Raw genomic sequence first — 111,883 nt, 5'->3', positions numbered from 1 at the left:
TTTTTTGTAGAATACCATAGAAATGCAGTCATTCTACAAATCGTTTGTATGATCCATCCTAGAATGTTGCTCAAATGTGTGGGACCTGTATCAAAATGGGTTAATGGGGAATTGAACGCATGCAGAGAAGGGCAGATCAAATGGTCACAGGTTTGTTTGACCCAAGGGAGAGTGTCACAGAGATGCTGAAATAACTGAATTGGCAGACGCTTCAGGATAAGATGTACACTATCCTAAGAAAGTATGCTTACCAAAAGACGACTCTAGGAATAAGCTACAACCTTGTAAGGATGTGCTCATTGATGCTATGGAGACACTGTTCTGTGTTTTATTTTAATGACAATTATTGTCAGTTTCTTCTTGTTTTGTTTATAAGAAAGGAATGAGGACATCATTAGATCTTTTGAAGAGTACACTACATAAATCACAAAATGTTATTTCTGTATTAGCAAAAAATTGGACTACACTGTATGATAGAGATGAAAAAGAAACCGTGATTAAATTCTTTCTGTGTTAGATTCCTGAACCTGCTGATCTTTGAGAGAGAGAGAGAGAGAGAGAGAGTGAGAGAGAGAGAGAGAGCGAGAGAGAGAGGGGGGGGGGGGGTGGGATTTAATTGTATCTCCCCATGCAGCCGTAGCATTTTGGCATGTCGTACATTGGTCAGATCATCAGTAGCTTGGAGGACTCGTATGTAGGGCATAAGCAACACACACACACACACACACACACACACACACACACACACACACACACTTAATAATAGTCAAGAAAATTTGCAACCGCAAAATATTGCCTTGGTACAGGTCATAGAATCTAATATACAACACAGATATTTCAATATGCATATCCAGTTACTGGAATAGTGTTATTAAGAAAGCTGTTGAGAGACAGAAGTTTTTGCTTAAATTCTTATAATTTACACCAGATGATGTACAAAATAAACTCCAAATTACTGTCACATCATAGTGCACAAAGCACACATTCATTTTCTAATTACAACAATCATACCCCAAACTATAAAAATTAAAATATTGAAGACCAGCATCTAAGTTTAGCTGCTACAAAATTATGTCACAGGTAACAATTATTTAATTCACTTCTTAAACATAACAATTTAATTTAAAAAAGACAACAAATAACATTTTAAGTACAATATTCAAGTTTAGGTGCTGCAAAGATGCATAACAATCATCTATGTTTCAACATTCTTATAAAAAATACAACATAAAAAGGAAGACCTGATTGTAGATCATGGGTGGGCTATGTAAAATAAATGACAAAAATCAGCAGCTGTAAAAGGCAGATTTTTTTCCAACTACAACCAATTCCTCCATTTTACAACAGCATAAATGAATGCAGCTCTTTTTCCCCAAATTTGCTGCTTCAGATTATTAGTGTCATAATGAAGTCTTTTAAGAATTAGAGGCACAAACAGATTAATAAATACAAACAAAAGCAGGAATATTCAATTTGCTCAAGGCTACCAAATGAAGGAAGAAAGGGGGCTAGGGAGGAGAAAAAAGATCACATAACAAAGAAATAAACTGCTGATTGTTTGCATCATTCCTAGACTCAAAACCCTAAGCAAAAGAAACAGTGATGATAGCATTGATTTAAAATGATGTCAGAAAAGACGGCAGCTAATTCTAGGTGATCCTCCATAAAGCCATGGTCTCACGTTGTCAAACCCCTGCAGGATTGTTTGAGGGACAATGATTTGACATTGATTGTTAAGTCAAAAAGGCAATGCATCTTTGACTGAAGAAACAATCAAAAATATATTCTTTTAATGGAATATTTACATTGCAGTGTACTGATCTGAGAAACATACTGAAAAGAAACATGACTATGTTGAGAAATTTTCATTTTGTATTTTCTTATATTTGTAACCGCAGTACATGAAAAAAGTGACACTCGACATTTGAGTTAACTGAAAGATGAAAGATTAGGGTTTCATGCCCTGCCGATCCTTGTCCCCAAACGGGGACAGCCCGCAAACAGAATTTTACCAACCAGCTTGGACTGAAAACATAACACACAAGAATCGTGCCCGTGAGTGTAGATGACACTCGGAATATCACGCAACACGGATACCCGAGGATGGTGTCTGTCAGAGCAGATTGCAGATGAAGCACGAAGGCAGAGGGAACAAATTACAGACCTGCTCCATCTGACGGTCAGTCTCAAGTAGCACTTTGTAAAAGCAACAACTAATGTCACCGAAATATGCGAGGAAGACAATGATGTCCGACTGTGCAAAGGACAACTCAGGAATTTCAGCAAACTTCTGGAAAAACCTGAAGAATTAAATTGACAGAAACCTGTTCTGGATTGGTAACTTACAAAATAAAACATTTTCAATCTCTGGACAAGTCACACACAAGAAAGATAATAGGCCTTTAAAAAAGAGGATACCATACAGTGTAAAGCTGAAACATGTAAATTGGTCTGGCCAATATGCTCTACACCTGAGCAAAAATGTCAATGAAGTGGTGCACCTTTTAGGAACTGTTAAAAAAGTGTCATTTTACATCAATAAACACAGCAATGACAACCTGATCGTAGGAGAAAAGAGCTGATACACACTATTTATTTAAGAATGAACACTTCACCTCAACTTTTCACAGCACGGGACCATCAAAAATTGAAACAATAGAGCAACACAGAGGACACTACCACACAGCTGGGGGAGGGCACAGAGAGAGAGAGAGAGTTTAATGACCTACTTACTCACTTTTTACTGGCAACAAGATAAGAGTGCAGGTGGTGTCATATCAAAATTGTAGAGAACATGCACGAGAAAAAGTTTTTAACAATAGCAAATTAACGTACTTGCTAGTGCTTATTTTTTGTTTTAAATATCTCTCTCAAACTGATCAGGTATTGGAAAAAGAAAGATAAATATTTTGAATTAAGACTTAAAACAGGATGGAAACGGGTACCATACTGGCCTGTATATAAGATACACCATTTCTACAAAAAAATCTCCCATAAAAACTGGGACTTTTATGAATCATAGAAACCTCAACTGTAGTGCTTTTTCTTAAGTTTGAAATGAAACAAAAATATCACTACAGTTTGTAAATCAATTGTTGTGTATGAGGTAGCAATGCAAACATTCTCTTTGTTGCTATCCCATTTAGGTAGTGACTACAGAGGGATCCAGAGAAGTGTAGACATTTTCTGATTGTTATTACCTTTGGAACAAAGTGTTATATGGCTGCAATTTTGAGTGGTAGCATAAACCACTGTTTTCCCAACAGATCTTGTCGTGTGGGTTTCCAGCAGATGACAATGCAGCACTGAATGAAATACAACTATTGTTTGAGCAATGCAAGGATGTACTGAAACAACAATTTATTGTATTTGGTATAAATTTTAAGCAGACAATACTGTTTAAAATGTGCACAAGGAAAGGTCCTCCGAACAAGAACATCAACCTCCAGGTTCCAGCACTGCTGTATTGCAACATTTTTCTAGATCATCTCAAAAATCTATGAAGCAGGATCTATGGGGAAGTGGGGTAAGCTGATCAAGTGCATGATAAATTCTGAAGACTGCAAAGTGGAAAGTGTACATTCCAAGATTATTTCACACTATGAATGAGGACAACCCGAATCGAAGGATGGAGCACTACGAGTGGTCTGAAGGCATGCTTCACGAAGATGATGGTTTGCAGGGAAGGTTATCTGGCCTAATGAGGCACAATTCAACCTGAATGGTAATGTAAACTGTCATAGCTGCATGTATTGGGCTGCTGAAAATCCTCATGTTCACATGGACAAACATGTTACTTCACATGGTGTTAATGTGTGGTGCGGTCCATCATAGTATTGTTTCTCTGACCCATTCTTCTTTGAAGGTACATAACTGGTGAGGTGTATCATATGCTGCAAACATTGATTTTATTAGCCATCCAAGAGGTGTTTGGAAACAAAAGATTTTTACCTACAAGACTGTACTCCGCCTCACCACCACAGAGATATCAGATTCTACTTAGATGAAAATCTACGTGGGTGACGGATAAGTCGAAGAGGAGCTGTCAAGTGCCCACCAAGGTCACGGGACCTTACAATTCTCGACTTCTACCAATGGGGGACCTCGACAAACAAAGTTTACCAACAGAACCCAGCTACACTGAATGAGATATGAGAAACCATCAAGACATTCTGTGCAGCTACCACACTGGCAACACTGACAGCTGTACTTCAGTCAACAATTCAGCAACATTGATGTTGCTTGGCTGCTAACAGGTGTCACTTTGAACACACAAAATGATCTTCCTCCCATGCAAGAATTTTGACACTATGCCATTTTGTTCCATCAATATTGACTATCAAAGAGAGTCTACATTTTTCTGGACCCCTCTGTATTACCATTCTCACAGTTTCACTATTTTAGACAATGGGACAGGCACAGTTTTTCTCTAACTAAAGAATATAATTTATTCTTCACCAATGAAGCACAACATTGAGAGAAAATTTTGGAATTCCGTACAGTTACGTTGCAAATTTCAAACTCACAGTTATTCATCTAACAGATGTGCTTTTTAAAGGTACGGTTCAAGAAATGCTGCACATGCAATGCCCGGGATTGTAGCGACGGCACTGTACTTTGGGAGGAGAGTGACAAAAATACTGACAGTGACAAAACAATGAATGTTAGTGAAGTTAAGAGTGTCTTACATGAAAACTGCAACTGAAAGCTTTGTTTTGGTGTGTAATTTATCTACAGTGTACTACAAAAAAAAGTGGTTAAGGGTAAATCACATTTTGAAAAGCTTTTGTAAATGGGCAACTTGACAAATTATTTTTGATTAAGTTTCTCTCTTTTTCGAAATTAAAGGTGCAACTTATATTCAGGCCAATTCGATGTGTGTATAATTTATGATAACTACGAACAGACTTTGAAATTTGCCTACGTCACACCAGGTATACTTAACTTATTTCACTGACCCACACAGATGCTCATGTCCGGTGGAAGTCTCCTCTAGTTCCCCCACTTTTGGTCAGAAGCATTATTTCAGATATCACAATGTCATGACTCACAGCTTTGCACATATCGTACACTGTTAAGGCAGACACCGATACAGCAGTGAGAGCTTCCATCTCCACGCCTGTCTGCCCTCTACACTTTGCTGTGCCAGTTATAATCACACAGTTGAGAGCAGAGTCCAGTTCAATGTCCACAGCCACAGAGGAGAAAGATATATTATGACACAGAGGGATAAAACTGGACGTCTGCTTGGACCCCACAATTCCCGCCAGGCGAGCAACGCTAAGTACGTCACCTTTCTTCAGGCCATTTTCTTGTACGAGTTTCATCAGTTCGGGTCCCACAAAAACCTTTGCTCATGCTGTAGCAGTCCGTTCTGTCACCAGCTTCGAACCCATGTCGACCATTTTCGCCCTGCCAGTCCGGTCAACATGAGTCAGACTTCCAGACTGTGCTCCCAAACTGCAGAAACGGCAAGAGAAGACAGAGGGCTGTGCTCTGTGTGTTTGTCTTGTTAGGAGTCCTGCATTGCACATAATGCTTGGGGTACAGGGAAGCAAAAGAAACTGTTTTCTAGATTCAGTCACTACACTCAAATTATGTGACAACAACTGAGACATCTGTGTATCCAACACAAACAGGGGCGAAATGTTGGTGTCTGAGAAGAAGTACTTTTGAAAATCTTGTTTCTGAAGGTTTAACAACTTCCAACTCTGTGCCTTCATGACATCACTACAGCCATCAAGTTCAGTGCCACCTGGAACAAAAATACAAGCTGTAACAAAGAACTCTTCATAATCTGAAAATAGGTTAACTACAAAAGAATTTTTAAGCATTTGTGTTGAAACACCCCCGATTAATTCCTTTACTGGATTTTGGGTAATTTACCGAAGCCACCAAACAGTTAATTATTATGATATATGACCGTGTGCTTAATGGATGAAAGGCTATTGGTTGTTCTGCGAATGCGGCTGTTCTGAGACAGAATAGCTAATGATTGAAAGTTTGTCTATTATTAAGTATCACAAAGGTTGCGATGTACAACTGATATATATTTCCTACTAACACACAAATTCTGAGGCAGTTGTTACCTTTGCCTTACACGTCTAATTGCGGTTATCTCTTTTTACTGATTGCTGATTTTCAGTACTTTGTCACACGCAATGCTGATGGTTAACATTCACAACAATCCTCACTGCAATCCATGGTTGTTGCTGGCCGACGCGGTTGACGTGAAACACGTAATTCGGCACTTGTCACTTTCTGTTTCTTATCACTCGCGAATCGGCATTAGTGAGAGTCAACCCCACGACGATCAGGGGGACGTGCTCACTCGTCATACTCCAGTGAATTTTACTGTTTACAACTCACTCGACCACCATTCTTGCCCGTCTTTCCCACTCTACTTCTCACTCGACACTCTACCATACTACTGCGCACTCAGCACTAGTCTCACTGCCTACTGCAGCGCTCGACAATCGACTCCTGTCCGCTATCGACCTGGGCATCAGATACTAGCATCTATGTTTGTGGGATCACGGATCCCTTACAGTGTTCAAGACAAGTTCTTTGAACCTTAATGATCTGTGATGATTCTTTTCTTTCCTAAGCTAAGGTCGAAAATCTGTTTTGTCTGCAGAAGTGTGCAATATGAATATTACATAAAGTTGATAGGAACATCTCACATAAATCTTCTCAGTGGCTGTAGATTTCACAATCTTGCAGGAGTGGATACAAGTGGAGGTCATAGCAATGATGATAACTACCAAACACTTCCCAAACAACATACACTCCTGGAAATTGAAATAAGAACACCGTGAATTCATTGTCCCAGGAAGGGGAAACTTTATTGACACATTCCTGGGGTCAGATACATCACATGATCACACTGACAGAACCACAGGCACATAGACACAGGCAACAGAGCATGCACAATGTCGGCACTAGTACAGTGTATATCCACCTTTCGCAGCAATGCAGGCTGCTATTCTCCCATGGAGACGATCGTAGAGATGCTGGATGTAGTCCTGTGGAACGGCTTGCCATGCCATTTCCACCTGGCGCCTCAGTTGGACCAGCGTTCGTGCTGGACGTGCAGACCGCGTGAGACGACGCTTCATCCAGTCCCAAACATGCTCAATGGGGGACAGATCCGGAGATCTTGCTGGCCAGGGTAGTTGACTTACACCTTCTAGAGCACGTTGGGTGGCACGGGATACATGCGGACGTGCATTGTCCTGTTGGAACAGCAAGTTCCCTTGCCGGTCTAGGAATGGTAGAACGATGGGTTCGATGACGGTTTGGATGTACCGTGCACTATTCAGTGTCCCCTCGACGATCACCAGTGGTGTACGGCCAGTGTAGGAGATCGCTCCCCACACCATGATGCCGGGTGTTGGCCCTGTGTGCCTCGGTCGTATGCAGTCCTGATTGTGGCGCTCACCTGCACGGCGCCAAACACGCATACGACCATCATTGGCACCAAGGCAGAAGCGACTCTCATCGCTGAAGACGACACGTCTCCATTCGTCCCTCCATTCACGCCTGTCGCGACACCACTGGAGGCGGGCTGCACGATGTTGGGGCGTGAGCGGAAGACGGCCTAACGGTGTGCGGGACCGTAGCCCAGTTTCATGGAGACGGTTGGGAATGGTCCTCGCCGATACCCCAGGAGCAACAGTGTCCCTAATTTGCTGGGAAGTGGCGGTGCGGTCCCCTACGGCACTGCGTAGGATCCTACGGTCTTGGCGTGCATCCGTGCGTCGCTGCGGTCCGGTCCCACGTCGACGGGCACGTGCACCTTCCGCCGACCACTGGCGACAACATCGTTGTACTGTGGAGACCTCACGCCCCACGTGTTGAGCAATTCGGCGGTACGTCCACCCGGCCTCCCGCATGCCCACTATATGCCCTCGCTCAAAGTCCGTCAACTGCACATACGGTTCACGTCCACGCTGTCGTGGCATGCTACCAGTGTTAAAGACTGCGATGGAGCTCCGTATGCCACGGCAAACTGGCTGACACTGACGGCGGCGGTGCACAAATGCTGCGCAGCTAGCGCCATTCGACGGCCAACACCGCGGTTCCTGGTGTGTCCGCTGTGACGTGCGTGTGATCATTGCTTGTACAGCCCTCTCGCAGTGTCCGGAGCAAGTATGGTGGGTCTGACACACCGGTGTCAATGTGTTCTTTTTTCCATTTCCAGGAGTGTATTATACTGGGGTGCCCTTAAGAAGGCAGCAGTGTGGTGCATTCTGTGCAGAAAGAGATGGGGAATGTTTTATGGTGCTGTCTGTGTGTTCTCTCTCTCTCTCTCTCTCTCTCTCTCTCTCTCTCTCTCTCTCTTCTCTCTGTCCCACAACTCACATTTCAGCCACTTCCAACCCTCGTATCTGGCACAGGCCACTGTGTCTGCTTCTGACTCTGCCTAGTAGAATTTATGCGGTCGGAAAGCTATCGCTGTTGCTTTCTAATGTAATACTTGTCATGTTTCCTTTATGCCAGCCATTGTGAACACTAATGGCTAAGTAACCTCACCATACCTAAATGCCTTGTATTATATATAAAAACAAAGATGAGGTGACTTACCGAACAAAAGCGCTGGCAGGTCGATAGACACACAAACAAACACAAACACACACACAAAATTCAAGCTTTTGCAACAAACTGGTCTTTAAATATGTCTGCTTGTGTCTGTATGTGTGGATGGATATGTGCGTGTGTGCGAGTGTATACCTGTCCTTTTTTCCCCCTAAGGTAAGTCTTTCCGCTCCCGGGATTGGAATGCCTCCTTACCCTCTCCCTTAAAACCCACTTCCTTTCGTCTTCCCCTCTCCTTCCCTCTTTCCTGATGAGGCAACAGTTTGTTGCGAAAGCTTGAATTTTGTGTGTGTGTTTGTGTTTGTTTGTGTGTCTATCGACCTGCCAGCGCTTTTGTTCGGTAAGTCACCTCATCTTTGTTTTTATATATAATTTTTCCCACGTGGAATGTTTCCTTCCATTATATTAATAAATGCCTTGTATCGTACACGCACTGCAAAATGCACACTACAGACAGATGTGGCAGAATGACACGATGTCTTTATATTTTTTACTTCACCAATTTCCAAATGCACACATAACTTTTGGAGAAGGAGGTAGCGTGGAAACAGAAGTGTGTCAAAAATGCCAAGTTCTTCCAGCAATGACAAGCTACATGTAATAAAGGACACTTTTCAGTTGCTCGTGCTAGGGTCTGCCCACAAGGACATGCTTTTGGTCTGATTGACAACATTCCAGCTGGGTAAAGCTGCACACCACTGGGTTGAACATACCAGCTGTCAACAACAGATCCGATACAACAACAACAGAAAGAATGACTTCCCGAACACAGTTGGAAATCACTGATAGAAACAGTATTCCCCTCATTCACATGTGTTTGCAGACCTCTGTTCAGTCATAATGTTTATTGAAATAATGATGGTGAGCACACACTTTGACAGAGTTCAACTCGGTTGTTACGTGATTGTTCAGCTTTTTCCTTCTTTCCTCCTCCCTTTTCTCTTCCCAAAATCTTTTCATTCTTTGACTGTGTTCTTGTTTCCTTTGATATGTACATATTTTCTCTGTTTTCTTCCTTTCCTTTACTTCAAGTTTTATGTTCATAATTTTGTTTCTGAATTTGTCTCTTTCATTCATAATTTCCATTCTGATTCCTGCTTGTTTGTAGCCTTCTTCTATTTCTTGAAACCAACTGGTTTTTTTGATTAAGGCATTTACTACATCCTAAATCCCTTTGTGAATCTGTCGCTATTCATTGTGTGTATGTGTCCACAGAATGTTAGTCGGTGTTTTCTGATTGTGACTGAGTCTGCCTCTGTGTTCATATAATTCTCTGGTTGATCTCTTCATTCATATACCATCTCTGTGCACTGCTCCTAAAAATTTTCTGAGGATTTTGCATTGTATTCTTTCTGCTTTGTGGTGCCTGGTCCTCAGATTGTGGTCATTTCTGATGCGAAGAGTGCTTCTGATACTATAACTGTATTGTAGTGCATGTGTTTGCCTTGTACTGAAATGTTTCTTTTATTATAGTGTGTCCATGTCAGTTTGTACACTTTCTGAAGTTCTTTTGTTTGTTCTATGTTTTCTTCCTTCTTTGATCCACCTATTTGCATTGTTACTATTATATTGAATAATTTAATATATTTTTGTGTGTTTATTATTGTTATTAAAATTGTAGATGTCTGTCGTATGCTAACAGCGAGGTTGCTAGCGAGTTGCATTTTTGAGGGAAGCTGGGCGAGGGAGGGTGGAAACAATAACAAATCGTCACTCCCCCCGTAGCAAGACTGCAGCACAAGAGGCAGGAGTGCCATCTGTTCCCTTCGACGTTTCTGTCTTGCTTTGCCACCTATCAGTAAGTGATGAACCAGCTAAATCTGGACTTTGCTACCACAAATCAAGAAGCAATGGCTCGGAGACAGCATGAGCTCATTGTCCAACTGACGGGTGGAAGCAACACAACAGCAACAGCAACACCAACACCAGTCACACCACCAGTGAATATACTAGAGAGGCCCTCAATATCACCGCAGTAGTCCTCGAGCTGGAAGTGTGAGCTCCGTGGAACAAAGATGGACCTTGGAAGCTGGTGGGTCCAAAATGCAATCAGCAGCAACATACACGAACAACTGAGCCTACTGACTCACACGGCAAATGCAGCGTGCTTTTACCAACACCAGTTCCGAGCATCGGTAATATGAGGGACCATACAAACAATTCTGCAGCACCTCAACTACACAACACTACCCCAGCCGCTACGCAGAACACTACACCGACTGGCTTCCCACTGGTCAAAGTACACAATTACACTTGCCTTGGCAAGCTAAACAATACATTTGTAGAATCCCACGAACGCTGACTGCAAATTTGTATGTCCGTCTGGTTATTTGACCTGTTGTGCTGCCATTCGCAAACAGCATTCCTGGAGGTGTTTTCCTACAGGATAACACTTGCTCACATACTGCTGTTGTAAGCCAACATGCTATAGTGTGTCAACATATTGCCTTGGCTTGCTCGATAACCAGCTCTACCTCCAATCGAGCACATATTGGACATCATCTGATGACAGCTTCAACGCATCCACAAACATCATTAACTGTCCTTATATTGGCCAACAAAGTGCAACAGGCATGGAACTCCATTCCACAAACTGACACATGACACGTGTACTACAGCGTACCAGAATTTACATTTACATTTGCTGTGGCTTATCTCACACTTACATTGATCCCTGATCCTGCAACATTAATCACTTTACATATGTTGTCTCAACAAATATATTCCTGGTATTTCATTACTCTACATTAATTATTTTTTGGTGTTGCAAATTTTTCCGTCAGTGTACCTGGCCTTTCTTTAACCATCCCTGGTGCAATGCAGAATTTTCTTCCCAGTAGCGAGAAAATGCTGTTATTCCAATTTTGAAATCAGATAAATTGCCTCTTCAAACGGACAGCTGTCGTCCAGATTGTTTACTCAGTGTCCTGCAAGTTACTTGAACATATGGTTAGTCGAAGGCTGTATTGTGTCCTTGAATCCCCGGGTCTTTTGGCTTCGATCCAGTGTGCTTTTCGCCAAGGGCCCTCTACTGAAGATAATTTAGTCCACTTGAAGTGTGTTATCTGAGCAGCTTTTGCTCAGCATCAGTTCCTTGTTGCAGTTTTCATTGATCTGCATATATATCTTATGATACCACATGGTGCCATAACGTCCTTGCCACCTTAAAGGAGTGGGGCCTCCATGGTCCACTCATGATTTTTATCCAGAACTTTCTTCCATGTCACACTTTTTGGGTACAGGTTGGTGCCTCCTGTAGCATCCCCCCCTGCAGGAGACGGGGCTTGCACAAGGTTCTGTTTTGAGTGCCGCTCTCTTTTATGTGGCTATCAATGATCTGGCGGCAGCTGCATGACATATGGTGTCCCCATCTTTTTTGTTCATCCGCGACGGCTATTGCTGGAGGCAGAATGCAGGGAGCAATACACTAAGCACAATCCTGCGCTTTCACTCATAGCATCCATTTTTTGGCTGCCATGACCTACGTTATGCATTTCTGCCATTGTGTTTTTTAGGACCGGTCTTTTATGCCTAGTTGACATGGCTTCCCCGTCTTTGTCAACTAAAGCAGACATGTAGGTCGCACCTGAATGCTCTTCTATGCCTCAGCGGTGTGGTCCACTCTACTTTGATATGGCTGTATGCAGCATTGGTGCAGTCACACCTAGATTACAGGAATCTCTCATATGACTTTTTATCAGCTACGACATTACGCCTGGATTCGATACACTATTGTGGGGTAAGACTGGTAACAGGTGCCTTTGGACTAGGCAGCAGTTCCACTATTGTGGGTTCTGCACCATCAAAAATTGATGGCAGCTGCTCGCCCATAGTACCCTAACTGTCATCTCCTCTTTCCAGATACGAGATTTACCTCCGAAAACGGCAACACAGGTCTGGGGTTACGATCACCAAGTTTGAGCCTTGGTCCAGCACACAGTTTTAATCTGCCAGGAAGTTTCATATCAGTGCACGCTATGCTGCAGAGTGAAAGTCTCATTCTAGAAAACTCTTTAACTGTAATTCTCTTTACATATTGGCTATTTTCTTCTTATATGGGGGACATGGTCTCATCTGAGAAGTGAAAGCAAGCCTGTAAAAGAAAGGGGGGTGGGGGCAGTTCTCAATTCTTGAGCAGTGACACTTTTTTTTTTTTTTTTTTTTAAAAAAAAAGAAAGATCCTTTGTAATTTGGGTGAGTTTATGTTCAATCCTTGCACCCAATTTGCTCTTTCATCTACCTACTTTTTTTCTCGTCTAGCAGAACGATATTTATGACCGTTGCTTAATACCTGTTTGTATCACTTACACTGCTGGTATTTATGAATTCTTTAGCATTTGACTCCGGAAAGACCATTTTTCTTTGTAGTGAGGTCTTGCCAACAGCAAATTTTCTGGATGGAAAGTTGCCAATCTGCTCATATACTTTAAAATTTAAAAGTAAATCTAGCAATGCTAGAATGTATACAAAATACTGATATACCCATTATCAAGTTGTTGTTTAAAGATTCGCGACTTTTAAAACTTACGTAGATTATCTTTTTCATGATAGAACTTTACATAAGAAGTTATTAAGAACATTGTGAATATCACATGATGAACAATTGAATGACTAAAGCAGTGTTATCAACCCTCATTCATTGACACATGTAATAAATTCATCGAGGCAGTGAAGTCCAGAGCTGTTGTAAAAATTTCTGAAATTAAAAGTATATATTACCTAATGAAGGTAGTATTTTGGGGTGAAAGAGCACAATAACTATTATTTTTGGAATGTAATAATTCACTATGGCTTCATTTTAATTCTAATAAGTTTCACACTGTAATGAAACATTGTCTAAATGCCTCTCTCTCTCTCTCTCTCTCTCTCTCTCTCTCTCTCATTTGTTATAACTTACCGCTGTTATTTTGTATTTGTATTGCAGTCATTACATTAAAATTGGCTATATTGATTCTGCAATTTATACTATTATGTTATTGCTAAGAATTGATTTAAAGAATAAACGTATATATTTATTTGTAAGATTTTGTAAATTTATACCACTGGAACTCTTTCAAAATATTTGATTGCGTAATACTGCCAATAAATACAATGACTTTCTTTCTTCTGTTTATGATTGTAATAGATGTTGGACACGTTGATTCCAAGTATGTTATACAGAAACGCAGTGATTTTTTACAAAAGGCAAAACTATGTGTTCGAAGAATTGTGGAGAGGAGGGTACGTGATGTATTTTAAGTAGGTTATAAAGAGTGACTATAACAACAAAAACAATATATTATTGATAAAATTATTTAATTGAATAGATAAAAAATCTACTCACCAAGTGGCAGCAGAACATACACATAAAAGACTGTTATGATTGGCAAGCTTTCGGAGCCAGTGGCTCCTCCAGACAGAAGCATTGAAGGGGAAGAAAGAAGGGTAAAGGAAAAGGCCTGGAGAGTTCCAGGAAAAGGTGTAGATTTTGGGAAAGTCACCCAGAACTGCGGATCAGGCGAAAAATAGAAATGACACATGTCACATACCAGCTATTATGTAAACACTGTTCAGCTTTCTACATCTGCATGACTACCACCAAATTATTAGTTACGATAAATGGGCATAGGCATAGTGTATATACTGGAAACTCACAATATCCTGTTGCAGGGCATGCTCTACAACATGGCATACGTGACCTCGACACTTGTTTCACCACACATGCCACCTGGATTCTTCCGCCATACACCAGTTTCTCAGAACTCCGCAGGTGGGAACTAGCACTACAACGTGTCCTTGGTTCTCACCACCCACCTCGCTTTAATTTACGTTAATTTCTGCTGTCTCAGCCTTTCTTCACTGTAATTACTCTTTGCTTCACTCCGTTTTAGCTTTCTACATCTTTCATTGTCTTTCCCGTCTATTTTCACTACCCCCTCCCGCAGCTGTTGTATACAATACGCTTAGCTTCTCACTCTTATTAACTCATGTACAGTTTTAGTAGTAATCTCTGTCTTGCATATTACCCTGTCTTCCACCTTTAAGCTCTCAGGTTTCCGAATCTTGCCCGATGCAGTCCCCAACAATTAGTCTTTCCTTCTCATCCTGTACGGTAAGTCACCCATGACCCACGGTTCTGGGTAACTTTCCCAAAATCTACCCCTTTTCTTAGACCTCTCCAGTCCTTTTCCTTCACCCTTCTTGCTTCCCCTGCAACCCTTTAGCCTGAAGAAGGAGTCACTGGCTCCAAACGCTTGCCTATCACAACAGTCTTTTATGTGTGTGTTCTGCCACTGCTTGGCGAGTAGATTTTTTATCTATCCAATTAAATAATTTTATAAAGAGTCTCTGTGTGTCATGTTTTTATTGGTATACAACTTGTTATAAACAAAACTTATTTTTACCATTTAATATGTTTCCAGATATTTACCAGTGGGAAAGATGAAATTGGGTTGATTGTACTTGGTTCTGACAAGACACAGACTCTACTTGATTACCCAAATGCGAGTGTGGAATTTCCTCTTGCACTGCCTACATGGCAGATGATATCCTTTGTGGAGAAATCTTTACATGAAAGAGAAATAAAAACAGATTGGATAGATGGTGTTGTTGTTGGCATGCAAGTCTTGAAAGATGAGCTAGAGTAAGTATTTAAAGCTGTCTGTTTCAAGACATTCCTGAAACATGTTCCAGAATGTGTGTTACACAAATCACAGCGACATAGTTGTGACTTTATAAATTTGAATCAATATGTTTTTGTAATGAAAAGGAAACAGAAGGCACAATACCTGCAGAAATAGGAAATTTTTTTGTGTGATTTTACTGTATGAATGTTTTTTACAGTTTTTCAGCTCAATAATTAAGGAGGTATTGATACAAGGCTTTGCCAAAAATCAATTTGTCACCTACAATTCCAGCCCTGTCACTGGCATTCCCTATCCCCACAACATGACTGGGCCACCATGAAAGCAGCCACATCATTGTCAAATTCACTGAAACTACTACATAGCAATTTACTTGAGTATGGCTGCTGTTGTGGTCTTCAGTTTGGTTTAAGCACTGCGTCAATACCTTCTCTTCATAGCACTCGGAGGTCGCGATCTGCGACTGTTTTTACAAATGGCAAGAGAACTTTTCCTCTAGTTGCTTGTTTTTCAGTGAAAGATGCAAATATTTTAGAATGTAGTGCCTTATGTATATCTGTTAGAATAGCCACAAGGTCTGAAAGTTATTTTCAAATGATTGAGCTCTTCTACAGAGTATTGAAATTCACAGATTCTTCCAACCTGGTCCACCAATGTCTTACATACTCCTCTTCCTCCATGGATTGTTTCCAGCATTTGGAGATGAAACATTAGGCACCAAAACGTGCCTTATAACCAAAATCTAATGAACATATAATTAAATTAACCAAAGATGTAATGTTGCACTCTCAGGTAAGACTGATCTTGAATGCAAAGCCTAAGTGGAAATTAAATGTACGCTGCAACATTCATCACACTTTTTGTTATTGAAATTATTCACAGTGCCATAGGGAGAACTGAGTTTATGTGTTTTGTAGAGTCAGATACACGCTGTGGCGCAGGGTGCTGTCCGTTATTCTCCTGACTATGATGTGCAGGAATGGTAGTCTTCCTTCTTCTTTGGTCTCCATAGTGAATTTGATTTTGTGGCGTGTGGAGTTCAGATGTACAAAGAAGTCAAGAAGTTTGTCTCTTCCATGAGGCCAGATGACAAGTGTGTTATCCACATAACAGAAGAAGAAGAAGAAGAAGAAGAAGAAGGATTTCCATTTGGATGATATCAGGGCCTCTTCCTCGAAGTGCACCGTAAATATATCCACAATCTCTGGTCAGAGTGGGCTGCCTATTGTGACTCCATCTGTTTGCGGGAGGGGGTTGTGCCACGAGTCAGTGAAGTGGGAAAGCTGACCAAGTAATATGTGTGACATGTCATACCTCGACCGATATTGAGAACAGAATAAAAAATTCAGAGGCATTACTTTTCAGCACTCCCATGCATATTCTGTATGCAAGATAAGCTTATGGAGCAGGTTTCTCATTCAGAAATTCTATTTCGGTGTTGATTGTTTACACGAAGACCGTGTTAAGCATAATGGAAGAAGGAGAAATGTTTATCAGCATTCCAGATTTGGCAGTGGCAGGCTCATGGTCTGCTGAGACTCTGGTTTATTGTTTCACTATATTGCTGCTTGCATTGCTCAGAATCTCATTTTGTGCGAACATAGAATTGGTAGGTTCAGGAGGGCCATGCTAAATGTCTTGCAGGGCCTCAGTAGTGCCACCCAACTAGCACCTGAGAGGGCAGACAAGTGTTTGCTCATGCGTACGTGATCCTGCAGTGAAGTTGTGTACATTTAGTCAGGAAGTGGGCTTGTATACAGTGAGACAAGTATCCACACAGACAATGTGATGGCATCTGGAGCAGCACAGACTGTCAACCCCTTAATGCAGCTCTAGAGAGAGGTGAACTGACAGCGGTGCAACTAACAACAATGCCAGACACAGGAATGGCACTGTGTCATCGTACCAGATGAGTCTCGGTTCTGTAACATCGTCACAATTGATGTACTTGTGTGTGGAGGCTCTGATGCCAACAGACCTGGCCAGATTGTACCTGTCATTCCCATGCGGGTCCAGCATGTGATGTGATGGTATGGGGTGCAACTGGATACATGTCACAACCTGTGGTTCACATAGCCAGTAATTTGGACAGCAGCCATTGCATTTGTGTTTTGTTAAGGCCTATCGCTGTGCCGTATTTTCAAGGGCTCCATGATGTTATCTTTTAACAAGATAATGCAAGACTACACATCACCTGAGCTGTACTGAGCTACCTCGATACAGAGAGTGTTCCACTGTTGCCATATCCAGCATTTTCTTCAAATCTGTCACCTGTGGAGAACATCTGTTCACAGGATGCCAAGAGATGGGTATGCCACCAGTCGCCAGCCACCAGTCGCCAACCACTACAGTTGATGAACTCTGACATATGACATACAGTTGAGTAGCATGAATTAATGTACCCATGGCTGTAATCCAACCTCGATTTGATATCCAGTGTGATGAGAGCTGTTCTGCTGTTCCAGTTTCAATACTGAAATTCATATATTATTTTTATGCTATCCTTACCAGATTGGACTGTGGTGTCATACAGCATAAAATACCTTACAACATGTTGAATCAGTGATGAGAAGTGTAGAACAGCCAGCAGGGGAAAGATGTTGGCAATGAGACAGCTTTTATGTAGAACAGCAGTACAGTGTTTTACAGTGCATAATGCTTCCTCAGATTGAGAACAAAATGTGCGGTTTGCTGTCATCCATTTTCACAAACATAGCCTTGAAAAATAATGTTGACATTACTGTGCATTTCACTCTGAGGCATATTGCACTCTGAGAATGTTCATCGAATTCAGTTACTTTGTATTATATTTCAGTAACAGTGACATAATAGCAAATTGGACTGTATGAGTTTTTATGGATTTTTTTTCCAGAGACACACTACCATTTCTTCAGATTTATTTAATTTGGGTATAAATCCTTTCCAGCATATATGCTGTACACAAAATGTTGAACATAAAATATAGCTATCTGCTGATTTAACATCTTGCTGAGTATACCAGTACAATGTTTTGTTGTAACAAATAGTTCAATGTATTTTACACACTTATAAACTTATTTATACAGTTATAGTAATTTATACCATTACATTAATGTTGTACCTTAATGTTCTGGAAGACGATATTATAAGGAACCTCATACTTTTCCTGGATGATAGAGTTGTCTATAATGAATTATTGCCTGAAAAAGATCTGTACAAATTTGAGTCAGATCATAACATTTCAAATTGGTCCAAAGATGGGCAACTGAGTTTAAGTTTTCAGAAATGTAAATTGGAGCACATCACAAAACAAATAAAAGACAGAATTGTATGACTACATTATCAAATAATCACAGTTTTAATTGGTCAACTCATACAAATATCTGGATGAAATGAAATGGTGACATAGACTCACTTGTAGGCAAAGCAGAATGCAGACTTCAATTCGTTGGTAAGATACTGGAAAATGCAATCAGTCAATAGAGGACATTGCTTACAGAATACTTGTGTGGCCCATTCTAGAATATTGCTTAAGTATGACCCATAACAAATAAGGCTAATGGCAGACATTGAATGTATACAAAATAGTGTAGCATGATTGATCATAGATTTATTTGATGCATGGGAGAGCATCAAGAAGCTACTAAAAATTGGAAATGCCAGACAAGTGAAGATAGACGCCAAATATATGACAAAACCCAACTTATGAAATTTCAGGAACATGTATTAAGCGAGGTATTTAGGGATTATACAATAACCGCATATGTATCACTCCTATAGGGACCATGAAGGCAAGATTAATTACAGCATGCACAGAACCATTTAAAGAATCATTCTTCCCACACTCCACATGAGCACTGAATGGGGAAAAACCATAATGTGTGGTACAACAATGTACTTTGTCGGACAAACCCACAGTGGTTTATACAGTGTGCATGGAGACATGGAATCAGTTGACAGTAGTGGTAATGGTTCATATTGATTCCCATTTCTCTGTTTCAGTAGGTGATCTTATGCCTCTAATTATTTTTTCATTGCTATCTTAACTTGCATTCTTCAATTCAGTTTATTAACCCTTCTTATCTCTTTGTATTAGGGCAAATGTACAGTTAACTTTTAAGGAATTTGTATTTTCAATTTATCAACTGGAGTTTTGTTTCATATGCAGCAGAAATGTTACAAATTATTTGTTTCAGTTTTGCTGTTTCACAGGTGCCCTGAAAAAAATAAAAGATCGCGAAAGTGTCTTAATGACAACCGATGGCCTCATATTGACAAGACAGCTGGTTGCCTTGCAGAGGGCAGGGCTTGACGGTCTGAACATCTGCTTAGACACCCTGCAGTCCCAATGCTACAACCAGATCACGAGGAGGAAAGGCTGGGAGCGTGCCATGGCTGGCATAGATCTAGCCTTGCAACTTGAATAGAATGCTAGAATGTATACAAAATACTGATATACCCATTATCAAGTTGTTGTTTAAAGATTCGCGACTTTTAAAACTTACGTAGATTATCTTTTTCATGATAGAACTTTACATAAGAAGTTATTAAGAACATTGTGAATATCACATGATGAACAATTGAATGACTAAAGCAGTGTTATCAACCCTCATTCATTGACACATGTAATAAATTCATCGAGGCAGTGAAGTCCAGAGCTGTTGTAAAAATTTCTGAAATTAAAAGTATATATTACCTAATGAAGGTAGTATTTTGGGGTGAAAGAGCACAATAACTATTATTTTTGGAATGTAATAATTCACTATGGCTTCATTTTAATTCTAATAAGTTTCACACTGTAATGAAACATTGTCTAAATGCCTCTCTCTCTCTCTCTCTCTCTCTCTCTCTCTCTCTCTCATTTGTTATAACTTACCGCTGTTATTTTGTATTTGTATTGCAGTCATTACATTAAAATTGGCTATATTGATTCTGCAATTTATACTATTATGTTATTGCTAAGAATTGATTTAAAGAATAAACGTATATATTTATTTGTAAGATTTTGTAAATTTATACCACTGGAACTCTTTCAAAATATTTGATTGCGTAATACTGCCAATAAATACAATGACTTTCTTTCTTCTGTTTATGATTGTAATAGATGTTGGACACGTTGATTCCAAGTATGTTATACAGAAACGCAGTGATTTTTTACAAAAGGCAAAACTATGTGTTCGAAGAATTGTGGAGAGGAGGGTACGTGATGTATTTTAAGTAGGTTATAAAGAGTGACTATAACAACAAAAACAATATATTATTGATAAAATTATTTAATTGAATAGATAAAAAATCTACTCACCAAGTGGCAGCAGAACATACACATAAAAGACTGTTATGATTGGCAAGCTTTCGGAGCCAGTGGCTCCTCCAGACAGAAGCATTGAAGGGGAAGAAAGAAGGGTAAAGGAAAAGGCCTGGAGAGTTCCAGGAAAAGGTGTAGATTTTGGGAAAGTCACCCAGAACTGCGGATCAGGCGAAAAATAGAAATGACACATGTCATATACCAGCTATTATGTAAACACTGTTCAGCTTTCTACATCTGCATGACTACCACCAAATTATTAGTTACGATAAATGGGCATAGGCATAGTGTATATACTGGAAACTCACAATATCCTGTTGCAGGGCATGCTCTACAACATGGCATACGTGACCTCGACACTTGTTTCACCACACATGCCACCTGGATTCTTCCGCCATACACCAGTTTCTCAGAACTCCGCAGGTGGGAACTAGCACTACAACGTGTCCTTGGTTCTCACCACCCACCTCGCTTTAATTTACGTTAATTTCTGCTGTCTCAGCCTTTCTTCACTGTAATTACTCTTTGCTTCACTCCGTTTTAGCTTTCTACATCTTTCATTGTCTTTCCCGTCTATTTTCACTACCCCCTCCCGCAGCTGTTGTATACAATACGCTTAGCTTCTCACTCTTATTAACTCATGTACAGTTTTAGTAGTAATCTCTGTCTTGCATATTACCCTGTCTTCCACCTTTAAGCTCTCAGGTTTCCGAATCTTGCCCGATGCAGTCCCCAACAATTAGTCTTTCCTTCTCATCCTGTACGGTAAGTCACCCATGACCCACGGTTCTGGGTAACTTTCCCAAAATCTACCCCTTTTCTTAGACCTCTCCAGTCCTTTTCCTTCACCCTTCTTGCTTCCCCTGCAACCCTTTAGCCTGAAGAAGGAGTCACTGGCTCCAAACGCTTGCCTATCACAACAGTCTTTTATGTGTGTGTTCTGCCACTGCTTGGCGAGTAGATTTTTTATCTATCCAATTAAATAATTTTATAAAGAGTCTCTGTGTGTCATGTTTTTATTGGTATACAACTTGTTATAAACAAAACTTATTTTTACCATTTAATATGTTTCCAGATATTTACCAGTGGGAAAGATGAAATTGGGTTGATTGTACTTGGTTCTGACAAGACACAGACTCTACTTGATTACCCAAATGCGAGTGTGGAATTTCCTCTTGCACTGCCTACATGGCAGATGATATCCTTTGTGGAGAAATCTTTACATGAAAGAGAAATAAAAACAGATTGGATAGATGGTGTTGTTGTTGGCATGCAAGTCTTGAAAGATGAGCTAGAGTAAGTATTTAAAGCTGTCTGTTTCAAGACATTCCTGAAACATGTTCCAGAATGTGTGTTACACAAATCACAGCGACATAGTTGTGACTTTATAAATTTGAATCAATATGTTTTTGTAATGAAAAGGAAACAGAAGGCACAATACCTGCAGAAATAGGAAATTTTTTTGTGTGATTTTACTGTATGAATGTTTTTTACAGTTTTTCAGCTCAATAATTAAGGAGGTATTGATACAAGGCTTTGCCAAAAATCAATTTGTCACCTACAATTCCAGCCCTGTCACTGGCATTCCCTATCCCCACAACATGACTGGGCCACCATGAAAGCAGCCACATCATTGTCAAATTCACTGAAACTACTACATAGCAATTTACTTGAGTATGGCTGCTGTTGTGGTCTTCAGTTTGGTTTAAGCACTGCGTCAATACCTTCTCTTCATAGCACTCGGAGGTCGCGATCTGCGACTGTTTTTACAAATGGCAAGAGAACTTTTCCTCTAGTTGCTTGTTTTTCAGTGAAAGATGCAAATATTTTAGAATGTAGTGCCTTATGTATATCTGTTAGAATAGCCACAAGGTCTGAAAGTTATTTTCAAATGATTGAGCTCTTCTACAGAGTATTGAAATTCACAGATTCTTCCAACCTGGTCCACCAATGTCTTACATACTCCTCTTCCTCCATGGATTGTTTCCAGCATTTGGAGATGAAACATTAGGCACCAAAACGTGCCTTATAACCAAAATCTAATGAACATATAATTAAATTAACCAAAGATGTAATGTTGCACTCTCAGGTAAGACTGATCTTGAATGCAAAGCCTAAGTGGAAATTAAATGTACGCTGCAACATTCATCACACTTTTTGTTATTGAAATTATTCACAGTGCCATAGGGAGAACTGAGTTTATGTGTTTTGTAGAGTCAGATACACGCTGTGGCGCAGGGTGCTGTCCGTTATTCTCCTGACTATGATGTGCAGGAATGGTAGTCTTCCTTCTTCTTTGGTCTCCATAGTGAATTTGATTTTGTGGCGTGTGGAGTTCAGATGTACAAAGAAGTCAAGAAGTTTGTCTCTTCCATGAGGCCAGATGACAAGTGTGTTATCCACATAACAGAAGAAGAAGAAGAAGAAGAAGAAGAAGGATTTCCATTTGGATGATATCAGGGCCTCTTCCTCGAAGTGCACCGTAAATATATCCACAATCTCTGGTCAGAGTGGGCTGCCTATTGTGACTCCATCTGTTTGCGGGAGGGGGTTGTGCCACGAGTCAGTGAAGTGGGAAAGCTGACCAAGTAATATGTGTGACATGTCATACCTCGACCGATATTGAGAACAGAATAAAAAATTCAGAGGCATTACTTTTCAGCACTCCCATGCATATTCTGTATGCAAGATAAGCTTATGGAGCAGGTTTCTCATTCAGAAATTCTATTTCGGTGTTGATTGTTTACACGAAGACCGTGTTAAGCATAATGGAAGAAGGAGAAATGTTTATCAGCATTCCAGATTTGGCAGTGGCAGGCTCATGGTCTGCTGAGACTCTGGTTTATTGTTTCACTATATTGCTGCTTGCATTGCTCAGAATCTCATTTTGTGCGAACATAGAATTGGTAGGTTCAGGAGGGCCATGCTAAATGTCTTGCAGGGCCTCAGTAGTGCCACCCAACTAGCACCTGAGAGGGCAGACAAGTGTTTGCTCATGCGTACGTGATCCTGCAGTGAAGTTGTGTACATTTAGTCAGGAAGTGGGCTTGTATACAGTGAGACAAGTATCCACACAGACAATGTGATGGCATCTGGAGCAGCACAGACTGTCAACCCCTTAATGCAGCTCTAGAGAGAGGTGAACTGACAGCGGTGCAACTAACAACAATGCCAGACACAGGAATGGCACTGTGTCATCGTACCAGATGAGTCTCGGTTCTGTAACATCGTCACAATTGATGTACTTGTGTGTGGAGGCTCTGATGCCAACAGACCTGGCCAGATTGTACCTGTCATTCCCATGCGGGTCCAGCATGTGATGTGATGGTATGGGGTGCAACTGGATACATGTCACAACCTGTGGTTCACATAGCCAGTAATTTGGACAGCAGCCATTGCATTTGTGTTTTGTTAAGGCCTATCGCTGTGCCGTATTTTCAAGGGCTCCATGATGTTATCTTTTAACAAGATAATGCAAGACTACACATCACCTGAGCTGTACTGAGCTACCTCGATACAGAGAGTGTTCCACTGTTGCCATATCCAGCATTTTCTTCAAATCTGTCACCTGTGGAGAACATCTGTTCACAGGATGCCAAGAGATGGGTATGCCACCAGTCGCCAGCCACCAGTCGCCAACCACTACAGTTGATGAACTCTGACATATGACATACAGTTGAGTAGCATGAATTAATGTACCCATGGCTGTAATCCAACCTCGATTTGATATCCAGTGTGATGAGAGCTGTTCTGCTGTTCCAGTTTCAATACTGAAATTCATATATTATTTTTATGCTATCCTTACCAGATTGGACTGTGGTGTCATACAGCATAAAATACCTTACAACATGTTGAATCAGTGATGAGAAGTGTAGAACAGCCAGCAGGGGAAAGATGTTGGCAATGAGACAGCTTTTATGTAGAACAGCAGTACAGTGTTTTACAGTGCATAATGCTTCCTCAGATTGAGAACAAAATGTGCGGTTTGCTGTCATCCATTTTCACAAACATAGCCTTGAAAAATAATGTTGACATTACTGTGCATTTCACTCTGAGGCATATTGCACTCTGAGAATGTTCATCGAATTCAGTTACTTTGTATTATATTTCAGTAACAGTGACATAATAGCAAATTGGACTGTATGAGTTTTTATGGATTTTTTTTCCAGAGACACACTACCATTTCTTCAGATTTATTTAATTTGGGTATAAATCCTTTCCAGCATATATGCTGTACACAAAATGTTGAACATAAAATATAGCTATCTGCTGATTTAACATCTTGCTGAGTATACCAGTACAATGTTTTGTTGTAACAAATAGTTCAATGTATTTTACACACTTATAAACTTATTTATACAGTTATAGTAATTTATACCATTACATTAATGTTGTACCTTAATGTTCTGGAAGACGATATTATAAGGAACCTCATACTTTTCCTGGATGATAGAGTTGTCTATAATGAATTATTGCCTGAAAAAGATCTGTACAAATTTGAGTCAGATCATAACATTTCAAATTGGTCCAAAGATGGGCAACTGAGTTTAAGTTTTCAGAAATGTAAATTGGAGCACATCACAAAACAAATAAAAGACAGAATTGTATGACTACATTATCAAATAATCACAGTTTTAATTGGTCAACTCATACAAATATCTGGATGAAATGAAATGGTGACATAGACTCACTTGTAGGCAAAGCAGAATGCAGACTTCAATTCGTTGGTAAGATACTGGAAAATGCAATCAGTCAATAGAGGACATTGCTTACAGAATACTTGTGTGGCCCATTCTAGAATATTGCTTAAGTATGACCCATAACAAATAAGGCTAATGGCAGACATTGAATGTATACAAAATAGTGTAGCATGATTGATCATAGATTTATTTGATGCATGGGAGAGCATCAAGAAGCTACTAAAAATTGGAAATGCCAGACAAGTGAAGATAGACGCCAAATATATGACAAAACCCAACTTATGAAATTTCAGGAACATGTATTAAGCGAGGTATTTAGGGATTATACAATAACCGCATATGTATCACTCCTATAGGGACCATGAAGGCAAGATTAATTACAGCATGCACAGAACCATTTAAAGAATCATTCTTCCCACACTCCACATGAGCACTGAATGGGGAAAAACCATAATGTGTGGTACAACAATGTACTTTGTCGGACAAACCCACAGTGGTTTATACAGTGTGCATGGAGACATGGAATCAGTTGACAGTAGTGGTAATGGTTCATATTGATTCCCATTTCTCTGTTTCAGTAGGTGATCTTATGCCTCTAATTATTTTTTCATTGCTATCTTAACTTGCATTCTTCAATTCAGTTTATTAACCCTTCTTATCTCTTTGTATTAGGGCAAATGTACAGTTAACTTTTAAGGAATTTGTATTTTCAATTTATCAACTGGAGTTTTGTTTCATATGCAGCAGAAATGTTACAAATTATTTGTTTCAGTTTTGCTGTTTCACAGGTGCCCTGAAAAAAATAAAAGATCGCGAAAGTGTCTTAATGACAACCGATGGCCTCATATTGACAAGACAGCTGGTTGCCTTGCAGAGGGCAGGGCTTGACGGTCTGAACATCTGCTTAGACACCCTGCAGTCCCAATGCTACAACCAGATCATGAGGAGGAAAGGCTGGGAGCGTGCCATGGCTGGCATAGATCTAGCCTTGCAACTTGAATACGACCCTGTGAAGGTATTACTAGTGCAGCTGTCATCGCATGCAGACTTTCATAAGCAAGAGATATAAATCTGTTGTTAAGAATATCAATACAAGAATCACCATTTTAAAGCAGTACGCCCTCACCCTCGACTCCATCCCCGCTCCCACCCTCACCCCTGTCTCCACACTGCAGCTGAAAGTGAAGGAAGGTATATTAAGACAGAAGAAGTAAATTTTAGCTGAAGATGCTAACAGTTTCGTAGTTTATACAACATAAAAAAGTATGCCTTGCAAGTTTACCTATTAAATATCTTATATTTTCCTCCCAAGAGAGTCTTATGAGACTCAAGATCTTTACAGTTTCTCTTTTTTTCTTTTGTGTCTTTAGTTTAAAATAAGTTTCCTCTATTGTGGTGTTGTTTTGAAAAAAATACTCAATTGTTTGGAAAAATTATTCTTAATTCTGTAGTCACACTTTTGTTGTGTCTAAGTACTACTGGTTTCAGTAGCGAGTACCAGCATCAGTTCATCTTATTATCAAAAATTTCTTTGCAAAATAAAAGCTGACCACTGTGGCCGAGCGGTTCTAGGCACTTCAGTCCGGAACCATGCTGCTGCTACGGTCGCAGGTTCGAATCCTGCCTCAGGCAGGGATGTCCTTAGGTTAGTTAGGTTTAAGTACTTCTAAGTCTGGGGGACTGATGACCTCAGATGTTAAGTCCCATAGTGCTTAGAGCCATTTGAACCATTTTGCAAAATAAAAAGCTTCTGTACAACTGCAAACTAGACATACCATTTTCAGGGTGCAGTTCACATCTATTGAAAGCACAACAGTGACCTTTACTTTTAGTAGATAAGACACCTACTGGGGTAAGTGACTTGATGAATGCACACAAGAAGTTGTCATTTATTCCATATGTAGCTGCCATGCAGAATCATATTTTGTATTAGTTTGTCCTTACTCTTCCAAAAGGTTAAACCTTGTCTCTGCAGCCACAGCTTCCTCTCTTCAGCAGTTGTTTTCATCTCCATGTGTGAAGAAAATCCCATTCATTGATCATATTGTTTAAGTAGGATGTTCTCAGTCATCCCCTTGTTTTCTTACCTATGATTTTGCCTTCAGAAATGTTTTTTAAAAGATTACCATCTCCAGTTAAGTGTCCAGTGTATTTTGCTTTGCTCTGGCCTATAACTTTCAGTGGTTCCTTCTTCTCTCCTATTTCCTTTAATTTTTCTGTCAATGCAGCTAGTTCTTGTACTTCTCCTCCAGAACCACATTTCAGCAGGTTTGAGGTGAGCTTCCTTTGGCTTTTCTAATGTACAGATTTTGCATCTGTGTGTCAGAACACTCCACACAAAGGTCTTTACAAATATTTTCTTAATGTGGGAGCTGATATGTTTATTCAGTTGCAGCTTCTTCTTATTTTGGAAGGAACTCTTCACCTGTGCTATTCTTTTCTTGAATGCCTTGAAATATTGATTGTTTTCTTGCAAAATGCTACTGAGATAGTGAATTTCAGTTCCTTTCTTGAGTTGCTCATTGCCTGTTCTTGCGTCAGTCCTGCCTCCACCTCCTTTCTTGTCTGTAGCCATAAATTTTGTCTTCTTTGTATTCATTTTTAGCTTTAGTTTTACCATTTCTTGATTTAAGGCCTGAAACATTTTATTTAGTTCCTACTCTGATTTACTATTGTGATGTCGTCAGTCTGCAGTGTATATGCATGCAATTAAGTCTCCATATCGACATCATGCTCCAAAAACCACCTAACTGTGTGTGACAGGGGGTACGTCTCATGCCACCAACTGACACCCTCTGCCTTGTTCCACTTGTGAACAGTGTTTGGGAAGAATGACTGTCACTACGCTTCTGTATTATCTCTAACTTCTCAAATTTTCTTCTCGTGATCATTTCGTGAATTGTATATGAGAGAAACTATTATGTTGTCAGACTCTTCTCGGAAACTACTCTCTCGAAACATGGGTAGTAAATCTTTCCGTGATGCACAACTGCTCTCTTATGGCATCTACCACTGGAGTTGCTGAGCATCTCTGTAATGATCTCACAGTGACTAAATGATTCTGTGACAAAACACTCCGCACTTCATTGGATCTTCTTTCTCTCTTCTGTCAGTCGTACAGGGTAAGGACACAGGGGTAATTTACATTCACTTAAGATTCTTCCTGTGGATGTTAGTCTGGCATCTGCTTTTCTATTGCTGTTTTGTGTGATCATTCCGCTTTAAGGTTGCTCTGAATAGTTACTTCTAGATATTTTGTGGTAGATTCTGTTTCCAGCAATTTGTCATTAATAGTGTAGTTGTACAGTATTGGATTTCTTTTCCTGTGTGTGTGTGTGTGTGTGTGTGTGTGTGTGTGTGTGTGTGATATGTTACATTTATTTATGTGCAGGGTCAACTGCCAGAGCCTGCATCATTCACCAATCCTTTGCAGGTCATTGTGCAAATTGATACTGTCTTCTGTTGTTGACACTTTCTTATGGACAAGTGTAATACCTGTGAACAATATTAAGGAGCCTCTGACACTTTCTACTGGATCATTTATATACATTGTAAATGTAATGGCCCTATCACATTTCCTTGGAGTATTCCAGAAATTACCTTTTGATTCTTGTCATCTTTTCTTTGTTGTTGTTATTACTTCCTTGATGAACATATTAAGGAAGTAAGGTGATAGAAGGCACCCGTCTCTCACTGCCCTTCTGGTTTTCCTTCTTTCATATCCGGTTCAGTACTCTGACTTTTGTATATACTCAAAATTAATCATCTGTCCTTCCAGTTTGGACATTACTTTAAGGAATGATGATATAATGGTAATCTGTTTATTAAACAATATTTTAATGATACACTATGCTTTCTGATCATATAGTGGCTTGATGATGGAATTTGATACTGAAATTAGTAATCATTAGACAAAATAAAAGTGAAGCTATAATAAAAGAAAGTAATATTTTGGATCATGTCAGTCGTTGTTCCAAACAACTGCATGTCAGGAATAGGTTCAAATGGCTCTGAGCACTATGCAACTTAACTTCTGAGGTCATCAGTCGCCTAGAACTTAGAACTAATTAAACCTAACTAACCTAAGGACATCACACACATCCATGCCCGAGGCAGGATTCGAACCTGCGAACGTAGCTGTCACTCGGTTCCAGACTGTAGCGCCTAGAACCGCATGGCCACTCCGGCTGCCTAGGAATAGGTACTAAATTATTTGTCCGCTGATGACCTCACAGCTTAGAACACTAAAAAACAAATGTTAATTGTTTGTTATGTGCCCTGGTAGAGTGTACAACTGTTTACAGCTCACGATTGGTTGTTGGAGCTTGGGCGTTACTCACATAGTGTATTTGGTGCACAGTGCAGAAAAAGGCAGTGTCCAGAAAAGTAAACAAATGTAAAGGCAAAAGTTTCATGACAGGATGTTGTGTCACCATACTTGGAAGACAATTATAGCCAAAGACAGAAATTTAAAAGAAACTGGCTCATTTGAGCTGTGGAGACCTAGTCGAGGATTCTCAGTAGATAATTGTTAGCACAGTAGAATTTATAAAGAGACAATGTCAGTTCATGTGAGGGAAGGTTGATTGGTAAGTACCTATCAGCTTTCTCATAAAACTCACAATTTGAAGAATACACATCAAGGAAAAGGTAGAAGTCCAACAGTGTCAAATCTAGACAATAATATCGATCATCCAACAGTTTTGCAAAATCCCTAGTTGTACTTACTTTACTTACTTACTTACTAACTTACTCAGATTTGCTGTGTACCATACAAGGAACTGGTTTCACAGAGTTCACTCGATCAGCTGCCAAGTTCTCACCTTCCTCCAAGTTTGTGTCCATGCATTGAAGATTCATTGCAAAAGTTCCAGGTGTTAAAAGGTCTTCCTGTACATCTGTATCTGTCCATTGATTTCCACAACAGTGTTGATTTTGGGATTCTTCCACCTTACATGTGTAGAACATAACCTGCAATCTTCAGTCTTCTTTCAACAATAATTTTGTGCAGGCTGTGTAGACCTCGTATTCTCAGCACTACATCGTTTGTAACTTGGTCGGGTTAACATCTTCAGAATTCATCTCTAGCATTGTTGGTGAAAAATATGGAGACTGTGTGCTGATTTTACTGACATTTTCCAAGTCTCACAAATATAAACAATAAAGGAGTACAGGCAAAGCTTTGTTGACATATTACAGACCTAATTGCCATATGGACTGATTTTCCAGTTCTGCTGGTGATTTCTGCATCTGTGACCTCATTATTACATATAAAGCTACCGAGATATGGCAATCTGTCAACATCTTGTAGTATCTTCTATTGCACTGTAATCGGGGAAGAGACGAGTAATTTCCACTTACTTTGCACATTCTGTTTGCCTTATCTCTATTAATTTTCAGCCGTACACAATAGGGCATTTAATGAGAAAGCAGATAAAAATTAACTTGATGCCTTCCAAGGTGACGGTCTCTACTAAGTCTCTACTCCTTCAAGTCTGACTATGTAAGTGTAGACCAGAGATGGTTTAAATTCAGAGAAATAGTATCGACATCAATTAAGAGATATATACCAAATAAATTGAATGGATACCAAATAAATTAAAAGGGTGGTGCACAAAATATGTCAAAACTCAGCTGCAGAAGCAATGAAAAAAAGCATGTCAAAATTTAAAAGAATGCAAAATCTCCAAGATTAGCGATGTTTTACTGAAGCTCGAAACTTAGGGTGGGTTTCAGTGGAAGATGTGTTTAATAATTCCCATAGTGAAACTTCGTTTTGAAATCTGGAAGAAAATCCAAAGAGGTTCTGGTTGAATGTATAGTACACCAATGGCAAGACACAACCAATACCTTCACTGCGCAATAGCTGTGGTAATGTTACTGATGACAGTGCTACTAAAGTAGAGTTACTAAACACGGATTTCTGAAATTTCTTCACCAAAGACAACAAAGTAAATATTGCAGTATTCAAATCAAGAACAACTGCAACTGTGAGTAACTTAGTAGTAGCTCTCCTCAGTGTCATAAACCATTTATGTTTCTTTCAGAGAATGTTGATACAATAGCTCCATTAGAAATCATATATAGCCGCTCATTTGATAAAGATCCATACCTAGAGACTGAAAAGTTGCTCAGGTCACACCAATGCTCAAGAAAGAAAAGAGGAGTAATCTACTAAATAACAGACTCATATCACTAATGTTGATTTGCATTAGGATTTTGGAACATATATTGTGTTTGAATATTTTGAATTATCTCAAAGGTAATGATTCATTGATAAATAGCTAAGATAGATTCAGAAATATCGACCTTTTAAAACACAGCTAGCTCTTTAGTCACACAAAGTAATAAGTGCTGTCGACTGGGGATCTCAAATTGATTCCATATTTGTAGATTTCCAGAAGACTTTTTGAAACAGTTCCTCACAAGCATTTTCTAATCATATTGTGTGCCTATGGAGTATTGTCTGAGTTGTACAACTGGATGTGTGGTTTCCTGTCAGAAAGGTCACAGTTCATAGCAATTGATGGAAAATCGTCAAGTAAAACAGAAGTGATATCTGACATTCCTCAAGGAAGTGTTATAGACCACCTGCTGTTGCCGATCTACATTAACAATTTAAGAGAGAATCTGAGCAGTCCTCTTAGATGATGCTATCATTTACAGTCTCGCAAATCATTTACTGTCTTGTAAAGTGATCAGATGATCAAAATGAACTGCAAAATGATTTAGGCTACCTATCCATATGATGCAAAAAGTGGTAACTGACCTTAAATAATAAAAATTTTTATGTCATCTGCACGAGTAGTAAAAGGCATCTACTAAATTTTGTTTACATGATAATTCACACAGATCTAAAGGCTGTGAAGTCTACTGAATACTTAGGAATTACATTTACAAATAACTTAAATTGGAATGCTCACATAGATAATGCGGTGGCAAAGCAAACAAAAGACTGTGATTTAATAGTAAAACATTTAGAAGATTAGGATTACTAAAGAGACTATCTACAACTATACTTGTCTGTCCTCTTTTGGAGTATTCTGCATGGTGTGGGATCCTTACCAGATTGGACTGACAGAGGACATCATTTAAAAGTTCAAAGAAAGGCAGCTCATTTTGTATTATTGGGAAACAGGAAAGTGCATGCCACAGATATCACATGTGAATTGGGGTGGCAGTCATTAAAGCAAAAGCATTTTGCTGGAGCAGGTTCTTAAAATTTCAATCATCAACTTTCTCCTCCGAATGTGAAAATATTTTGTTAGAGCCCTCTTACATAGGGAAAAATGATCATTGTAATGAAATAAGAGAAATCAGAGCTTGTACGGAAATATTGAAGTGTTTGTTTTTCCTCAAATGCTGTAGGGGAGTGGAATGGTAGATAAATAGGTTGAGGGTGGTTCTCTGAACCCTCTGCCAGCATTCAATTGTGAATTACAGACTAGTCATGCAGATATAGATAATGTAGATAGGCTTTCAATATTGTGCACCTATTCTCCAATTTTATACATTGCTCAAATACTTTCGTGGCGCTTTGGAGTGACCCCTTTAAAATAAAAATTTACCAGTCTTCTTAATATGTATTTTGGTAATGAGGTTGATAAGAAGTTACAACAATACTTTCTTATTACTCCCCAGTTTTGGGTTTTATTAATGAACAAAATCGCCACAGTGTTCCACAACAATTACGGGTTGAAGTTTCCTGCTGATGGAACCAATATGATTTTCTGTGTTTCTGAGCATACAGGTTGTGTACGCTGTTTGGAGTCTGGTGTATGCTGAATCAAATGTTTTTATTGTTGTGATCTTCCATCTGAAGATTGGTTTCATGGAGTTGCCCATGCTAGCCTATCCTGTGTGACCCTCTTCACCTCTGCGTAACTACTACAGCGTACAATAACTTGAACTTGCTTACTGCAGTCAGTTTTTGGTCTCCTACAGTTGTTACCCCCATTATATTCACAGATGACCACATATTGTGGAAATTGCATATTGTAATGTAGGATGCAATAATAACGTACGGAAAGTTTCTGTTGAAAATTACGAATTATTTAGGAATAAAGGAGATGGCTCACCAAAAGGCAGAAGCACTGTCTCATTGATAGGCACACGAACAAAAGGTTTGTAGAATGAGATTTTCACTGTGCAGTGGAGTGTGCACTGATATGAAACTTCGTGGCAGATTAAAAGTGTGTGCCGGACTAAGAGTCAAACTTGGGACCTTTGCCTTTTGTGGGCAAGTGCTCTACCATCTGAGCTATCCATGCATGACTCACGACCCGTACTCACAGCTTTACTTCCACCAGTACCTCGTCTTCTACCTTCCAAGCTAAAAGGTACGTTGCTTGGCGAGCTTCCAGAATGCACTTTCTTTTTCTAGCTGTAGGGAAAACATGCGCGCGCGTGCACACACACACACACACACACACACACACACACACACACTCACTCACATGCACATGCATGTCTCCTTATGTTGTGGTCGCTCAACTGCCAGCTCTTTACTGGCCCATGGTGAGTGTTCTGGAGTGAGGTAGGGCTTTAGAGTGGGGTAGGATGGGGTGGGTTGAGGCAATGTGAGGGATGGAGAGAGATGGGAGGGGTTTGGAGGGCAGCATTTAGTGGCTCGTGGGAGAGTGGGGAGCCATCTGTGGGTTAGCTAGGGGTGCAGGTAGAGGGGTCAGGCGACAGACAGCTGGGCACTCATAGACTAGGGTGTGACATGAGATAACAGCACACAACTAGCTGATTGGGAAGGGGGGAGAGGGGGGGGAGGGGGGGCAGGGGCGTGTGTGTGTGTGGGGGGGGGGGGGGGAGGGGGCAGGGGGGCTGGTAGTTAACTTGGATTTAGGCCAGGAAGCAAAGGATGTGCTGTAAGTATGGCTACGAATGTTGAGTATTCTTAAATAAGATCAGCTGGTGGCAATGTATTGGAAAGTAACTGGCACACAAAGTGCAATTTTGGCTCCTTTTTCTTTGTGAATTTTAAATAGTCTGCAGAGCAAATTGAATTAGGAGGATCAGGCATTTGTGTGGGTCTAGGAAAGTAAATTGTAGAGCCAGATAAAAGGCGCGCAAGACAGGAGGGGTACTACTGCTCATCACTGCTGTATCGTGCTACTAGTACATGTCAGTGTGAGTGCACCGAGAGTGGTGTTGCCGTACATGCGTCTTTAAATTGGTCACCCACTGATCATTGCAGGCTGGCTGCTGGATTCTGTCTCTGGGAGCCAAGCGTGTGGCGCGGTCGCTGCCATGCCATCTGCTGGTGACTCGCACATATATTAGTGTGGAACAGTGCTGACTGATTCTCTGTGTGATTCTAGTTTGTAATGTGCACATCAGTGTTCTGTGTCTTGTTGAGTCCTTAGAGGCATATTGTTCGGAGGTTATTATTAAAGCCATATTTGTGCGACTTGGATCACACTTCAGTATTACTTGGTTATTACATCACCACAAACATATGGACCGGGAATGTACATGCTTTGACAGTTTGCTACGTCTCTCTCTTCTAGGACTGACATGGTAGCTGCCTTGCATTTCTTAATGACTCTGACCTTGTCAACCACAAACCGAATCTTAGTACAGTCATGATTTCCCTGAAGAGATTACATGACAGCAGAGACTTGTAAAATTGTGTTACCCATTTCTCTAGCCAGTGAAGATTCATTCTGTACCTTCAGATACAGTGTCATGTAGGAGTAGAACAGCAAGAAATACGTAGCTCCTCTAACCGTAATGACAGTTTATCACCTCCCAACACTACATGTGCCAATGTTTCAGTGCATTTTTGAATATGTTTGTTAACAGATTCATCAACACAACAAAAATTTACGATCTCAGTAGCATCTTATTTCTTAACTCATACTTTACTATTCATCAGAATCTTCATCGCTGCTCTTTGATTCGTCAGAGCTCCCTGCCGTACTTTGTTTTATTTCATAGTCAGAATTAGGTGAAATACCACCTACCGTATTTACTCAAATCTAAGCTGCACTCAAACCTGAAAAATGAGACTCGAAATAAAGGAAGGAAAAAAAAAATTCCCGAATCTAAGCCGCACCTGAAATTTGAGACTCAAAGTTCAAGGGGAGAGAAAAGTTTTAGGCTGCACCTCCAAATCGAAACAAAGTCGGTCCATTGTAATATGAGACACAATTTAGGTCGAATGAATGACGATACAGCTACAGTAGTTTGGTTCGAGTCGTAAGCTTAGCACTTAAGCTTTACCAGGTAGCCTTTGCTATGCGTCAGGCCCTCCGTCCGTATTTATACTGGTACCCTTCCTTTTTCACGTGCTTCGTCTGGTTTGAATCAATTGCTTATTTTGCTTTGATCTGATAAGTGCCGTTTTCCTTGTTTTAGGCGTTTATGTCACTCTAAGCTGAAAATACATTACTGTACTGTGTCATGCATTGTTTGTCGCATTCTGATAGTGCGTGTTTGCGGCCTGTCGTCACTCGCGGCATGGCTTGCTTTTATGCACGCTACCACCGCCTACAATTAAAAAAAAAAAAAAAAAAAAAAGAGAGAGAAATCATCTCATTAGCGAAACAATGGCAAGAGACTATTTGTTGTTACTTACACTGCTGCTTTCTTTGATAATGATCAACAAGAACCAAATAATAGACTGCGTATGATAGAACATGTTCTGAACGAGAGTTAGGCGAAAATTTATCTCCGTTTGAAAATCTTTGCGGCCGCTTCTTTAGTACATCAAATTCTGCACAGAAATTAGAGTCATCTTAGATTTAAAAATCTAGTCAGTTGCCGTGCTTCAGTTCTGACTGTATCACTATTAGGCATAAGAATAATACGAATATAAACATGACACGATACGTATATTCTTCCACATTTGCTGATGTCTCACTCTAGTTTCGTAGTTTATCAGGCAGACAGGATTTAAATAAGATAGCAGCAAACACGAAAGAATACGTGGCAACATGTTTATATTCGTATTACTCTTATGATGAAGAGAATACTGCATGTGATTCACATTTCATCAGGTTCCTATAAGCAACCATCTCTTCTCACAGGTAGGAAAAAATTCAGAACGTAGAGTTGGCCATATTGACAAACATCTGAAACAGTCTTGCCAGTCGGATTTTCGTAATACATTGAAGTTCTGCTACATTCGAAGATGAACAATACGGAATTTATATTTACTTCGTTGGATAATGTGTGAAAATCGTCTTCCACCTTTTTTTTTTAATTTATTTACTGACGCAGAGGTTTTGGCGCAAGTATTTATCTTTGTGCCTACGAAGCATGCCTGTGTTGCGCTACATATATTCGACGGCAAAAGTTAGTTGTGGCAGCACCTACCGACATTTTTCAGAACTTCCACTTGCTTTACACTCGATTCTAAGCCGCAGGCGGTTTTTTGGATTACAAAAACCAGAAAAAATGGGGCTTACATTTGAGTAAATACGGTACATCCTCTCCTTTGGATTCAACTTCTTAAGTATTATCTTTCAAGTCAACACCTGCTAATCTGTGAGACCGAAATGATGAGCCATACTACTCTATTTCACTGTGCCTGTTTGTTTCATTTGTATAACATTTTATTCCATCATAGATGCTGCACTTACAGTTTCATATATGCATTGCAGCAGCAGACACAATAAAAGTAGCAATCAGCAGTGCTTAGTTTGTGAATGGGTAAAAAATATGCCGTTGTCCCAGTTCCACATATCCCCAAAATTTGATTCTGCCAAATTCTGTACTCTCTGAAATCGAATGTTTAATCCAAAGATGAAAGTGAACAAGTTTGATGCAGTATTGCTAATATTGTTTATTACTCATCTTGCTGGATGAAGTGCATACTGTGTCCTTTCTGAAAGGTTTGCAGAAGTAATGCACATACCAGTTTTCTAAAAACTTACATTGAGATTGTGCTCTCCTTCCTCTTGTACAAATTAGTAGAGCCCTTCGGATTACTCCACAATATGCCTCTTGGCAAGGTGGTAACGACAGTATTATGAAAAGGATAGATTGGCACTCACTGTATAGTGTAGATGTTGTGTTGCAGGCAGGGGAAAAAAAAAAAAAAATACACCACCCATTAAACACGTAAGCTTTTGGTGCAAACCTCCCCCCCCCCCCCTTCCCACACACACACGCACACACACACACACACACACACACACACACACATGCGCGCAAATGCAGATCACACATACATGACCACGGTCTCTGGCTGCTAGGGCCAGACTGGGAGCAACTGCGCATCATGGGAGAAACAACAGTCATATGTGTGTGTGTGTGTGTGTGTGTGTGTGTGTGTGTGTGTGTGTGTTTTGTCCACTTACGAAGAAGACTTTCTGATCGAATGCTTACGTGTTTAGTAGTCTTTTTGTTGTGCTTGTCTGTGACCTAACATTTCCTGTGTACAGTGAATAGCAATGGATCTTTTTTATAATATGGTCATTATTCCAGCCTAGATTTTCTATTGTTTGTTTCCTTTTAAGACCTTATAGAGACAGTTACTGAGAATTTCTTTTTTCTTATTGGAGAAAAGTAAAACCATATGGGGGCAGACGTAGATTGTGAATGAATATGGAATAGAGTATTTTTATTCTCCCTGTATGCAGTGTCAATAACGTCACCTCACACACTTCATTTCTGGCAGCACCTCCTCCTCAACACATGACTGTCCCCCACCACCTCACCATAGTCTTCAAGTTACATCCTATAGCACTTCTGGGTGGACAAATAGATGAAGGATGTAGTTTAAAACAGTATAACTAAACTTAAAAGCCGAACTGCCCTTTTATAGAGCCTGCCATCATTATTTAAACATACTAAACAACATCAAAACAGTCAAAAGAAATTGTTTTTCAAAAGAGCAGAAAATTGTAGTGAAATTCATGAAAGGATTGTTTTAAATTGTTATATCTTAAATCTGTCAGCATTTCCCAAGATTTTCTGGCTTAATTAAGACTAGGTCATGCCACCACAGTGGTCAAACAGTGGACTTGCCTTCGAGAGGACAACGGACCCGAGTCCCACCGGGCCACCAAAATTTGGGTTTTCCTTGATTTCCCTAAATGATTTAAGACAAATTCTGGGATGGTTCCTTTGAAAAAGATGACATTCAGCTGAGGAAGCTACACAGTGCTGGTGGAAGCACGAGTATTTCAGAGCACACCATCCATTGCACATTGTTAAACATAGGGCTCTGCTGCAGACAACCCCTGTATGTTCCCATGTTGACAACACAGTTGAATTACAATTTCTGTGGCTCAGGAGCATTGAGATTGGGCAGTGAATCAATAGAAATGTGTCATCTGGTTGAATCATTCGAGTTTCGCATTACACCTGCGTGACGGTTTTGTGCACATACACTGTCAACAGAGTGAATTGGTGCTTGAAAGGTGCACTTTGCTACAGACTTAGGCCAGTGGGAGCAATATTATGCTATGGAGGACATTCACCTGGTCTTCTATGGGTCCTGTGGTAGTAACTGAAGGCTCCATAACAGCTTTGTTCTGTGTGAACATTATTGTGCACTGTCCGCACCCTGTCCCTAATGAAGGTGACATGTTTCAACAATATGACTTTCAGTGTCACGAGGCCAGAATCAAATTCACCCCTTCTGAATCTGATGGAATACATCTGCAATGCTATCAGATACCAGTTCTGCACCCAGAAACCACTGATCTGCAATTTATGGGAATTACATGACCTGTGCTTAGACATGCGGTGCTGCATAATGCTGGGAACATACCTCACATAATGCTGGGAACATACCTGAAATTTGTTGAACTTGTCCCACACAAAATCACTGCTGTATTGTGTTCCAACAGTGGACAAACACATTATCAAACATGAGGTCATAGTGTTTTGTCTCATCAGTTTATATATTCAATGCTTGAATGAAAGGTGTGCTCTTTTCCTTTTTTCTGCCATTGCGTGTATGTGTAAAGCAGGATGTTCTACCATTTGGGCTTGTTTATATGATGGCTGTCAGTATTACCACCTGCACAGATACTAAATGCTCCTTTTGTGAAGACCTTTTATCTTGAGAACACTTTTAACTTTGTTTCACAAATGGCAGCACAGTTTCAAGAAAGCTTCTTAATTTCATGTAATAGTTAAAATAATACCTTCAGCAAAAGATGTGTGCGTTGGAGTGGGGAAAAAGATTGAAGATGTATGTAGTTTAATTTTCATAAATTGTTAAGAAGGTTAACAGCTTGGCATGCTAAGATAAATTCAGACATTCTCTAAAAAGAGAGAAAAAGATTAATTTAACAGAATCAGTGAGGTATAGAAATATAACAACAGACTTGTAGAACCATTATTTTGTAGGTTAGATTAGATTAGATTCAGCTTTTGTTCCAAGACCCAAAACAGTAGACGATTCTCATGGGTGAGTAACATGCCAGAAAGTATAACATAAAAAATATAAAACATTTGAATACCCTGATCATTTGTCAGGAGATTGTCAAACTAGGTGAATACAATACAAACTGGAACAGCTAATATTTTCAGAATTGATACGCTGTCAGACTGAAACATTGTTATGCACTATTAATAAATTTATCAAACAAAAAGTACATAATCTTGACTGTTATGGCAAAGTGCTCTCACAACTGAAATCTAACAGACATTCTTATTTAAGCTGGCCTAACAGCCACTGTTAAGATATTCATCTATCGAGTAGGATGAGTTATCTATCAAAAAGTCTTTCAAACTCTGTTTAAACCATGCTTTATCTGATACCAAGTTTTTAATGGTGTCTTTCTTCCACAGATAAATTGTGTTGTAATGCAAAGTTTTAATGAAGATGAAGTGTGCAGTTTTGTGGAGTTAACAAAAGAGAAAAATGTTGATGTAAGATTTATCGAGTACATGCCTTTCAGCGGCAACAAATGGAATGATGGGAAGATGGTCTCATTTTGTGAAATGCTCCAAATAATTAGAAAGCAGTGGCCTAATTTTGATCCTCTTCCCAATGGGCCCAATGATACCTCAAAGGTACGTGCAGTATTACGTATGAACATACATTGAAAATAATTTAATGTTTATGACTTACTACCAATCACAAGAATACTTCACATCTGCTGGTGGTATGAGAGATAGACTGGTTTAGTTACATATTTCTCATCCCATTCAGTAAGTCTGTCCTGGCCTGGGTTTCTCTGCAGCTTTTCTGCAACTCTCCCCATTTCCTAAACCTTGACAATCCTTTTCTTTCTTCCCTTTTCCTTCCCCTTATTGTTTCTGCCAGAAGAAGAAGCCACTGGCTCCGAAAGCTTACACATTTCCATAACTTTAAGGGGAGTTAGAAGGGGAAAACATTCTTTTTCACTTTTTCGGGTTTTTATCTGATTATAAAATTTGCCATTTTCCAAATAAAATGATATGTATATTACTTATAAACTTGTGTGAGAAGTATTTCATTTTATTTTCTAAAATATAATATACACCAGTTGAAATTGTTAAAATTTTTACATGCATTACTTCAAGACCTAATAAAATCGGTAATTTTTTATATACAGGGTAGTCCATTGATCGTGACCGGGCCAAATATCTCACGAAATAAGTGTCAAACGAAAAAACTACAAAGAACGAAATTTGTCTAGCTCGAAGGGGGAAACCAGCTGGCGCAATGGTTGGCCTGCTATAAGGCGCTGCCATAGCTCAAACTGATATCAACTGTGTTTTTTAAAATAGGAACCCCATTTTTTATTACATATTCGTGTAATACATAAAGAAATATGAATGTTTTAGTTGGACCACTTTTTTCAGTTTGTGATAGATGGCACTGTAATAGTCACAAACATATGTCTCATAATTTTAGACGAACAGTTGGTAACAGGTTGGTTTTTTAAATTAAAATACAGAACCTAGGTACATTTGAACATTTTATTTCGGTTGTTCCAATGTGATACATGTACCTTTGTGAACTTATCATTTGTGAGAACGCATGCTGTTACGGCGTGATTACCTGTGAATACCACATTAATGCAATAAATGCTCAAAATGATGTCTGTCAACCTCAATGCCTTTGGCAATACGTGTAATGACATTCCTCTCAACAGTGAGTAGTTTGCCTTCCGTAATGTTCGCACATGCATTGATAATGTACTGACGCATGTTGTCAGGCATTGTCGGTGGATCACGATAGCAAATATCCTTCAACTTTCCCCACAGAAAGAAATCCGGGGACGTCAGATCCGGTGAACGTGCGGGCCATGGTATGGTGCTTTGACGACCAATCCACCTGTCATGAAATGTGCTATTCAATACTGCTTCAACCGCACGCAAACTATGTGCCGGACATCCATCATGTTGGAAGTACATCGCCATTCTGTCATGCAGTGAAACATCTTGTAGTAACATTGGTAGAACATTACGCAGGAAATCTGCATACATTGCACCATTTAGATTGCCATGGATAAAATGGGGGCCAATTAACCTTCCTCCCTTAATGCCACACCATACATTAACTTGCCAAGGTCGCTGCTGTTCCACTTGTCGCTGCCATCGTAGATTTTCCGTTGTCCAATAGTGCATATTATGGCGGTTTAGGTTACCGCTGTTGGTGAATGATGCTTCATCGCTAAATAGAACACATGCAAAAAATCTTTCATCGTCTCGTAATTTCTCTTGTGCCCAGTGGCAGAACTGTTCATGACATTCAAAGTCATTGGCATGCAATTCCTGGTGCATTGAAATATGGTACGGGTGCAATCAATGTTGATGTAGCATTCTCAACACCGACGTTTTTGAGATTCCCAATTCTCGCGCAATTTGTCTGCTACTGATGTGTGGATTAGCTGCCCCAGCAGCTGAAACACCTACTAGGGCATCATCATTTGTTGCAGGTCATGGTTGATGTTTCACATGTGACTGGACACTTCCTGTTTCCTTAAATAATGTAACTATCCGGCGAATGGTCCCGACACTTCAATGATGTTGTCCAGGATACCGAGCAGCATACATAGCACACGCCCCTTGGGCATTTTGATCACAATAGCCATACATCAACACGATACCGACCTTTTCCGCAATGGGTAAACGGTCCATTTTAACACGGGTAATGTATCACGAAGCAAATACCGTCCGCACTGGCGGAAAGTTATGTGATACTACATACTTATATGTTTGTGACTATTACAGCAGCTGGCCGAAGTGGCCGAGCGGTGCTAGGCGCTACAGTCTGGAAACGCACGACCGCTACGGTCGCAGGTTCGAATCCTGCCTTGGGCATGGATGTGTGTAATGTCCTTAGGTTAGTTGGGTTTAAGTAGTTTTAAGTTCTAGGGGACTGATGACCTCAGAAGTTAAGTCCCATAGTGCTCAGAGCCATTTGAACCATTTTTGACTATTACAGCTTCATCTATCCCAAAGTGAAAAAGGGGTCCAGCTAAAACATTCACATTTCTTTACGTACTACATGAATATGTAATAAAAAATGGGGGCTCCTATTTTTAAAAAATGCAGTTGATATGAGTTTGACCTATGGCAGTGCCATTTAGCAGGCCAACCATAGCGCCATCTGGTTTCTCCCTTCAAGCTAGACGAATTTCGTTCTTTGTAGTTTTTTCATTTCATGCTTATTTCGTGAGATATTTGGCCCGGTCACTATCAATGGACTACCCTGTAGAAAGCTGTGGATTGCTGTGTTATAAAGGTTAAATTATGTGTTTGCATTGGTAGCACTGTCAAAAATAGTATCGTATCTTTTCATAGTATAAACATGCTTTGTATATCAAAGTGCTAACGTTTTTCCGAGGAGAAGTGATGAATAGACTGGTAAATCTCTCAAAAAGTATGACTCCAAAATGAAGTGTTTTTAAGAAATGTGGGTTTCATGGTAATAAATTTTTGAATAAAGAGAAACATTGTGTTCAGCATGTGGTGTGTGAAGTTGCAGACAATGAAATACTGGAAAACTCATGAGTATCTAGCGAAACACCCATTAGTGCTTCGAAGATTAAAATAAAACATAGTGATAACACAGTTATCTCAAAACAAAACTCATGTAAACGGTAGGTTAGGTTATATTCTGATACATTTACACATCCTAACAGGGGTGTTATGTGAATGTGTGTGCTGTATGTATGTGGAGGGCCAGTTAGTTTACATGAAGACATTGAGGTATCAAATGGACTAGCCAGGAAACTTACCATTAATTCTGCCATTTGTAAATACACTCATTCATTTTGGAATTCTGATAAGTGTAAAGATAATTATTTTGACGTAAATGTTAGGTGGTTTTATGGATTGAGAGCTATTGGCAAAGGACACACTGCAGCAGAAACAATGTGTGTCGTGATGTATATGCCACGCCCACTTTGTAAAATGGACAAGTATGCAGGATTTATTGGAGCTGCTGTGAAATCCACTGCATGTGAGTCAATTAAGGGTGCTACAAATGAAGCTGCTGAAATAAACGATGGTATGATTGTCATATCAGTAGCTTTTGGGGCACTTGGTAGAAGCGCAGCTGCAGTTCTAAGAATTCTGTTGCTACAGTGACCAGTGTTGATACTGGAAAGCTAATAGATTTCCAGATTTTAACCAAACATTGTTATAAGTATAAATCAGGGAATGAAGAAGGGCATATCTGTGACAGACATTATGAAGGACAACTAGTCGTACGGAGGCCTGTGCAGCTGTTGAAATTTATAATCGATCTGTAAACTAAAGGGGAGTGTGTTACACTAAGTTCTTAGGTTATGCAGACTCAAATGCATATAACAGTGTAGTAGCCACTCAGCCTTATGGTGAGAAGCTTATCACAGAACTGGAATGTGTTGCTCATGTCCAGAAGAGGATGGATACCAGATTGAGGAAGTTGAAACAAAGTTTGAGAGACAAGAAACTTTCAGGTGGTAAGACCATAAGAAGCAGGCTGACAGACAACATGATTGATGAACTACAACAGTATTATGAGATTGCCATTAGAAATAATACTGAGGATTTGTTGAAAATGAAGCAGGCAGTATGGGCTACCTTCTTCCAGAGACTGTCAGCTGATGATAAACCAGTACACCATCTTTGCCCTCCTAGATCTGGTTCATGGTGCAATTACCGCAATGCCCAGTACTCAAACAGGTCATACAGCCATAAACATTCTATCCCAGCAGCAGTTGTGGATATCATAAAACCTGTTTACAGAGACCTGGCAATCCTGAATTATTGAAGAAGTGTCTGCATTGTCAGACTCAAAATCCCAGTGAGTCGTTCAATAATCTTATTGTGTCAGTGTCGTTGTAACTGCCATCTGCGTCACGTCTGCTGTGCAGCGAGCTATGCTAATTGAAGTATTAACTCTATTTTTCTTACTTCTCACTTCCTTTTCCGAGTGTTTTTGCTTTTAGGAAGCTTTAATTGTCGGGTGCTAGTAATAGTGTTCCATAGATTTCGTGTTTGTTTTGAATACAGTCAGAGAGAGTCCGTTTAGTCAGCCATAGTGCCAGTAGTGCTAGTGTTTGTTTTCAATACAGTCCAGAGACAGGTAGTGCTATTTTCATTGTTTTCTACAGGAAGTGTCTAGTAACCACAGTTTAGTCAACTATCAGCCGCCTTTAGTGAATTAGCAGTCTAGTTATAAGTTGATTAACTCTCTACAGTAAATTGATTTCTTATGATGGATAGGATGTGTGACTGCTGTGTACGGACACAGGAGGAGCTGGCCACTGTTCGCAAACAGCTGAATGTGTTGAAGCCGCGGTTAGCCATCTTCAGGCTGCTGCCTCAGAGTGTAGCGGCAGTGGGGAGTCTGGTGCGTTGCATGGTACACACCAGGTGTTACATTACATGCTTCACCCACTGACCCTGCTGTCAAGACATCTTTGCGGCTACCGGGCACGGTTGGGCCACCCTCTTCCCAAGGGGAGTGGCGGGTTCAGTGGCATTCGCGGCGCATGAGGCGGAGGGTCAGTGTGGAGGCTGGCCGTGTGGCATCGCCCGTTCTGCCTGTGAGTGGACATGTGGCCACTCCTTCAGCAAGGTCCGAGGAGGCACATGGGGGGAGGGGTATATTAGTTATTGGGAGCTCCAACGTTAGGCGGGTGATGGAGCCCCTTAGGGAAATAGCGGAAAGGTCGGGGAAGAAGGTCAGTGTTCACTCTGTCTGCTTGCCGGGGGTCTCATCCGAGATGTGGAGGAGGCCGTGCTGGCAGTGATAGAGAGCACTGGGTGCACCCGACTGCAAATTGTTGCTCATGTCGGCACCAATGACTCCTGCCGTCTGGGTTCAGAGGTCATCCTCAGTTCGTACAGGCAGTTAGCGGAGTTGGTGTAGGCGGAAAGCCTCGCGGGGTGGAATCTGAGCTAGCTACTTGTTGTATCGTTCCCAGAACCGATAGTGGTCCTCTGGTTTGGAGCCGAGTGGAAGGCTTAAACCAGGGGCTCAGACGATTCTGCGGAGATCTGGGGTGCAAATTTCTTGACCTCCGCTATCGGGTGCAGAAATGTAGGGTCCCCCTGAATAGGTCACGCGTGCACTACATGCAGGAAGCGGCTACAAGGGTAGCGGAGTATGTGTGGAGTGCACATGTGGGTTTTTTAAGTTAGAGAACTCCCTCCCTAGGCCCGACAAGACACCTCCTGAGATGCGGCAAGGTAGGAGTAGACAAAATGCAGCAGGGAATAACAATATTAATGTGCTAATAGTAAACTGCAGGAGCGTCTATAGAAAGGTCCCAGAACTGCTCTCATTAATAAACGGTCACAATGCCCACATAGTACTAGGGACAGAAAGTAGGCTGAAACCAGATGTAAACAGTAATGAAATTCTAAACTCAGATTGGAATGTATACCGCAGAGACAGGCTGGACAGTGAAGGGGGAGGCATGTTTAATGCGATAAGAAGTGCAATAGTATCGAAGGAAATTGATGGAGATCCGAAATGTGAAATAATTTGGGTGAAGGTCATGGTTAAAGCAGGCTCAGACATGGTAATTGGATGTCTCTATAGGCCCCCTGGCTCAGCAGCTGTTGTGGCTGAGCACCTGAAGGATAATTTGGAAAATATTTCGAGTAGATTTGCCCACCATGTTATAGTTCTGGGTGGAGATTTTAATTTGCCGGATATAGACTGGGAGACTCAAACTTTCATAATGGGTGGCAGGGACAAAGAATCCAGTGAAATTTTTTAAGAGCTTTATCTGATAACTACCTTGAGCAGTTAAACAGAGAACTGACTCGTGGCGATAACATATTAGACCTTCTAGTGACAAACAGACCCGAACTATTTGAAACAATTAACGCAGAACAGGGAATCAGCGATCATAAAGCGGTTACTGCAGCGATGATTTCAGCCGTAAATAGAAATATTAAAAAAAGGTACGAAGATTTTTCTGGTTAGCAAAAGTGACAAAAATCAGATATCAGAGTACCTAATGCCTCAACACAAAAGTTTTGTTTTAAGTACAGATAGTGTTGAGGATCAGTGGACAAAGTTCAAAACCATCGTACAATATGCGTTAGATGAGTATGTGCCAAGCAAGATCGTAAGAGATGGAAAAGAGCCAGCTTGGTACAACAACCGAGTTAGAAAACTGCTGCGGAAGCAAAGGGAACTTCACAGCAAACATAAACGTAGCCAACACCTTGCAGACAAACAAAAATTACGTGAAGTGAAATGTAATGTGAGGAGGGCCATGCGAGAGGCGTTAAATGAATTCGAAAGTAAAGTTCTATGTACTGACTTGGCAGAAAATCCTAAGAAATTTTGCTCTTATGTCAAAGCGGTAGGTGGATCAAAACAAAATGTCCAGACACTCTGTGACCAAAAAGGTACTGAAACAGAGGATGATGGACTGAAGGCTGAAATACTAAATGTCTTTTTCCAAAGCTGTTTCACAGAGGAAGATTGCACTGTAGTTCCTTCTCTAGATTGTCGCACAGATGACAAAATGGTAGATATTGAAATAGATGACAGAGGGATAGAGAAACAATTAAAATCACTCAAAAGAGGGAAGGCCGCTGACCTGATGGGATACCAGTTCAATTTTACACAGAGTATGCGAAGGAACTTACACCCCTTCTTGCAGCAGTGTACCGTAGGTCTCTACAAGAGCGTAGCATTCCAAAGAATTGGAAAAGGGCACAGGTCATCCCCATTTTCAAGAAGGGACGTCGAACAGATGTGCAGAACTATAGACCTATATCTCTAATGTCGATCAGTTGTAGAATTTCAGAACATGTATTATGTTCGAGTATTATGATTTTTCTGTAAACTAGAAATCTACTCTGTAGGAATCAGCATGGGTTTCGAAAAAGACGATCGTGTGAAACCCAGCTCGCACTATTCGTCCACGAGACTCAGAGGGCCATAGACACGGGTTCCCAGGTAGATGCTGTGTTTCTTGACTTCCGCAAGGTGTTCGATACAGTTCCCCGCAATCATTTAATGAACAAAGTAAGAGCATATGGGCTATCAGACCAATTATGTGATTGGATTGAAGAGTTGCTAGATAACAGAACGCAGCCTGTCATTCTCAATGGAGAGAAGTCTTCCAAAGTAAGAGTGATTTCAGGTGTGCTGCAGGGGAGTGTCGTAGGACCGTTGCTATTCACAATACACATAAATGACCTTGTGAATGACATCAGAAGTTCACTGAGGCTTTTTGCGGATGATGCTGTGGTATATCGAGAGGTTGCAACAATGGAAAATTGCACTGAAATGCAGGATGATCTGCAGCGAATTGATGCATGGTGCAGGGAATGGCAATCGAATCTCAATGTAGACAAGTGTAATGTGCTGCGAATACATAGAAAGAAAGATCCCATATCATTTAGCTACAATATAGCAGGTCAGCAATTGGAAGCAGTTAATTCCATAAATTATCTGGGAGTATGCATTAGGAGTGATTTAAAATGGAATGATCATATAAAGTTGATCATCGGTAAATCAGATGCCAGACTGAGATTCATTGGAAGAATCCTAAGGAAATGCAATCCAAAAACAAAGGAATTAGGTTACAGTACACTTGTTCCCCCAATGTTTGAATACTGCTCAGCAGTGTGGGATCTGTACCAGATAGGGTTGATAGAAGAGATAGAGAAGATCCAACAGAGAGCAGCATGCTTCGTTATAGGATCATTTAGTAATCATGAAAGCATTACGGAGATGTTAGATAAACTCCAGTGGAAGACTCTGCGGGAGAGACGCTCAGTAGCTCGGTATGGGCTTTTGTTGAAGTTTCGAGAACATACCTTCACTGAGGAGTCAAGCAGTATATTTCTCCCTCCTACGTATATCTCACGAAGAGACCATGAGGATAAAATGAGAGAGATTAGAGCCCGCACAGAGGCATACCGACAATCCTTCTTTCCACGAACAATACGAGACTGGAATAGAAGGGAGAACCAATAGAGGTACTCAAGGTAGCCTACACCATCAGGTGGCTTGAGGAGTATGGATGTAGATGTAGATGTAGACCAAAAAATGTTTTTCTTGTAATGAAGACACTAAAGTGGGGGTCAGTCATGCTGTTATTGCTTTTAATGATGGCAACATTGGTAGCGTGAAAGTGCTACAACATATGGGAATTAATTCTGGAGCAAACTGCATCAGAGAATTTGAAGGGATGGACAAGGTTTGCACTGGTAAAGCAGAGTATGCAGCACAGTTGGCCACTACGGAGTCCAGAAAGAAGAAAACAAAAAAAACTTAAAAAAGATCAAGAGGATGATATACAGTATGGTGCAGGGTGCTTCTGAGTGACTAAAAATAAAATGTTAAGCATATATTGAGTTACAGTCTATTGAAACTTTAAAAACTCTTCCTGAAAATTTACATTTTCTCTTGCATTTTTCCCTAAATCTCCGAAACTACGGCAAGTAGCGAATTCAAATTTTCAGGGAGTAATGACATATGTATCCTGAGTCTTCTGAACTAAAAGAAAAACATAATGTTATGTATAAATAAAATTATTTAGAATAACATACAAAAAGGTACACAAAATTTTAACTGTGTAATTAAAAAATTGTATTTCCAAAAGCAGTGGCTGAAATGCAATTATTGTAAGACTCAGAACATATAGTTTAATGTCCTGTAAAAGTTTCTTGTCAATGGCTACAGTTGTTCCTGAAGTACGGGAAAGTTAAGTCACTAAATGTAACATTGTCAGGATAGGGCGTTCAAACTCCCCTTAATGCACATTTTCTCCTTCCTCCACTTGGTGAGCAACACATTTATAGTATTTTCACAACAGCAGTACCTATTTTCTTACAATTTCTTTTTGCAGGCATACCATGTCCCGGGCTTCAAGGGACGTGTGGGATTTATTACCTCAATGAGTGAACACTTCTGTGGCACGTGCAACCGTTTACCGATAACAGCTGATGGCAATTTGAAGGTGTGTCTCTTTGGGAATTCAGAGATATCTCTCAGGTGAGTGATGAAACATAGAATAATCATGTCCAAGTGAAAATTCATGCGAGGAAACCATAAAATTACTAGAAGACTGACAGACTGATCAGTATTTTACCTTCAGGAGGTGAAATTCCAAAACTTCTTATAGACACATTTGTTCCTCTTGTCCTCACATTAGTTGTGGAGTCCGAGTGACCTTCCAGACCTTCAGAAACTTATCCCTCTTTCCTCTCTCATGAAGGAACTGATAGTTCCAAATGCTGAGTATAGAATAATACTTTCAAACTGTTTGCCATGCACATTAGGTATGTGGTTGGTATATGGAAGAGATAAACTGCAGTTAAATCCAGCAGGTATGAAATGAGTAATCTTTTCTTGAAGTTTTCAGCTTGCACCCTCCTCCCTCCCAGACATACAAACCAGATACCTCTAGCTAAATAATTTGTGAGTATATATAATTTGCCTCTGTCAACATCATGTTACACTAACCTATTTGTTAGATTAAATTAAAGGAAAGTAATCAGAACTGGAAATTATGTAAAGACATTTTTAGCTATGTCCCTATGTTGTATTAAAGTTAACACAGTATTTCTGTCCGTGTGATGGTAACTATGATTCGCCAGCCACCGTTGCCGAGCGGTTCTAGGCGCTTCAGTCCAGAACTGCGCGACTGCTACGGTCGCAGGTTTGAATCCTGCCTTGGCTCAGATGTTAAGTCCCATAGTGCCCAGAGCCATTTGAACTGTGATTCATGATTATCAGAGTCTATATGTTCCAAATAAAAATTGGAACTTCATGTGTATAAATGTACAAATTATTAGACAATGGGACCAACAACTGACACTTTTAAATTGATGACTAGACTAAGAGATTAATAATAGGAAAAAAACTGCAAGATACTTGGCGATAAGTTTGTTTCAGGACAAGGTAAGGGGGGTGAGGGGTGGGAAAATCAGCTCTCTCTTTGTGAGCATACCAGAAATCCTTTATCAACCGAAGGTAAAATAAGATATAAAAATACAGGGTCAAACAATTAATTTAAGTATCTTAAAAACCAAATGACTAATAAAATTGGAAGCTAAGAAAAGTAAGTTCGTAGTAAGTAGGGTGAAACACAGGGGGCTGCAACATATTGCCATTGTTGTTTGACTTGTCTATCAAAGAAAAAAGAAATGGATCAAAAGAAAATAAAAGTGAGAATGGAAATGTATCAGAAGCAAATAGGAATAAGCAAGGAACATATTCTTTAATAAAAAAAAAAAAAAGTGACATGTGAGGCAGATGTTCCTACAATTTTATGTTCAAAGCACAGCAGTCTGTGAAAGCAAAATATTTATGACATTGAAAAAAGAAAATCAATGAGTGAAAAGTGTGTGTAGGTGAATTGTGGTGAAAGACTGGATATTGGAACTTCTGTTAGGCTGCCCAGTATTAGTTAACTTGGTAGTAAAGGAGCAAGTTTGCAAGGGCAGATAACTGTTTGGCTACGTAAAATAGAGTGGGAGTATGGAAAAGCTAGTCCAAGATAGGATGAAAAAGATAACAGCAACTTAAAAAATGAATTGATAAGTTACCATGAACCCCATTCCAATCTAGTGAATCCAGTGGTTGACAATATCTTGTGACATTCGCCTATAAGGCTCAAACAATAATTGCTAAATAAAATTACAAAATGTTGACAAGACTGTATCTAAGCTGTCACTCTCTTTTGAAACAAGGGTGTTTAAACCAAGAAACACGCAGGAAAGCAGGGACAACTCGCACACTAGAGGAGGATGGGAAGTATCATTGAAGGAGTGAGCATAAACCGTGTGGAATATGTGTGGTACAAGTAATAGTAAAAAAAAAAAAAAAAAAAAAAAAAACGAAGAAGAGGAAGAGGAAAAGTCTTGATCTGGAAACAAGGGAATAAAAATTTGCCATGTGAAGAGACAATATGATACTGTGCTGATGAGTGTGTACAAGTGGTGATATACAATATACATAGATAAAGGAACTCTGCATTGGGCCCAGAAGACCACGCAATGCTCTTCGAGAGATGTCCTCTACTATAAATCTATGGAGAGTTAGGGGGTCAGTATACAACTCTCCAGGCTGTTATCAACTTCCAGAAGTTGAAGACACTACTTCTCACTTGAGTATCTCCTCAGCTGGAACTACAAGCAGAGTGTACCCTATTCCAGTCTGTCCACCGAGCAGAATTTCCCGGCTCTACAAGGAATTGAACCTGATCGCTTTCTATGGCACGCCTGTGGCATACTGACTGTGTGGCTGTGGCAAGAGTCATAATATACACTTGTGAACAATTGAGTTATAACTATTCTGTTTATTGGGGAGAGAGTATGTATATAGCCACTGTGAATGAAACAGTTTAGTGTATCATAACTGTAATGTATTCAGACCTCGTACTTGTTGTGTGAGAGCGCAGTGTCTTAGACACTTGTAGTGTTTGTCTTAGCATGTACTAACCGGTGTGCCTTACTTTCTAGTATTTTTAATTGTATATCATTACTGGTGACTCTGGCACTTTTGTGTTGCAATAGCAATAGCTTGCAATAGCAAACATTGAGTCAACCATGGTTTTTGGATTAGAAGTAGAGGTCAGCTGGGTTGACATTGGGAATAGAGTGATGGGAAGTGGACAATAAGCAGTTATATCGAAGGGTGCATTATTTGATATGTTAAGGTTAATTACAAAATGTGAATTGGAGAATTTTTCACGTTGAGCAGAAGTAACTTTACAGGACCAGGTGTCAAATTACACATGATCAGTGTGAATCCCTATAGTCAGCATGAACACTGGCACACAGAATAATTTATAGGTAGCCTTGCTGTATATAAAAAATCAGATTTGTGCTGAACTGTCATGAACAAACTGTCACTTCTCTGGAATAAATAGACTCTGATTTGTTAATTACATCTGTGTAAATGAAAAATATAGGAAAACATAGATTGCTGCTTACTGTAAAGGAGACATGTTACATTGTAGACAGGCACAATTAAAAAGGCACTTACACAAAGCTTTCGGCCACAGCCTTCATCAGCAAAAGAGATACAGAGAAACACACACATTCATACACACAGGCAAGCACATGTCACACACGTATGACTGCCAACTCCAGCAGCTTGCCCCTAGCTGCTGGACTTGGCAGTTTTTTTTCTCTGTGTGTGTGCAGGGAAAGATAGATCACTATTTACCATAAAGAAAACAAAGTTGCACCAGGCACAACACACAAGCAATCATTACGTATCCTGTTTCAGACCTCACGCCCTCCTTTTTTAACTTAGCGCGTGCCTTTCGGCTTCCTCTCATTGTGTCTAGGCTGTCTTGTCTAGACACAACAATTTTTGGCGACAAGTCAACGGAAAGGGTCTTGTTCTTTCAAATTGCTTACATTTACTTGTGTCATGGCTTCGCCAGATGTACTGTCCGAATTTTATCACTTGCAGAATCAGCAGACGCAGGCGTTATTGGATGCCCTTGGACGGCTCGTCCAGGGTCAACGTGAACTGCACAACGATGAGGCAGCCACCGCTCTACTACTACCGCAGCCACAACTCGCAGTTGCATCGCCTTTTAGGCCATTTGACCCAGCTAAGGAAACATGGACGGAGTGGTCACGCCAGTTTGGATTTCATCTCGCCGCCTACAGAATTCAAGGTAACGAGCGGCAGCCTCATTTATTGGCATGTGTAGGGGTGCAAACGTACCGTGTGATAGTGAAATTATTTCCCCAATGCGACGTAGCAACTCTGTCCTACGAAGAACTTTTGTCTGCTTTAGATGCCTATTTCAAGGAAACAGTTAATGTAGTTGCAAAAAGGTATACGTTCTTTCGTACAAAACGTACGGCCGGTCAAACTAATAGGGAGTGGGTTGCAACATTGCAAGGCCTACAAGGGATTGTGCTTTTGAGTGTGAATGTGGACTCCCTTATTCAGATACAATGGTCCGTGATGCAATTGCACAGAACGTTTCTGATGTTCGTATATGGGAACAGATTTTGAAACTAGTTAATCCCTCCCTTCAGCAAGTGATAGACATATTAGATAGACAAGACACACTTCACTTTGCTCAGGAATCATTTGCAACTTCGCCAGCCGTGTGTAACATTAACCAACCCGCCGGGCGCGCTGCACGGCCCGGTAAACTGCCCTCGCGCACGTCCACGCAGCTGCCACTACGCTCTAAACCAGGTGTGCCGCGACAGCATACAACTGCAGTAAAATCATGCCCGCGGTGTGCTACTAGACATTCGCGTGAAAATTGCCCATCACGCCAAGCTATTTGCTTTTTCTGTAATAAGAAAGGACATGTTCAAAGTGTTTGCCAGAAAAAGCTCAGATCAGACAATCACAACCATTCCAGGCCTTTTGCTTCGCGCCGGAATCGAACCAAGGACACTCAGGCTCGTGGACCTTCGCCCATGGACATTCATGTAGTGAATTCCACCCCGTCCAGTGCCACTTTCTCAAACAGTGACAGTGTTCGTCCCACACAAAGTGTGCGTCGACGTCGCCGGAAATCACGTCAATTAGCAAGTGATGCTGTACCTGTATCAGTTCAAATTGCACGAGACAGTTGCTCTTGTCGTCAGCAGGACAATAAACTTTTTGTAGATTTGGATTTTAATGGAATGGTCATACCATTCCAGCTCAATACCGGAGCTGCAGTTTCGTTGCTCAATCACGACACGTACAAACAACTGGGCAAACCTCCGTTGCGTGCCGCAAATGTTAAGTTAAATAGTTATTCAGGTCAGAATATCCCCTGTGTTAGGACAGTGCAGCCTTCTTGCAACATACAAGGGACAAACAAAACTTGTCTCATTTTACGTTCTTCGTTCTTCTACTGCAGTGAACTTGTTTGGTTTCGATTTATTTCAGTTGTTTAACATGTCTATAGTAAATCAGGTCCTATCAGTGAATCAGACTGTGCCTTCAGACAGTGTTTCTCGTCTGTGTGAAGAATTTGCAGACATTTTTGCGCCGGGCTTAGGTTGCGCTAAAAACTATGAAGCACATTTGGAACTGAAAGTCAACGGGCAACCGAAATTTTTCAGAGCGTGCAATGTTCCTCACGCATTGCATGATGAGGTTGCAAGAACATTACACAATTTAGAATCACAAGGTGTAATTGAACGTGTGCAGGCTTCTCTCTGGGCCTCACCATTAGTAATTTTGCCCAAACCTTCCAGAAAACTGAGACTTTGTGTGGACTTCAAGGCCACTGTGAATCCACAACTAGTGTTTGCAACTTTTCCATTACCCCACCTGGAAGATCTTTTTGACAAACTGTGCCCGGGTAAATATTTTTCAAAGTTGGGCGTCACAGATGCGTACTTCCAAATACCAGTGGACGAAGAATCCCAGCGCGTCTTGGTGGTTAACACGCATCTTGGTTTGTACCGATTCAAAAGACTGCCATTCGGGTGTGCATCCGCCCCTGCATTGTTTCAGCAATATTTACAAACTGTTTGTGCATCAGTCCCAACTGCTGCGAACTATCTGGACGATATTGTGATCTCAGGAAAGACAGCAGACGAGCATTTAGCACACCTACGAACATTATTTCAGGTATTGCGACAAAATGGTCTTCGCTTGCGGAAGGACAAATGTGTGTTTTTTGCTCGTGACTTACCATACCTGGGACATGTCATCAATGCCCAAGGCATACATCCGAGTCCAGAGCACCTCCGTGCCATACAAGACTTGCCTTTGCCGCAGAATTTGAAGCAGCTACAGAGTGTGTTGGGTAAAATTAACTATTATCATCGCTTTCTGCGCAATGCCTCTTCCATTTCAGCTACGATTCATAGCTTACGCCGTAAGGGTGTTCCGTTCGTCTGGACGACGGAATGCGAACGCGCCTTTCGCCAGTTGAAATCGGCGTTGCTTTCTAATACTTGCCTTACGCCATTCAATCCCCAGAAACCCCTTTTGTTGATGGTAGATGCATCGGATTTCGGGATCGGTGCTGTGCTTGCGCACAAAGATGGGTCGCATGATCGCCCTATTGCCTTTGCATCCAAATTGCTCTCGTCTGCGCAAAGAAATTATTCACAGATAGAGAAAGAAGCTTTGGCTCTCGTGTTTGGTGTTACTAAGTTCCATGATTTCTTGTATGGTCGTCACTTTACCATCATCACAGACCACAAACCTTTGATGTCGCTTTTTCATCCGAACAAGCCTGTACCTCCGCGTACAGCGCAGAAATTCATTCGCTGGTCTATTTTCCTCTCGCAGTACCGCTACGATATCTTGTATCGGTCCACTGCTAAGCACGGAAACGCCGATGCGTTGTCCCGTTTGCCTGTTGCTGAGGATAGAGCATTCGATTCTTCTGAACTTGCTTGCATGTTCATTGATTCGGAAACCGATGACGTGGTCGACTCGTTTCCGATTGATTTTCGTCGTGTAGCTACAGCCACAGCTGCTGACCCGGTCCTTGCTACCGTTTTGCATTTTGTTGCTACGCAATGGCCTTTGTCAAAGTCTCGGATCGAGGATCCGTTGGTTTGCTGATTTTTTGCTCACAAGGAGAGACTTTTTGTTCGACGCGGTGTTTTGTTGTTGCGTTCTGATAATGATCAGTCCAGAATCGTGGTCCCACGTTCGTTACAGTCCTCTGTTTTACGGCTTCTTCACCGAGGACATTGGGGTATAGTGCAAACGAAACAACTTCCTCGTCAGCACTGTACTTGGTTCGGAATCGATGCTGCGATTACGAATATGTGTTCTTCTTGCGTGGCGTGTGCCAAAGAACAATCCGCACTGCCGCGGAAAGTCTTTGCATGGCCAAAAGCCACTTCCCCTTGGCAACGCTTGCACATCGATTTTGCTGGTCCATTCTGGTATGCTCGGTGGTTTGTTCTGGTAGATGCCTTCAGTAATTTTCCTTTTGTTGTCCGGATGTCTTCCACGACATCAACTGCCACCATCCAAGCGTTGTCTGCATCTTTTGCATTGAAGGTCTTCCGCAGACTATTGTTTCCGACAATGGCTCACAATTCATGTCCGCAGAATTTCAGTCATTCTGCCAGGCCAATGGTATTCAACATCTGACATCCGCGCCGTTTTCGCCTCAGTCAAACGGTGCCGCTGAACGATTGGTCCGGACTTTCAAGTCACAGATGTTGAAGTTGAAAGAGTCGCATTCTCGGGAGGACGCGTTGTTGCTCATTTTGTCTTTGTATCGCTCTCAGCCCCGAGATGGTCGCTCGCCAGCTGAGTTGCTCGACAGTCGTCCTCATCGAACCTTGATGTCTTTGCTGCACCCGCCGCATCAGGTTCCTGTGCAGCGGCAGACTTCTGCTTTTGCTCCAGGCGACGTTGTATTTTATCGCAACTATCGAGGTTCACGGCGTTGGCTCGCAGTGCACATTCTTTGCTGCCTCGGCCGCGTGATGTATTTGGTTTTGGGGGCCTCTGGTGAGGTGCGTCGGCATCTCAATCAGCTGCACCTCTGTCGTCGCACGGGTTCTGCCGCTCCCCGTCTGCTTTCAGCGACGGTGCCATCCGGTCAGCGCCCTGGGGACCCATCTACTGGCTCGCCTCATCCCCAGGTGTTACCAACGATGCCTTCCATTTTGCCCCATGGCGACGCGCCGCTGCCGCCTCCGCCGCCGCCGCCTGTCCAGCTGGTGCCGCCCGCAGTGGACGCTTCGCTGCAGCCACCAAGCGCCTCCCTGGGTCACACGCCGCCGATCGCTTCCCATGACCAGCTGTCCTCCGCCATGGAACTCTTGCCCGCTCCGGACCACATGGCGTCTTCGCGCGTCGGGTACCCCGACGCAATGGAGGTCGACCCTTCGGCCCCTCCTGTCTCTTTACGGGCACATACACCGCATGTTGACGTGCACCCTGGACTAGGTTTTCAGGTGTTTCCTAGCTCCCCTTGGACCGAATGGCCGCGTGCGGGTGGCACAGCCTCGCCTGTTGTTAGGCTCCCCCACCTCATCGCATACGTCAACATGGGGTTCTCCCCACGGCGGGCGGAAGCCTTATAACACGACCATTCGCCGATTTGCAGGGGAGGAATGTGGTGTCACCGCCAGACACCACACTTGCTAGGTGGTAGCTTTAAATTGGCCAGGGTCCATTAGTACATGTCGGACCCGCGTGTCGCCACTGTGTGATTGCAGACCGAGCGCCACCACAAGGCAGGTCTCGAGATACGGACTAGCACTCACCCCAGTTGTATGGACGACTTTGCTAGCGACTACATGGACGAAGCATTGCTCATTAGCCGAGCCGATAGTTAGAATAGCCTTCAGCTAAGTCAATGGCTACGACCTAGCAAGGCGCCATTAGTAACATTGCATGTATATAAAGAGTCTCACTTGTATCACCACAATCTCCAGATGTACCAAAAGGATGGATTAAAGTTAAGTATTCCAGAAGCTACGTACTTTTCTTTATAGCATTCATTACGTATCCTGTTTCAGACCTCACGCCCTCCTTTTTTAACTTAGAGCATGCCTTTCGGCTTCCTCTCATTGTGTCTAGGCTGTCTTGTCTAGACACAACATGAAGCATGCAGGAAGGTCGTCTGTCTGATGATTTGCGGTACATATTGCCAAGGTGGCAGGGAGCAAAATAAGGAGTGATCAAAAAACTTCCATTTTAAGGCTGCATAGTTCAGATCAGATCAGTATGCCACACACACACACACACACACACACACACACACACACACACACACACACACACACACACACACATATCCATCCACACATATACCCTGCTTGTGTCTGTATATGTGCGGATGGATATATGTGTGTGTGTGTGCGAGTGTATACCTGTCCTTTTTCCCCCCTAAGGTAAGTCTTTCCACTCCCAGGATTGGAATGACTCCTTACCCTCTCCCTTAAAACCCACATCCTTTCGTCTTTCCCTCTCCTTCCCTCTTTGCTGATGAAGCAACTGTGGGTTGCGAAAGCTTGAATTTTGTGTGTGTGTTTGTTTGTGTGTCTATCAACATACCAATGCTTTCGTTTGGTAAGTTACATCATCTTTGTTTTTAGATATATTTTTCCCATTTGGAATGTTTCCCTGTATTATATTATATATCAGTGCTTTCCTCTCCCACAACTATCCTGCAGACCTTGTCCACAAACAGATCTCCCAAGCAATACATTCCTCCCCACCCAACAACAATGGTACTACCCCCAGACCACACAGAAGCATCCCCCTTGTCACCCAATATTATCCTGGCCTCGAATACATCAACTAATTACTCCGCCAGGGATATGACTTTCTCAAGTCAAGCCCTGAAATGAGATCATCCCTTGACAATATTCTCCCCACACCACCCAGAGTTGCCTTTTGCCAACCCCCTAACCTCCGTATCATCCTTGTCAAACCCTACAATATTCCCAGACCACCTTCTCTACCCAGTGGTTCCTACCCCTGTAACCGACCCCGATGCAAAACCTGAATCCACTTTCCCTTCTTCCCCTTTTTTCCCCTCTCTCCTCCCTGATGAAGGAACGAAGTTCCGAAAGCTAGGATACGTCAATTTTCTGTTCTGTTTTGTGTATGTATCGGCTGTACTGAGCTGAGGTAAGTACTGGCCAGGCCCTCTATCTCTTTGTTAGTATTTGTTTCATATATATAAACACACACACACACACACACACACACACACACACACACACACACACACACACACACACACACAGACAGACAGGGTGATGCGTATTAACATTTAAAAACCTCCAAAGCACTGTAGATGACCCTGAGACAAGTAATTTAATACAAGACACATGGGATCACAAATGTTGGATACGATACAAATGTTGGGAAATGTGTCAAAAGTGAATGATAAATGTCACCAGATGATGTACCTTGTCATGCTTGCAGTGGTAGAGCCTCTCGGTCTGTCACACTTGATCATCCCAACCCAAGTCAAGTATTCATATCATTGTGGCTACGGACACACATGTGCGACTTTAGTGATGGCGTTCAGGATTTGAGTCTTGCATCTGGCAGGCAGTATTTTTTCATTGTGTTTAACAATTATGTATTTATATTGAAGTTTATTATTTTATTTACCGATCTTGCAGTTTCCTTGATTTCTTGCAAAGTACAGTACAAATCAAAACCTACCGTATTGCATAAAAAGTAGATGAGTATAAACTTCAGAATAGCATCATTGCCATTAAATGACCTATGTTTTCTTTACTAACTAATGTCTGTAAACAAAAAGAGGACAGAAGCAAAAAACACAAAATCAGAACTGCTTTTGCTTGATTACAGCAGGGACAGTAATTTTGTAACATCTACATTTACAACAGATCATATTTACAAAATGTTTTCGAAATTTGCTCTGTTTGCTCAAATGAAAGTATTGCATTGCTCAATCATTCCTTTACACTCAACCCCGACTGCTGCACATGCTGTGGGGTATGTCATCTGGTTATGTCATATGTTCAGTGTTTCTCGCCAATTTTTGGGGTATTTTGAAATGTACAAAAAGGCAAATGCAGAAAATTATCATATTTGGCTGCACATTACCTGCGTCACAGAAAAATAATGTATACGAATCTTCTCAGATTTTCCACTGAATAACTTTGTGCAAGCCTCACAATATTTCAGCAACACAACTGTTCGTCATCTTCAGGTAGTGGTGGGTCCTGTCATCACTGCTGCAAGATGTGACTGGTGATATTTGCACAGCAGAATTGAAATTTGTCAGGCTAGAAGCAGGAGTACGAAGGCACTCCCAGTTGGATGGAAATGCCATTCATAGTAGCCTTCTGCTTATGTGTTGTGGGCAATGACTGCACTTCTGGACACTCGTGTGGTTAAACGCTGAATTAACTCTCTGCAAGGTGCTGCATCAGGTCATACATCGGAGGATCTGGTTTCTACTGTTTTAATTTCATGGCAGTCAGTGCTGGATTCTGGGCAGTGCTTAGTCAAAATTCCATATTCCTGTTGGTAAGATTGCCCACCGTGTGGATACATGCCTCATTCTTAAAAACACAATCCTAGAGTGATGATCCTGAGAATAAAATTTCAGTCCTCTTGGGAAACATGTGGTGCCCTGTATTCAGGCAGTGCTCTGCTACCACTAATTTACTGGGTGGCATTTTTGTCAGCGCTGTTGAACACAGTGTTCTTGCACAATGTGAGGTGTCTGCCCTATATAAGATTTCCCATAATGGCATCAGATCTTATATATGATCTGTGTTTTCTAAGGTCAAGATTGTCTTTAACTGAACACAAACAATTCCTTAGTTTTGCTGGTAGACAAAAAACACACTTGATTCTGTTTCTCTTAGTGATTCTTTCTATTTTTGAAAACATGCCGCTGAAATATGGTAGGAAAGCCATTTGCAGTGCTTGTCTAAGTAACTTCATTTACATCCCTACACTGAACTTGCTTTGCTCAGAACACATTGCAAATCTGTTTACAAGAATAAACATTCTGCTGGAACACTGTTCTTAGGTGTTACAGTTCACCAGGCAGACTGTCGGTATCTGAGATCACGTGTGCTCTATGTGCCAGGGAGTGTAAGACACCACCACATTGTGCAGGGTGACGGCAACTTTTGGACCGCAAATATAACTCTGCGTGTATCAGTTTGCAGTAGAGACTAAGCCACAGTGTTCTGTCAGCTTTTCTTCTAACCGTGACATCCAGGAATGGTAAGCTGCTATCTTTTTGTACTTCCACAGTGAACTGAATATTTAGATGGACCGAGTGCAAATGCTGCAGGAACATAGGTAGTGTCTGTATTATGTGGGCCACACCACAAATGTCTCTTCAGCATTCTGCCAGAAGGAAGAATGTTGGATATTTACTAAGGGAAATAGAGGATCTCCCATGGGAACACTGTCCACTTGATTAAAGTAGTTGGTGTTACATAAGAAATAGGATGAGGTATGCACATTTTTAAACAGCACCACAATTTCTTTCTCAAACTTGCTGCTAATAACCTCTAATGAGGGCTGCAGGGCACTTTTGTAAGTAATGATATAACATTTGAGCTAACTAAAAGATCTGAAAGTTCTAGTTTAAGCATTTTCAGGTATTCTATGAAATCCTCTGAATTCTAAATATGATGGTCATAGTCATCCACATGATAAATTTCGAAGCTGTCATGTGGAAATTGCCAGTTCCATCTTGCAGCAGTGATGGTGGAAATCACCATCACCTGAAGATTCCAAAACGTTGTGTCACTGAAATATTGAGGGAGGGACTTGCATAATGTTCTCTGGTGGGGAACCCAAAGTGTTTTTGCAACAGATCTATCAGGCAAGCCTGAAAAGTCACATATACTCCAAGCAGTAAGTACCTATTGTAAAATGGTCACATTAGTGAGCTTCGCAATTAATTAACAGTTTATCAATAAATTTGGCTTCATTTTGCAAGAAATTGTGCTGTGTTCCACTACTCCCTCTTCAACAAAACTAATGTCAGTTTCTGCTCCACCTCTTCAGCCCGAGATCCTATGTATACTCTTGAGCATTTGTGTAAGATACCTGTTTATTTATAAAAATAAAAGTAACTTCTATCATGACTTTCCCATTTTTGTCCAGTGGGTTTGTTATCCTGCTGTTGCCTACTGCAGACTACAAGATTACTGTTGAAGATTTCTGCAAAGTTTTTCTTCCTTTTTAGTGTACCAACATTTCACTGTGTGGTGTTGGCCTGGTACTGTTTAACGGGTGTTTTAACTGTTGTTTCAGAGATGCAATACGAAGCAAATGCAGTGAGGATGACTTGCTTGCCATGATTGGGGCAGCAGTGAGAAGAAAGAAGAAACAACATGCAGGTAAGATACATTACAGCAAATGTAACTCTATAGATAGAAAGAAAATTTCTGCTTAACAAGTCATAGCAAACATAAGAGCAAAACAGAACGAAAAACAACAGTGATAGAACCTGAGTTTTTTGTGTAAAATTGGATTTAATTTTTTATTTAGTATTCATTCTGATTAATGCCCATTGGTCAACAGTACATTTCAGCCCTAGAATTTGGTTCTGCAAGGTCCACCAGATAACCATATATGGCTGTTGTAACTCCTTTATTGGACTTCAGAAGTTTTCCAGCAACAAATCTTTTTTTTTTCTTTCTTTCTTTTTTTTTTCTTTTTTTAAAAATAGCTAAAATGCAGAAAACATCATAAAGGAAACACTCACAGAAAAGCGTCAGTGTCCTTGAAACAATGGAAACTCCAGTAGGAATATCAACAATGTTGGAAAAGACAGATTACTACTTACTGATGAAGGCTGTGGCTGAAAGCTTTGTGTAAGTTTCTTTTAATTCTGCCCATCTGCAGCCTAAGGTATCTTCTTTATGGTAAGTAACAGTCTGTCTTTTCCTTCATTCTTCATTAGTGTTCTTTGTTTTTATTGCTGTTTAGCAAGCATCGTGTGGTACATAAGGGATGTGAATAGCGTCAGATGTTGAATCATCACTCTGGAGGATATGAAGGTGCTGCATATTGGTGTGAGACAGCATTATCTGATGAGAGTTTGAAAGAAACCTCATTGTGGATGTCCATTTGGTCGCCTGGTTAAACCTTGCAACATCTGTATTTTTGGAGTATTTGGATCTGACAGTGGCCTGATGTTGGAAAGTAAGGGCATACTCATCATCAATCTTCCAGTTGACTACATCAGACCGCTACAAGGGAGCATCACTGTGTAGTGTACTGAGTACATTGTAATCTGTTCATGTCTGTGACTGCCATCTGAGAACAAGTACAGTAAACTCTCGTGCAGCTACACTTTTGGCTAGCTAGATTGACGCTTGACAAGTTTCAATTTGCATGCACCTGGAGCCAAGCATTTGCTAGTGTTTTTTGGCAATCTACTGCTAATCAGTGCACTGGTGCGTGTCAAAAGTCCAAGTATCATCAATTCGTGCGTGTGTTGGTTGAAGCTCTAGTGTGTTTCTTATTCGTATGCCACTGCCATCTATTGGAACTCCTTGGAAGTACAGTACATACAGTATTGTTCTATGCAGCGCAACGTAGCCCTGTCGAAACCGACAATTAGAGTGCGCCGCCTAACACTTTCCACTTGTTGTCGGTACACCAAAGCTGAGTGTTTAACAGTGAACGTACAACACCCTGTTGTGTTGCCACGTGGGCTTGGGTAGAACAGAGGAAATGGCATAGATGTATCGAATGCTTTCATTTGATGGCTGCCACAGCCTGGTTTCAAAAATCAAAAGTTTGTCTAGTGGATCTCGAGTGTTGTCAAGTTTTGCATCTGTGTGTTTCTGATTTGAGGTTTTGTGCTCCCACTATGTGCCTTAAAGTGTCCAGAGATAAAAGGGGCCAAAAACCATAAAGGACTCAGTCGAGTGTCTGTAAAAAGAACACTGAACGTGACTACGGGCACAAAACATAAAACGAATGTGATCTTGTTGGAAAAAGAGCTTCACACTTTGCAGAGAATTGATGCTGGTGAGCCACCCACAAAAGTTGCTGCAGAGTAGGAGTACAATTACTGATCGGAAGACAAATCGATCAGGAATTGAAAAATTTTGTTCCATCCAAGCATTGGGCAGCGCAGTGAAATCTTGAAAAACAATGAGAAAAGGTGCACATCCTCAGTTAGAAGAGGCATTATTTTTGTGGCACGAATAAATAAGAGCCAAAGATGTGTCAGTTACACGTCCTCTACTTTGTCAAAATGAGCTGATGAGCTGATTGAAGGAAAGAAGCAAGAATTCCTCGGAAGTAATGGCCGGCAGGATTGTTTCAAGAAGCGGCATGGCATTCATGAAATTGCCATCAGTGCCAAATCATTATCTGGGGATGAAGCTGCTACGCTGATTTTAAGAAGAAACTGCACACAATCATTGACAAAGGAGGTTATACTGGCAATCAACTTTACAAATGTGATGAGACTGAGTTGAATTACAAAATGCTGCCAACGAAAACCCTTGCCTCTAAAGAAGAAGAAATGGCTTCCGGGTACAAAAAAATCAAAGAAAGATTTACTGTCCTCACTTGCAGTAATGCCACTGGCAATCATAAACTGTGTCTTACTTTAATTGGCAAATCCAAAACACCAAGAGCATTTAGACACCAACCAACCAGCTTTGCCACTGAGGTACACGAATCAGTCTTAAGGCATGTATGAACAGTGCCATCTTCAGAGAGTGGTTCCAGGCAGAGTTTGTTCCAGCTGTAGTAAATTACATGGAAGGAAAAGGACTTCCTTGAAAAGCGCTACTTCTTGTGGATAATGCTCCTTATCACCCAGGTGATCTGCAAGATGGGGATATCAAAGTTGTATTTCTCCCACAAAATGTCACATCTCTATGTCAACCGATGGACCAAGGTATTCTTGAGGCGATAGAAAAACATTACAGACGCAAGATGCTGGAATACTTAATAGGTGTGATTGATGCTGCAGATGATTTTGTGGAAGCTCTTAAAAAAATCGATGTTTTAAGTGTCATTCATTGATTGCTGAAGCTTGGAATCTAATTCCTCCAGTTCCTCTTGTTAGGTCTTGGAAAAAACTCTTAGATCGTAAGGCAACCTAAGTCGTGGGAAGGAGGAGGCAACACCGAAACTCAAGCTGACATAATTTTGGTGAATTTACTGGAGAAGCTGGTTGTAAAGACACACACTTCGAAGACATTGAAGAGTGGATGGAAAATGGCATTTTTTCATGTGACTGAGGATGAAATCGTCCAAATTGTGACCGATCATAAAGCGTTAGAAGACTATGTTTCTGATGATGAATCAGAGAAAAATATTCCTCACACATTCTGTTACGAAGTGATCCAAACTGCCCTGGAGTACATCAGCCAACAGGAGGAGACGATTTATCCTGAAATAGTTTGATTTCAATGTTGGAGATGTATTGTTGCAGCAATAGTTACTCAAGCAAAAAAACAAAAAAAAAAAAGACATTCGTGACTTCGTTACCAAAAAATAAACTCTAATGAAGCATCCTAGAACTTCTATGTCCATAACTTAAAAGGTTTCTTTTTTTTAATTTTCTTGAAAGTTCCTCTAGACAGACTTTTCGTTCCTTTGAGTAATCTCTAGATTTGTTTCACAATTTTGTTCAGTAGTTTATTTTTTATTCAAAAGAGCAGGTAATAAAATTAAAACTCCTGTTTTTTCCTGCTGCCAAATAAGGGAGATTTTTTTCTGTAAGAATGCAAAATAAACGAGCTTTGTTATACAGCATTTAAAAACTTTGAGTTTTCATAGTTTGGTGCCTTTTTAACATGTCAACACAATTTTTTCAGTAAAAAAGTACAGGGTTATTTGCAACCGTATCAGAAATGTTTTACATACCCTACGCACGTTTTATGATCGTATTTCGCAATATTGACACAATTTGTAGTGTTCACATGTGAAAACAGGGGGACTTTGATTTATCTGAAATTTTCGTTATCGGAACCGGCCACCGTCCTGATCATTTCGGATAAACAGGAGTTCACTGTAATAGACTCCTTGCAACATGCTGTGTCATACAGCTAGGAGCAGCCAGACTATGGCATTGCCATCCTGCGCATAGGCTGCCATTAACACTCAAGCAAATGACTGCATGCGAAGTGGTGCCATGATCGAGAAGTATGGACTGCTAATGAATGGTGTCACATTATGTTCACTAATGAGTCCCAGTCCTGCACTGCTCCAAATGACTATCGTGGAGAAGTTTGACAGTGACCCGGGGAGATTGGGAGAGGTCCCATTATTCCACATTTTTGGGGGGGGGGGGGGGGTCACAAAGGAGTCCCATGGTGTGGGGAGCCATTGGGTATGACTTCAAGTCACGGCTTGTAATGGCCGAGGGAACTCTGATGGTACAGCAGTGTGTAATAGTATTGTGGTGCTATTTTTCAACAGGCCAGTGCTTGTCCACATGTAGTATGTGTCTCTTTAAATTGTCTGTGCGATGTTGATATACTCCTGTGGCCAGCAAAATCCCCATATCTGTCCCCGATAGAACATTATGGGACCAACATGGACGTCAACTCCGTCCCACTGCCTGTATCCATGATTGCAATGTCCAGTTACAACAGTTGTGGATCACCTTTCTCAGGAGGGTATGCAGCAGCTTTACGACATCCTCCCGCACTGTCCAGGCCAGACAGGGTGCATTGCTGTATTGATAAGTGGGCTCAAACTGATAAGTTCTGTGTAAATTTGACTCTGTTTTGTTATCACTGAAATAACATCACATATCCTCTAAATTCGCTATGTTTCAATTTGTTTTCTCCCCACCTTCTGAGTGTCTCACTTTTTTTCAAGCAGTGTAATTTAAGACAGACATAAGAATATGAAAATGGGATGGCATATCACATTGCTATTCAACTATGCCCCTAAGAAAATGGTAAGGTAATGGAGAAGAGCAGGTACACTATTACACTGACTAGAACGTAAACTTAAAGATAGAATTATATTGTGTAACCTATACCGATGACATAATACTAATTGACAAAAACATTACTGATGTGCTAAAGCAATTTGAAATATTAAGGGAGCAAGCTAGGAAAATTGGACTACTGATTTCACCTGGAGAAAAAATTCTTGGCTGATACCAAAATGGCACTAGTTGAACTTATATAGGCAACAACATAGTATTTGGTGTTAAAGAGTTTAAATAATTAGGTGAAAAAGACCACTGAACATCATAATGAAAAGAAGGCCATAGAATACAGACTTCAGAAAATACAAACTGTCTCTCAGTTAACTAAAAGTATTTTTCCTGGAACTTTAAAATCTAACATTGTACAACAGTGATCAAATTAGAATTTCTTTATGCATGAGAGAGACTCTTTGTCCAACACAAGACATGAAAACAGCAAACTGAATTAGAAGAATGTAAAATTGTAGTAAAAATCTTAGGCCCAAGAATAAAAGATGGAACACATCACACAGAACCCAGCGTGAAATCTCCATCAAATTCCTAAAAACTCTTGTTACAATGTGTCTCCAAAGAATCCAACTTGTGGGACATACAGAAAGAATGTGTCCAAACAGGCAGCTCATTGGATTCCCACATACTTGAAAAATAAGATCCAACTGATGAAAACAAACAGGAAGAGACCTTAAGAAATTGGAATCACTACATTTACAGTATTCTGATGTAGTGATGAGTCACACAGAGTGCAGTTTCACAGTAGCTTGATCGATGCTTGTACTTGTGTATGTAGTATATGCAAGTGTGTACAGCGTCTATTCTGGTGTACTCACAATATGCTAATTTAGTGGCCGAGCAGTAAACCGGATCCCTACTCGGTTCCAGTGTGCTGTGCTAATTATTCTTCTTCACTTGACATTTATGCTTGGAGCTGCAAGAGAGGTCATTTTGCAGATAGTGCCACAAAAACAACAAATTCTCAGATATCAGTTTAACTTACACGCTTCAACATCATAGACAACATTTCACATTAATATGTTGCAGAACACTAGATTAGTGTTAAAATTGCCAGAGTAAACATTGTTCTCCATGTGACAGATTGTCACCCGACGTCCAAAATCGATAAATTTTATATCTCTGCACAGAGAAGCAGCTGGTTGGTCATTGTCATGTGTGGTGCTAATCAATGGGTCGAGCTCGTTGCTGGCACAGCGCCACCACAGAGTAAGTGGCCCCTCATCCCAGCAGGTGGCGATGTTTTAACACCCGTATAGCTCCCCAGACTTACCACGTCTGTGGATAACTCCGTCTCTGCACAGAACTTCCCACATTTCCCACACAGTGGGCCATAGTGTCTTTTACACACAATAAATCTTCAAACTTATTTCATTGGCTAAGTTAAATTTCGAGTGTGACATGCTATTTAGTAAAAAATAGCAAACGGTAGACATGGATGTTATTGTGACTCTTTCCTAAGGCAACATTTGTGTATTACACTTGTAGAAGTGCACTGCAAAATAAAACAGTAGACCGTAAGTTCAAACAATGGAAACTCCAGGTTGGAATATCAGCAGTGTAGGAAAAGATAGAGTGCTAATTACCATAAAGATGGCACGTTAAAATGCAGACAGGCACAGTTAAGACACTTACACATAAGCTTTTGGCCACAACCTTCATCAGAAAAAGAAATAGAAATACACACCATTCATTCACACAAGCAAGCACACCTCACACACACATGACCGCCAACTCCGACAGCTCAGAGCAGAATGCTAGTCTGTATGTTTGCTACACAATAAAATAATTATTCTGAGCTACAAGAAAAATGGATTCAAAGAACTAAACTGCTTGAAGAAAAAAAAGGGAAGCTCCCTGAAGCAACGTAGTTTCACGAGTGTGCATACCAGTGGTAAATTATGAGAGTCGCAACTCTCTGAAATGGATACAAAGGCCACCAGATTGCATTAGCTTTGTTTGTGTCTTGGATTGTTACCATGAATGGTAGGAGCTATAAGAGAAGTGAAGAGTGTAAGATGTTGAGTGATCCCTGTGAAGGACACAGATGCCCTGTACTTCTGTGAGTCAGCATTATCAGCATGTAACAAAATTTGAAGGGGCCTAATTGTGTGTCTCCATTTGCCAGGCTGATTGAATTATGCAATATGCAGATTTGTGAGACATTCACATGTGGTAGTGGCCCCATGTTGGACTGCTTGGGAACGTAAGGGCAGCGTGCTTGTCAGCAAGCTTCCAGTTGACCGTGTCTGACGAGCCCATGGGAGAATCGCTGTAATGTACACTGAGCACATTGTAACCCTTTCACACCTGCACCTGTCATGTGATCAGCAGTGAGTCACATTCTGCAAGACCCGCGATTGCAGTTGTCAGTCAGTATGACAACGACATAGGGAGAGGGCGTGTGGGGCAGCATCGGATATGACTTCAGGTCACTCTGACAGCACAGCAGTATGTCATGAACATCCTACATCCTCATTTGCTACCTCCATGTCCAACAGAGTTACAAGAGACAGAGCAGTGAAAACATATCCAGTTGTTGACTCACAAAATGGTTTTGAGCTGTGACGCATATAGTCTTAAGTGAATCATTCATACAAAAAGAAAAGAAGAAGAAGCTAAAGTCAGAATGTGAAAAAATTGGAGAATGGAATAGATATTTGAAGACTTCACACTTGAAACTCCCAGTTTTCCTATTGTGAAAGTGCCTTTGTGACCATATGCATTTCACTGACGATAAACTTTTTTTTTTCCCCCTGGGTCTTGGCTCCATATTTTTTCATCCAGTTGAGTCAGAATACTTGCATAGTATTTGTGAGGTATTGTTTCAGTCTTGCAAGCTAATCTAAAATACAAATCCCTTTTGCATCCTAGAAAACAATGACCACTCTTTCTCTCTGATGAAGTCACCTTGGCTATTTTTGTGCAACTGCTGTTTCATTTCGGTCATCTCTCATCCACGGGAACAGATTGGTGCATAGAATCAGTTGTGTGTCAGATTGTCCCAAATTGTTTTTCACATTAGGTTGTAGTGAGGCTTCAACAGATATGCCACTCACTTTCTGGTGCAGCCACGGCATCAACTGTTTTGCACATCTTTTTAATTACTGATCTTGCAATATCACACTGTGTTCTTTCTCAGCATTTTCATATTTGATTGTAATTCTAGGAAATTGTTCATGAGTCATCTTACAGACATATGCCACATATGAATTCAGCCACCCATTCCTTAACTGTTGACTATGAAGGAACTCCCCTCATGAACCATGGACCTTACCGTTGGTGGGGAGGCTTGTGTGCCTCAGCGATACAGATGGCCGTACCGTAGGTGCAACCACAATGGAGGGGTATCCGTTGAGAGGCCAGACAAACATGTGGTTCCTGAAGAGGGGCAGCAGCCTTTTCAGTAGTTGCAGGGGCAACAGTCTGGATGATTGACTGATCTGGCTTTGTAACATTAACCAAAATGGCCTTGCTGTGCTGGTACTGCGAACGGCTGAAAGCAAGGGGAAACTACAGCCATAATTTTTCCCGAGGACATGCAGCTCTACAACTAGACTAGAAGAAGAGATCGGTTGGTAGGACATGTTTTGAGGCATCAAGGCATCACAAATTTAGCATTGGAAGGCAGCATGGAGGGTGAAAATCGTAGAGGGAGACCAAGAGATGAATACACTAAGCAGATTCAGAAGGATGTAGGTTGCAGGAGGTACTGGGAGATGAAGAAGCTCGCACAGGATAGAGTAGCATGGAGAGCTGCATCAAACCAGTCTCAGGACTGAAGACCACAACAACAACAACATGAATGAACTGACTCCTAATAAGTAAGATGATGCCTGTAGAAAAGTACAGCAAAACAGTAATCTCAAAAAAGGACAGGGTAGACAGCACATTCTGTAGGACATATTAAAAATGATTGGTAAAAGAGACTTGGCATGTTAAATGCAGCTTTTGATTACATGATAATTGAATTGGATAGATAAACAATCTACTCGCTAAGTGGCGGCAGAACACACACATAAAAGAAGATTATAATTAGGCGAGCTTTCAGAGCCAGTAGCTCATTCTTCAGGCAGAAGGGTTGAAGTGGAAGGAAGAGGGGTGAAGGATAGGTCTAGGAAAAAGGTTAGATTTTGAGAAAGTTACCCAGAACTGCAGATCAGGGGAGACTTTCCAGATGGGATGAGAAGGAAAGACTGATTCCACATCTACATACATACTCCACTAGCCACCATATGGTGCATGGCTGAAGGTACCCTGTCTCACTACAGTAGTCTGAATAAAATTACTTAATAGTTGACATCAATCACTTGCTGCAACAATGTTGCCATATTGGCTACCAGCTACCGTTTGGTTACAGGTGACAACAAACAAGCGGCTCACTTCACAAATTATGTTAAATGTTTAACACAGAGCAATTTTTCTAGTGGCTGGTGCAAGGTATGTCAGAAATGTTGGATACTCTGTTGACTATTGATTTAAAGTGACCAGTGACTGAACTGGGGCAGACAACGCGTTTTGTATCCCTGACTGTAAACTTGTGTCCTAACCCAGCTGAGAAAATTGTGGTCAACAGTCTGCAGCAGTACTAATATCATTATCCCTTTGTTCATGGCGATTAAAGCTAACCCTTAAGGGTAAACTCAAGACAACAAAAACTCAATTTCAGGGCTGAAAGCAAATTGAAATTTCTCCGTGTCATTTGTTACCTGTAACTATCCTTAAACTAGCTGCACATGCTGCCATGTTTGAAACCAGTGAACAGTCCGTGTGGGCCCTTAGTCGTGGATTATAGATGACTGAGACAGATTCCAAATGAAGAAATAATGACAAGATGAAAAATAAGACCAAATAGAACAGTCAAAACAATGATGAAAAATGATGCAGCGAAGTATTAAAAATAAAAAAATACATTTAAACCAATTAATTGAATGAAAATAATAATCACACTCATTTGGTTAGATTTAGAATTAAAAATTTTGCTACATTGATGAGATTCAAACCTACGACATGCTACACATTAGATTAATCTGCCAACCATTGTGCTATGCCACAGCACTGCATGAAGTATTTATATATGTGAATGTAGTGACCCAGTTCCAACTATGAATTGCAACCTTAAAAATTTCAGTTTCACGCAGTATAGTGAAAAGCTTATCTAATGTAAGATGATCTCTGTGAATATGATAACTATAAGTATGATACTGAATTACACCTTGTGCTGATTTATTCAGTAGTGTTTGGTTAGTGCTATGAATGAAATATGTGTCTTTCATTAGCATTGTTAATGTGTGTTGTTTTTGGTGTAGTTATCATGTGTCATGAAATACATAATAAAAGTGTCGGGCTCATAATTCGGGATACAAATACATCAAGAAAGAATGCTGTACCAGGAATTGGAAGTGACTGGACAATTTTGGTGGAGTTTGGCAACAGCAGACAGTTCAAGTGTGACGCTGACAACTCTTATTGGCGTTTGAAGTGCCAACTATCAAGTAATTTTAATTCGACTGTAGTCAGTTCCTTTCCCGTTCCATCTGCCAATCGAGTGGGGAAAAAGTGAATGTCTATATGCCTCTCTATGAGTCCTAATTTGTCATCTCTTATCTTCGTGGTCCCTATGCGTAATGTATGTTGGTGCAAGCAGAATTGTTCTGCAGTCAGCACAGTGTTCCTCAAAATCCCTCCAGGGATTCCCATTTGAGTTCCAGAAACATCTCCATAATACTTGTATGTTGTTGTTTCAACCTACTGTTAACAAATCTAGTATCCTGCCTCTGAAATACCTCAATGTCTGCTTTAATTTGACCCCTTGTGGATCCCAGACACTCAAACTGTACTCAAGAAGAGATCACACTAGCACCCTATATGTGATGTCCATCACAGCTGAGCCACACTAGTAAAATCCACCCAACAAACGAAAGATGATTATTCACCTTCCCTACCATGACCCTCACAAGTTTGTTCCATTTCATATCACATTGCAAAGTTATGTCCAGATATTGAAACAATATGACTTCTTCATTCATGACACTACTAATGCAGGATTCTGGCATTATGGATTTGTTTTTCCAACTCATTTGCAGTAACTTATACTTTTCTACATTTAGGGTTAGCTGTCATTTATTGCACCAACTGGGAACTTTGTCCAAGTCATCTTTTATCCTCCTAAATCACTCAACAATGACACCTTCCATACACCACATCATCATCAGCAAACAACCATAGATTACTGTCCACTTTGTCCATCAGATCAGTTATGCACATAGAAAATATGAGTAATAGCGCTCCTAGCACACATCCCTGGAACGATCCTAATGATACCCTAGTCACTGATGGACACTCACCGTCGGGATAATGTAGTGGGTCCTATTACTTCAGAAGTCTTTGAGCCACTCACATGTCTGGGAACCTATTCCATGTGCTTGTACCTTTGTTAAAAGTCTGCAGTGAGGCACTATGTCAAATGCTTCTCGGAAATCAAGAAATATGGAATCTGGGTTTGTGAATTTTGTGATGGCAAAGTTAGAGGAGCAATGCATCTGCATTAAATTTTGCGTGAAACTCAAGAAAACCTTTACAGAGACACACCAAATGATGCAGGGAGCCTATAGCGATGAGTGCTTAAGCCATACTCGGTGTTACGTATTATTCACACGTTTTAAAAATGGCTTTACAAAAGTCAAAAATGATCCTTGTTCAGGACGCTCTTAGATGTCCCCTGATGACGCTTGTGTCAGGAACGTCAACGAAATTGTGTGTGCCAGTCGAAGATTCACTGTCCGAGAGATTGTAGAAGAATGTAACATTTCAATTGGATCATGTTTTGAAATGACACAGCATCTTGGAATGCATTGTGTTGCCGCCAAGTTCATTCCACGGCTCATGAGTCAAAACCAAAAAAACTTTTTGGATCTCACAAAAGAGAATGAGATGTTCCATGTGAGAATAGTATGACCCCTGCAGACTTCTTTTTATTTCCAAAGTTGAAAAGGATGAAGTTTTGCAATGGTAGATGAGATAAAAGAAAATTCGCAGACAGCACTTTATGCGACCCAGCAAGAGGTGTGTCAAGACTGCTCCTGGAAGTGGAAATGATATTGGGAGCAGTGTATCAATTGTGGAGGAGAGTATTTCGAAGGAGACAATCCATAGTAACTAAAAGATAAGCATAGAAAATTTTGTGGACAAAGTTCTGGAATTTTTTGAACAGACGTCGTATGACAAAAGAGCATGCTGAGTTGCCCATGAGTGATGCTTTGTACTGATTTGTGGACATAAACTTATTGGTCACTATGAAACTGATTAGATTCAAACCCAGAATATGTACAAGAATTCTGCAGCAAACTGATGTTACGGATTGGTCTGTAATTTCGTAGGTCTGTTCTTTCGCCCTTCGTATTTACAGGAGACGCCTCTGTATTTTTTTCCCCAGTTGCTTAGGTCTTTCTGCTGGGTGAGAGATTCACAATAAATACAAGCTAAGTAAGGGTCTAGTGCCATATAGCACTCTTTGTAAAACCAAATTGAGATTCCATCTGCAACTGGCGACTTATTTGTTTTTAATTATTTCAGGTGTCAGGGATGCTTACGAGGGTGGTTTGAAAAGTTCTTGAAACAGAATAGAAAAAAAGTACTTATGTCACTGAAACTTTTTTGTTTTTCAATGTACCCTGCTTGTAGATTAATTCACTTGGTCCAGCAGTGTTCCAATACCTTGATCCCATCTCGACAATGATTTTCCTCCAGGCCTACAAAATAGTTGTCAACTCAGGCTACCAATTCTTCATTTAAGTGAATCTTCATCCACAAAGAAAAATTTTCAGTTTAGGGAAGAGGCACGTGTGGCAACAATTCATACCTTAGTTTGTGTAATTTTACCATGGCGATGGCACACGCGTGTGAGCGTGCATTGGCTTGATGCTAGATGACTTTCTTCCTTATTAAACCTGGCCTTTTTCGCATACCTTTTGTTATAATTTGTCCAGAAGGTTAGCATAGTATTCTCCAGTAATTGTTTGCCCAGTGGGGAGACAATGTACAAACAGAATCCCCTTCTCATCCCAGAACACTGATGCCATGATCTTCCCCGCTGAAGGAATTTGGTGGCGCATCCCAGAACACTGACGCCAAGTCCTTCCCCGCTGAAGGAGTTTGGCGGCGGAGATTCAGCATGTTTCCACTGCTTTGATTGTTGCTTTGTCTCTGGGGTATAGTAGTAAAACAAAGTTTCTTCGTGGTCACAAACCAGCACAAGAGATCTTGTTTGTTTCTCCTAAAACAGGCCAAACATTGTTGTGATATGTCCATTCTCATGCGTTTTTGACCCAGCGTCAAGAGTCGCGGCACCCATCTTGTGAATACCTTTCAGATACATCTGGCAAGCGTGAGCAATTTCATGCCCTCTAAATTGGTGATCCTCCTTGATCATTATGCGCACTTTTGCAATGATTTCTAGAGTAGTGACACATCTTGGCTGACCTATTCATGGATGATCATCATCTAAGCTCTCCTGACCAAATTTAAATTCATTTATCCACTTGGCAACAGTTGAAGACAAAGGAGCAGAGTCCCCTGGTGTATTCTGGAAATCGGCATGAATGTCCTTCGCTTTCATACCTTTCTTTATGAAGTTCTTAATTACTGCTTGAATCTCGACCCCCCCCCCTGTACCGTCCCGTCATTGCAGATCACTACACAGGAACAACAACAGAGCCGTGTCACTGCCACAGCTCTCTTCCAAGAGCACTGACATGGCATGTGTTTACAGGCAACAGTCCAACGAATATCATGTGAACAACTTGTGCTAGCGCTGGCCTCTTGTGGTGATTGTTGTTAGGTGTCTTTGTGCTATTGTCAAATGACGGTATGTTTATATGATTCTCTTGCATGAATGTTTTCTTGAATGCAAAATTTAAAACATTTATCTCCTACTGCCACACCAGACTGGTCAAGTGACTTGATGGAAAACTTTGACTCACTTAGTGATTTTACATAGGACAATAATTTCCCCTGCTTCTCAGCCAGATCTTTTGCTGAGGTATGACAGTGGTAGTAACCTTTCCTTGTTGGCATTTGGCATTCTCTTTTGAACTAAGAGTGCAGTAGCTTTTCCTTCCTCAGTATTTTCTGAATTTCATTGTTAAACCACAGTGGCTCTTTTGCATCCATAATTCGTTTACTAGGTACAGACTTGTTGAGAGTGCAATTCACGATCTATTTAAGCTTTGACCATAATCTCTCTATGTCCATCTTAATGGAACTAAGTGATGTCAGTTCTGTCTAAGTGAGATGCTAACATCTGCTTATCTGCTCTTTCTGGCATGAACATTTTCCTAGCCTTCTTGACTGATTTATTAATTTTTGTAATCTTAGTTGTTATGATGTTATCATGATTATTAATCCCCATCTCTATGCTGAAGCCATTGATGATATCTGGGCTGTTTGTAACTACAAGGTCTAAGATATTTCCATTGCATGTGGCATGCCAAACTAGGTGCTCAAGACAATTTTCGAAAACCACATTCAAAAGTGCTTCACAAGATTGACTGCACCCCCTGAAATAAAACCATAGGCTACCATCTATACTCAGTAGGCTAAATTAACCTCCAACTAGCATTGCATGATCTAGGTATTTACGTGCTACTGTCTGTAGACTTTCTTTGAATGGCTCCAAAACTGTCATAGCAGAACTGGGTGGATGATTAAAACATCCATTAATTAACGTGATTTCACATAGACTTGTTATAGGCAACCAGGTAACTTCAGTGTCACAATCAGCTTTGACCTCAATAGAGACAATGGACACTCCCTCTCCTACAGTGTCTAACCTGCCTTTCCGATATATATTCCATTAATCACTAAATATGTGAGAGCTTTCTACTCTGGGTTTCAGCCAGCTCTCAGTCTCTGAGAATAATTTGAGTGGGAAACTTTCCTGGATGGCAGTAAATTCGGAAACTGTGTTACAAGTACTTTGACAACTGATAAAATTTTGACAATCTACACTGGAGTGAATTCAAAAGATAAACCTCAACCAACATTGAATGTATCTTGGTGATAAAGAGCCAAAATAAATAAATTGATGATTTTATTCCATTTCATCTGATTGAATGAAACACACACAGCATAACTACTCAGAAAACAACTATAGTGCGGATTACATTTACTATCATACATGTAGCACTCTGAGAACATTTCACCTTGTCATAGTAGTCCTGTGTTTTGGAACTAGGCGGTGCTTCATTTCACAAAGCGAAAGGAATAGCTTGTGTAAAAAAAAAAGAAGAGGAAATAGTGGTTGCTGGTGTTTTTAACACTATCATTCAATTTAGTTCCTACTGTGAACTTTGCAGCTAGGATATGTAAATGCTCTGAGACTGCTATTGATAATATCTTTATGAACAAATCTAGGGGAAAAAAGTCATATCACAAAACCAATAGTAAATGGACTATCTGATCACGACGTGCAGCATCCTGTGTTAAATGTTGAAACTTGTCAGGATAAAAAAATATTAAATCTGAGTACAGGAGGATAATAAATAAGCCAGAAATTGAGGAATTCAGGAAATTGCTCAAAGACATGAACTGGAGAGATGTTTACCTGACTCAAATGGAAAATACAAAGCATTTATTAATAAAGTTACCTCCTCTTTTGAAAATTGTTTTCCCCTAAAGGTAACTCAGATCACACAGAAGTCAAAAGATAAACCATGGATTACACAAGGAATAAAGATATCATGTGGGGCAAAAAGGAGACTGTATCTACTATCTAGGAACATTTCTGATATTAGAATTGTAATGCATTGCAAAGAATACTGCAAAATATTGAATCAAGTAATCCAGAAATCGAAGTAACTTTATTAAGAGAAAAAGATGATTGTATCTGGCAACAAAATAAGAACTGTATGGGATATAGTGAAGACAGAGAGAAGTGGGGCCAAAAAGGAAGTGGAACAGATAGCTCTAAAAGTAAATGAGACTTTGGTAACAAGTGCATGTAGTGCTGTAAATCTCTTAAGCAAGACTTAATTTTTGTTACTGACGGCTCGGGGTTATCAGGTTCGGTGAATGGTGCAATGGAGTATCTGGGACCAGTCTTTGAAGAACATCGTGTAGAACTTATTCGAGGAACTTTGAATTCCAACCATTGCTTCTCAGTATACTTACTCCTCAATGAAATTTGATGCAAGTTATATATCTATATTTCCAACAAATAGCTCAATACATATTATCAATACTAGGAATAAGAACAATCTACATAAAGACCTAAAATCACTTATGTTGGTCCAAAAGGGGGCCCAATATTCAGGAACACACATTTTCAATAAATTACCAGCAACCATTAAAAACTTGGTTTCAGATAAAGCACAGTTTAAACAGAGTTTGAATGACTTTTTGATAGGCAATGCCTTCTACTCTACAGATGAATTTCCTAACAGAGACTGTTAGGCCAGCGTAAGTAAAAATATGTTAGATTTAAGTTTTGACAGTACTTGGTTGCAACAGTCAATATTAGGTATTTTGTGTATGCTAAATTTATTAATAGTGCATAACATAAATTTATTAATAGTGCATAACAATGTTTCCCCCCCCCCCCCCCCCCCCCCCCCCCCCCCCATGAACCATGGACCTTGCCGTTGGTGGGGAGGCTTGCGTGCCTCAGCGATACAGATAGCCGTACCGTAGGTGCAACCACAATGGAGGGGTATCTGTTGAGAGGCCAGACAAACGTGTGGTTCCTGAAGAGGGGCAGCAGCCTTTTCAGTAGTTGCAAGGGCAACAGTCTGGATGATTGACTGATCTGGCCTTGTAACAATAACCAAAACGGCCTTGCTGTGCTGGTACTGCGAACGGCTGAAAGCAAGGGGAAACTACAGCTGTAATTTTTCCCGAGGGCATGCAGCTTTACTGTATGATTACATGATGATGGCGTCCTCTTGGGTAAAATATTCCGGAGGTAAAATAGTCCCCCATTCGGATCTCCGGGCGGGGACTACGCAAGAGGATGTCGTTATCAGGAGAAAGAAAACTGGTGTTCTACGGATCGGAGCGTGGAATGTCAGATCCCTTAATCGGGCAGGTAGGTTAGAAAATTTAAAAAGGGAAATGGATAGGTTGAAGTTAGATATAGTGGGAATTAGTGAAGTTCGGTGGCAGGAGGAACAAGACTTCTGGTCAGGTGACTACAGGGTTCTAAACACAAAATCAAATAGGGGTAATGCAGGAGTAGGTTTAATAATGAATAGGATAATAGGAATGCGGGTAAGCTACTACAAACAGCTTAGTGAACGCATTATTGTGGCCAAGATAGATACGAAGCCCACGCCTACTACAGTAGTACAAGTTTATATGCCAACTAGCTCTGCAGATGACGAAGAAACTGAAGAAATGTATGATGAAATAAAAGAAATTATTCAGATTGTGAAGGGAGACGAAAATTTAATAGTCATGGGTGACTGGAATTCGAGTGTAGGAAAAGGGAGAGAAGGAAACATAGTAGGTGAATATGGACTGGGGGACAGAAATGAAAGAGGAAGCCGCCTGGTCGAATTTTGCACAGAGCACAACATAATCATAACTAACACTTGGTTTAAGAATCATGAAAGAAGGTTGTATACATGGAAGAACCCTGGCGATACTAAAAGGTATCAGATAGATTATATAATGGTAAGACAGAGATTTAGGAACCAGGTTTTAAATTGTAAGACATTTCCAGGGGCAGATGTGGACTCTGACCACAATCTATTGGTTATGGCCTGTAGATTAAAACTGAAGAAACTGCAAAAAGGTGGGAATTTAAGGAGATGGGACCTGGATAAACTAAAAGAACCAGAGGTTGTACAGAGATTCAGGGAGAGCATAAGGGAGCAATTGACAGGAATGGGCGAAATAAATACAGTAGAAGAAGAATGGGTAGCTTTGAGGGATGAAGTAGTGAAGGCAGCAGAGGATCAAGTAGGTAAAAAGACGAGAGCTAGTAGAAATCCTTGGGTAACAGAAGAAATATTGAATTTAATTGATGAAAGGAGAAAATATAAAAATGCAGTAAGTGAAACAGGCAAAAAGGAATACAAACGTCTCAAAAATGAGATCGACAGGAAGTGCAAAATGGCTAAGCAGGGATGGCTAGAGGACAAATGTAAAGATGTAGAGGCCTATCTCACTAGGGGTAAGATAGATACCGCCTACAGGAAAATTAAAGAGACCTTTGGAGATAAGAGAACGACTTGTATGAATATCAAGACCTCAGATGGAAACCCAGTTCTAAGCAAAGAAGGGAAAGCAGAAAGGTGGAAGGAGTATATAGAGGGTCTATACAAGGGTGATGTACTTGAGGACAATATTATGGAAATGGAAGAGGATGTAGATGAAGATGAAATGGGAGATATGATACTACGTGAAGAGTTTGACAGAGCACTGAAAGACCTGAGTCGAAACAAGGCCCCCGGAGTAGACAATATTCCATTGGAACTACTGACGGCCATGGGAGAGCCAGTCCTGACAAAACTCTACCATCTGGTGAGCAAGATGTATGAAACAGGCGAAATACCCTCAGACTTCAAGAAGAATATAATAATTCCAATCCCAAAGAAAGCAGGTGTTGACAGATGTGAAAATTACCGAACTATCAGCTTAATAAGTCACAGCTGCAAAATACTAACACGAATTCTTTACAGACAAATGGAAAAACTAGTAGAAGCCAACCTCGGGGAAGATCAGTTTGGATTCCGTAGAAACACTGGAACACGTGAGGCAATACTGACCTTACGACTTATCTTAGAAGAAAGATTAAGGAAAGGCAAACCTATGTTTCTAGCATTTGTAGACTTAGAGAAAGCTTTTGACAATGTTGACTGGAATACTCTCTTTCAAATTCTAAAGGTGTCAGGGGTAAAATACAGGGAGCGAAAGGCTATTTACAATTTGTACAGAAACCAGATGGCAGTTATAAGAGTCAAGGGACATGAAAGGGAAGCAGTGGTTGGGAAGGGAGTAAGACAGGGTTGTAGCCTCTCCCCGATGTTGTTCAATCTGTATATTGAGCAAGCAGTAAAGGAAACAAAAGAAAAATTCGGGGTAGGTATTAAAATTCATGGAGAAGAAATAAAAACTTTGAGGTTCGCCGATGACATTGTAATTCTGTCAGAGACAGCAAAGGACTTGGAAGAGCAGTTGAATGGAATGGACAGTGTCTTGAAAGGAGGATATAAGATGAACATCAACAAAAGCAAAACAAGGATAATGGAATGTAGTCTAATTAAGTCGGGTGATGCTGAGGGAATTAGATTAGGAAATGAGGCACTTAAAGTAGTAAAGGAGTTTTGCTATTTGGGGAGCAAAATAACTGATGATGGTCGAAGTAGAGAGGATATAAAATGTAGGCTGGCAATGGCAAGGAAAGCGTTTCTGAAGAAGAGAAATTTGTTAACATCCAGTATAGATTTAAGTGTCAGGAAGTCATTTCTGAAAGTATTCGTATGGAGTGTAGCCATGTATGGAAGTGAAACATGGATGATAAATAGTTTGGACAAGAAGAGAATAGAAGCTTTTGAAATGTGGTGCTACAGAAGAATGCTGAAGATTAGATGGGTAGATCACATAACTAATGAGGAAGTATTGAATAGGATTGGGGAGAAGAGAAGTTTGTGGCACAACTTGACCAGAAGAAGGGATCGGTTGGTAGGACATGTTCTGAGGCATCAAGGGATCACCAATTTAGTATTGGAGGGCAGCGTGGAGGGTAAAAATCGTAGAGGGAGACCAAGAGATGAATACACTAAGCAGATTCAGAAGGATGTAGGTTGCAGTAGGTACTGGGAGATGAAAAAGCTTGCACAGGATAGAGTAGCATGGAGAGCTGCATCAAACCAGTCTCAGGACTGAAGACCACAACAACAACAACAACAACAACAACAATATTTCATTCTGACAGCGTATTAATTCTGTAAATATTAGCTTCTCCAGTTTACTGTATTGTATTCACCTATTTTGACAATCTCGTGACAAATGATCAGGGTAGTATTCATTATATTAAAATGTTTTGTGTTATACATTCTGACATGTTCCACACCCTTGAGAATCATCTCATTTTTTCGGTGTATGTAACGAAAACTGAATCAAATCAAATGCAATCACCATCTCTCATCATGTAATAACTTCACTTCTTCTTCTTCCCTTGTCGTCTCCTGTTTTTCCAGTACTCATCCATCTCCTCCTCATGTTTTTCCCCCTTTATTCTATTCGTGTTGTTCTCAATCCCCTATTTCTTCTGCATCGAAAGCCTTTTATTTTTATTTTTTTTTTTTTTTATCGAGGTGAGTCTTTATGGACTGCGTGGTAACAACCGACTTCACTGTAGTGTCCAGGTCTTGTTCTTGCTCCAGCTTTGACTTCCTGCCAGTATCTTCTGAGCCCCTCCAAGAAGTACCTTTTTATGCCCTTCAGATAAGGGTCCTCACTGTCTTTCGGATGTTGATGCCATGTTAAAACCTTGATAGTTGGTCACCAATCTTCTAAATTTGTTCCTTTCAGGAATTTCTCTCTGAGATACCAATCTGCTTAAGATCTTTTTCACATTCTTTGAACCATCTCGGCCTCGTTTTCTTAGATGGGATGAAATTCTGTATTCTTTTTGATAGTCGATCACCGTCCATTTTCATGAGATGACCATAAAATAACAATCATTTCTTTGTAATGGATGCTGTGATAGGTTCTGTCTTGCTGCACGATTCCTCATTTGCTCTCATTCGCCATTGTCCATCGACCCATCTATTACCTTAGGATTTTCCTTAATATCCTACACTCACGCTTTTCCAGCCGCTCAGCTTGACCTTGTCTATTCGTGGTCAAAGTTTTGGATGCTTATAAGCCCTCAGGTTTTACAACTGTATTATAATGTTGGAACTTGGCCCACATACTCATAGACTTTTTGTTATAAGTATTCTTTGTCAGTTGGTATGCTTGGTCTAACTTCCTCATCCTGGCAATTGCTTCTTCTTTTAATCCATTCTCCTGGTGGATGACTTCACCGAGATACCTGAAATTCTTAACTCATCCGATTTTTTCCCAGGTTGGTTATCATCCATTCAGGTCCATCACAGATGTTCGTCATATATTTTGTCTTTTGAATAGAGATCTGGAGTCTAACTTTTTTCAGCAATTTCTGACAGCCTATTTATCTTGTTGACTGCTGACTCTATGTTGTTAGCAAAAATGGCCAGGTCAGCCGCAAAATCTAAGCAGTCAATGCACACCCCTTTGTTCTTAGGACCAAGTCTGAACCACTCTTCATTTGTTTCTTCTTGGGCTAACAACTTTCTCCACTCTCGAGTGACCTTTTCCAAGACACAATTGAAAAGGAGAGGGATAGTCCATCTCCTCGTCTTATGTCCGTTCTGATTGTAAAGGGTTTAGATACCTCACCCATAAATTTAAATTTTGACGCTGTGTTAGTAAGAGTTTGTTTGATCAGCTTTCTTGAGGTATTATCCATCCCAAACTTTTCCAAAATATTCATTAATGCCTGTCAGTCGATGGAGTCATATACTTTTTGAAAATCAACAAACATGACCACATAGTTATTTCTTCCAGTTTTTTGGACCTGATGATGTTCTTCAGGCTAAAGATCTGTTCTGCGCAAGAATCGCCCTTTCGGAAACCAGCTTGATAGTCCCCAATCAGTTGGTTACAATGACCTTCTATTCTATTCTGTATCACTTTGGAGAGAATCTTATATGGAACAGATACTAATGAGGTACCCCTATAGTTATTGACATTCTATTTATCACCTTTTTTGTGTAGACGATGGATTAAAGCTGACTGCCATTCAGTTGGTATCATCCCAGCTCTCCAGATCTCCTCAAAAAGTTGGACTAGTATATCTAGAGTTTCATTATTTGCCAGCTTCAGTAGTTCCACCACTATTGAATCCTCTCCAGCTGTCTTATTATTCTTAAAGTTGTTGATGATCTCTTTGGTCTCCTCTTTACTAGATGGAGATTAGGGGTAGTTTGTGGATTGGGGCACATGCAGGGAATCTTTCTTTCGGTTCATCACAATTAAGTAGGTTTTCAAAGTAACGAGACATGATCTTGCAGTTTTCTTTGTTGGTCAGGCCGAGTGTGGTGTGCATACTGTAAGACCTTCAGTACACACACCATCAGATTATTTGACTTGTTGCTCTAACGAAGTAAGCGAGTGTCAGCAATATGTCTCGTGGTCTTATCATGGCATGTTTATCTTCTGCCATTCGGTCAGATGATAGAAATGCCACTTGCATGCTTAGAGTAGCAGATTGACGGTGACCAACTTTAAACAGAATTTGATTAATTTTCACACACATTTACTAAAATAATAACAAATATAAAAATTACTTAACTTGGTTCTGGATGCTATTTACAATTGACAATCTGAAGTTCTTTGGGATTGGTACGTTAATCTTATTCTCACATATATCTCAGATACTTGACAAAAGTGTCTATACATTTATCTTCATGGCTATGTACAGGAATATGGTAATCTTATCAGGCGCAGACTGAATCTTGACTATGGACTGGTACAGACAATTGTAGAACTCGACGGACTGGTACAGACTAATGCAGACTGGTACAGACTAATGCAGACTCATACAGACAGGTGCAGACAAATGCAGACTGACTGATCGAAGGTCTTTACACTCGTTATAATACCTCGCACGTTCATGTATCACTGCGCGAGTGTGATGCGCGAGGAGAAAATGTTCTATGTTAGCAGCAATCTCATTGGCTGCGTTACATATTAATACGCGGATCGGCGGAAGCAGAATTTTGTCCATCTCTATGGCAGCGCCATCTCATAGTGCGGAGATGGACGAGCGCTGCGCCTGCGCTGTTTTGCTTAGCGGGGCGCACTCTAGTGGGAAATTTGTGTACGCGCTGAATATGCGGAACTATGTACACAACACTGAGCTTTCCATTTTCGTCTCTAAAACAAAAACTAGGGGCTTGGTATCCTTTCAAGTTCGATTTGAACGTCTGATAGAAGTCTCTGACATTGTTTATCTGGAAACGCTGATCGATCTATTCTAACTGCTGTTTCTCATGCAATTGCTTAGACCTTCATAGAGTTCTGGCTGCATATTTTCGAACTTCGTGGAATACATCAAAATCATCAGGACTCCTGGTAGAATTCCACTTTTTCCATGCACTTGCTGTTTAGGCCACCACCTCACCACAAACCTCATTCCACCATGTATGATTCCTCTTTTTAGCTGTCAGGATTGTAGTATTAGCTGCTTGTTGGATCATGGAGGCAATGTCTGCCCATTTATGGGATTCAACTGTCAGTTACTGGTGGCATTGTTCCAATATGTTTTGATTGATTTTGATCTTCGCAATATCATATTTATGAATTTTATTTCCGGTTTTCACGGTCTTATTGAGAGGGATGAAATTAATTTTGATCTTGGAGAGGTGATGATCCTTTTAAATTCAGTATTTTATCTGTAAAAAGGTTTCTTTCTATTATTTCTGATTGTTTGATGTTGTTTCTTTCTTATTTCTGTAATCCATGCTATCATTGAGTCCTTCTTCCAGTACTACTCATTCAGTAGAGGTCTCTAAAAAAAGATTAATCTTCTTTTAGCCATTACTTCTGATATTTTCTCAAAATTTTTGTAGATCTCCTCATTACTTCTCATTTTCCAGCCATCTGTAGCTTGTATTGCAATCATTATTTTCTAATAATGCTCCTTTGAGGAACCTCTGTTCTGTCCAGCTTATAGTTCATCATTAGGCATCCTCATCCATATAAACATCCTGGTCATACCACTGTGGGATAGTGTTTTAGTTTTGTTTTTTTAGTTGTTTATTTCTTGTTGTAAATATCCTTTGTAAAACGATTTGCTCTCTCCAGTTTGCTGACTCTTGCATCTACTGTTAATTCTTCTAGTCCATTTTGTTGTACAGTTTGTCCAATATATTTAAATTTACTTACTAATGCTATTTTACATTTTTGTTTTTCTAAGAATGTTGATGCATTGTTTGAAATTGTCATCAATGTTGTTTTTTCGGCTGAAATTTTGGGACCTGCTCTCTTTGCTATTTCTTCCAAAAGATTTCTTTCAATAACTGTCTGTCAGATTTTTTGAAAGTATATCAGAATCATCTGCAGAAGCCAGGCAGTTTACCTTAATTCCATTTGTTATTCGTCCTAAAATTATTGGTTCAATTTTGTAATTTTTTTTTCTCCAAATTCCAGATACTTTCTATTTTTTCTAGAATGCAGTGTTACAGTAAAGGTGATAAACTGTCCCCTTGTCTAACACCAGTTTTTATTTCAAATGGTTGAGATACTTCTCCCATAAATTTAGCTTCAGTCATCCTATTTGCTAGTGTTTTGAGGATTATGTTTGCTTTAATACAAAATTCTTTGATGATTTTACCTATAATTTCTCTGCCTACCAAATCAAACGTTTTCTTGAAACCAATACATGATACTATTATAGGTTTGGTGATTAGCAGTCTGTGGAGGATTATCGATTTTCTAATAAACATCTGCTCTGTACAGGGTCTTCCCTTTCTAGAGCTCCTCGAGATTCTCCCAGTTATTTGTCTAAAGTTTCTACAACTCTGTCCAGAGAATTTTTGATAATATTTTGTATACCACTGGCAGAAGTGAGGCATCTCTGCCATTGTTGACATTTTGAGTGTCCCCTTTTTTTCATAGCTGTGGATTAATGCTTTCAATAATCTCTTCAGCTTTCCAAATGTTCTCAAACAGCAGTTGTAGATCATTTGTGTGTTCTGACTATTTCAATAATTTTGCTGTAGTGGAGTCTTCATTTGTTGCTTTGAAGTTTTGGAAGATTTGATGGCTTCATGAATTTATTGCTCTGTTAGTGGAAAATCTTCCTCCAGATGTTGTGGGACTGCTATTATATATTGCTACAATGTGCTGTTATTATTGTTGTTGTTGTTGTTGTTGTTGTTTGGTTGCCTGTTCTTCAGCACTTTCTTTCTGTTTCCTTTATCTATTTGCCGCCATTTTAGCCCATTTACCGGTATTTTCAGCTTGTTCTTCACTTATTTGACCTTTTGGTGGCTCCTCTTGAAGAGATCTTATTTCTCAGCATTTAAAATTACATCATCTGCTGCTCTTTCGCAACTGAATTTCATCATGTCCATCTTCCTTGACTCAAGATCCTGAATTTTCATCCTTAATTCTTGAACAGTCTCATTTCTCTTTTTGTGTTTTCCAGATGAAGAAACTTTTGGTCCTCAAAGCTAAGATTAGTATCAGTTTTTTTATTTGTTTCTGCCTATGGCTGCTATATCTCTTTAGTTAGAATATTTTCTCTCTCTGTATTTGATTATAGTCTAAGTCTGAATATTTTTATAAGTACATTTATTGCTGTAGCAATGAGTAAAATAAATTGTATTGCACTGCCTGTAGCATGTAGCACCATTTTGACTTTTAGTCCTCTTGCTGTACAAAAAGTAGCTTTGATGATTACTTAATGCAAGTATTTTGTAAGAGCTGTGGAACGGTTAGTATCTGTTTATATTTTTCTGATTAATTCAAGCTCGTCAATGCACATCCTGTGTTAAGGAAATATTTGCACTGAATTTACTGTGTGTTAAATATAAGCAGTGGATCCATTGGGGTAGTCTGTTTGGTAGAAATATGTCAAGGTGAACAAAACAGGAGATGGTGAAGGAAGAGAGGGAAAAGAACAACATTTGCTTCTCATCAGCATTATAACTGGGTTGCAACATTCAGTGAAAATTATCTGTGACAGGAAGTTGTCATAAATACATTTTTTGAAGAAACTTTATGTTTGTATAAGCATTTATTAAATTTAAAAAGTTGGATTTCATCTGTTAATACAAAAGATAATGTTTTGCATTGCAGGCATGCTGAACCTGTCAAAGATGAAGAATCGGCCAATGATTCTTATTGGAGGATAACAGTATGTATAACTTAAACTTGAGATTCTTGAAAATAAAGCTAGTCAGTATTTCTTAACAGTACTGATTTAAATACATCTAAAAGATCGCTGTTACCTAAATGAAAGTTGACGGGCAAAGTCTTAGTGGACATTTGTATAAAATTGTCATAGGTGTTATTTACAAGAAGAGTAAGTAGTTTCAATAGGAATGTGGTGAGACATTTAACAAGTGTCATGACCACACATTAATAGGACCTTATAACACTACCATTATGATATTAGTATGCTTTTACGTAAATAACAGAAACCCTGTCTCTATGTTGCCACGTATAACCCTCTTACTAAAATTTAGTTTAGTTTTAAAATAAAATACACTATCGAAGGATAGTCCTGTTTACAGGAAAAGATAATCAATAGAGTTATCCTTCTTACAGGATTTACCGTGTGTTGCGTCTAATGGATAAGTAAATTGGACTATTCACTTCTTTTCCTAAGATCTTACCCAGTGGCAAGATAGGAACACAGTATGAATAATAATATACTGAAGCTAGGAAAACTCATTTCCAAGTTCATTTAGTGGTTTAAAACATGTACTTAATGGTCACCAACCTATCCTGGCAATGAAATAGTGAAGTATTGGAGAAGCAGAAATGTGAATTTTGCCTACTTTCTTGCTACTGTTTAGTTTGGCTCTTCAAATAAATTACCCCACTTAAACAATTTTGGGCTGCATCTTTATACATTATGTTTTTAAAAAAGAAAAAGCCCAGTAGATAACTTCAAGGAAGGTAAAAAAAATTAGCCGGGGTGGGGGGGACTACCTTTAGAAAAGCACTTTCCATAATCAAGAAACTTAAATACTTAGACACTAAAGCACACACTTTTTAACTGAACATTTCACTTAAAGAAAACCTCTTTCTTGGTGGAATTTACTTTCAAAAGCTATTATTGTTTGAAATAATTCTGTGTAGCCATCTAACAGGTTCTAGTAACTTGGCTTCACTCTGATTGAATTTTATGTAAGCAAACCATAACACTTTGCAATAGTTAAGAAAACATTTTTATTATTTACACTAAAGCAATTTAAATGGTGCCTCTTTATATTAACTTGGCACTTCATAAGTCTGTAAAACAGGACACTCGGATTAATCAAACACCAGGAAGGAACCCTATACAGATGTATGATTAGGATGAAATAACAGGGTGAGCCAGTTTCCGTAAAGTTCAAGAATGATTATTAAAACACAGTTTAAATTAATGGTTCATGCTGTACAAAGGTAAAAATAGAAAAAAATCTTATCTGGTGGCTGTAGGCTTGAGTGTGGTGAACAGTTATGATGGCTACACTACCCACACTACGGCCTGCAAGTTTCTTGCTGTATGGGCTCAATTTCTCTTCTTGGCTTCATTCAGTTTTACATACAGTAGCTCAACAACTCGCAGCTATGCTGTAAGCTGTTTGCAGTCTTCAACCGAGGCATTTTTATGAAAATTTGCAGGCAAAGCTTCTGCTCCACAAAGGAGTTACCTCAATCACTGCTGCCTTCAGACTGTGTGACTTACTTCCCGAACTTGCTCAAGGTAGCACGCCAATTCGCCTTTCGCACCTCTTCCGTGCGCCACAGCCATTTTCGTTTCAAACAAAAGCACACTGGTTTTTACATAACACCTATTTCTTACATTGTTCCTAAGCATGACCATTTCTTAAATTGTCAAATTTACATCAACATGAACAATTTATACACACACATATTTTTAAATACAAAATGTTATCAAAACATTATTTAGACACTTGGTATCCTTTGTAGAGGACTTGGGCAGGTTTGTCCAATCCTAGTACACATTATTTTGTTACTTCCCTTCAGATATTCCATTTAGCTACATCTACAATAATTCCCAATGTTCTGACTTTTGAGGTGTCCAGTGTGGGTTGCTCTCCACTTCCTGGGTGTATTGTATCTAGTTAGCTTTTTCAAATTGCCATGAGGGTTTATCAATGTATTTTGTAACTGATATTTCAGCACCAATGATAACTTTTGTGAGCCAATGTACACTCCTTGAAAAATGTTTAGGTACTACTATTGAGTGATTCAGTGGTAATTTGTTCTCATCAGTGGAAAAGATGGATGGGTCAGGTTTTGTATCAGTTTCCATCTGCCTGCCCAAAACTTTTTAAATTCCTTGGCATCAAACTTAGATAATTTCTTGTGTGTTGATCCATTCGAACAATGGTTCTCTATTTTTGTCTCTATTTATGTATCTCCAGGTTGTGTTTTGGAATTAAAATCTTAAACATATACGTGCTGTCTAGTTGCTGTGTGTAAGACTAGTGTCAGACACTTTCCGTTAGGTGATTTGTGGACTGATGTAATAACCAGGCCTTTGAGTTTTATCCTAATTACTTCTACATCACTAATTTTCTGACAGCTTAAGCCAGCATAATCCAAGAGCTGTTTCTTTTTTCATTTATTGTGGATGCACCTAACAATTGAGAGGAGTATTGATATTGCTTTATATTGCGTAATCTTGCATGTAGCTGCTGAATTATCACCTAAATGCATTTCCTTTAGAGCTATAATACTGATGGCATGCTCATCATTTAATTTGCTTTGGTAACTGCATTTGTCACTTGTTAATCCTACGTTAATTTGCATAATATGGACACCTTGCCTGATAATTTTTGACTGTAAGCTCTGAGACGTGCTAGACCATCTTTTGTGTAGAGTTTTTGCTGTCTGCTCCTGCAGTCACACAGCCTTGGTGCACCATCTCAGGGGTTGTCTACATGCCCCACAACAGTCGTTTTGGTGTCCAGTGTGAATGATTCATTGGTAAATATGCTGTCCCATACACTTTTGTTTGTAGACAATACTACTGTGTTAGCTGAAAATAGAAACCCTGAGCCAGGAAGCAGTAGTCTCAGTACCTCAGAGAATTAGTTTCAGGTAAAGTATATGGGTCTAACATATCTAAAATGCACATGGTTTAGTTTGGAAACCACACAAACACCCAAATGTACACACCCACAGTAGCTGCTAGGGGTGGGGGGGCAGAGTGATTGGAGAAGACAGTACATGGTCTGAATGGGAAAAGATTGGTGGGTACAGAAGAGAGAAGGGAAAAGGTAAAGTGATACAGTGGGAAACAAATTAGCAGAGGTTTAGGTCAGGTGAATGGCACTAGATGTGCTGCAGAGACAATTTCCACCTGTGTAGTTCAGAGAAACTTGCACTGGAAGGGAATATCCAAATGGTATGTCTAGTGAAGCAGTTGTTGAAGTGGTGTACAGCCTCTTGGCAACTGCAATGTCAAGTCTGTGGTTTGCCACAGTTTGGTGCTAGACATTACTGCGAGTGAACAGTTGGTTACTTGTCATCCCTACATGGAAAATTGTATGGTAATTGCAGCATAGCTGATTTTTAACAGGTTGCTTTTGCACATGATCGTGCCTTTTATATGGTGGGAGATGCCTGCGACTGGACTGCTGTAGGAGGTGGTGGGTGGATTTGTGGGACAGGTCTTGCACCTGGGTCACTCACAGGATTAGTGGCGGACAAGTATGTTCTCTAGATTGTGCAGGCCGTGGAACACTACTTTGCAGGACATTGACCGTGAAAAACAGAGATTGCATCGGGATTGAATACAAAACACACAATGCCAAGTTAAGTACAAGAAGAGTGAATCTTCTAAGAGTTTGTGCTTCCAGCGGCTCCTGGTAGACCAGTATTAGATTCCGATGCACCAGTGCAGGTTTACTGTATCCCTTGGACTTTCATATTGACCGTGAAACACAGAAATTGCATCGTGATTGAATAAAAATGGCACAATGCCGACTTAAGTACAAGAAGAGTGAATCTTCTAAGACTTTGTGATTTGAGCGGCTCCTGGGAGACCAGTATTAGATTCCGACGAACCAGTGCAGGTTTACTGTATCCCTTGTACCTTCACATTGACCATGAAACACAGAAATTGGATCGGGATTGAATAGAATAGGCACTATGACGACTTAAGTACAAGAAGAGTGAATCTTCTAAGATTTTGTGCTTTGAGTGGCTCCTGGGAGACCAGAATTAGATTCAGATACACCACTGCAGGTTTACTGTATCCATTGGACTTTCAGATTGACATGGAACACATAAATTGCATCGGGGCTGAATACAAAAGGCAGAATGCCGACTTAAATACAAGAAGAGTGAATCTTCTAAGAGTTTGTGCTTTGAGCGGTTCCTGGGAGACCAGTATTAGATTCCGTTTCACCAGTGCAGGATTGCTGAATCCCTTGGACCTTCACATTGACCATGAGACACAGAAATGCATCAGGATTGCATACAAAAGGCACAATGCCGGCATAAGTACAAGAAGAGTGAATCTTCTAAGAGTTTCTGCTTTGTACAGATTATGGAAGACCAGTATTAGATTGCGATGCACCAGTGCAGGTCTGCAGAATCCCTTGGACGTTCACATTGACCATGAAACTCCGAAATTCCATCGTGATTGAATACAATTGGCTCTAATCCGACTTATGTACAAGAAGAGTGAATCTTCTAAGAGTTTGTGCTTTGAGCGACTCCTGGGGGTAAAGTATTAGATTCCGTTGCACCAGTGCAGGTTTACTGTATGCCTTGTACCTTCACTTTGACCATGAAACACAAAAATTGGATAGGGATTGAATAGAATAGGCACAATGACGACTTAAGTACAAGAAGAGTGAAACTTCTAAGAGTTTGTGTTTGAGCTGCTCGTGGCAGACCAGTATTATATTCCAATGCACCAGTGCAGGATTACTGTATCCCTTGGACTTTCACAGTGACCGTGTAACACAGAAATTGCATTGGGATTGAATACTAATGGCACATTTACGACTTAAGTACAGAAACAGTGAAACGTCTATGAGTTTGTAGTTTGGGCGTCTCCTGGGAGACCAGTAATAGACTCCGATTCACCAGTGCAGGTTTACTGAATCCTTTGGACCCTCACATTGATCATGAAACACAGAAATTGCATCGGGATTGAATACAAAAGGCACAATGCCGGTTTAAGTACAAGAAGAGTGAATCTTCTGAGAGTTTGTTCTTTGAGCGGCTCCTGGGAGACCAGTATTAGATTCCGATGCAGCAGTGCAGGTTTCCTGTATCCCTTGGACCTTCTCATTGACCGTGACACACAGAAATTGGATCGGGATTGAATACAAAAGGCACAATGCCGACTTAGGTACAAGAAGACTGAATCTTCTAAGATTTTGAACTTTGAACGGCTCCTGGGAGACCAGTATTAGATTCCGATGCACCAGTGCAGGTTTACTGAATGTCTTGGACCTTCACAATGTGCATGAAACACAGATATTGCATCAGGATTGAATACAAAAGGCACAATGCCGACTTAAGTACAAGAGGAGTGAATCTTCCAAATGTTTGTGCTTTGAGTGGCTCCTGTAATACGCGTATTAGATTCCCATGCACCAGTGCAGGTTTACTGAATCCTTTGGACCTTCACATGGCCAGGATGCACAGAAATTGCATCGGGATTGAATACAAAACACCCAATGCCGACTTAAGTACATGAGGAGTGAATCTCCTAAGTGGTTGTGCTTAGAGCGTCTCCTGGGAGACCAGTATTAGATTCCGCTGCACCAATGCAGGTTTACTCTATCCCTTGGACTGTCACATTGACCATGTAACACAGAAATTGGAGCGGGATTGAATACAAACGGCTTAATGCCGACCTAAGTACAAGAAGAGTGAATCATCTAAGAATTTGAGTTTTGAGCGGCTCCTGGGAGACCAGTATTAGATTCCAATGCATCAATGCAGGTTTACTGTATCCCTTCGACTTTCACATTGACCATGATACACAGAAAACGCATCGGGATTGAATTGAAATGGAACAATGCCGACTTAAGTACAAGAAGAGTGTATCTTCCATGCGTTTCTGCTTTGAGCGTATCCTGGGAGACCAGTATTACATTCCGATGCACCAGTTCAGGTTTACTGTATCCCTTTGACCTTCATATTGACCATGAAACGCAGAAATTGCACCGCAATTGAATACAAAAGACACAATGCCGAATTGAGTACAAGAAGAATGAATCTTCTAAGAGTTTGTGATTTGAGCGGCTCATGGGGGACCAGTATTAGATTCCGATGCACCAGCGCAGGTTTACTGTATCCTTTCGACTTTCACATTAACCACGAAACACAGAAATTTCATCTGCATTGAATACGATACGCTCTACGCCGCCTTATGTACAAGATGAGTGAATCTTCTAAGAGTTTGTGCTTTGAGCGACTCCTAATGGGTAAAGTATTAGATTCCGATGCTCCAGTGCAGGTATACTGTATACCTTGGACCTTCACATTGACCATGAAACACAGAAATTGCATCGGGATTGAATACAAAAGGCTTAATGCCGACATAAGTACAAGAAGAGTGAATCATCTAAGAATATGAGTTTTGAGCGACTACTGGGAGACCAGTATTGGATCCCGATGCACCAGTGCAGTTTTACTGTGTCCCTTGGACTTTAACATTGACCATGAAACACAGAAATTGCATCATAATTGAATACAAAACACCGAATGCCGACTTAAGTACAAGAGGAGTGAATCTCCTAAGAGGTTGTGCTTAGAGCGTCTCCTGGGAGACCAGTATTAGATTCCGCTGCACCAATGTAGGTTTATTCTATCCCTTGGACTGTCACATTGTTCATGTAACACAGAAATTGGATCGCTATTGAATACAAACGGCTTAATGCCTCTTAAGTACAAGAGTGAATCATCTAAGAATTTGAGTTTTGAGCGGCTCCTGGGAGACCAAAATTAGATTCCAATGCATCAATGCAGGTTTACTGTATCCCTTCGACTTTCACATTGACCATGAAACACAGTAATTGCATCGGGATTGAATTCAAATGGAACAATGACGACTTAAGTACTAGAAGAGAGAATCTTCTAAGAGTTTGTGATTTGAGCGGCTCCTGGGGGACCAGTATTAAATTCCGAAGCACCAGTGCAGGTTTATCGATTCCCTTGGACTTTCACATTGATCATGACACATAGAAATTACATCGGGATTGAATACAAAACACACAATGCCGACTTAAGTACAAGAAGAGTGATTCTTCTACGATTTTGTGTATGAGCGGCTCCTTGGAGACCAGTATTAGATTCCGATGCACCAATGCAGGTTTACTGTATCCCTTGGACCTTCACATTGACCATGAGACACAGAAATTGCATCGGGATTGAATACAAAAGGCACAATGCCGACTTATGTACAAGAAGAGTGAATCATCTAAGAGTTTGAGCTTTGAGCGTCAACTGGTAGACCAGTATTAGATTCCGATGCACCAGTTCAGGCTAACAGTATCCCTTGAACACTCACATTGATCATGAATTTGAGCAAATGGCATCGGGATTGAATACAAAAGGCACAATACCGGCTAAAGTGCAAGAAGAGTGAATCTTCTAAGAGATTGTGCATGAGCGGCTCCTGGGAGACCAGTATTAGATTCCGATGCACCAATGCAGGGTTACTGTATCCCTTGGACCTTCGCATTGACCATGAGGCACAGAAATTGCATCGGGGTTGAATACAAAATGCAAAATGCCGACTTTAGTTCAAGAAGAGTGAAGCTTTTAAGAGTTTCTGCTTTGAGCGGCTGCTGGGAGACCAGTATTAGATTCCGATGCACCAGTGCAGGTTTATTGAATCCCTTGGACCTTCAAATCGAACATAAAACACAGAAATTGCGTCGGGATTGAGAACAAAAGGCACAATGCCGAATTAAGTACAAGGAGAGTGAATCTTCTAAGAGTTTGTGCTTTGAGAATCTCCTGGAGTCCAGTATTAGATTCCGATGTACCAGTGCAGGTTTAGTGAATCCCTTGGACCCTAACATTGACCATGAAACACTGAAAATGCATCAGGATTGAATACAAAAGTCACAATGCCGACTTAAGTACAAGAATAGTAAATCTTCTAATAGTTTGTGCTTTGAACGGCTCCTTGGTGACCAGTAATAGATTCCTATGCACCAGTGCAGGTTTACTGTATCCCTTCGACTTTTGCGTTTACCATGAAACACAGAAATTGCATCGGGATTGAATTCAAAAGGCAAAATGCCGACTTAAGTGCAAGAAGAAAGAATGTTTTAAGAGTTTGTGCTTTGTGCGGCTCCTGGGAGACCAGTATTAGTTTCCGATGCATCAGTGCTGGTTTACTTTATCCCTTGGACCTTCACATTGACCTTGAGAGACGTAAATTATATCGGGATTGAATACAAAAGCACAATGCCGACTCAAGTACAAGAAGAGTGAAGCTTCTAAGAGTGTCTGCTTTGTGCGGCTCCTGGGAGACCAGTATTAGATTCGGATGCACCAGTTCAGGTTTACTGTATACTTTGGACCTTCCTATTGACCATGAAACACAGAAATTGCATCTCGATTAAATACAAAAGGCACAATGCCGACTTAAGTAAAAGAAGAGTGAATCTTCTAAGAGTTTGTGGTTTGAGCGCTCCCTGGGAGACCAGTATTATATTCCAATGCACCACTGCAGGTTTGCTGTATCCCTCCGACTCTCACATTGACCATGAAGCACAGAAATTGCATTGGGATTGAATACTAAAGGCACAATGCCGACTTAAGTACAAGAAGAGTGAATCTTCTACGACTTTGTGCTTTGAGCGGCTCCGTGGAGACCAGTATTAGAATCCGATGCACTATTCTAGCTTTACAGTATCCCTTGGACCTTCATATTGACCATGAAACACAGAAATTGCACCGCGATTTGATACAAAAGACACAATGCCGTATTAAGTACAAGAAGAGTGAATCTTCTAAGAGTTTGTGATTTCAGCGGCTCCTGGGAGACCAGTATTAGATTCCGATGCACCAGTGCAGGTTTAATGAATCCCTTGGACCTTCACATTGACCATGAGAGACAGAAACTACATCGGGATTGAATAGAAAAATCACAATGCCGACTTAAGTACAAGAAAAGTGAATCTTCTAAGAGTTTCTGCTTTAAGCGACTCTTGGGAGACCAGTGTCAGATTCCAATGCGCCAGTGCAGGTTTACGGTATACCTTGGACCTTCACATTGACCATGAAACACAGAAAAACATCGGGATTGAATACAAAAGGCACAATGCAGACTTAGGTACAAGAAGAGTGAATCTTCTAAGAGCTTGTGTTTTGAGCTGCTCCTGGGAGACAATAATTAAATTCCGATGCACAAGTGCAGGTTTGCAGCATTCCTTGGACCTTCTCATTGACCATGAGACACTGAAAATGCATCGGGATTCAATACAAAATGCACAATGCCGACTTAAGTAGAAGAAGAGTGAATCTTCTAAGTGTTTGTGCTTTGAGCGGCTCCTGGGAGACCAGTATTAGATTCCGATGCACCAGTACAGGTTTACTGTATCCCTTGGACCTTCACATTGACCAAGAAACACAGAAATTGGATCAGGAGTGAATACAAAAAAGCACAATGCCGACATAACTACAAGAATAGTGAATCTTCTAAGAGTTTGTGCTTTGAGCGGCTCCTGGGAGACCAGTATTAGATTCCATTGCACCAGTGCTGATTTACTGTAGCGCTTAAACATTCACATTGACCATGAAACACAGAAAATGCATCGGGATTGAATACAAAAGGCACAATGCCGATTTAAAGACATGAAGAGTGAATCGTCTAAGAGTATGTGCTTTGAGTTTGTCCTGGTAGACCAGTATTAGATTCCGATGCACCAGTGCAGGTTTACTGAACGACTTGGACCTTCACATTGGGCATGAAACACAGAAATTGCATCACGATTGAATACCAATGGCACAATGCCGACTTATCTACAATTGTAGTTAATCTTCTAAGTGTTTGTGCTTTGAGCGGTCCCTGGGGGGCAAGTATTAGATTCCAATGCACCAGTGCATGTTACTGTATACCTTGGACCTTCACATTGACCATGAAACACAGAAAATGCATCGGGATTGAATACAAAAGGCACAATGCCGACTCAAGTACAAGAAGAGTGAATCTGCTAAGAGCTTGTGTTTTGAGCTGCTCCTGGGAGACCAGTATTAGTTTCCGATGCACCAGTGCAGATTTACTGTATCCCTTCGACTGTCACATTGACCATGAAAAACAGAAATCGCATGGGGATTGAATACCAAATCCTTAATGCCGACCTAAGTACAAGAAGAGTGAATCTTCTAAGAATTTGTGCTATGGGCAACTCCTGCGAGACCAGTATAAGATTCCAAAGCACCAGTTCAGGTTTACTGTATACTTTGGAGCTTCCTATTGACCATGAAACACTGAAATTGCGTCGCGATGAAATACAGAAGGCACAATGCCGACTTAAGTACAAGAAGAGTGAATCTTCTAAGAGTTTGTGGTTTGAGCGGCTCCTGGGAGACCAGTTATTGATTCCGATGCACCAATGCAGGTTTAGTGTATCCCTCGGACCTTCACATTGTGCATGAAACACAGAAATTGCATCGCGATTGAATACCAAAGGCACAATGCCGACTTTAGTACAATTAGAGTTAATCCTCTAAGAGTTTGTGCTTTGAGCGGACCCTGGGGGTCAAGTATTAGATTCCGATGCACCAGTGCAGGTTACTGTATACCTTGGACCTTCGCATTGACCATGAGACACTGAAAATGCATTGGGATTGAATACAAAATGCACAATGCCCACTTAAGTACAAGAAGAGTGAATCTTCTAAGGGTTTGTGTTTTGAGCTGCTCCAGGGAGACCAGAATTAAATTCCGATGCACAAGTGCAGGTTTGCAGCATTCCTTGGACATTCTCATTGACCATGAAACACAGGAATTGAATCGGGATTGAATACAATAGGCACAATGCCGACTTAAGTACAAGAAGAGTGAATCTTCTAAGTGTTTGTGCTTTGAGCGGCTCCTGGGAGACCAGTATTGGATTCAGATGCACCAGTACAGGTTTACTGTATCCCTTGGACCTTCACATTGACCGAGGAACACAGAAATTGGATCAGGATTGAATACAAAAGGCACAATGCCGACTTAACTACAAGAATAGTGAATCTTCTAAGAGGTTGTGCTTTGAGCGCCTCCTGGGAGACGAGTATTAGATTCCATTGCACCAGTGCTGATTTACTGTAGCGCTTAAACATTCACATTGACCATGAAACACAGAAAATGCATCAGGATTGAATACAAAAGGCCCATTCCGACTTATGTACATGAAGAGTGAATCGTCTAAGAGATTGTGCTTTGAATTTGTCCTGGCAGACCAGTATTAGTTTCCGATGCACCAGTGCAGGTTTACTGTATCCCTCGGACGGTCACATTGTGCATGAAACACAGATAATGCATCGCGATTGAATACCAAAGGCATAATTCCGCCTTAAGTACAATTAGAGTTAATCATCTAAGAGTTTGTGCTTTGAGCGGCCCCTGGGGGTCAAGTATTAGATTCCTATGCACCAGTGCATGTTTCTGTATACCTTGGACCTTCACATTGACCAAAAAACACAGAAATTAGATCAGGATTGAATACAAAAGGCACAATGCCGACTTAACTACAAGAATACTGTAACTTCTAAGAGTTTCTGCTTTGAGCGGCTCGTGGGAGACCAGTATTAGATTCTGATGCACCAGTGTGGGTTAAGTAAATCCCTTGGGCTTTCACATTGAGCATGAAACACAGATAGTGCATCGGGATTGAATACAAAAGGCAGAATGCCGACTTAAATACACTCCTGGAAATGGAAAAAAGAACACATTGACACCGGTGTGTCAGACTCACCATACTTGCTCCGGACACTGCGAAAGGGCTGTACAAGCAATGATCACACGCACGGCACAGCGGACACACCAGGAACCGCGGTGTTGGCCGTCGAATGGCGCTAGCTGCGCAGCATTTGTGCACCGCCGCCGTCAGTGTCAGCCAGTTTGCCGTGGCATACGGAGCTCCATCGCAGTCTTTAACACTGGTAGCATGCCGCGACAGCGTGGACGTGAACCGTATGTGCAGTTGACGGACTTTGAGCGAGGGCGTATAGTGGGCATGCGGGAGGCAGGGCGGACGTACCGCCGAATTGCTCAACACGTGGGGCGTGAGGTCTCCACAGTAGATCGATGTTGTCACCAGTGGTCGGCGGAAGGTGCACGTGCCCGTCGACCTGGGACCGGACCGCAGCGACGCACGGATGCACGCCAAGACCGTAGGATCCTACGCAGTGCCGTAGGGGACCGCACCGCCACTTCCCAGCAAATTAGGGACACTGTTGCTCCTGGGGTATCGGCGAGGACCATTCGCAACCGTCTCCATGAAGCTGGGCTACGGTCCCGCACACCGTTAGGCCGTCTTCCGCTCACGCCCCAACATCGTGCAGCCCGCCTCCAGGGGTGTCGCGACAGGCGTGAATGGAGGGACGAATGGAGACGTGTCGTCTTCAGCGATGAGAGTCGCTTCTGCCTTGGTGCCAATGATGGTCGTATGCGTGTTTGGCGCCGTGCAGGTGAGCGCCACAATCAGGACTGCATACGACCGAGGCACACAGGGCCAACACCCGGCATCATGGTGTGGGGAGCGATCTCCTACACTGGCCGTACACCACTGGTGATCGTCGAGGGGACACTGAATAGTGCACGGTACATCCAAACCGTCATCGAACCCATCGTTCTACCATTCCTAGACCGGCAAGGGAACTTGCTGTTCCAACAGGACAATGCACGTCCGCATGTATCCCGTGCCACCCAACGTGCTCTAGAAGGTGTAAGTCAACTACCCTGGCCAGCAAGATCTCCGGATCTGTACCCCATTGAGCATGTTTGGGACTGGATGAAGCGTCGTCTCACGCGGTCTGCACGTCCAGCACGAACGCTGGTCCAACTGAGGCGCCAGGTGGAAATGGCATGGCAAGCCGTTCCACAGGACTACATCCAGCATCTCTACGATCGTCTCCATGGGAGAATAGCAGCCTGCATTGCTGCGAAAGTTGGATATACACTGTACTAGTGCCGACATTGTGCATGCTCTGTTGCCTGTGTCTATGTGCCTGTGGTTCTGTCAGTGTGATCATGTGATGTATCTGACCCCAGGAATGTGTCAATAAAGTTTCCTCTTCCTGGGACAATGAATTCACGGTGTTCTTATTTCAATTTCCAGGAGTGTACAAGAAGATAGAATCTTCTACGAGTTTGTGCTTTGAGCAGCTGCTGGGAGACCAGTATTAGATTCCGATGCACCAGTACAGGTTTATTGAATTCCTTGGACCTCCAAATTGAACATGAAACACAGAAATTGCGTCGGGATTGAAAACAAAAGGCACAATGCCGACTTAAGTACAAGGAGAGTGAATCTTCTAAGAGTTTGTGCTTTGAGCATCTCCTTTGACCCAGTATTAGATTCCGATGCACCAGTGCAGGTTTAGTGAATCCCTTGGACCCTAACATTGACCATGAAACACTGCAAATGCATCGGGATTGAATACAAAAGTCACAATGACGACTTAAATACAAGTATAGTGAATCTTCTAAGAGTTTGTGCTTTGAGCGGCTCCTTGGTGACCAGTATTAGATTCCTATGCACCAGTGCTGGTTTACTGTATCCCTTCGACTTTCGCGTTTACCATGAAACACAGAAATTGCATCGGGATTGAATACATAAGGCACAATGCCGACTTAAGTACAAGAAGTGTGAATCTTCCAAGTGTATGTGCTTTGAGTGGCTCCTGGGAGACCAGTTTTAGATTCCCATGCACCGTTGCAGGGTTACTGAATCCCTTGGACCTTCACATTGACCATGATGCACAGAAGATGCATCGGGATTGAATACAAAACGCTCAATGATTTAAGTAGGAGAAGAGTGAATCTTCTAAGAGTCTCTGCCATGTACGGCTGCTGGGAGACCAGTATTAGATTCCGATGCACCAATGCAGGCTTACTGTCTCCCCTGGACCTTCACATTGACCATGAAACACAGAAATTGCACCGCGATTGAATACAAAAGACACAATACCGCATTAATTACAATAACAGTTAATCTTCTAAGAGTATGTGATTTGAGCGGCTCCTGGGAGACCAGTATTAGATTCCGATGCACCAGTGCAGGTTTACTGAATCCGTTGGACCCTCACATTGACGTTGAGACACATAAATTACATCGGGATTGAATACAAAACGCACAATGCCGACTTAAGTACAAGAAGAGTGAATCTTCTAAGAGTTTGCGCTTTGTGCGGCTCCTGGGAGACCAGTATTAAATTCCAATGCACCAATCGAGGTTTACTGTATCCCTTGGAACTTCACATTAATCATGAAACACAGAAATTGCATCGAGATTGAATTCCAAAGGCAAAATGCCGACTTAAGTGCAAGAAGAGTGAATGTTTCAAGAGTTTGTGCTTTGTGCGGCTCCTGGGAGACCAGTATTAGTTTCCGATGCATCAGTGCTGGTTTACTTTATCCCTTGGACTTTCACATTGACCATGAAACATAGAATTTGCTTCGGGATTGAATACAAATGGCACAATGCCGACTTAAGTACAAGAAGAGTGAATCTTCTAAGAGTTTGTGCTTTAAGCCGCTCCTTGGTGACCAGTGTTAGATGCCGATGCACCAGTGCTGGTTTACTGTATCCCTTCGACTTTCGCGTTTACCATGAAACACAGAAATTGCATCGGGATTGAATACATAAGGCACAATGCCGACTTAAGTACAAGAAGTGTGAATCTTCCAAGTGTATGTGCTTTGAGTGGCTCCTGGGAGACCAGTTTTAGATTCCCATGCACCGTTGCAGAATTACTGAATCCCTTGGACCTTCACATTGACCATGATGCACAGAAGATGCATCGGGATTGAATACAGAAGGCTCAATGCCGACTTAAGTACAAGAATAGTGAATCTTCTAAGAGTTTCTGCCATGTTCAGCTACTGGGAGACCAGTATTGAATTCCGATGCACCAATGCAGGCTTACTGTATCCCTTGGACTTTCACATTGACCATGAAACACAGAAATTGCACCGCGATTGAATACAAAAGACACAATGCCGCATTAATTACAATAAGAGTGAATCTTCTAAGAGTTTGTGATTTGAGCGGCTCCTGGGAGACGAGTATTAGATTCCGATGCACCAGTGCAGGTTTACTGAATCCCTGGGTCCTTGACATTGACCTTGAGAGACATAAATTACATCGGGATTGAAAACAAATGGCACAATGCCGACTCAAGTACAAGAGGTGTGAAGCTTCTAAGAGTTTCTGCTTTGTGCGGCTCCTGGGAGACCAGTATTACATTCCGATGCACAGTGTAGGTTTACTGTATCCTTTGGACCTTCACAATGACCATGAAACACAGAAAATGAATCGGGATTGCATAGAAAGGCACAATGCCGACTTAAGTACAAGAAGAGTGAATCTGCTATGAGTTTGTGCTTTGAGCGTCTCCTGGGAGACCAGGATTAGATTCCGATGCACCAGTGCAGGTTTACTGAATCCCTTGGACCTTCACATTGACCATGAAACACAGAAAATGCATCCGGATTGAATACAAAAGGCACAATGCCGACTTAAGTACAAGAGGAGTGAATCTTCTAAGAGTTTGTGGTTTGAGCGGCTCCTGGGGCACCAGTATTAGATTCTGATGCACCAGTGCAGGTTTACAGTAACCCTTGGACATTCACATTGACCATGAAGCACAGAAATTGCATCGGGATTGAATACAAAAGGCACAATGCCAACATAACTACAAGAAGAGTGAATCTTCTAAGATTTTGCGCTTTTAGCAACTCCTGGGAGACCAGTATTAGATTCCGATGCACCAGTTCAGGTTTACGGTATACTTTGGACCTACCTATTGACCATGAAACACAGAGATTGCATCGCAATTAAATTGAAAAGGCACAATGCCGACGTAAGTACATGAAGATTGAATCTTCTAAGAGTTTGTGGTTTGAGCGGCTCCTGGGAGACCAGTTTTTGATTCCGATGCACCAATGCAGGTTTACTGTATCCCTCGGACCTTCACATTGTGCATGAAACACAGAAATTGCATCGCGATTGAATACCAAAGGCACAATGCCGACTTTAGTACAATTAGAGATAATCTTCTAAGAGTTTGTGCTTTGAGCGGACCCTGGGGGTCAAGTATTAGATTCCGATGCACCAGTGCAGGTTACTGTATACCTTGGACCTTCACATTGACCATGAAGCACTGAAAATGCATCGGGATTGAATACAACATGCATAATGCCGACTTAAGTACAACAAGAGTGAATCTTCTAAGAATTTGTGTTTTGAGCGGCTCCTGGGAGACCAGTATTAGTTTCCAATGCACCAGTGCAGATTTACTGTATCGCTTGGACTTTCATATTGACTATGAAACACAGAAAATGCATCGGGATTGAATGTAAAAGGCACAATGCCGACTTAAGTACAAGAAGAGTGAATTTTATGAGTTTGTAATTTGAGCGGCTCCTGGGACACCAGTATTAGAGTCCGATGCAGCAGTGCAAGTTTACTGTATCCCATGGACCTTCACATTGACCTTGAAACACAGAAATTGCATCGGGATTGGATACAAAAGGCACCAACCAATTAGCATACTGCCTGCTGTTTCCAAAGCACTCGAATATATTGTTCATGACCAAATCACTGAACACTTGCACGAATTCAGCCTATATCACAAATTTCAATCCGGTTTCCGTAAACATCACAGCACAAACACTGCTCTAATTAAAGTATTAGATGACCTGAAATGTGCCATTGACAATCTAAAGGCAGCAATATTGACGCTACTGGACTTCAGCAAAGCTTTTGACACTGGTAACTTTGACATATTGCTCAAAAAAATGCAACAGCTTAATTTCTCTGTTAGTGCAGTGAGATGGTTTGAAAGCTACTTAAAAGACAGACAGCAATGTGTTGGCTGCGTAAATGAAAAATCTTCCTGGAAACATCTTTCCTCGGGACTGCCACAAGGATCAGTCTTAGGACCACTTTTGTTTTCTTTATATGTCAACTATATTTCGTCGGTTCTGTCCTGTAAATATCATTTCTATTCCGACGACCTCCAGCTCTACCTAAGCGTCAGACCTGAAAACGTAAACACTGCAAACGCTCAGATGAATGATGATCTGTCTTCGGTAGTGACATGGGCGAAAAGCCTGGGGCTTAAACTAAATGCAAAGAAGACGCAAGTAATCTTAATAGCCCATCAGAAATTAATAAGTTCAGATCTCCGCGAATGGCTACCTTCTATTCTGCTCGATGGTACTCCAATACCATATCAGAAAACAGTGGAAAATTGGGTGTAACTTTGGATGAGCATCTCAACTGGGCGGAGAATACAGTCGCAGTGTGCCGAAAGACGTCTGCTTGTCTCTATGCTCTCAAAAAGTTTCAGAACATATTTCCACTGGACTTGAAACGCCAGCTCGTGCAAGCACTCTTTCTACCGAACCTCCACTATTGTGATGTGATTCAACAAGGCACGGGTAGTGAAAAGAAAATACGGCTAGAGATAACCATGAATGCCTGTGTGCATTACACCTGCAACATTCGCCGATATGATCATGTTAGTGCTTCATACTCCGAGCTAAAGTGGCTGCGGCCGGACAAATTGCGTGACTACCACACTATGTCTACTTCACAAACTCTTCGTCGCGCAAGCACCCCAGTACCTTGCTTCAGAGATGAAAAACCTGTCGTGCCATCATAATCGAAACACGAGGTCACTCTTATTTGGTGTCCTAACTGTGCCCACTCACAAAACAAAAACTTTTGCAAACTCCTTCTCAGTTGCCACTGTCAGCATCCGGAACAAACTGCCCCTTACCTTGCGCAAAAATCAATCTCCTGCTGCTTTTAAGAAGAAGTTGAAGCATTTCGTACTATCATCCTCATAAAGTTCTCCACAAAATTAATGTACCAGGCCAATCCTCTCATCTGTCAAATAGCAAAGCTAGCGTCTCCGATCTTGCTCCTGAGATGCCTTCCCATTCATCTATCTCTATTAGCCAGGCAATCTTCTTTTCCTTTATATTTCCTTAATTATGTTTCATCATGTGTATTCTTCTCCTCTGTTCACAATGAGTGTCCCTCATACTCCCTGCTGCCAGCACTCCTATCTAAAATTTGTCTCTTCAATAATGTCTAATTATAACAGTACTTATGATCTTCGAATATAAACTCTATATGTATATATTTTTCCAGGTGTACCTTTCTAATTGTTTATTTCACTTTTTGTAGAAATGTAGTTTAATATGCCTACTTAAACACATGAATGTAAAATAAGTAGGATGCCTGGATAGATGTAACAGAGGGCCTGATGGCCCTAATCTTGCCAGGTTAAATAAATCAATAAATAAATAAATAAATAAATTAAGTACAAGAAGAACGAATCTTCTAAGTGTTTCTGATTTCAGCGGCACCTGGGAGACCAGTATTAGATATCGATGCACCAGTGCAGGTTTACTGTATCCCATGGACTTTCACATTGACCATGAAACACAGAAAAAGCATCGGGATTGAATACAACAGGCACAATGCCGACTTAAGTACAAGAAGAGTCAATCATCTAAGAGTTTGTGCTTTGAGCGGCTCCTGGGAGACCAGTATTTATTTCCGATGCACCAGTGCAGGTTTACTGTATACCATGGACCTTCACATTAACCATGAAACACAGAAATTGTATGGCGATTGAATACAAAAGGCACAATGCCGACTTAAGTACAAGAAGAGTGAATCTTCTAAAACTTTGTGATTTGAGCGGCTCCTGAGAGACCAGCATTCGATTCCGATGCACCAGTGCAGGTTCAGTGAATCCCTTGGACCTTCACATTGACCATGAAACACAGAAATTGCATTGTGATTGAATACAAAAGGCACAATGCCGACTTAAGTACAAGAAGAAAGAATCATCTAGGAGTTTCTGCTTTGGGCGGCTCCTGTGAAACCAGTATTAGATTCCGATGCACCAGTACAGGTTTACTGTATCCCTTGGACCTTCACATTGACCATGAAACATAGAAATTCCATCGGGATTGAATACAAAAGGGACAATGCCAACTTAAGTACAAGAAGAGTGAATCTTCTGAGAGCTTGTGCTTTGACCGGCTCCTGGGAGACCAGTATTAGATTCCGATGCACCAGTACAGGTTTAGTAAATCCCTTGGACACTCACATTGACCATGAGACACAGAAATTGCATCGGGATTGAATACAAAAGGCACAATGCCGCCTTAAGTACAAGAAGAGTGAATCTTCGAAGAATTTGTGCTTACAGCGGCTACTGGGAGTCCAGTATTTGATTCCAATACACCAGTGCAGGTTTCCTGTATCTCTTGGACCTTCACAATTACCATTAAATTCAAAAACTGCATCGGGATTGAATACCAAAGGCACAATGCTGACTTTAGTACTAGAAGAAAGAATATGCTAAGAATTTGTGCTTTGTGCGGCTCCTGGGAGACCAATATTAGATTCCGATGCACCAGGCAGGTTTAATGTATCCCTTGGATCTTCGCATTGACCATGAAACACAGAAATCGCATTGGGATTGAATGCAAAAGGCACAATGCCGACTTAAGGACAAGAAGAGTTAAACTTCTAAGAGTTTGTCCATTGAGCTGCTCCTGGTAGACCAGTATTAGATTCCGATGCACCAGTGAGGGTTTACTGTATTCCTTCGACCTTCACATTGACCATGAAACACAGAAATTGCATCGGGATTGAATACAAAAATCACAATGCCGACTTAAGTACAAGAGGACTGACTCTTCTTGCATTCCATGAATTGAACCATTCCTGTGAGATCAGTTTTAGATTCCGATGCTTCAATTCAGGCTCACTGTATCCCTTGGACCTGCATATTGACAATGATACACAGAAATTGCATCGGAATTAAATACAAGACGCACAATGCCGACATAGGTACAAGAAGACTGCCTCCTCTTACTGTCTATATTTTGAACCTTTCCTGTGAGACCAATTTTTGATTCCTATGCTTCATTTCAGGTTTACTGTATCCCTTGGAACTTCTTATTGACGATGAAACACAGAAATTTTATTGGAAATTAATGTAAAAGTCACAATGCCGACCTAAGTACAAGACGACTGACTCGTCTTACTCTCTATGTTTTGAACCTATCCTGTGGGACCAGTTTTGATTACGATGCTTCACAACAAGTTTACTGTATCTCTTGGACCTTCTTATTGACGATGAGCCACCGATATTACATCGGAATTAAATACAAAAGGCAAAATGCCGACTTAAAATCAAGAAGACTGACTCTTCTCACTGCCTATGATTTGAACCTTTCCTGTGAGACCAGTTTTACATTCCGATGCTTTACTTAAGGTTTAATGTATCCCTTGGATCTTCTTATTGACGATGAAACACAGAAATTGCATCGGAATTAAATACAAAAGGCACAATGCCGACTTAAGAACCAGAGGACTGACTCTTCTTACATTCTAAGATTTGAACCTTTCCTGTGAGACCAGTTTTAGATTCCGATACATCACTTCAGGTTTACTGTATCCCTTGGACCTTCTTATTGACGAAGAAACGCAGACATTGAATTGGAATTAAATACAAAAGGCACAATGCAGATTTAAGTACAAGAAGACTGACTCTTCTTTTTGTCTATGATTTGAACCTTTGCTGTGAGACCAGTTTCGATTCGGATGCTTCACTTCAGGTTTACTGTATCCCTTGGACCTTCTTATTGTCGATGAAACACAGAAATTGCATAGGAACTAAATACAAAAGGTAGAATGCCGACTTAAGTACAAGAAGGCTGTCTCTTCTTACTGACTATGATTTGAACCTTTCCTGTGAGACCAGTTTTGATTCTGATGCTTCACTTCAGGTTTACTGTATCCCTCAGACTTTCTTGTTGACGATGAAACACAGAAATTGCATCGGAAGTAAATACAAAAGGCACAATGCCGACTTAAAAACAAGTAGACCGACTGTTCTTATTGTCTATGTTTTGAAAGTTTCCTGTGAGACCAGTTTTGATTCCGATTCTTCACTTCAGGTTTACTGTATCCCTTGGACCTTCTTATTGACGAAGAAACACAGAAATTGCATCGGCATTAAATAAAAATGAACAATGCCGATTTAAGTCAAGAAGACTGACTCTTCTTACTGTCTATGATTTGAACCTTCCTGTGAGACCTGTTTAAGATTACGGTGCTTCACTTCAGGTTTACTGTATCCCTTGAACCTTCTTATTGACGATGAAACACAGAAATTGAATTGGTATTAAATACAAAAGGCACAGTGCCGACTTAAGTACAAGAAGACTGACTCTTCATGATGTCTATGCTTTTGAACCTTTACTGTGAGACCAGTTTTAGATTCCGATGCTTCACTTCAGTGTTAATGTATCCCTTGGACCTTCTTATTGACTATGAAACACAGAAATTGCATCGGAATTAAATACAAAAGCCAAAATGCCGACCTAACTACAAGAAGACTTACTTTTCTTACAGTGTATGCTTTGAACCTTTCCTGTGAGACCAGTTTTAGATTCCGATGCTTCACTTTGGTTTACTGTATCCATTGCACCTTCATATTGATGATGAAACACAGAAATTGCATCGGAAATAAATACAAAAGGAACATTGCCGACCTAAGTACAAGAAGACTGAGTCTTCTTACTGTCTATGATTTAAACCTTTCCTGTGAAACCAGTTTTAGATTCCTATGCTTCATTTCAGGTTACTGTATCCCTTGGACCTTCTTATTGACGATGGAACACAGAAATTGCATCGGAATTAAATACAAAAGGCACAATGCCGACTTAAGTACAAGAGGACTGACTCTTCTTACATTCCATGATTTGAACCTTTCCTGTGAGATCAGTTTTAGATTCCGATGCCTCACTTCAGGTTTACTGTATCCCTTGGACCTGCTTATTGACGATGATACACAGAAATTGCATCGGAATTAAATACAAAAGTTACAATGCCGACTTAAGTACAAGAAGACTGACTCTTCTTACTGACTATACTTTGATCCTTTCCTGTGAGACCAATTTTAGATTCCGATGATTCATTTCAGGTTTACTGTATCCCTTGGAACTTCTTATTGACGATGAAACACAGAAATTTTATTGGAATTAAATACAAAAGTCACAATGCCGACCTAAGTACAAGACGACTGACTCTTCTTTCTCTCTATGTTTTGGACCTTTCCTGTGAGCCCAGTTTTGATTCCGATGCTTCACAACAGATTTACTGTATCCCTTGGACCTTCTTATTGACGATGAACCACCGAAATTAGGTCGGAATTAAAAACAAAAGGCAAAATGCCGACTTAAATTCAAGAAGACTGACTCTTCTCACTGCCTATGATTTGAACCTTTTCTGTGAGACCAGTTTTACATTCCGATGCGTTACTTCAGGTTTCCTGTAGCCCTTGGATCTTCGTATCGACGATGAAACACAGAAATTGTTTCGGAATTAATTAAAAAGGCACAATGCCGACTTAAGAACCAGAGGACTGACTCTTCTTACATTCTATGATTTGAAACTTTCCTGTAAGGCCAGTTTTACATTACGAAGCTTCACTTCAGGTTTACTGTATCCCTTGGACCTTCTTATTGACGAAGAAACACAGAAATTGCATCGGGAATGAATACAAAAGGCACAATGCCAATTTAAGTACAAGAAGACTGACTCTTCTTACTGTCTATGATTTGAACCTTTCCTGTGAGACCTGTTTTAGATTATGGTGCTTCACTTCAGGTTTACTGTATCCCTTGGACCATCTTATTGACGATGAAACACAGAAATTGCATCGGAGTTAAATACAAAAGGCACAATGCCGACTTAAGTACAAGAAGACTGACTCTTCTTACTGTCTATGTTTTGAACCTTTCCTGCGAGACCTGTTTTAGATTACGATGATGCACTCCAGGTTTGCTGTATCCCTTGGACCTTCTGACTGACGATGAACCAGAGAAGTTGCATTGGAATTAAATACAAAGGCACAATGCCGACTTAAGTACAAGAAGACTGACTCTTATTACGTTCTATGTTTTGAATCTTTACTGTGAGACCAGTTTTAGATTCCGATGCTTCACTTCAGGTTTACTGTATCCCTTGGACCTTCTTATTGACGATGAAACACAGATATAGCATCGGAATTAAATAGAAAAGTCAAAATGGCGACTTAAGTACAAGAAGGCTGGCTCATCTTACTGTCTTTATTTTGAACCTTTCCTGTGAGACCCGTTTTATATTCTGATGCTTCACTTTGGTTTACTGTATCCCTTGGACCTTCATATTGACGATGAAACACAGAAATTGCATCGGAATTAAATACAAAAGGCACAATGCCGACTTAAGTACAAGAAGACATAGTCTCCTTACTGTCTATGATTTGAACTTACCTGTGAGACCAGTTTTAGATTCCTATGCTTCATTTCAGGTTTACTGTATCCCTGGTACCTTCTTATTGACGATGAAACACAGAAATTGCATCGGAGTTAAATACAAAAGGCACAATGCTGACTTAAGTACAAGAGACTCTTCTTACGTTCTACGATTTGAATCTTTCCAGTGAGACCAGTTTGATTCCGATGTTTCACTTCAGGTTTACTGTATCCCTTGGATCTTCATATTGACGATGAATCACAGAAATTGCATCGGATTTAAATACAAAAGGCCCAACGCCGACTTAAGTACAAGAGGACTGACTCTTCTTATATTCTATGATTTGAACCTCTCCTGTGAGACCAGTTTTAGATTCCGATGCTTCACTTCATGTTTACTGTATCCCTTGGACCATCTTATTGACGATGAAACACAGAAATCGCATCGGAATTAAATACAAAAGGCACAATGCCGACTTAAGTACAAAAAGACTGACTCCTCTTACTGTCTAGGTTTTGAACCTTTCCTGTGTGACCAGTTTTGATTCCGATGCTTCATTTCAGGTTTACTGTATCCCTTCGACCTTGGCCAGCCGAAGTGGCCGTGCGGTTATAGGCGCTGCAGTCTGGACCGCTAGACCGCTACGGTCGCAGGT

The 111,883-nt window shown here is 40.7% G+C and overlaps 1 protein-coding gene across 1 annotated transcript; it reads left to right on the top strand.

Annotated features, from left to right (window-relative positions):
* The first annotated feature begins 25,724 nt into the window (after nucleotides 1-25,724).
* On the top strand, nucleotides 25,725-87,870 carry LOC124594720 (molybdenum cofactor biosynthesis protein 1-like). The gene is made up of 6 exons (XM_047133089.1): nucleotides 25,725-25,746; nucleotides 25,994-26,220; nucleotides 39,966-40,190; nucleotides 49,424-49,569; nucleotides 62,251-62,336; nucleotides 87,815-87,870. Exons 1-6 carry the CDS (start codon nucleotides 25,725-25,727, stop codon nucleotides 87,868-87,870), a joined length of 762 nt encoding a protein of 253 aa, XP_046989045.1.
* The last annotated feature ends 24,013 nt before the right edge of the window (nucleotides 87,871-111,883 follow it).

The sequence above is a fragment of the Schistocerca americana genome, chromosome 2 (assembly GCF_021461395.2).
Source record: "Schistocerca americana isolate TAMUIC-IGC-003095 chromosome 2, iqSchAmer2.1, whole genome shotgun sequence".
Classification (NCBI taxonomy): domain Eukaryota; kingdom Metazoa; phylum Arthropoda; class Insecta; order Orthoptera; family Acrididae; genus Schistocerca; species Schistocerca americana.
Note: the sequence above shows the minus strand (reverse complement) of the source record. Positions and strands in the feature narration are given on the sequence as shown.

Bases quoted from the DNA above. Each gene is read 5' to 3' on its own strand.
- LOC124594720 (XM_047133089.1), top strand. From the start codon at position 25,725: ATGGAATCAGTTGACAGTAGTG. The intron at 26,221-39,965 runs GTATTACTAGTG...TTTCTTCCACAG, and splicing joins TTGAATACGACCCTGTGAAG to ATAAATTGTGTTGTAATGCA. The intron at 49,570-62,250 runs GTGAGTGATGAA...CTGTTGTTTCAG, and splicing joins AATTCAGAGATATCTCTCAG to AGATGCAATACGAAGCAAAT.